Source organism: Dromiciops gliroides, chromosome 1, assembly GCF_019393635.1.
Source record: "Dromiciops gliroides isolate mDroGli1 chromosome 1, mDroGli1.pri, whole genome shotgun sequence".
NCBI lineage: Eukaryota > Metazoa > Chordata > Mammalia > Microbiotheria > Microbiotheriidae > Dromiciops > Dromiciops gliroides.
In genome coordinates, this window is record NC_057861.1 from 759,594,918 (window position 1) to 759,732,748 (window position 137,831).

General features: G+C 51.7%; 1 protein-coding gene and 1 pseudogene across 3 annotated transcripts; both read right to left on the bottom strand.

The window, feature by feature from the left end:
- Positions 1 to 1,122: 1,122 nt before the first annotated feature.
- EEPD1 (endonuclease/exonuclease/phosphatase family domain containing 1) lies at positions 1,123 to 74,333 on the bottom strand. Of its 3 annotated transcripts, XM_043975858.1 has the most exons (8): positions 74,139 to 74,333; positions 72,187 to 73,301; positions 29,287 to 29,338; positions 9,194 to 9,304; positions 7,853 to 7,987; positions 6,706 to 6,847; positions 4,340 to 4,534; positions 1,123 to 3,300 (listed from the first exon to the last, which is right to left on the bottom strand). In XM_043975858.1, exons 2-8 carry the CDS (start codon positions 73,059 to 73,061, stop codon positions 3,098 to 3,100), a joined length of 1,713 nt encoding a protein of 570 aa, XP_043831793.1. In that variant the 5' UTR covers positions 73,062 to 73,301; positions 74,139 to 74,333; the 3' UTR covers positions 1,123 to 3,097. The 3 variants fall into 3 exon arrangements, with proteins under 3 accessions (XP_043831793.1, XP_043831794.1, XP_043831795.1); XM_043975859.1 differs by lacking the exon at positions 7,853 to 7,987; XM_043975860.1 differs by lacking the exons at positions 7,853 to 7,987; positions 9,194 to 9,304.
- A 28,428-nt stretch (positions 74,334 to 102,761) lies between these two features.
- LOC122753982 lies at positions 102,762 to 104,787 on the bottom strand (annotated as a pseudogene).
- Between the last annotated feature and the right edge of the window lie 33,044 nt (positions 104,788 to 137,831).

Genomic DNA, 137,831 nt, shown 5'->3' on the forward strand with positions numbered 1-137,831 from the left:
TACATTCTCTCCCACCCACATGCAGCTCACACGCGGAGACCAGATTTATCCGGGGCTGTATTTTTAGAATTCAGATGAGGAACATCCAAGGCATCTCTCCCTGAGTGGGAAGGGGAAACAATCCTAGTTCACTGCTCCACACCTCTCAGACAAGGTTTGCAAAACAAAGGGAACTCGGAGGGGCATCTCAGGAGGCAGCATGCCTGGTCCAGAACAGAGGATGAGCTGGGGAATCGGGGAGGGGGGGGGGTCATTGGCCAGGCAGCTGAGTCCAGGGCGCTGACCAACACCACCATCCCAGGGTGCTGTGGCATGCGTGTCGCTCCCCAGAAGGACGTTAATAGGTGGCACTTCATGTATGTCATCTCACTGAACCTTTCCAAACACTCTGGGCAGTAGGTGCTCCTCTTCCACCCATTTTACACATGAAGAAGCTGAGGCAGAGAGAAGTTAAAAGACTTCTCCAAGGTCACCCAGTTAGTAAGCATTTGAACTCGCTTTCCTGACTCATTCCCACCACTGCACCCCCAACCCCACCCCAATGGGCACAGCTGCCTAGAATGCCTATTGGAAATGCATGAAAGAGGTCCGGGCTGGGGGACGCCCTGGCCTTCTGGGCTAACTGGACCACTTCCGTCTCCCAGCTGCAGGCCTGGGACAAGCCTCTCGGAATCCTTTGTAGGCTCACTTCTTGCCCATTTTCCCTCCCCAGTTCTCTCTCTCAATTAGCCTGTGTTTACTTGTCTCCGACCACCCTTTATTGCCCAGTAAACAGTCTCTTTGAGGTCCGGCCCTGTCCCACCTTTGACAGTAGCCTTGGCACAGAGTACAAACTTAATAAATGCCGCAGCAGCCACAGCTGGACCTTGGGCCTGTGGCCGTGCTGACTAGAGCCTGGCTGAGCCAGACCCGGGAGTGCGGGTGTCGGGGCAGGGGAGGGGAGGGGCCCATTCACAAACGAGGCTGGGGGGAGGTTGAAAGTGTAGCAGGAGCCCATGGTGACCAAGCAGGGGGGCGGGGCAGCCCCAGGCAGAAATAAGGCCCCTGGGCTGGACCCCTCCCGGGGCTGTCTGGGGAAGTGACCGTGAAAAAAAAGCCAGAAATGGAGGGAGCCACAAGCAGCTTGTTCTGCTGAGGTTTATTTCAAGTCAAGTCAATCCAATAAGCGTTTATTCAGTGCCACCATCTGCACAACGTGGTGCTGGATGCAAGGGATACAGAACCAAAGATGCCTGCCCTCAGGGAGCTTGTGCTGTACTGCCGGATCAACAGCAACCTCTCTGTTTGCCGCCGATTGGAAGTGGGAGACAGGACTGGGGAGCCCCAGGAGGCTTCCCAGAGAGAGAGGCACCCAGGTGGGGCCATGAAGGTGAGGTGGGGGTGTGTGCCAGGCTGCTGGGGCAGCCATGGATGCAGGGATGGAATGTCCCGTTGCATGTTGGGCAGTCCAGGGCAGACGGGACATAGAACAGAGAACCACATCTGGGGGGAGTTTGGGGCTGGCTTGAAAAACAGGAAACCACCCCCCAAGGAAGATGGTGGCCGGTGTGGGAAGCACTGGAGAGAGGAGAAATCAGAGGTGGGGAGACCAAAGGAGAGGGTGGAGGAGGAGCATCTGGATCGAGGGGAGGAAACAGATGTGGAGGATGGACAAGGCTGGGAGTGAGGGGAGCGGAAGCGTCAAGGATGACTCCCAGGTTAGAACCTCGGGGCTGGGGAGGGCAGTGGCAGGCTCCTCCGAAATAAAGGAGTTTGACAAGAGGCTTTGGAGGGAGACAAAATGCCTACGGAACCCTAGGATATGCCCAGCAAGTGACTGGTGCTGCAGGTGGAGCTCGGGAGAGGTCAGGGCTGGAACTACCAGCATCTGGACTTGGTCTAGGGGAGTGAATGAAATCACGAAGATGTTACATGAGAAGAGATGGGAGCCTGGACAGCCAGGGGCGCAGCCCTGCTACAAGCCCGGGGGCTGGAGGGCAGGGGCGGCGAGTAAGGCCAGAGACAGTCCCCGGATTTAGCAGCTAGAAGGAGCCCAGCTTTGGGGGGGCGGTGGCTGGTGTGGGGTCAGAAGTCAGACTTCAAGGGATTCAGTAAGAAGGATGTTTGAAAGCTTCCCTCTGGATCCTGGCTATCCCCCTCCCCACCTCCTCTCTCTCCCCTTTCTTTTCTCTATGCCTCTGTCTGTCTGCTTTCCTCTTTTTCCCTCCCTCTCTTTCCTCTCCCCTTCTCTCTGTCTCTGTGTCTCTCTATCTCTCTCTCTCTCTCAGAAAGGAAGAGATATAGGGAGATAGCTTGAGAGGAGGGCAGAGGCAAGGAGCCTGCAGGTAAGGAGAAACAGAATGAACAGGAAAGTCAGCTTGGGAATGCTAGGACAGGGTGGGCCCTGGGGCCTAGGACCCGGCCGGTAAAGGAGCTGGCCTTGGCAAGGAGGAGGGCCGCCTCTTTCTTCCCGCCTGGTGCCAAGGAGGAGCAGAAGGGAGGGGTGCCTGGGAGCTTGTGAGGACGGGGCCCAGGACCGCCAACTTTTCTGCAGAGGAAGTGGTGAGGCCGGCAGTGTGCTAGAGCAGGAGGTGGGGAGGCCAGGCTCCCCCAACGTGGCCCCGACGCCGTGGAGAACATGGGACAGGCACAGTCGGCAGGATGGCCAGCTTCATGCTGCTCTGTTCGGCCCCCAGGAGCAGAGAAGGGCTGACCATCAATCGGTGGAGGATGAATGGCGCAGGTCAGAGATGGCGTTCAAGGGGACTGGATGTGCCACATTAAACTGTTCATCGGTAGGGCTAAGTCCAGGAACGTGGGAAAGGGAGGCCGGAGCCAGGGGATGAGGCGGGGGGAGGAGCCCTGGAGGTGGTCCTTGGAGTGGGCCTCCCAAGGCCCCCACCTCAGGAAGCCGGCCTCCATCGACAACCGCGACCAAGGGCATCTGTTTGTCCCTCTGCGTTTGGCCTGGAGCACCCACGGTACCCCCAGAGGAGCCATAGCTTCACGTGCAGGGGTGAGCAGCCTTCCGCGAGGATGCAGAGGAGGGAGGCGGGCACTGTGGGCTCAGGCAGAGTCACTTGCCCTCTCCCCTCCAGCCGCTGCTGAACAGGCACTGTCATCGCTCATGTTTACCGTGGGACTCGCTCTGCTCCAAGGACATGCCGCTGCCCCCTCGAGGGATGCCCTCCTTCTTGTTCCAGTCCTTGTCTGTGTAAAATTCCACCAGCACAGGGCAGTGGCTGGACGCCACGCCACCCCAGGACCAGTTATCTGGAATCCAGGGATTTGTGAGGCCTTCTCTGACCACTGCCCAGTGGCCTGTGGGAGGGAAAAAACACAAGATGTCAGGGTGAGCACGAGTCCGCTTCCAGCAACAGGTGGGCAGCGTGAGATGCCTGGGAGCAGCCTCTGAGAGCCTTGCGAAGAGTGGGTCAGAAGGGCCTGGGTTCAAGTTCTGCCTTGCTACCTGGGAGATATAGGACAAGGACTCCCTTGGCTAGCTGAGGGCATTGCCCTGGAGGGCCTCAGAGGTCCCCGCCAGCTCCAGACCGAGGATCCTGAGAGGGAACAGCTCCCAGCATTCTGGGGAGCCAGTGATCCTGGTTAACAGAACCACCCGGTTACTTGAGGTTAAACCATTTATTCAGTGAAACCGCCCAAAGCCATTGCAGGGGTTTTAACCCGGGGTCTGAAAACTTGGTTTTGTCTAGTTTGGGTGAATATTTTCAGGACCATATCGACCTGAGTGGCTTCCTGCTCTGTCCCCTGCGTGCACCTGCACGCGTCCTGCATACTCCCCAAGGGCCCCAGGCTTCACTAGACTGACCAGCCGGGGCCCCAGAACATGATGCCCCTCTGCTCTGGGCTCCGAGGAGCCGGGAGAAGATGCCGAGGACCCTGGCGGCTCCTTCGTCAGGAGCTACATCTGGGCTCCGGCCCTAGGTCAAATGTCCTAAAATAAAGGCCCATTGGTGCTCCCAGATGGCAGCTGGGGGAGTGCCTCCTCACGGCCCTTTTGGGGTCTCTGTGGACCAGCACTAGGTCACGTGCCCCTGGTGCAGTCTGTGGCCTCTGGTAATACCTAGAGGAAAACCCAGGGGGGACTTTTAAAAATTAGCCCCTGAGGGGCAGCTAGGTGGCACAGTGGATAGAGCACCAGCCTTGGATTCAGGAGGACCTGAGTTCAAATCCAAACTCAGACACTTAACACTTACTAGCTGTGTGACCCTGGGCAAGTCACTTAACCCCAATTGCCTCACCCCCCCCACCACCAAAAAAAAAATTAGCCCCTGGGCTTGGCCTGGGCCAGGGCTGCAGCTGACCTCCTCGAGAAAGGCCAGGCCTTTCCCCTCCTCACCTGTGAAAACCTTCTTCAGGCTTTTGCTGATCCAAATGTTGTCCAGGGACTTTGTGCCCTGAGGATTCTTGGTGCTGATGTCGGTGAAGGTGCTGCTAGGGACCAGCGGGTGGAATTTCTCTTTCCTCAAGATGTCATGGTCACTGCTGTCTGGCCCTTGGCCGAAGTCTCCCAGTATAACAAAGTCTTTTTCTCCTAGAAGAGAGGGAGGGAGAGAAAGGAGGAGGAGATGGGGAAGATGGGAGAGAGACAGAGAGGAAGGGAGGAAAATGGAGAGGGGAGAGAAAGGGAGGGAGAGGGGGTGGAGAGGGGGGAAGAGGGGAGAGAGAGAGATTGTGTGTGAGAGAGAGACACAGAGAGACAGAGAGACAGAGAGAGAAGGGGGAGAGAGAGAGAGATTGTGTGTGTGACAGAGACACAGAAAGACAGAGACAGAGAGAAGGGGAGGGGAGAAGACGGGAGGGGTGGGGGGAAAAGGAAGGGAGGGAGAAGCAGAAAGTATAATTAACATTTGACTTTTCCAAACAGCTTTAAGGTTTACAAAGCACTTGACAGAAACCACCTCCCTGTGCAGGAGGTGCACCCTTATTTCCCTCAGGCTCCAAGACTCCCCTAGAGACCATTAGCTACCAAGCTCAGCAGGGATGGGGCAGGTCAGTGGTGCCCATTCAGGGGTTGCTGTCGGGCTGTTGCCAGGGGTTGGTGCCCTAGGGAAGGACAGGGAGGCCCACACCTGCAGACCAGGTAAATGCCCCCTTCTCTCCCGGTCCTCTCATTCAGAAGCCTGGAGGTGCTGCGGGGGCATTACTGAGCTGGGCCAGGCCTCTTCTCCACCCATAGATGCTGATGGGGGACACCCCAGGCAGGGGCAGCGGCAGGACAGGCTGGAGAGGGGAGGCAAGGGCCAGGGAGGAGCCAATGCAGCCTGGTCGCCCCTGCGTGGAGTAGCCAGGGCTTTAATGTGGGGGTATGGAAGGAAACGCTGGAAGGACAAGTTAATAGTAAGACCGAAATAACAGCCTCCGGAATGTTCTCACGCCACACACTGACTGCAGCTCAATTAGTGAGATTGAACTATGTCGTGAGACACCGTGACACAATCGAGACGTGGGAAGCAAAAGCAGGATGGGCAGATCCCGGGGGTGTGGGAGTCGTTCCCTGGATGGGGCCTCCAGGAGCCCGGGGCCTGGACATGTGCCTGGGCTTGGCTCTCTCTGGGCCTCAGTGTCCTGTCTGTAAGATGAGGGGGGAGGGGCAGGCTGGATGGCCTCTGGACGCCCCCTGAGCTCTCCAAGCCTCCACCAGGAGCCTCAGCATCTCAGCAGGGCCTTCCAGTCCCCTTCCAGGGGTGGGGCTCTGAAGCCTGGCCTCCCCTCCTCAGCTGTTCTGGGGGCTCTGCAGCTGGGCTGGGCCTGGCCTAGGGGCTTGGGAGGGAGCAGCCCCAAAGGCCCAGCCTGGGCTAAGGAGGCTGGAGCGGCTCCTCTGGGCTCTGGGATTGACTGAGGGAAGCTCAGAATGACGGGCCCTGGTGCCCCAGAGGAGGTAGGTCCGACCTCCAGGCCGCACACTGCTTTGTTTCTTTTGAAGTTCAGGGCATGGGGGGCCCATCAACATTCCTCCTGGTCACTGTCTCTGCCCCCAGAAGCCTACTGAGGCCACCGTGCCTTGACCAGCCAGAGAGCTAGCATAGGAAGATGGAGCAGCAGCAATGCACCAAGGCCTCACTATCCCAGGAGGACAAGATGCCCAAGCCCAGCCTGGGCCTGTGGGGAGGCAGGGGGCATTGCCCTCTAGGGCAGAGGTTTGTGTTCTGGGTCCCTGGGGCAGTCAGTCAGTCAGTCAGTGGGACGAAGCCTAGGACCCCCTCCTTGGACCCAGGTTTTTAAATATATAAGATAAAATACGATTACAAAGGAAACAAATTATAGTGAAACATCCTAACTTTTTTCAAGGCTCCTGGGCCCCAGGTGAATCACTGATCCAGTGGGAAAGGCCCCCCTCGCAGGGAGCTTTGGGGCAAGCCCGTCTGAAGGCACCTGCCTTCAGGAAGCTTACAGTCTCCCAGGGCTGTGCGTCCAAGGTGCTTTGTGAGTGGCAGGTTCCGAATGCCATGGGGAGTCCAGCCCTGAATGCCCAGCACCCCTGGGAGCTGACTGTGTCCATCCTGCCTCCCACCCATGGGGACAATTCCTCAGAGAGTAGAGATTCTGATGGGATGAGTGAGATGGGAGGGCCAGGAATCCAGAGCAAGGATGCTCTTGGGGAATGGTCCCTGACAACACAGCTCACGAGGGGTGAGGATTTCCGGTAGAGGCGTGGGCCCTGCCACCCCTCATGTCGATGAGCCCCCCCTTCTGGCCCCCTACCTTTCAGCATGTCCTGCAGGGTCTGGGCAAAGGTGGACACTTTGTGGCTGTTGCTGGGCGTCTTGCCAGGATTCTCTCCCCCTGGGGGGCAGGCTGGGGCTGCCAGACACAGGTTCACCAGTGTGAGGTCATTTGCCCCAATCTAGATGGGAGGAAACACAACAGAAGGAAGAGGTTGGAGTGGGCACCACTGTTGGATGGACCAGCCCTGCCACCTCTTGGAGGTGTGAGGGAGGGGGATGAAAGCCAGCAGCCCCTTTAGGGGCTCCTGGCTGCTGGCAGCCCCCTCATCTGCTGGGGAGCAAGAGGGGCAGGAGGAAGGCCCTTCCTGGGTCTTGGGGCTGTTCAGCCTCAGGCAAAGCCCTCTGCCAGGAAAAACCAGGCTGGGTGAATATGGTTATTTGTTCTGGTTTGGACCCGTGGGTCCAAGCTGGGGCTGGGGCCTTCTGGTTGGAAACCCCCGCTCTGAAGATGAGAGCGCCTGCGCCCTGACTTGGAGTCAGAGAGAGCCACTGCCCAGGCTCACCCAGCCGGTCCCCCACCCATTAATTGGTCTGATCCACGGCCATGCAAGGAGTCGGCAGTGGAGCTGGGATTTGAAGCCGGCTCCTTTAGCCCCAAATCTGGTGTATTTGCCCCACTACCAAGCAGCTCCCCAGCCTCAGTTAGCCACCAGAGCCCAAAGTCTTGAGGTGCCACTCCTGAGGATCCCAGAGCTGGGGCGGGGTGGGGGGGGGGTCCTAAGCAGGGATCCGTCGACTTGTTTTTTAAATCTCCTGATGATGGTATTCCCTCTAATCGGCTCCCTCTGTGTTCCCGTGTGCTGGATTTTACATGTGTAAAAACACGGTTCTGAACAGGGGTCCAGAAGCTCCCTTGACTGCCTGCCAAAGGGGCCCTGGGGAGGCCTGACCTAGTGCGAGAGGGGATAGTCTTAGAGGCCATCGACCCAGCCCCCAATTTTATAGATGGGGAAACTGAGGCCCAGGCAGGGAAGGGACTGGATAAAAGCAGGATTAGAACCCAGGTCCCCCAAATGCCAGTACAGCGGTCTTCCACTGGACCACGCTGCTCCAGACGGAACCTTCCTTACATACTACACACATGTGCACACGAGTACACACATGAAAACATGCCAAAAGCATACCTTAAAGTGCGCAACATAGGGGTTGGGGTTCAAGTGCTTCCCATTGCTGTTGACCTGAGGGCCCTCCTGGAGTCCAGCATCCATGAGCTCTATCCCTGCAGCAGTATCCCAAAGGAATCCCAGGTAAGGCCCACCCTGTCAGGAAAGAGCACGCAGCTGAGAGAGCGGCCCTCATCTTCGGAGCCGGCAGACCAAGGATCAGGGCTGGGTTTGAATGCCGCCGTGGCCGCTTAATAGGCAGCTGACCCAAGTCAGCCACTAAGCTCTGAGCCTCAGTTTCCCCTCATCTGCAGAGATCACAACCACCTGCAGCACTGATCTCACAAGCTGTTGGGAGGCTGAGGGGGTGAGGCTGGGAAGCCCCTGGAAAAGGCGTCAGGGAAGGTTCTTTTATCTATCTGGACGTGGGTGAGTCAGCGGTATCTGCAGGATACTCAGGGTATCAACACTCTTTTGCTTAGGCCAGAGGTCTGCACCGACAGAGCTCTGCTTCTCACCCACTAATGAACAAACAGCAGAGGCTTAGGGGAACCAACGGGAGGGGACCCGGCGGAGAGACAGGAGAACGGGGCTCAAATTCCACTTCCACCTCATCCTGGATGTGTGACCATGGACCAGTCATTTCACTTCTCTGAGACTCAGTTCCCCCATCTGTAAAATGGGGGGTCATGATAGTGCCTGCCTCACTATGGTTGTTGTAAAGATCAAATGATTGTGAGAATTATTAGTAAGATCGCCCTTCTTTCCTAGACCTTCCTTCTACCCCCACTCAAGGGCTAAGTGCTAGAAAGTAAGATTTGTCTGGGTCAAAGCAGACCCAAGCTAACAAAGGACGATTTGGTTTGTAAAGCACACTAGCACATAGTCGGTGCTACGGAAGCGTCAGCATCATCATTGACATTTATATAGCACTTGCTATTTGAGGTCACATGTCCACGGTGCTTGTGATTATTATCAATATAGCTAATAGCTACATAGGGCTTATAAGAATTACTACTAGAGCTAACATGTATATAGCCCTTGGTATGTGCCCAGCACTGGGCCAAGGGCTTTACGAATATTGCATCACTCGATCCTCACAACCACCCCACAAGGTAGGTGTTATCATGATCCCCATTCCTCAGATAAGGAAACTGAGGCAAATAGAAGTTTAGTGGCTTGCCTAGGGTCACACAGCTAGTAAGTGTCTGAGGCAGGATTTGAACTCAGGTGTTCCCGATTTTACTCCCACCCATCTATACACTGCATAATGTGAGTCCGTTTCAAATTTTAAATGCCTCTGGTGAGAGCAAGGACCCCTGGGACCCTCACACAGGGGAAGGCACTTCCTAAAGGACATACCTGAGGGAGCTGGCTGGGGGGTTTCACGGAGACAACGCCTCTCCAGGATCCACGGGGGCCCTTCCACTTCCGAATGTTGGGCAGGGTGGGCTGGTTAAGCTCCGTACAAAACTGCAAAGACAGGTCACGATTCTGCTCAAGGGCCTGAAGGGGCAGTGTGGACATGGGAAGTAACCAAGAGCCTGACCACCAGGGGGCACCAGAGAGTGCACCGGCTCTGGCTCCGATCACTAGGCAGCCCAGCAGAGTCTGGATTTCTCAAGTTAGTTTCCTTTCCCATTAACCTCAGTGGCCCGGCTGAGGCTCATGGAGCCTTTAGGATGCCCACGGGCTGCAAGCCTCCATTCGGGTGAGGAAAGGGAAGAGTATGGAGATGGGGCACCCGACAGGCAACTGCAGCTCGGTGCCCTGGCACCACATGCCCCCCGCCCCGGCTGCCACGTCAGAAACCAGACCAGCATCACCTATGGGAAAACACGCCCAGCGAAAGGGGAAACCGTTAGTCCAGGGCCCCTGTGGCGGCATCTTGGCTAGAACCGTTCAGTCTGCTGCCAAAATATCAGCCAATATACAATGAATCAATGGTGCCTGCTACGTGTCAGGCACGGAACGAAGTGCCGGGGTTACAAAGAAAGGCAAAAGACAGTGCCTGCCCTCGAGGAGCTGATAGTCTAACCGAGGAGACAACAAGCGCACAAACAGATACAAAGCAGAGGAGATGATGGAAAGAGAGAAGGCACTGGGATTGAGGGGCCGGGGAAGGCTGCCTGGGGGGTGGGGGTGGGGGGTTAGGTAGGACTTCAAGGAAGCCAGGGAGGTCAGTGGTCGGAGCTGAGGAGGGAGAGTGTTCCAGGCTTGGGGGACACTAGAGAGAAGGCCCAGGGCAGAGAGATGGAGGGCCTCGTTCTTGGAAGAGCCAGGAAGTGGGGTCCCTGCATTGAAGAAGACGTGTCAGGGTGTGAGATGGACTGGGAAGGGAGGAGGGGGCGAGATGATGAAAGGCTTTGAATGCCAAACAGAAGATTTTGTCATTGATGCCGGAGGCACTGGGGAGCCACTGGAGTTTGAGCAGGGGGGGATGGCGGGGGCTGCCCTTCAGTCTTCCTCTCCTAAAACCGGCAGGTTGCGGGGCTCCATGAGATGGACAGAAGCAGGTACAACGAAGGTCCATGGGAGACCAGACGGGTGGCCACCACTTCCCAGCAGGTTTCCCTTTGTGCATTCCCATGCACACTCCTACTCAGGGAGGGCCGTCGCACAAGAATCCCCTCCATGGCTGCTCCCAGGCAGTCTGATTGGGTAGCTAGGTCCAGCCATGTGAAGGCACTTGCCTACGGTCACCCAGCTAGTAAATGTCTGAGGCAGGATTCTAACCCAGGTCTTGTGACCAAGTCCAGCCCTCCATGGGCTGGGCGGCCACCTGTGTCATTGCTATCACCTGTCATCATGCAGGGGACACCCCTGGGCTGATCCCCACTGCCCCCCTGCAGAGACAGAGAGAAGCCAGAAGGGAAAGCCCATCCAAGTGGGGATTGGACGCCCCCAATACTACCCAAGGATTCTCCTCACGTGGAATCGGGGTATCATTGGCCTGGCCCTGGGAACACTCGCCAGTCTGGCAGCTACAGAAACCTTGACGCTGGGATGGGCTGGATCACTAGTGGAGGTTGTTTGGCTTCTAAATATCTGGGTAAGGACCTGCTCAATACAAAGACACTCTGGATACCCTGGCTTTTACCAGGGCACCATCCTTTCCCCAGATCTGGCTGAGTAGTCATGGTGATCAGGGCTCCAGGAACAGTTCTGGGTGATGACTCATATAGATGGCTGCAGGTCCCCAGTGCCTCTCGGTGCACTCAGGAACCTTGGGAGCAGAAAGAAACTGGCAGCTTTGTGTGCCAGAACTATATGCTATTTCCTGGGATATTGTGGTTGTTCCCAGGTGCTGCCCTTCCCCAAAGGACTGTGCTTTTTCTCCAAGGATGACTCACTGTTCTCCTGGGTGATTAAGATGAGTGGCATTTGGGGAGTCCTGAATTCTGTCCTACAATTGCTGTTCACAGTCATGGGTCTGAAAGGCCTCCTCTCTCAGCTTCACAGGTAAAACTGGTGCTCTTCAAAGTCTATAAAGACTAAGGACACAGACGAACATGAAGGCTGAGTTTTAGACCCTGGGTAAGAAATTGTGTGGTTAAAGAAAGATGACCGTCCAATTTTACCTCACACAACTGGGCTCCCTGGCTTGCAAAGTGTCTTGGTTCCCAGGTGTGTGGGATTGGGAAAATCTAGCCTCAATCATTTTATATTTGGGGGGAGGGGGGTATGGGGGAGATAAGAATACAAGAAACTGGGCTCCAGGACAGAGACTTCCTCAAGCCAAATCTTCCCAACCAAAGTCAAAGCTCTGACCATTTTCTCTACTTTCCACTTTTTTTTTTTTTGGTGGGGCAATAAGGGTTAAGTGACTTGCTCAGGGTCACACAGCTAGTAAGTGTCAAATGTCTGAGATCAGATTTGAACTCAGGTCCTCCTGAATTCAGAGCAAGTGCTCTATCCACTGCGCCACCTAGCTGCCCTACTTTCCACTTTTTAAGGAAAATACAAAAGAGTTCATAAATGTCCCAGATTTTTTGTCCTAATAATCTGCACGGAGGGGGGAAAGCATTGAGATCCCGCCCACCTGAGAGCCTGGCCCAATTGTTACTGAGGAAATCTCAAAGAAGATGAAACTCAATAGGGCTCAAAAGGCCCGCACCTGCTTCCCAGGTGCAAGGTGAGTTTTAATGTCTGCGAGGCACCTGATTCACAACTGCCCTGAGAAGCGGGACTTGGGCATTATTATCTCCATTATGCATGGAGAAAGTGGAGGTGCAGACCAGTCATATGACTTTGGAACCCAGGCCAAGCCCAACAGCCATCCCACCAGAAGCGGCAGGTCCCTCTTTCATGAAAGCAAAAGACAGTCCCTGTCCTCAGGGTGCTTCCAGTCCAAAGTGAACCATGAGAATATCAGAATAGATCACTGCTCACTGTATCCTGTCCTGTACAGGCTGCTTCCATGGGGCCTTGTGGGTTGGGTATTGGCAGGGGGCCGCAGCAATTGAGGTGGGGGCCTGAGGGAGAAAACTCTGGCTGCCTCAGAACAGGAAGGGGGAAGTGTGGGGAGAGGGAGGAGAAGAAAAGGGGAGAGAAGACGGGCAGGTGAGCTGGGGAGGAGGCGGGGAGGGTGAGTGGAGGAGAGCTGAGTCCTAAGAACCTTTTCCTCCCCCGCTCTGATCCTAGCTGTAATCATCGTGTGAACCTCGGGCACAGGATTAAGTTCCTGCAGGCTTTTGTGCTGAACCCCCTTCCAGCCCCAGCTTTCCCAGAGATCCTCCCCCCCACCCCAAGCTCCCTGCCAAGAAGCCTGGCCTCCAGGGAGGGGGCTTGGCTCAAAAGGGGAAGGCCAGGGGAGGGCAGGGGGGGGAGACCTCTTGCTGCCCCATCCTTGGAATACAGATACTATAGACTAACCCTGGGCGCCCCCCCCAGCCTCTACCCATAATGGTGGGGCGGGGCTAGATTCAGAGTCAGAGGACCTGGTGACCTTTGATGTCACTTCATCTCTGACTCAGTTTCCTCTTCTGTAAAATGGGGGTGGGACTCTGTTCACCATGACCTCGCTGCTTCACCTCCACTCACTTCCCAGCTGCTTACAAGGGGCTTCCTGAACCTCCTGTCTCCAAGGTGACCACCAATCCAGGGGTCTTTCACAGTCCTCCTTTCCACTCTCTCTTCCACTGCTCTCGGTAACTCAGTCTCCCCCTTTTCCTGCCTTTCCAGGCCCTTGCTGTTCATCTACCTCTTCCTGAGCACTCTGGCCTGGCCCCTTTGCTCTTCTCTCAGCACTCCCTCCCTTGGTGACCCCATCAGCCGCCTTGGGTTCATTTAACACCTCCCTGCTACTGATGACCTATTCTGAATATCCAGCCCTAGTTCAGAGTTCCTGACCTATGCCCCTAGGAGAGCAAGGCTGCTCCCTCTATCTTCCCTGCCCTGCAGACAGCCATGCATCCTAAGGCCTCCTGGGCCTTGCCGTCCACGCCGCTGCAGCACACCCTGGACCTCTTGCCTTCCTATCTGCCCACAGCAGAGTCCTCCCCTGAGCTCGGAGAGGAGCCTCTGTTTCTCTTTGTATCCCCAGCACACAGTCAGTGCTTCACGAATGCTTTTTCATTCACCCACCCATCCATCCAGCGTCCTGTCAGCAGCATGTCTACAATGGCCTCACCATCCTTCCCCCTAACCCCACTCCATCTCCAAGCTTCCCATCCTCGCAGTCACCTAAAGTCACACACTTGGAGAGGACCACAATTCTTCCCTGGTTCGATTAGTCCCCTTCTCTCTGCCCCCTCAAACACCAGCCTAGTTCAGGCCCTCTTACCTCCAGCTTCTAGGAAGAGGCTCCCCCCTTGACAGGTCAGGCTCTCTCCACATCCCTCTTCTTCATGTAGTTTATATTAACAACCCAAGGGGTCTTCTTGCTGTGGCTCATATTCCATCTCCCATCACCACACCTTTGCACTGGCCATCCCCCATGCCTGGAATGCCCTCTCTCTGCCCCCACCCACTGCAGAGTTCCTGGATTCCTTCAGGACTCAGCTCCAATGTCACATCCCACCTGAGCCTTCCCCCCATGTCCCCCTCGGCCCCTCGCCTTGTCAGAAATTGCTTTATGTTTCCTAAGCATATACTTTGTATTGCTTTATCTGTGTGCCCCTACCCACCCATCCCAATAGAATGTTAGCCCCTTGAGAGCAAGGATTGTGGTGTTTGGGGTTTTTTTATTTTAAAGCTATCACATTTGTTGTTTTTCAGTCCTGTCAGAGGCTTCTGTGACCACATTTGGGTTTTCTTGGCAGAGATACTGCAGTGGTTTGCCATTTCCTTCTCCAGCTCATTTTACAGGTGAGGAAACTGAGGCAAACAGAGTTAAGTGACTTGACCAAGGTCATATAGCTGGTAATTGAGGTCGGATTTGAACTCCGGTCTTTCTGACTCCAGGCCAGGTGTTCTATTCACTATAGCGCCACCTAGCGCCGCCAAAGTTACAATATAGTAGATGCTTAATAAATGCTTCTTCCCTTCCCTTCTCCTGCCTTCATAAATACTTTGAATGAATGAATACTTCCTCAGTGTTTCTATAGATTCCCTATCATCCCCCTCTCTGCTCCCGGGGTAAGGATCGGCCGTGGAATGGGTTCTCCCCAATGGGGATCAGAAAGAGTGTGGGGGGGACTCTCCATCCCTGTTCGAATACTCCTATCACACAAAGCAGACACAGCCTCCACATGCCCGTTAATTATTAGCTGCTCCTCCCAGGGGGCCAATCCACTCTGCAGACCCGATCACACCAGGATCACCTCCTGGCAAAGGGCACTTTTCCAAAACAGGTCAGAGATGAAGGTAAAAAGGTGATGACAAAAACTCCCTCCAACCACCATGAAAAGGATGAGTAAAAGACAAAGATGTGCAAAGGGCCAAGGTGACAGAGACCAGGGCTTGGAGAAGCCAAGGATGTCCCCATTCCTGAACCTCCCTGAGGGTGGAGAGGACCAGGGTGGGGCAGCCAGACTCAGGGACAATGGGGTCCTGGGGGGAGGGGAGGCCGGAAGGGGCCTTCAAAGACATTTGGTCCAACACCCTCATTACATAGATGAATAAACCGCAGTCACATCTTCCCCAGGATCACCTCCCTTCATTCTTACGAAGACCCGAGTCCTGTGTTCTTCACTGGGCTCCCCTCGCATATCTCTGGATATCTCCCTCGTGTATCCCTGGCCTCCTGGTCTCCTACACACACACACACACACACACACACACACACACACACACACACACACACACACACACACACACACTTCTCCTAACGACAACTGATCAAGGACTCAGTACCATCTTGGCCTAGGGTGAGGGGGGCTGATGGGGAGGCAAGGAGGTGCCAGGAAATGAGAGGCAGCCCAAGGGAGAAGGAAACGAAAGCTTGAGGAGGTTCTAGATGCAAAAGAAAATAGATTCTGAGCAGAATCCAAGAAGCTGCCCGTGTTGCTGGGTCCTGTTTGCTCCCCCACCCCTGCTCTGGTCAGAAAGCCACAAAGACCCACCTCCCAGGTGGGGAGCTTGACCTAAGGCTCCTTGGCCCCTCCTCTAACAGCTGGAGTCACAGGGGGTGTCCTGGGATGAGGAGGAGCCTTTGTATCACATGAGTTAAGCTGATCTAAGAGGGTGGAGATGGAAGAGAAGAGAGCGCGGCTTCCCCACCTCCCCCAACCACGGCAGCCCCAAAAGCCAGGACACCGGGGCTTGCAGGCCAGCGAGAGGCTGGGACAGGGATTCGCCAGGCCCAGTCTTTAATCCCTGCCTATTCTTCTCCCTTTTTCAGGTCAAACCACAGAGATCAGATTGTCCCCCTCTGCCTGCCCATCCAGGGTGGAAGGGCCTGTAAGTACTCCCTCCTACCCGAGAACCTGGTGAGACAAGCCACAAAACGGATGATTCATGGCGAGCCCTACTGTGCCCAAGGGGGGAGTTTGAGCCCCCTTTGGTGCGACTTCATTCTGCCCTTGCCCTTGGCTGGGGAGAGGGAAGGTGGCCAAAGGCTGCAGAACCCTTTGACTGGGGATAGTGAGATAAAAAGTGACAGTGCCCTCAGGGGGTTTACTAACAGCTCTGGGACGTTACAGCACGATGAGGGTGAAGGAGAGGCATCACCCAGTGGTTGGGGGAGATCCCAGGAAGGTGGGACCACTTCTAGCTAGGAGTAGGAGAAGAAATCAAGGAAGACAACCTGGAGCATCTGAGCTGGGTGAGGAAGGAGAAAGGGAAGCCTGTGGGGAGCTTGGAGAGGTTTCAGGAACAAACCAAGCATCTCGGAGCAGAGGGGAGGGACTGGGGGACAAGCGCTGGGCAAAGTCTTCCATCTTATCCAAGAAGCCTGACTCAATGTCTTGCAACATTCAGAGAACACATATAGAGATGGAAGCAGCGAACGCTAGAAGCCAGCATGGGTTCGTTCATCAGCACCACCGTGCCACACTAACCTCGTGGCCTTTTTGGACAGGACTACCAGCCTGCAAGTGGAGACGAGCCCCATGGAATTCACACGCCTGCACTGCAGCAAGGCTTAAGGAAGCTTCTCGTAGTTTAAGGGACAGATTCAGAGCTTGCGGCTCCTTGGAAACTTGCCTGACCATAATGGATTGATGCCTTTGACACAGCCCCTGTTCTGGGTCCCTTTTATCCTAATCGCAGGCACGAGTGAGGGGCTGCTTGCCTTGTGAGCCAAGAACCAAGGTCCCTCATTCCCCTTCCTTCCAGGCCCTTAGCTGCGGCCGTGGGCCTCTGGCATGGGGCACAACCAGGACCACCAGGACCTGGCTCTCACTGCGCTCCCAATAATCTCCACCGCACAAGTGGCTCTGTGTCAGGTTGCTTTTTGGAGCAAATCTTGGTATAAAGAATCGGATGATGTCAGGATGCCTTGGAAGACAGAGGGCTCTGGGCGGCAGGTTGGTTGGCCCCACTTTAGCCCTGGGAGTCCTGCATTCTGGCTTCTCCTGCCTCTGGTTTTCTTACCTGTGGCAGATAAATTATCAGAAACTAAGCAAGGCATGCTGGAGTCCATAACGTCTGTGACAAAAATGTACAGTGACAGGAAAGTTGACCGGCCGGCCGGTCTGATCAAGGAGCGCTTGTGGCGGCCGAGCAGAAGCATTGGGTGTTTACCTCCAAGCCAAGGGGCTGGGAGAGCTGCAAAAGATAGTAAGGCACTCTCACCCCGCCTCCCACTGTTCCACAGGGAAATGGGAGCCAACTTTAAAAGGCGAGAACGATTAAGGACAGAAATAGCTGCAGAGAAACGGTCACTGTTCACTAGCTAGCCAGGTGGCCCAATGGGTAGAAAGTCAGGAAGACTGCAGTTCAAATCCAGTCCCAGACACTTAATAGCCAGATCCCGAGAAACTCGTTTAACTGCTTCTGCCTGCCTCAGTTTCTTCATCTGTAAAGTGGGGATAATAATAACAGCATCCGCTTCTCAGGTTTGTCGTAAGGATCCAATGTACGATGCTTTGCAAACCTTAGTGTTATAGAAACACGAGCTCTTATAATAATGATTGTGCTCAAGAAATCCCTAGTTTTGGAATTCTCTCCTGTTTGTGGGGGAGGGGTCCCCCCACATTGCTCCTTGTCTTCACGAGAGTGATTAATCATTACCTTTAAATGCCTGCTGAGAAACGGAGGACACAGATTGTGAGCTGCGTGAGGGCAAGGACTATCTTTTGCCTCTTTTTGTATCTGCAGCCCTTAGCACAATGCCTGTGATGCCCACCACCTGTGTGATGCTGGGCCTTGGACTCTGGGCCCCTGAGGACGATTTGTGTTCTGGAGCAAGGCGCCCCAGGACTAGCTTCCTAGCAACTCCACAGGACTGGTGGCGCAGCGGGGACCCCAGGATTCACATAGGGCAAACAGCAGAAGGGCCTTCGGAGCCCCAGAGGCATGGAACCAGCCAGGCTAAGTTCTGAAATCTTTGGAGGAAAGGCGCCAACATTTCTAACAACACCGCTCCTCCAGGGAATGCTAGACCCTCCCAAGTCACCTACTCCAACCCCCAGAGGAGGCCCTGGGACGCAGAGGGGCTTCCATGCCACGTGATGACCCCGAAGAACATTCTTCGCAGCATGGGGAAACATCTAAATGGCACGGTTAGAGTTTTCCAAACCTTCCTGGCAAAGCTCACGTTCAAGACAAACGATAATAGCGAGATATTTGGGACAGGGGCCTTAAATGGCAGCAGAAAGCGCCTTTCCCCCTTCATAACTACACCATCCCCCTCAGCAGCCAAGCCTTGCCCCCACCAGCTGCACCAGGGGAGGGGTGTTCCTCGGCTGCCTGGCCCCCATGATGCTCATGGCTTCCCTGAAAGAGGAGGGACAACCTGACCTGGCACGGAATTTCTGCTGCCCCCGTGCCCTGCTCACCTCAGGAGAGGAAGTGTCAGGCCCTGGAGCCCCAGGGATGAGGCCTCTGACACAGGGCCAAGCTAGCAGGCTGGCACTTGTGTGGGGTGTGGGAATCTGGATTCAGAACCCTCTGGGACACCCCCAGCCCCTGGGCCTCCGGGACATCCCAAATTTCAATTTCTTGTCCGACAGCACACACGCTGCTGCCCCATCAGGGGACACAGAATCAGAGGTTTATACCTGATTGTGACCTCAGTATCTTTACACACAAGGAAACTGAGGAGAAGGGATTTGCCCAAGGTCCCACAGGCTTTAAGGGGCAATGCAGGATTTGAACCCAGATCCTCTGATTCTCAGTCCAGCCCTCCAGGGTACTACAGTGCCTCCCTTCTAAAACAGCACCTGGCAGCTTTCTGGTCCTGTTGTGATTTCACCCGGCTCATTTGCTGTTTCATGATTGGACTTGCTGCTCTCTTCTTTTTAATAAGATTAGCTAAAGGTTTATGAATTTTATTAGTCCAGTCAAAGAAACAGCCCTTAGTTTTATTGATCATTTCTGTGGTTTTTGTTTCCAACTTATCTATTTCCACTCTAATGTTTGATATCTCCTCTTTTTTCTTTGTTGGCTTTATAATTTTTAAAAATGCATATTCATTTCATTAATCCACCTTTTCTTTATTGTGTTAAAGTATGATTGTAGGGATATGATTTTCCCCTGAGCGCTGCTTTAGCTGCAACCCAGAAATTTTGGTTTCACCAACTATCATTTTCTTTTACATAATTATTATTGCTTTTATAATTTGTTCTTTGACCCACTTGTTACTTTGGAGATATAAGAATGAAATCCTTTTGGATCTTTTGTCTTTTGCTTGTGATCCCTGAACCAATGAATATTTTTATTGTGTAATGATCTGTAAAGGTTATATTTACTATTTCTGCCTTTTCACATTAGTTTGCAATATCTCTGTGCCCTGATACAGGGTCAATTTTTTCAAAAGTTGCATTTACTGCTAAGAATTACATACATACACACACAATATCTTTTTTTTTCAGTCCCATTTAGAAAATACCACAAGTCATTTAGCTGTAGTTTCTCCAGGAATTTGCTCAGCTCCATATTTTCCCTTTTGTTTATCTTTCTGTTAGACTCATCCAGAATGGAGAGAGGGATACTGAAGTCTCCTGTTGCTCTTGTGTTACTATCTATGTCTGCTTGTAGCTCAGATAATGTTTCCTTTACGAATTTGGATGCAAAGGCATTTGGGGCAACTAAGTTTGTTACTGATATATATTGGCTTGTTGTCTGGATCCTTTTTAGCATAACATAATTTCCTTGTTTATCCCTTTTTATTTTCTGAATGTTTCTTTTTGCTTTGTCAAATAGTATTTTTGCAACTCTTGATTTTAGGAATTCACTTGATTCATAGAAAGTTTTTTTTTCCTATCATCTTAGTTTTATTTTGTATATCTTTGTTTTTAAAATGTGTTTCTTGTAAGCAACAGATTGTAAATTTTGCTTATTTTTATCCAATCTGTAGCCTTTTTCATTTTATTGTTTGTTTGGGTTTGGGTTTTTTTTGTCTTTTTAAAGAAGTTTTCCTTTTTCTGTGCCCTTTTTGGGCCACATTTCCATCTGGTACGACTGTCTTCACTGTTGATTTATCTGCTTATGTTCAATGTCTCTGAGTTTTCTTGTTCCTAGGATCTTTGGTCATTTCAGTATCTTTTCTCTCCCCCCTTATTTTCCCCTGTTGCTCACTTTTCTGCCTCCCTTCCATCCCTTTCCCTCGGGGCTGGATCTCAGATTCTCATCTGGGATTGGGTTGGTTTGCAAGTCTGTGGGTAGATCTTGGGTGGGAGGGGTTCCTGGGTGAGCTGTTGCAGTCTAAGGTGCTGGGCTCAGGGTACACATCAATTCATGTTTTGTTTTCAACCTTTTTGGGGGTTCTGGGTGTACAAGACTAAGGAGATGCCTGAAGCAGCCTCGTTTTTCCGCACACAGTTTCTGTTTAGGAGAGGTCTGGAAAAATGTCTAGTCTTTCACCTCACTGGTCACATCTCCCCTGCAGCTTTCCATGGAAATGTGCTCTTACTCCAGGAAAATGGAGTCAGCCAAGTAGGCAGCTGCTAAGGCTGCAGCCCACAGAGAGACCAGGGACACTTTCTAATATTACTTTTCCTAAATGTACTTATGCCCACCAGAATGGTGCATGGCATACAGCAGGTGCTTAATAAATCCAGGCTCTATCTCCTCCCTATTTAATTCCTACCCACCTCCTATCATAACCTCTGAATGTCTTTTTTGGTGAGCTCAGATCTAGGTTTTCAGGCAAAGCTCACAACCTCTGGGGGCAGAAGCTTCCAGGGAGTCATTTTATTCAGGAGGGGAGTGGGGAGGGAGCCTGCCAAGCCTTGACCCTTGCTCACCTTCCCACTGTCCCCTCCCCATCCTGGAACAACTACTGGCCAGTTTTCACTTTTTCATTAGTCCTGAGCAAAACTGACCAGAAGAATATCCCAGTCACTGACTCCAAGGTCCGTGCTCCCTTCTCTACAAACTCTTGCTAAAAAAAGATGGAGGAGTCGGGATCCCCCTGATGAGTTTACTGTTTTCTGGCTATAGAGAAAGGACTCAACCCGGCCAAGCAGAACACCGCCCCAGGCTCTCCTCCAACATGCACCAGCAGAGAGAGCTGACAACCATCTAAGTACTGCCGGACACCAAGATGAGCCGAGGAATGAGAGCTGGCCATCCCCGCCCCCCCAGGGGCTGCTGGAGCCACAGGGTACCCCTTCTGAAGGAGCTCAGCTATGGGGGAAAGAGTCCCAGGTTTGGAGGCTAAGGACCTGGGTTCGAATCCCAGCTCAGATGCTTTGTGTCACACTTAGATGCCCCCTCAGAGCCCCAGGTCAGACCAGAGCACTTGGCACACAGTAGGCACTAAATAAATGCTTATTTCCTCCCCAGTTCCCTCATTTACAAAAGAATGGCGTGATCTCATGTACAAACACAGAGAAGGAACCAACCCCACACTCAAGGGGCTCACACTCCAGGATTGAGGGAGTCATTCACCCATCCCACTCATGCTTCTGTCCACCTGTGTGTCAGGCCTGGAGAGATGCTGCATGTGGCGGCAGAGCTGGACCCACCCACCACTGAAGGGAAGGGAAGAGCAAGCTGGGAATCACCCTGGGGGCAGCTTCTCCAGAAACAAAGACCCTCCTTATTAACACTTCTGCTTCAGGGGTCCTGGCACTGCCATGAGTTGTGGGATGCCCCAGCCATGAGAGTCATCCAAAAGGCAATGGAGAGGCATGAGAAGGGCAGGACCCCCGATGTGGGGAAGCCAGATGAGGGATGACTGACTCTTGGTCCAGGGGCTCCACCGGTATCCACACAGCTGTGAGAGCCAGGAAAGGCCCTCCCTTCACCAGATGCACCATAGGGGGTCAGTCCCATCATCGAGACCACCCTGCCATCCATCTGGAGCCCACTGGAAGAACCCACAGTCAACCCCAGGGCTCAGCAGCAAGGGGCCATCCACACTGTAGGGAGCCTGAGAGCCCAGCCACAGGCCACCCCACTCCTTTCTCCTCCCCACCCCCTCTCAGATCTGGGCAGGCCGCTCCAGCCTAGGTCACTTTCCACTGGTCCTCATGTTTTTCTTGAGGTTGTTTTTTTAATCATCCCTGGTCTAGCCCCCATGGCCGATGTATAAATAAATTGTGTTTAAAAAATAAACTACCCCCAACCACCAGTCTCTTCTCAGAAGCACACCCACACAGAAGGCTCCAACAGATGCTGTCCGTCATCGGTGGTTATAAATATCCCGGGTCTATTTTTTACCCATCGGATTATCTACAAGTGAGGTGGCCCAGTTATCCGAGATGAAAGGATTGAATTAATCTTGCCTGGGGGAGGAACATTCAAGTGCAGGGATGAGCAGCATTTCTGTATTGGAGAACAAACCTTTTAGACAGATGAGAATGCACGGAATGAGTTATTTTCAACCAGATGGGGGAGAGAAGGACCCCTGCGACCTCCCTGCCCTGGTGAGCGCAGCTAGGACCCAGGGCTGGTGAGACAAAGCGCTTCTGGACCACGGGCAAAAGCCAAGGGATGCATCGGGGAGGAGGGGCGGAGCCCTACACAGCTGAGGTCTGGGACTTGGAGGGGGGCGGGGCAGGCCCCTGCTCAGCCCCATCAGGACCAGGTGCCAGATCCAGCAGATTGATGACGTGCCTACTCTGGTCATGGCACTCGCTGCTAGAGTTGGGGTCAGGGGGCTGTGATCTGCCACAGTTTTATTAAACAGTCCACACTGGTCCTTATCCCAGCCCACCTGGCAGTGGACGTCCATAACAAGGGAAGGAAGGAAGGAAGGATGATGGATGGACGGATGGATGGATGGATGAATAAACATGAAGTACCTACTAAGTTCCAGGCACATGCTAAGCACTTTATCAATACTTTCTCATTTGATTTCATCGCCAATTGCCAACTACAAATAAAATTGCTCCCTTTACCCAGAATACCTTCTTTCTGCCTCCTTGTTCATACTTTAAAACCCAGCTCCCAGGCCACCTCTTCCAGGAAGTCAGCCCAGGTGGCCCAGGCTCGAATGCCCTCTCCTTCCGGGACTTCAGAGAGCACTTCCTCTCTTCTCTTGGCTTGTGAAGGTCTTGTCCAATAGCCTGCCCAAAAAGGAAGCTTGATAGCAGACAGCCTTGATGAGCCCACAGAGGACTCTGCATTTACCTTAGAGACCATAAGGGAGCCACAGAAGATTTTTGTGTGCAGGTAGGGGAGTGACAGAGTCAGGCTTGTGTTCAAATCTACATTTTCATTCATTTCCAGTCAGAATTCTCCAAAATTTCACAGCTCCTCAAGTAGTTTTTGTCTTTGTGAGTCAAGCAGGCAGTGTTAGATGTAGGAGTGCTCCAAGGCATCAGCAGAGTGGCCACAGCTTGTGGTAGAAGGATGTCCACTTGGGTCCTGCATTGCCCTGCTCTGCTGTATTAAAGGGTTCACTGCACTGGGAACCTCCCAGTCATGTGCCCCTGACTGGGGGGGCCAGAGTCTCAAAGAAGGCATGAACATGGCCAGGGTGGGGCTGGGGGAGAGGCTGAAAGCACTGGAGAGAAGGGGATAAGCATGGGAGCCAAGACCCCCCCCTCCAAAACTGGCCAGTCTATGGGGCCAAGCTGTGTGAGATCATCTGGGCGGGTTGGGGGGTTGGGGGGCAGCTGGCCATGAATCCCAGACCAGAGTCTCCCACACAAGCGAGTGCCCTGCCCGGGGGCGGCCCACCAGCAGTCCTCGGTCCACACTTGGGGCTATTCTCGAGGATAGTTTCCCTCCACGGCACTGCTATTTTTATGGCTGTGATGATTCACAGTTCTCTCTTTCCTGATGGAGAAATGGATCCTATTCCTGACCTCTCTAGGCAACCCCGGGTGGGCGGCAAGAAAGAGGTTAGGAAACTTATGGGAGTAAGGCCCAGTTTGTTCCGGTCCATTGACAAATACATGTAAGTGATGACCGTGTAGAGAGCCCGGGGTGGGCAATGCCTGCCCCTGCCTTCTTGGGGCTCAGAGTCCACGGTGAGGAAGAAATGCCAACACAGACCAAGCAGCCAAACTGGGCAGCAGAGAGGAGCTAATCCCCCAAGGGAATGAGAGTTGTGGCCAATGGAGGCATCTGAATTAGGCTTTTGAAGATGGCTAAGAATTCAACAGGGAAGGAGATGGTGGGAGAGGCACAGGGACCCGCACAAGCCATGGCTTGGAGGTGGGAAAGGGCCTTGTGACTGGAGAGGAGATGGGACTGGGAAGGGAGGGCAGCACACAAGGCTTGGAGAGCCCTGAATGTCCGGCAAAGGGGTGTGGACTTTACCCAGGACACAGCTGGGAGCCAATGAATATTTCTGAGAACAAGAGGGCTAGACCCTACCTGCATGGCCCGCTGGGGGTGGGGGGCAGCCTGCCTCAAGTCTCCATGCTCCACTCAGCCAACAAAGCAGCCTTCCATTGTGTCCCTCCTGGGCAATGAAGCCGCCAGAGCAAACACAGAGTGCTCTGCCTGACCTTCAAGGCCCTTTGAAATCCAGCCCCCTCCCATCTTCCCAGTCTTCTTAGACCTTCATCCCCCCTGAGTAGTGCTCCTGGACCCTGTGACCCCGGCCCCCTCCATCCCTCTCCGCTTTTTTACCTCTCTCTGGCTGCTCCCCCTCTTCTGCTCTGACCACTGACCTCCCTGGCCTTCTTTAAGTCCCAGCTCCCCCACCCCTCTTCATTCCAGAACCTCCCCTATTGTTTATCCTCTTCGTAACTTGCTTTGTATAGAGTTCTCTACATGTTGTCTCTCCCCTTAGACTGTAAGCTCACTGAGGACAGGCACTGTCTTTTGCCTCTTTTTATATCCCAGTGCTTAGCCTTTCCGACTGCATGAGGCAGGACTTGAATCTTGGGCCCCTGATTCCGAGTCTATCCTCTACCCATCATATGTAGACTCAATTTACCTTTTCCTGACTTATTTAACACACCCCACTGGATGGTCTTTGAGGGGGGGCAAACAGAAAAAAGAGGTCAGCCCCCACAGCCAGGCTGGCGCCAGTCTCCTCCTAAAGGGGCCACAGCTGGCCCTGAGACTCCAGACCCACTGTCCATTGGCCTCTTCTTGAGAGCCTTAGGCTCCATCCATCCCAGCATGGCCACCCACCCCTCAATGCATCTTTGTAGCCAAGCTGAATCCCCCACTTGTCCTGGCTCAGCCATTCATAGCCAACCAGCCCCTGCCCTGCTGAGAGGGCCTGAGCTGGCAGAGTGATTACAGGGGACTTCATTCTGGAGCCAGGCTGATCTGGCTTGCTGCCCACCCCCCAGGCCCCTCAGAGCCCTGCCCCCCCCCAGGGCCGGCGTGGGAGAAAAAGGGCTGAAAGACCAAGAACCATCAGAGCATCAGGAGCCAAGGGCAGGGGCAGATGCTAAGGGCCAGCCAATCACTTGGCACTGCCCTCTAGCGCCTGCTCATCCTCAGCCAACAGGGCTCAGACCTCACTTTGACAGCCTCCCTGATCCCCCGAAGATGTCTCTGCCCCAGGCCTGCCTCTGGGCCTGCCCCCAAACCAGAGAACCCCTGGGGGAGAGCAGAAGCCCCCAAGTCCTGTGGCATCCACCTCCCTGGCACAGCCAAGCCTGTAGCAGCCATCTTCCCAGCTCCAAAACACCATGACTCAGAAGGGGCAGAGCAGCCCCTCTCCAAGCCAGCCTTCACCCAGCTGACCCAGTAACTGCCCCAGAGCACAGACTGGCCAAGTCCCTCCCTCACTCAAGAAGCTTCATGGCTCCCTATTGCTCCCAGGACAAATTCCTCTGTCATTTAAGGCATCTCACCATTTGCTATGCTCCCCCAACACCTTCTCACCTTCTAGGCCACTGCCTTCCTTCCCCCATGTCTGGAATGGTCTCCAGCCCCAAGTACCCCACCCTGCCCCCCGCCAAAGTCCTGGAATGGATAAACTCAGTGGCCCCCTCCTGACCCTCCCAGGTGTTGGGTTTCCTCTTCCCTCCGAATGATTCTGCAACTATTTTGCACTGACTTGGGATCCCAGAGCCTGGAGGTACCACTGAGTCTAATCCCCTTGTTTTACAAAAGAGGTCACTGAGGCCAGGAGAGGTGACTTTCCCAGGGTCATACAGGCAGGAAGCATCAGAGATGGAATTCGAACCCAGGTCCTGACTCCCACTAATCACATCATCTGTGTCGGCAGAATGGAAGCTCCTAACACAGGCCCGGCCTATAGCAGCAAAGCCCTCCCGGTGGGGAAGAATCTCGTCCCCGTCCCTGACTGCCCACGGAGCCCCGTGAGTCCCTTCCTCTCTGCTTCCTGGACAAGGCTGAGGGATCTGGAGAAGGGCCGGCAGCACCCAGAGAGGCCTTTCTGCCCCTGAGGCCGGCGATGATCCGGGGGGCCGTGCTCCCTGCACTGAAAGGGTGAAAGGGCTGCCCCAGGTTCTTGAGGGAAATGTTCCCAGAACTCCTTTTCTGGGGCAGGGCCTGGCAGAGGCTTCCTGAGGGAGGAGGCCCAGGGCTAACAATGGCTTGGCCTGAGTTCCCCTCCCACAGAGCTCACCCTCCCGGGGCAGAGGTGAGGAGGAGGGGCGGAAGCCACTTGTGACCCATGCCCAGGTCCTGCCCGGGGTCAGGGTCTGAGGGCTGGGTCTCCTGGAGGCCATGAGAGGCCCAGAGGCCCCAGGACCCACCCACGGGGCCACCAGCACCTGGAGTCCGACGAAGGAGGGAAACCTCTGTTTTCTCTCGCCTCCAGTTGCCCTCAAGTCGCCAGCTTGTCTGGAGATGGTCAAGAGGCAGGCCCAGCACACAGATGTCCCCTATAGTAACACCGTGGACCCAAAGTCCGTCTGGGCCTCCCCAAAAACGCAGGCCCACTCTGGCCCACCTGACAAGCAGGCCTCCAGCTCCTGACCCAAGGACCTCTGGGGAAGGGGAGCCCATCCCCTCTGGAGGCCGCCGGGCCCTCCTGGGGACAGCTCAGAGCCCGCTCTCTGGAGGCCGCCGGGCCCTCCTGGGGACAGCTCAGAGCCCGCTCTCTGGAGGCCGCCGGGCCCTCCTGGGGACAGCTCAGAGCCCGCTCTCTGGAGGCCGCCGGGCCCTCCTGGGGACAGCTCAGAGCCCGCTCTCTGGAGGCCGCCGGGCCCTCCTGGGGGCAGCTCAGAGCCCGCTCTCTGGAGGCCGCCGGGCCCTCCTGGGGACAGCTCAGAGCCCGCTCTCTGGAGGCCGCCGGGCCCTCCTGGGGACAGCTCAGAGCCCGCTCTCTGGAGGCCGCCGGGCCCTCCTGGGGGCAGCTCAGAGCCCGCTCTCTGGAGGCCGCCGGCCCCTCCTGGGGGCAGCTCAGAGCCCGCTCTCTGGAGGCTGCCGGGCCCTCCTGTGGTCTGTGACCTAGTCCTTAACAAACGTTTTGATAAGTGCGTTGCCCGCTCCCCGGTAACGTTTGGTGCTCCTGGTGGGTAAAACCTGATTGCGAGGAGGAAGGCTGTCCGTCAGCCCCAGGGGACACGGGGCTGGCCCAGCTCCCTCCTTTTATCAGGGAGAAAAGCAAAGGCAGATCCGGGCAGTGACCGCCCGGGGTCCCTCTGAGCCAGGTTCTTCCTCAGGTCCAGTGCCTCCCATCCCTGAACGGTCCCCACGCCCACAATGCCAGCTAAGGTGGAGCCGCCCCAGGGAACGGTCCGGCGTCTGCCTTCAGACTCCTCATGTCCTTGATCAGTGTCTGACACAGCGTCGGCCCCTGGAATGAAAACTCTGCGGGGCAGGAGCAGCTTCTGCCTTTGTCTGCTCAGGTCTTAGCACAGGGCCTGGCACACAGCAAGCACTTGATCGATGTTTGCTGACTGACTGACTACCTGGCGGCCTGAGGGGAAGCAGGGGGAGAGGAAGGGAAGGCGCTGTCACCACCAGCACCTACTGGTCTGGCTTTACACACTGACCACCACCTGGGTGACCTTGGCCCAGCTGCTTGACCTCTGGGCCTGGGTTCCTCTTCTGTAAAATGAGGGGCCTGCACTAGGCAGTCTGGGGGGGGGGTTGTTCAGCTCTGCACTGAGGATGCTGACATCCTGGACCCAGAGATCCATCCCTAGAGTTACCCTTAGATACATGCACCCTGCTCGGCACCAGCATCAGACCCGTTGCCAAGGCCTCAGTCAAGGGGTGTGCTCCTCTCACCCCCAGCCCCCAAGTCAGACGGGCTGGGCGGGGTCACCTGCCAGAGGCCACCCTGCACAGCTGGGGACACCCACCATCAGGCCTCCAGCTCACCCTTGTGGCCCTCGATGCTCTGCCCTGGGCGTGGAGTGGGGGGAGCTGAACCCTGACTTGAAGCAAGGCCAACTAGGACACCTGGGGGTGGGAGAACAAGAAGACCCTCAGCTTCAGGCCGAGATAGACTTGTTCTCCAGTGGATGAAGTGAGGCTCTGGGGCATCTCTGGTTCCCCCAGGTCTTCCTGTGGCCCAGCCTCCAGTGGGGCAGGGATCTAGAACCAAGGAGATACAAGGGGGGGAGGGGAAGGGGATCTAGAACTAAGAAGGCACATGGGGAGGAGGATCTAGAACAGAAGCCATAGCAGGGGAGGGGGGTCTAGAACCGAAGAGACACAAGAGAAGGGGATCTAGAACTGAGGAGCCGCATGGGGAGGGAGGAGGGGAATCTAGAACCAAGAAGATGCAAGGGGACCATTTTCTCCAAAGAACATGAAAGAACAAGCCTGGGGCTTGGTTCTAGTCACCATTCTGTGACATTCTAGCTCCTATGCCTGCTGGTTCCGTCCAGTTTTCCACAGCAGCCCAATCCCTGAGACAGACAGGAAGAGATCTGGGCCCTGCCTTGAAGGAGCCCCCGTGGGTGAGCTGCAGGGAGTCAGAGGCCGGAGAGGGAGGGCACAGGCTGCCTGGCCCCCTTTCAGAGCGGGAACAATGACCGGCATTTCCAGAGGCCTCATGTGATGTTCCCAAAGCCTAAAGGCATCCCCCACTGGAGCCTCACAGCTCCCTGTCTGGGGGTGGGTCAGGGTCTTCCCATCGAGGGCACTCCCAAACCCTCTGCCCAGAAACTGACCGGCTCAGAGACATGCCCGGGGCAAAGGGGAGGGCCTTAGCCAAGGCCACCCAGCTGGGATGGATCAGAGGTCTTCCTGCCCCCAGCCCAGCTCTCCATCCCTGGTACCAAACTGCCCCTCGTGGAGAAGGGAGGAGGCACAGCCAGACTGGAACATCTGGCCCCTGAGGTCACCGGCAGTGCTGGCCAGCTGCCCCTGGGATGGGCGGCTGTCCTCCAAAGGCACTGGCCCTGGAAGGGCCCTCTGGCCCCGGGGGGCAGGTTGGTTAGCATACATTTTCAGAGGTTTGGTGGGGAGAGTAGAACTTATGCCGTGATCACTGGGGGTGCTCCAGTCACACCATCCTCCCAGGAGCTAGAGTGCTCCCCACAGGGACTCCAGCTAGCCCTGGGGCTGCTGCAGACCTGCCCTGGTGGGCTCCTGCTCCCTAGGCCAAGTATCAGAAGACTTACCTTCTCCAGGGCTTCTCTGTCAATCAGATCTTGCACAGCTAAAAGCTTGATGCTGCAAGACAAAGGAAATCAAATCAGTTTGTCATTCAGTCACACTAAGGAAGCAAATTTAAGTCCAGACTTGGCTCTTTGTGGGCAAACCTGATATACTCTCTGAGCTGTAACTAGGGCCGGGCAAGCAGGGCACTAACCCCCAGGGCACCAAGTTCAGAGGCTTCAGATAGGACTTAGTGTCCTTTGTAAGTGAGATAAGAGTCTCCCTCATTTCTCTGTGGGATCCCCCTACCCACGGTGCTACCCCACCCATAGCCTTGTGTCCTTGCCCAAAGGGCTCTCTCTGCCTTCCCCCTTCGGTTGAGGGCATTTTGGGTTCTGCTTGCTCTGGGCTAGGCTCATGTAGCTTGCTCCAAACCCCAAAGTCCTAGTTGTGGTTCTGTTCACTATTCCTTGAGGTTGGCTTCCCTAAAGACACTGTGTTTTAAGGTAGTGACCAGGACCTATACCCACAAAGGTGCCCCCTGCACCATGAGTGCAATCTGGCAGAAACAGGGCCACAATCCTGGGAGGTGACGGTGGGTGGTGACGGTGGGTGGTGCAGGCGGGGGGGGGGGGGAGGTGCTCTCTCATCCCTCCCCCCATCTGTGAGCTTGTTCTCCTGGACTGATGGGATTCTAATTAACACAGGGCTGTGTCCAAGGTCACAGTCATTACTCAATGCTGAACCACATAGCAGATCACTGCATTTAGAAGCCTTCTAGAACAACCCCTTCAGCTTACAGATGAGAAAACTGAGGTCAAGGAAGACAAACAGATCTGCTCAAGCTGACCCAGTAGGCCCACATCTGAGCCGGGATTTGAACCCAGGTCCTCTGAGTCTAAGAACTCTTCCTGCGGCTTCCTCTAAGGGACTCTGGCAATCAAGGCCAAGAATGACTTCAGTGCAGGGGCAGCTACGTGCCACAGTGGATAGAGCACCGGCCCTGAAGTCAGGAGTACCTGAGTTCAAATCTGGCCTCAGACACTTAACACTTACTAGCTGTGTGACCCTGGGCAAGTCACTTAACCCCAACTGCCTCACTAAAAATTTAAAAAACAAAAGAATGACTTCAGTACCACTGGAGACAAAGCTAATGCCCATGTCTCGCTATTAATACTGTTCAGCGGGGCACTAAACCAGGATTCCTCCTGGTCCCAGGCTGACCCTGAACACATCTTCTGAGCCGAACCTGATCTTCACACTCTCATCTGTAAAAATGCCTCGGAGAGACAGGTGCAGGGGTCCCCCTGAGCGTCTTATACACAGGTGGTCCCTATCATCTAAGTTTCCCCTTCGATGCCTCAGCATGGCATGGAGGGAGGGCCCTGCATTCTCCGAGGCTATGCCGGCAGATAACACCCTCCTAGGCACATCCTACCAGGTTAGAAAGGCTTCCAGGAGGGGCCCAGGACGGACAGGGCTAGCTGCTGAGGACCAACCCAGCTTGGTGTAGCCTGGCCCCTAGGGCAACTCATGGAAAAGTCGAAGAAAGCGGCCAGTCCTATTGGCAGAAAGCAGTGGAATCCCTTTTGGGGACATCTATTAACACTCAGAGAATTCTGACTGCTGTTTCAACAACACCAGCTGGCCACGCACGTAAATGCACACAAGGATGCCGGTCTGCAGCTCTCCTGCCAGGAAGGAGCCAGGCCGAGGATGCATTTCAGGTGTTCAGAAAACGGGCTGGAGACCCATGAGACTGCCCCCCATTGCTGTCCTTGCCTCTGTCCAGGATGTCTCAGAGGCACATCCCTGGAGTCTCTTTCCCTTATCGTTCACGCAAGGAGCATGTGCTAAGCACCTACTGTACACCTGGGATGTGCTAAAGCAACAGTGAAAAGTCTCTGCCCTCAAGAAACTTTTTGGGGGGAAAACCTCCAGAGAAAATGAAATCTAAAAGCTATGCAAAGGCCCTGGGGGGATCAGGGGAGGCTTCCTGTAAGAGGTGGCCTGGGGCTGAGCTTTGAAAGAAGCCAGGGATTCTACAAGGCAGAAAGGAGGGCCTAGTAGACTCAGGTGCAGGAGTTGGAGGGCCTCTGATGGCCAGGCAGAGCCGGGGCGGGCTCCCAGCAGCTCTCCGCCCCCCATTCCCTTTGCTGGCACCAAGCTGGGGAAAGGAAAGGCCACTGGGAGTCCCAAACACAAAGCCCAGGGACCACTGGCATTTCCCCAGGACGTCTCCGGCTTCCTTCCCAGAACACTTGGGAAGGCTCGGAGAAATTCTCCCCTCCCAATTCTCCATTACAGCCAGGCCCGCCTGGAGGCCACAGGCCCAGTGCAGGACCCTCCCTGCCAGCAAAGAAAACCAGACGCCCAAGGTGGGGCCAGGCCAGGCTAATATGGGGATTTGTTAGGGCATCTGGGTGGTGCAGTGGATAGTGCACCGGCCCTGGATTCAGGAGGACCTGAGTTCAAATCCAGCCTCAGACACTTGACACACTTACTTGCTGTGTGACCCTGGGCAAGTCACTTAACCCTAATTGCCCCACCCCCCAAATGGGGATTTGTTTGACCGAGTATGTCTTTGTTACAAAGGTTTGGTTTTATTTTGTTTCCAGAGAGAAAAAATGCCCAATAATTGAGAAAGTAATATAAACTGGAGACCAGGGTGCTAGACCTCTTCCTCATCGCTTAGGGGATGATCTCCTGGTGCCCAGGCTACTTCTTCCCCGTTCGGTGGGCCTACGTGGGATCATTCCCAGCTCTGACATTCAGTGGCCCCTTGACCACCACCCCCAAAGACTGCGGCAGGGTGAGAGGAATCTGCAGCCCATGAAGCCCCAGACCACAGAGGAGATGCAGCTGCCCCCACTATCTCATACCCTGCTAGGACTATGGAGGCTGAGGTGAAACCAGGGGCTCGAGACACCAGGGATGACGTCCCAGCAAGTCCCAGCCTCAAGTCCAGCAGAGGCTTATTAGGTGATGGCGTGAGGTCTTGGGCTGCCGAGGTCCAGTGGGGCAAGGAAGCACCGCGGCCCCTGCGCTGATGTGATGCCGTCTCGGTGGAGGCCTGGGCATGAGGGCCTGGGCTGCCTTGTTACCCTCAGGTTACCTAGGCCGCTCCCTGCCTCCCCTTTGGAGCTGCTTCCTCTGACCTCCCTTTCCTGGCTCTGGCCTAAGCCTCTGAACCTTGGCTCACGCCCAGGGCCAGCCTCAGGCCCCGGTCATCCTTCTCACAGCACGACTTCTCTAGCGGTCAATTGCTAGCAGCCAACCTCTAAAGCTCATTTTTCCCAGGACTGAAGGAAGCCACGTCAAGCCACCCAGCATTTAGTAAGCACCTACTGTGTGCCAAGGAAACAAGGAAAGGCAGAGTCTAGCCCCGCCCTTCAGGAGCTGCCAGTCTGAGGTGGGAGACAACGGGTAAAATAAGATGGACGAGATAAACGGGGCGCTCTAGGAGGAAAGGACGGAGCACTGAGCAGGCCCTTCTGCCTCTGGACCGAGCTTCCTTCTGCAGAGCGCCAAGCAAGTGGCCACCCAGCCTTTCCTCGGTGACCCCTCCCATGCAGTCTCCTGCAGTGAGGAGATAGGGGAGAAGGGAGGAGGAGGTGGGGGCCAGGACCATCACCAGGCAGTGGTGACCTGGGCCTGGACAGAACAGCCGCTGCAAGGACCAGAAGGCCTCAGAGCAAAGGAAGCAGGCCAGCCGGGCCCAAGCCGAGGGGGTGCCGGGCAGTGCAGCCCCAGGCCCAGCTCTGTGCTCTGGCCATTACTGAGGGCATAGCCCCAAACAAAAGTCTTGGCTTCGAGGAGCTGACATTTGATCGAATGTCTGCACCAAAGATCACCGGGGTCGGCTGAAAACACTGTACCCCATTCCAGATGCGATCCAGGTTGCTCTTTTCCTCTCCTCAAATCAGAACGGAGAATTCTCCCTCGCCAGGGTGTGCCCCATATGCTCACTAAGGGGACTTGGCCTCCCCCCCTCCCCGGCAGGCTCTCATCTGGACAACAGGCACTTTTCATCCATTTGCTTTTTCCTCTGGGGATTGTTAGGCCAATCTGTCTTGAGCACTCATGGGCCTCACTGTACCATACTGGAGCTTGACTCACTCAACACAGACTGTCAGTGAACCGAAGCGGCTGGAGGACCCTGTGCCCATAGAGAACCCCTCTCCACATGGATTGAGTCACTGGAGGGATTCCCACACTGATGTGGTCACACGGGCACTGGAATGAAGACTTGGATACAGCCATGGGAAGCAGCCCCGAGTTTAAAGGGAGAGCAGACCCTATGGGCTCCAGCAGAAACAGGGTCTCCAGAGCTTCCGCCAGGCAGGAGCAGTGACCTCTCTGAAGGGGGCTCCGCTAGGAGAAGGCTCAGCTCATTTTTCCCAAATGCTATTCCTGATGGGGCTATGGGGGACCCAAGGAAAGGGAACAGTTAGTTCCAGAAGAGCCGCTCCTCGTTTCCTGCAGCCAAATTCCCAGCTGCGGGGAGTGCAAAGCACTAATGTTTGAGAAGGGGGGGCTCTGCCTTAGCCCCCCCCCCCCGTTGCAGCCCAGGAACCGTGGGAACACAGTTTCATCTTGACTGTGCCTGGGCCCTGTCTTTGGGCCTTTGTCTTCCTGCTCTGTTTTTGTCAAGGATAATTACAATTAATAATGATCATTAACTCTAAGCATGCAGTTCAGAACATCCCTCTCAATTTCCACCTGGCGACGTGGGCACAGTCTAATCCAGGATTTCTGTCTTCTCCCTTGTTGCGCCAGCTGCGCCACCATCCCCCTGCTAAGGCAAAAGCCTAATGATCACTTCCAGCTGCTGGGGGTGGGGGAGGGACCCGGAACCTGCCCCTCCCCCAACCAGCTCCAGCCAGAACAAGAGGTCTAGGACATGGGGACTGCCCCACCTGCTTCCCGCTGTTTGAAAGGGCCAGGCCAGACTCAAAACCTACTTCTGATCAAGGAGCAAAGTCTCCTGCCCCCACCCTCCTTCCTTCTGAGCTGGCAGAAGCACTGCATCCACTATGGCCGGCGGCTCCCACCGGCTGGACGTGGGGGTGGGGGCGGGGGCGGGGAGGAACAAACTCCAGGAGATGCTGCACATGACCTGACCAGCCGGAGCCGGTGAGGAAGACTGAGAGGTGCCCGGGTCTTATCCTGATGAGTCACTGGGGCCAAATCACCCAAACGTTCAGCACCTGAACTTCTTCCATCTGAGAAATGGGTACACGGAAGGGCACTCCTCCATACCTCAGAAGGAAAGGATGACCGCAGGGGAATCCCCCGGCTGACTCCAGCTCACCACCCACCTGGGAACACTAACAGTAATAATATTCGTTAGTGCCTGGCTGCTTATGGAAGGAATGAGTGTCTGGTACCTGAGAGAGCCAAGACTCCCCAGCTGATCAGCCCTGAATGACTAACCAGTCTGACAGGTCCCAAGAGTCACCAGCCCCTGCAGGGGTGTGTCTAGCAGCCGAGCACCCCAAGGCTGGGCACCAAGAATTAATCAGCTTTCCATGCCTGGTTCTGGGTGGCACAGTTGCCAGGGGAGATAGAGCCGCAGACAAGGCCCTGCGGCAGGCACCGCCAGATTGGCTTTAATCCCTCAGATAGCAGGGACAGGTGTGCCTGGGGACGGGAGGCAATGAGCAAAGTTTCAGACAGTGACCTCCCAAGAACTCAGCCGGGCACGGGGCAGGGAGTGTAGCATCAGGCTGCTATGGCAGAGGGTGTGACCACCAGGTGGACAGCGTCCTGTCCTGCCCAGTGGGGCCCCTTCTCTGAGGATTCTGGGCAGACCTCGGCAGGCTGATGCCCTGGGGCACAGGGAGGGTGGCAGATGGCATTTCCAAAGATTTGGCCTCAAGGAACTGGAGGCCCAGACTCACTCTAGACTGGCTCCCCAGGGTTGTGGTGTTCCAGAAGAGCCTGTGGTGTGGACCTAGATTAAAATACCCTCTTCTGTGGGCATCGTTGGCGGCACGCACTTCAGCAATTAGCAGGAACACCTACAGGAGCCATGTCAAGCTGGCCGCCTGACAAGGTGCCCCGACATCAGGACAGACACAGGGACATATGGAAAAGGGGAAACACCTAGGGGCCAGGGCACCACCTTCCCGCCCCCCCCCCCACTCCCTACCCAACACAAGCCAAGCTGAATGTTTAATCCTGGGTCAGGACTTGGCCACAGAAGCCAGTTGCAGTCTGGCCTCCTACCCTGGACAGGGGCCTTCTTTGTGGAGGGCCAAACAGTAGGGGAATGGAGTGCATGCCACCGTGGGCCATAGACCAGCCGGATCCTCTGGGGTCACTGACATGGACAAGCATGAGCGACAGGAGCAGAAATGGGGAAAGCCCTGACTGGTGAGGCATAGGGACAGAGGGCAGAGCAGGGGAGCAGGTGGGGCCCAAGAAGAAGGGCGCTGCTCAGGACAGGACCAAGACTCTCAAAGTGTTGGGTGCTTTCTAAGTTGTACTTGTTTATTTAATACCAGTGGGAGCACCAGGCTGAGTGGCCGCATTGAGGTTTGACGTTAGCTTCATAACAAAATATCTGACTTAAGAAGGAGCCCTCAGATATGGCCTATCCTAGATGCCAGAGGACAGGCCCTGCTGTCTGCCCCCTGTGATCCCTGGGCACTCACCCCGGAGGTCAAACCCTGGTGCCCTGGGGGCTTGTGGGAGCTCTTTGCTCAGTCCTGCTCCCCCTCCACGTGTGGCCCTCTCTAGAAGCTGGGACACCTCCCCCACTGCACTCAGCAGTTTTCTTTTCATCTGACCAGACGTTCCTCTTTCGAAAGTGTGAACCCTAGTAATGGAGACGTCTGGTCGGTCCCTGCTAGTGGCCAGCCTAGGCAGGGTTACTCGAGTTCAGTGTGTGGCTGGGCAGGGCAGGGGTGAAGAGAGGGAACCCAGGCAGGGGCAGGAGTGACCAGGCAGCCCCACGGCTGGGACAACTGGAGACAACCTGATTTTGAAATGGTCTCAGGAAGCCCTCAGTGGGGCTGGGTGAGGTGGGCAGCAGCCCCAGAGGGCTAATGAAGAGCCAGGGCGATGCCAGCCCACTCAGCTATGTGATCCAAAGACAAGGTGCAGTCTGCTAGCCTTTGGGGTGCCATCACCTGGCAGTAGAGACCCCCACCCAGGTCTGCCCCAAGGGTCACCAGAGAAGGAGCTGCATTGGGTGGGACAGTGATGATGTCATTTGTGGCCACACCCCCTACCCTAGGATGCTGAGGCCACACGCCCTGCCTCCCTGCCTTACAGCGGGTGGCTGGTCAGCTTTGTCCCAGCCCCTTGGCAGATGCTGACCCTTCAGGGGAGCTCTGGTTCTCTTGGGGGTCACTTTCCTGGAACCTGGTCATTGCCTTCCATCTCTGGGCCCCCTGTGCCCACCGTCCGAGGGACCGGAGCCAAGGAGGCCTGAGTCGGCCAGAGGCAGGGTTGTGTCCCCAGATCTTGAGGTGGCCATGAGCAGGTTGTCGGCCCAACGCACTTCAGGGACAAAGCCGGAAGCCTTCCCACAGCCCTGACCAGGGCCAACCTCCTTTGGGCCATGTCTGAGGGCTCCTTCTTAAGTCAGATATTTTGTTATGAAGCTAACGTCAAACCTCAATGCGGCCACTCAGCCTGGTGCTCCCACTGGTATTAAATAAACAAGTACAACTTAGAAAGCACCCAACACTTTGAGAGTCTTGGTCCTGTCCTGAGCAGCGCCCTTCTTCTTGGGCCCCACCTGCTCCCCTGCTCTGCCCTCTGTCCCTATGCCTCACCAGTCAGGGCTTTCCCCATTTCTGCTCCTGTCGCTCATGCTTGTCCATGTCAGTGACCCCAGAGGATCCGGCTGGTCTATGGCCCACGGTGGCATGCACTCCATTCCCCTACTGTTTGGCCTTCCACAAAGAAGGCTCGAAACAAATAAATCCTTTGTGGGCAGCCCCCTCGGGTTGCATTCCAAACAATGGAACTGGGCCAAAGGGGGTGGCTTTGGGGGGCAAACTTTCAGGCTGTGCCCCCCAAAAGATTCCCTAAATTGTGATTCTATCCACGGTGAATGGGATGGCTCTCTGGGAGGAGGGGGAGAGGGAGGAGGGGGAGAGGGAGGGGGAGGAGAGAAGGGGGAGAAGGAGGAGGGGGAGAGGGAGGAGGGGGAGGAGGGGGAGGAGGAGGAAGAGGAAGAGGAGGGGGAGGAAGAGGAGAGAAATAGGGAGAAGTGCAGGAGATACAAAAACAAGAAAGAAAGAAAAAATTGTTTGGGGGGGGGGAACGAATGAGTGCACCCACAGGTCTCCAAACATCACCAGAACTGATTCTCCGGCTTTAGTACTGGGATCCAATGACCTCTGAGTCCTTTCTCCAGCCCTATGAAGGCTTAGTAAGTGCCTGGACTTCAAGGTCCTGCCCTGGAAGAGCAGTGGCTGGGGGAGCCATAGGGTCTTCTGGACCCCACACTTAAGAGGAAACAGTCCATCTTAGGCCAGGGCATCCCGCCTTCAGGCCCCTGGGGCCTCCTGAGCCTGAAGTTGTAGCCACAACCAATTCTAGGGGCCACTTAAGGGCTGAGCCTACGCAGACATTCTGTGTCTCTACAAGAGACCTGTGGGAGGGCTCAGGTCCAGTGTGGCGGCTCCCAGCCTGGCCCAGATGTTGCCAGGCTGGGCTTTCAGCCCTTGGTCTAACATGATGTGTGGAAAGGAGGGTGTTCATTGGTGCTGCTGTTCAAATGACCAGCCCTGACTCATTCTCTTCCCACTGTGCACATGCACGCACGCACGCGCACACACGCACGCACGCACGCGCACAGCCCTTGGGCCAAGGGAGTTTCATTCATTCCCTGGGGATGCTTGAGATGAAGTCCTGACCCAAAGCCAAGCCAACCCTGGTCTCCTGGTGCTCAGAGATTCTCCCTGCTGCTCCCCAAACATAGTCCAATAGCCCCTGGCCTGCTGCCCCGGGGGGACCATGGGGAGCCAGGTCCCGGGAAGTTTGACCAGCAGGGAACAGAAGTGCACAGTCTGTGCCGCCGAATGGGAGGGACAGGCCTGAATGAGTAGAGCTGGCAGCCTGAGCTCATTGTGGTGCTGAGATTCCTGGCCTTATGGAGGTCAGAGGCCCCAGCACCCCGGAGACCGAGGAGCCCAGCGTCCCGGCTTTGTCTTTCCCAGTCGCCTTTGCCCTCAGCTGCTCTTCCAAGAAGACTTCAAGGCCTTTGAGGAACAGACCCCCTACAGCTTTGGTTAGCCCGTCTTCACATACTGCCTTACAGAGGAAGAACAACTCCCAATCTGAAAATATGGCAGCAGGTCTCTGAAAGTTCACTGTTCCAAGAAAAGACTCTCCCCTTTGGAAAAGTCCAGGCAGCACTCTGGGGTCAGGGCCTAGTGTCGTTCTGCTTCCTAGGCCATGAGCTATTTGGGCCCAGACAGTGGGAAGGGATGAACTAGACCAAGCCGTCCCCAACATTCCCATCACTAACCCAAGAAACCCTTCGTCATCTGCCACCCAGTTCTGGCATGGTCCAGTCCAAGTAGCCATGACCCCTTGGTGGCCAAGGAGGCCAAGGCATGAACACACACACACACACAAAAGGAACACAAGGTGGAGCCCACCCAGGACACCCCAAATCTGCTTCAGATGCAGACTTAGAATGCTGTACCTTTGACCCCTTGCTAGGTGGGAACACCCGCATCTGGACACCCAGTCAGGGGTTAGACCAGAACAGCACTTGGCACTTTCCAGGCATTTAATCAATACTTTTTGACTAAATAAATACAAACAACTCTACTCAAAGAGTTATTTATGATGGGCTGACTTCCCTGAAAGTGCTGGAAAATATGGAGAGAAAGACAAAAATACAGAATGGCCCCTGCCCTCAGGGAGGCTCTCTTGTCCTTAGGGGAGACACAGAAAGGAATTGCACCCAGAACCGAGGGGCCCAGAAAAGCTGTGCTGGAGGGGGTGCTGCAGAAGAGATGCCAAGAGGCAGACGTGATGAGGGAGTGGAGTCCAGAAAGGCATGTGGGTAGACTATGTGATGGAGAGTAAGCGAGAGAGAGGGAGGGACCCTGGAGCCACCCTGAAGGCTCCTGTGTACCCTAGAGACACTAGGGAGCCAAGCACATGGTCTGAGCTGGGCTGACGATGACCTTAGAGGGGTGCCAAGGATGGGTGGGGAAGAGGAGAGTGCCAGGGGCAGGGGGCTGGCCCAGGGCAGCCACAAGAGCCACAGCTGAGGCTGATGGGGAGGAAGTGCTGAGTCCGACCTTTGGCTGCCATCATTGGGAAACAGCTTAAGTAATCTTTGACAAAGAAAGAAACCGTGGCTGCTGTCCCTGAGGGCTCAGCTCTTTGGCAGCTGGCTCTCTGCAGGCCCCACCACCACCAGAGCCCATCCCCTTCAGTCAAAGGAGGACCACCCAGACCCCGCCTCTATTTTAGACCCTCTTCTAAAGAGCCCATGGGAAGCTTGGGAACAGTGGAAGGTCCTCTGAGAGCAAGGGGCCCAAAGATGGTGAGGAGAAAGACAGAAGAACTACAAAGTGCAGGAAGTGCAGGCACAAACCTTGGAGAAGTGCATCATGAAGGGCCACTGAGAGTGCCTCCAGAGCACCTGAAGGTGCCGCCCCCCAAGCTAGAGCACGGCACTCACCCACTCATCAAACAAGAGCTGGGGCAGTTTGCTCAGCGGGATGCCCTGCAAGGTTACACATGCTGTCTCACTGCAGCCTTCACAATACCCCAGTGAGCTGGGGCTCTTAGCAATGGCTGCTGGGGCGGCTGCTGGCCCCGCCCCTCCCCCACTCAGCCCCTAAAGTGATCCTCCTAAACCACAGGTGGACCACACGTCTCTTCCTCTTCTATTGTCACTGTCCGTCCTTCATTCTCCAAGGGGACTGTGACATCAGGAAGTGATGTTGTGACTTTCAGTGACTGGGCGAGGTCACCAGCCTCCCTCTCTCCTCTACAGCCATCTGGGTCCAGTGGTAAGATATACACCAGATGAATGGAGATGGCCAAGGACGTTTCAGGCAATCAGGTTTAAATGAGAATACAGGACTCATTGGAAAAGACCCTGATATTGGGAAAGATAGAAGGCAAAAGGAGAAGGGAGATGGCGGAAGATGAGATGGGCAGATGGTGTCATGGAGACAGTGAGCTTGGACAGACTTTGATTCATAGTCAAGCATGGGAGGGCCTGGCAGGCTGTGGTCTTCGAGGCCACCAAAAATCGGACAACAATCATCTCTGATAACATTCTCATGGTGAATCAGGTCGTCCACTTAGCTTCCATTTCCCTTTTGAGTACTGCTAATGGTTTGTAAATTACATGAGTCTTTTTAAAAGCCACTTCTTTGTTTTATTTACTAATTGAACTGCTTTCCTGCTTCCCAACCCATCATTTTCTCTTTGAACCCTGGTTAGTGTATGCATTCAGAGATAGAAGTTAGGCTCTGAGAACTGGTGGGGGCTCAAACTCATGGCAGCAGAGAAATGAGCCCTTCAGGGTACGCAGAACCCTGGGGAAAGAAAGAGATGTGGCAGGTCCAGTTCTGAGAGAGGGAGTCAGAACACACTTGCTAAATATATTATTCTTCTGAGAGCTGAGTCCAATAGGTGCCAAATTGGACCTCTCCAAAAAGTAAAGACAATTCTTCAAAATCAGAGCTACCAACCGGTGCACCTGGCCCAATCCCAAGGAGCCTGCAGATCCCTGCCTGCCTTCAGTTCTCCACTATGACGCCCCCCAAGCACCTCAAAATCAAGCACATGCTCTTTCCTCCTGCACCCACCCTTCCTGCTCACCACTCCTTTCTTTCTATTTTCTTTGTTTCTTTCTTTTGTGGGGCAATGAGGGTGAAATGACTTGTCCAGGGTCACACAATTATCAAATGTCTGACGCCGGATTTGAACTTGGGTCCTCCTGAATCCAGGGCCTGTGCTTTATCCGCTGCACCACCTAGCTGCCCCCTGACCACTCTTTCTGACAGTAGCACCAACACCTTCCATGTTTAAACCTTGAGGTTCTCATTGATCTCTCCATCTCCTTCACTTCCAACACTGTTCACTCCATATTTTTGTCATCCAGCCTATTCTTCCTATTCTCACTGTCACCACCCAAACAAGGCCTCATGACCACCTTACCTATGAATTATTCTGATAGAAAGGAAGGAGATTCAGCTCATTCCCTCCCAGCTTGGGTCGTGTTGCCCTTCTGCTCAGAACTCCTCAGGGGCTCCCCTCTGCCTAGCCGGCCGTCTCAGAACCTCAGGGCTGGAAGAGTCCTCAGCAGCCATTTAGTTTAGCCCACAGAAAAAGGAATCCCCACCAGAACATACCCAACTCTGGCAATCAAAGCCTTCTACAGCCTGGTGCCCTCCTCAGAGAACGTGTTGTACACGCACTGTTGGTAGAGCTGTGAACTAGCCCAACCATTCTGGAGAGCAAATTGGAACTATGCCCAAAGGGTAAGAAGACTGTGCATGCCCTTTGACCCAGCAAGACCACTTCTAGGTCTGTTTCCAAAGAGATCAAACAAAAGGCAAAGGACCTATGTGTACACGAATATTTATAGCAGCTCTTTGTGTGATGGCAAAGAATTGGAAATTGAGGGGATGCCCATCCACTGGGGAATGGCTGAACAAGCTGTGGCAGATGACTGTGATGGAATACTATTGTGCTCTAAGATGAAGGGGATCATTTCAAAGAAGCCCAGGAAGATGTGTATGAACTGATGCAAAATAACATGAGCAGAACCAGGAGACCAATGCACACAGTAATGGCAATACTATAACAATGACCAGCTGTGAAAGACTCAGGTACACTGAGACAATGATCCAGACAATTCCACAGAACCCATGAAGAAGACTGTTATTGACTTCCAGAGAGAGAATTAATGGACTCTGAATGCAGACCTTTTCACTTTATTTTTCTTGCCTTTTCTTTTAGTAACATGGCTACTATGGACATGTTTTTTGCATGATTTCACATGTATAATTGATATCATATTGCTTGCCTGGAAGGACTTTTACAGTAATAGGGAAGGTGTGTGGGGAGGGGGGGAGGGAAGGTTTTTGGGGGACAATGATGAGTTCTGCTCTGGACATGCTGAGTTTAAGAGGTCCATCTTTGGACCCACCAGCCAAGGCTGAGCTTTCCCCTCTTGGGCCTCAGAGTCCCAGTGTTTGTAATGCCCCCTACTTGGTGCCATATTGGGCAGTATGTCGTAGGGCAGCTCTGTGCTGTGTGCCCCTGAAGAACTCGCACCCAGGAGGGCTGGGAGCTGATCTTACTACGTTTCTCAGCTCCCAGGAGGGACTTACTCAATGCTCACTGAATTGGGCCAAGGTTCTGCCGTCTCTAGATACCTTTTCCCCAGTGATGAAAGGGGGGAAAGGGCAGCTGTGATCAGGAGGAAAAGTTGCCCTTCTTGATGAAATGCTGCCATAGGAGGATGTTACATCACAAACACACGTGCAATCTTAGTCCTGGCTGCTGAGTCACTGAACAACCCACAGTCGCCTCTTGGGTCCCTTAAGAAAAGGGATACAATCAAAACAATCTGGTACGGGCTAAGAAATGGAGAGGTAGATCAATGGAATAGAACAGAACTTAAACTACAGTAAATGACTATAGTAATCTAGTATATGATAAACCCAAAGATCCAAGCTTTTGGAACAAAAATTTATTATTTGTCAAAAAACTGCTGGGAAAACTGAAAAAAAAAACCAGTATGGTAGAAACTAGGTATAGACCAACATCTCATACTATATACTAAAATAAGGTCCAAATGGGTACATGATTTACACATAAAAGATGGTACTGTAAAGCAAATTAAGAGAGTATGGAATTGTTTCTGTCAGATTTATGGGCAGAGGAAGAATTTATAACCAAAGAAGATAAAGAGAGTAAAACAAAATGTAACATATATCATTTTGATTATATAAAATTATAAAGCTTTTGCACAAACAAAACTAATATAACCAAGATTACAAGGGAAGCAGAAAACTGGGAATGAATTTTTGAAACAAATATCTTTAATAAAGGTCTCATTTCTCAAATATATAGATAGTTAACAGAGTCAAATTTATAAAAATACAAGTCATTCCCCAATTGATAAATGGTCAAAGGAACAGGCAGTTTTCAGACAAAGAAATCAAAGATATCTATAATCATATGAAAAAAATGTTTTAGATCACTATTGATGAGAGAAATGCAAATTAAAACAACCCTGAGGTATCACCTCACAACTATCAGAATGACAAATATAACAAAAATGGAAAATAATGGATGTTGGAGTGAATGTGGGAAAGCTGGGATGCAAATCCACTGTTGGTGGAGTTGTGAAAAGATCCAACCATTCTGGAGAGCAATTTGGAACTATGTCCAAAGGACTATAGAACTGTGCACACCCTTTGATCCAGCAATGCCACAGCTAGGTTTATATCCCAGACATCCCCAAAAAGAGCAAAAGACCTATTTGTACAAAAATATTTCTCGCAGCTTTTTTTGTGGTGGCTAAATATTAGAAATCAAAGGCATGCCCATCAATTGGGGAATGCCTAAACAAGCTGTGGTATATGACGGTGATGGTATATTATTGTACTAAAAGAAATGACAAGCAGGATGACTTCAGAAAGGCCTGGAAAGACACATATGAACTGATGTATAGCAAAGTGAGCAGAACCAAGAGAATGTTGTGCAGAGTGACAGCAATATTGTTTGGGGAAGAACTGCGAATGACAACTATTCTCAGCAATACAATGATCCAAGACAGTTCCAAAGGACTAATGATGAAGCACGCCATCTACCTCCAAAGAACTGATAGTGATAGAACAGACTGAAGCCTGCTATTTCACTTTTTCATTTTTTTCCTTCTAATCAAGTTTTCTTGCACAAAATGACAACTATGATGTTTTACATAATCCTACATGTATAACCCATATCTGATTGTTTGCTGCCTCAGAGAGGGGGTGGGGAGGAGGGATAAAAATTGGAACCCAAAACTATAAATGTTTATTACATTTTTTAAAAAGAAAAGAGAAAGAGAAAAGGGATACAGAGGGAACCTTGAGCTCAAGACTGTCCTGCTGCCTAATCCCTTGAAGCAAGAAGGGCTCCAAGTACTTCCCTTTTCAGCTTCCAAAGCCTGGGCTGTCATGCCCACAGCTGTACTGCCTTGCTCAATGAGTCCCTAATTCGAGAACCACAGTTAGCTGACAAAATGGCGTCCAGCAATTACAGCCACTGTGAGAGACCCATCATGGGAGACCATAGATTTAGAGCTGCAAAGCACCTTAGAGTCATCTCATCCAACCTCCTAATTTTACGGATGGGGAAACTGAGGCTTCTGAGAGGATGGGAGGCGACTTGTCCAAGGTCATATATCTAGCACGAATCTGAAACAAGATAAGAGTTCAGGTCTTCCTGACTGCACATCAAGTATCCTATATCTGCTAGGCCACCAAGATATCCACATTTAAAACTAGCCCTGCAGAGACCCAAAGTCTCAGAGAACATTTCCCAAGTTCAGTAAAGGAATCAGAGTCTCCTATTTTATTCAGGGAAAAAGGCAGAGGTGTTCACACCACACTGGAGGCGGTGTGTGCACATGACACTCACACACACACCACACATATGCACACACACACACAAAACCAGAGAGACTCACACACAGACTTACATGTACACACCACACACATACATACACAAAAATACAGAGACTCATACACAGAGACTTACATACCACACATGTCACACACACACACACACAGGACACCCTCAGATGTTGCTGCTCAAATTTTGGCTTGATCTCTAAGCTCCGTGCAGATGTGGCTCAGTGTTGGGTCCCTCCCAGCTCAATCTGACAGCTGTTTTCTCCTGACTCACTCAGCGATGAAGCATCACAGGGCACGGCCAGAGCCCCAGTGGATGCCAGGGCTGATGAGAGGCTTCCTTCCGGCCTTCAGCTGGAGGAGCTGGCCACCCTCCTTACTCATCCCATGACACTCTTGGTGTCGGAGAAGCCTCTGCCTCTACCTCATTTGCTCACATGGCCAGACGATCCTACTGCTGTCTGCCCCTTTCCAAGTATACAAGGAGGGCCCTGGATATCAGGGAACCCGGGCTCCTGACTCCGTGCAACTACTAAGCCTCAGGTACAGTTGTGTCACCCTGAGCGAGTCACTCCCCTCTCTAGACCTAAGTCCCTCTGTCCATGAGGGGTGGTCCCGTCAGAGCATTAACTCCTGGAAGGCAGGGATGGTCTTGCTCTTCTGTCTGCATTCCCGGTGCCTGCCCAGAGCAGGCACCCTATGATCCCATCTCTGGAGGATGAGGCAGCTGGGGCGTGCCCTGGCCCCAGGGCCTCTGGGATGAGGTCCCTCGAGTTCCCGTCAGGCTCATGAGCCCTGCTGATGGTGCCTTCCACGGGCTCGTGCCTAGGGACCTCCTCAACATCAGCTCCCTGAGCAGGAGGGATCAACAAGCACCTCCTGGGGCAGCTGAAAGATGCCAGGCCCCTGCCCCTAAACGTCCTCCCCTCCAGACCTGAGAGATAGACTCCTATCATATAAACTGCCCCTTGTTGCTGGCTCAGACTAGACCTTGTCAGGACCCGCCACATCTAGAATACACTCCCAGCTCCTGGGAGCCTCTCGGGCCGTGCAGGAACCCTACATCCAAAGGGGTCTCTTGTTTGCCCCTTAGGACAACTCTGCTTGGCAAGCAGGGCAGGCGGTGAAGGAATAGAGGCAGACTCCACGTTGGAAAGAACCTCCAGTCCAAGCCAGACCTGGACAAGGCTCTCTGCCAAGGGGTCAGCCTCCGAGGAGCCAGCCTCCTCTGCCTGAAGGCCGCCAAAGAGGAGGAGTCCACCACTTTCACAGACAGCCCCAGCCCTTCACTGGTAAGAAGTTGAGCCCAAATCAATCTCTTTGCAGTATCTCCCCCTTGATCCTGGTGCTGCCATCTCTGGGGCCAAAGAGGACGGTCTAATAGTTTCTCCCCGAGAGGGCCTTCAAACACTTGGACATGGCCCTGGTGTCCCCCGAGCCTTCTCCAGGGCTGGCATCCATAGTTCCCTCCCTCAGCCCTGTACAGCCTGGCCCAGCAGGATACAAGCAAGAGCAAGCCCATGGGCTTGTTTGTCTACCCATGAATTCTAAGTGATGAGTGAGCCAGGGCTGCGCCACATCTTTTCAATGTGTTTTAAAAGGACCGTGTATTAGAACCCAAAGAGATCTCAGAGTCCCCCAGCCTTACTCCTTCATATCACATAGGAGGGAAACTGGGGTGCAGAGACAGGAAGAAATCTGCCCAAAGTGACACAGGAATTACAGGCAGAGGCAGGATTCAAACCCAGGTCCTCTGAGCCTAAACCCAGAGTTCTCTCCAGCAGTTGCCATGGCACCCAGCACAGGGCATCGGCTCAAAGACACGATCAGGGAACTGCAAGGGGCCTGCTGGTCTAAGTCCAGCCCTCATATGACAGGGAAGGAAACAGGCCCGGTCTGAGGGCCACCTCTCCACTGTCAGGAAGGAATTCTTTTTGTGGCTTTCCCTCCAAGTTACAAGACACAATTCTTCTTTCCCTTGCTTCCTTTTAAAAGAAGTATGGCTGCTATGTCTTCATTAATTCAGATGCCCTGTGGGCAGGCAGGTGGGCAGCAGCACTGGTCCTCCCAATGCCAGTCTCTCAAGACCCTAGGAAATGGCATTGGATGGCACCAGGAGCCAAAGAGCACCGCCCCCCAACGTGACAAGAGGGCCCACCTTTAGACCTATGCTCTCACCAATGGGCTGCCCCTCCTGGGTCACTCCCACCTACCACCATGGAAGGTTTGCCTAAGAGGCTAAGGGCCTTCCTCCTGCTCACCTGACATGGCCGGGAAACATTAGAAGAAAGTGGGTGAGGCAATATTCACACCCGATCCTAGGTCCAGAAGTGACCTCGGGGGCCATCGAGGTAACTGGCCTTAAGAGCCCTGGGGATTTCAACACAGTCCTCCAACACCAGACCCAGTCTGCTTCCCCCTCCCCGATGCCCGCTCCCAGCTTCACCGACATTTAAGGATCTCAAGATAACCTATGGTGACGACTCGGCTGCTACGAGAAGATCTTGGCCCCAGACAGCACTTAGGATCAACCTCGTGCTCCCTCTGTCCATCTCTGTCTGTCTCTGTCTCTGTCTCTGTCTCTCTCTCACACACACACACACACACACACACACACACACAGTGTCATCTTGCCTCTACCTGATGGATCATTCACCTAGAAAGCCCTGAACCCTTTAACCTCCAAGGCAGGTTTGCAGCCATCCCCTATCTCCAAGGGAAATCCTCCCTTCCTCCCTGCCCCCATCCCACTGGCAGCAGCATTTGCCCTCCTGCCATGGCCTCCCACTCAGCCTCCACAGTCATAGGTTCCCAGACCAGAAAAACCTGCCATCTTTGATCACAAATGATCAGCCCTCAAAACTTTGCTCGCACAGACAGACCAAGACACCTCAGAGCGAAAGAGAACGAGTTGTGTTCTGAACATGCTGAATTTCAGCTATCCACTGGACAACTATCTGGTGATGAGAGATGATCGGTGCAGCAAAGGCAGATTGGAGAATCTTCAGCATAGAGATGATCATTAAATCCAGGGGAGCCAATGAGAACCCCAAGAGAAGCTGTGTAGAGGGAGGAGAGAAGGGGGCCCAGGACGGAGCCCTGGAGGACACTGATGGCTAGAGGGCTGCTCTGGAGGAGGATGGAGAGGTCAGAGAGAGGTCCAGGAAACCTAGAGAGTATTTTTATGGAGGAGAGAGCGGCCCCCAGTGTCAGAGGTTGCAGAGCGGCCAAGGAGAATAAGGACTGAGACAAGCCCTGGTGACTTTGGAGAATAATGAGGCTGCAAGCCAGGCTGTAAGGGGTTAAAAGGAGAGTGAAAAAGAGGGGCCTGGGGGAGGCGTCTCTTCTGCTTTAGCCACAAAGGGCAGAGGAGATACAGGAAGACAGTTAGTGGGGATGGAAGGGTCAGGGGAGGGTGTTTTCAGGATGAGGGAGGCAGGAGGGAAGGAGCCAGTGGACAGGGAGAGAGTGGGAGGTTGGAGCAGGAGCTCATGGGAAATGGGGATGGTGAGGACCTGAGTGGTATGGGGATTTTAGGGAGAATGAACAAATGTATGTTGAAGTGCCCTAGGATGAGGGCAGGAGTTGGGGTGGTGAGAAAACTTGTAAGCCAGTATCGATCTCCTGGAGGGAGGAGGAAGGAAGGAGAGTGACCAGGGGTCGGTAGACAACATCTACCAGGCTTCTGATTGGCATGAACCTCAGAGGAGACAGGTACTGAGGGAAGGGGGAAGGGGCAGAACCTGGAAGGGACAGTGGGCAGGGAGCAAGGAGTATTCCAACTCCCCGGCCTCGTCCAGGGAGTAAAAAAGGAATGAGTGAAGGTGGACCCACTGCTGGAAAGGGCGCTAGGGAGGTCAGGCTGTGTGGCAGGGGGTCAGGCTTCATTAAGATGGAAGAAGGGAGAAGAGAAGATTTAAGATGAAGGGAAGTTTGTTGCTTATAGAACAGGAAGCGTCGGGTGAAACTGGGATGTGCTCTTCAGCTTTCCAAGGGGCACAAAGGGGAGAGGGAGGGAGGGGCCACATTGCCCACCCTTCTCTGAGCCACTCTCCAAACCCAATGTCCAGGGACACTGCCTGGGAGGAGAACTAGGTTGGTTGGCCTGGTATTTGTGGTACCACAAGCCACTTGTCATTCTGCGCTGGTAACTCCCCAGCTCAAGCATCTCTGCTCTGAAAATGGCAATCCCATCACAAGTGCCATTGTCTCTGGACAGGGTATGTCCCTGCACTGCTCAGTGGCTCCACTCGCCATCCCAGAGACTGCCCAGCCCTGAGCTCCCCTCCTGGATACCATCACCCACCATCTGGAGTCTCCCCCATTAGAATCTAAGCCTCTTATGCTCTTTTGTCTTTGAAGCCCCAGACTCTGGAACAAGCACAATAAAAGGGTTTTCATTCATTATGAACATTTAAAATCCCTTTTACACATAGAAATCTGAGGCTACTCTCCCAAGGAGGGGGCTTTTGTCTATACACACATACATGTATGCACACTATACATGTGTATACACCCATATATGCTGACACACATGTACACCCTCCACGACACGTGTCACACTGTGGGCATATGTACCAGCAGGCATACACATACTACATTCACAAGTGCACACATATGTGTACTGTGTATTGTGTATACACACATGCTCTCACACACATAAATGTGCATGCACACATACACACACATACAAACACATAGCCCAGTGCAGATCTACCCTCAAGGCCAACGTTGCAGATTCTGAGAAGATAAGAATGGGCGTCTTTCCTCAGCAAGAACCCAAGAATCACGACACCAGAGAGCTCTGGAGGCATCCAGTCCAGCCACCCCCAAGCCACATCATGGCACAGCTCAGAGCAAGCCAGCCTCACAGTCAGGAAGACCTGGGTTTAAGACCCACCTCCGGCACATCATGTCACCCCTGGGTATCCCAGTCTCTGAGACCGTAAGTTGTAGAGAAGGCAATGACCTGCACTAGTGGAGGGAATTTCCTCCCTGAGTGTTCAACACAGCAGCCTCTACTTGGAGATCTCCAGTAACAAAGTGCTCACAACCTGCCATTCTGTGGTGTTGGGAAGTTTCTCCTTAAAGAGAACCAGAATCTGTCCTTTTGTTGTCTCTGCCCCCATCCCCGCCCCAGCCCTGCCTGTTCTATCCTCTGGCACCAAAGAAAACCAACACAAACATGTCCAAGGAAGGACCTCTGTGGTGCTATTGCCAAGCCAAGATGGCGTCTCCAGTATCCACCGAGCATGTCCTCTTGGGCAGGTCCACGGGTGATGTGCCAGGGAGGGCAGGGGCGCTGAGACTGAGTGCTGGGAGCCTCCTAACAAAAAAGTGGGAAGAGCCAGGTACCCAGGGAAACCCCAGCTTCCTGCACAGTACCTAGCACACAGCAGGTGCTTAATAACAGAGAAATTCAGAAAGATAAGGAGGAAGTCAGGGAAATGGAAGAGAGTTGGGCTGGCCATGTGCTAGGGCAAGGGGTGACAGCACACACGGCTGGGGACACTGGCCCCTCTGGATGTCAGGAGAAGTGGAGGAGTGGCGGGCACATGAGCCAGTAGCAAACTGACTTACTGGAGGGAGTGTCCACATCAGTGAGACCATAGACCCCAGAGAGGATGGGGGGCATTGGGAGGATAGGGCTGATCTGACGAGGCTGCCTTCCTGACCCCATTACCTTGGAGCAAAGATCAATGAGTGAGAACGTGCAAAGATTTTGTGGAACTAACGCTCATCTTAACGTGGTCTCGGGCAAGGCCAGTACTGGCCAGCTGCCCCTGCTCAGGACCCTATAAATGTGGTGCAAACTGCCCTCGCACTCCTCATTGCCAGGGGCTGGCATCCTGCCCAGCTGGTACCCAGGTAGTGGGAATGCTTCAGCTGGAGGGACAGGGAGGGTGTGAGAGCCAAGCTCTATCAGTGACTCACCATGCCCCAGCTCCATGTACCAACTGCTCCTGGCCTCTTGGACACCCAAGGGACGGTGCCCAGATATGCCCCTCCTGCCGTGGCACACAAGTTTAGACAGTGTCCACCTACATCCCCAGGAGCCCAGCTGGTACCATCGAGGAGGTGCAGGGAGACAGCTGGAGTAGGCACCTCCCCACTCCCCCCATCTCCATCTCCATCTCAGGCGCCAAGGCACAGTCTAACCCAAGCTGACTCCCAGGAGCTGGAGTCCTACCCAGCAGTCTGAGGCCAAGGTGGCTCACAGGTTAAATACCTCCCAAGTGGCCCCCGTGGGGTGGGGGAGCCACGAGAGTGAGACCTTAGAAATCTGTTGTAACCCCTCATCTTACAAATGGGGGAACTGAGGCACAGAGAAATCTGGTGCCATGCTCAACACCAGTCAGTCAATATAGATTGAGTAAATGCCTCCTGTGAGCAGCCCCTGTGCTAAGGCCGGCAGATACAAAGAAAGGCAAAAGACAGTCCCTGCCCTGGAGAAGCTCCCCTTCTTATGGGGGATCAGGTGGGAATAATCCCCCAGGGAAGGTCCTGGCATTGAGGGGACGGGGTTGGGAAAGGCTTCCTGGAGAAGTAGGATTTCAGAAGAGGTTCAAAGGAAGCCAGGAGGCAGGGAGAGGGTCCCAGGCATGAGGGACAGCCTGAGGAATAATGCCCAGTTGGGAAAGGGGGGCCAGGGTCACTGGCTCCCAGAGTACCGGGCTGGGGGTGGAAGACTTTAGAATGCAGAGGATTTTCTATTTGATCTTGGAAGTAATAGGGAGCCAATGCAGTTTATTAAGGAGAACAGCATGGTCAGACCTGGGCTTTGGGAAGATCACTTTGACAGGTAAGAAAACTGAGGCCACCAGGTCAAAGCCTCTCAGAACTAGAGGGGACCTCAGAAGCCATATTTGCCCAACCCAGACCTAGAAGGGGATCTTCCCTGCAGCATCGCTGACAAAGGGCCAGCCATTCTCTGCTTGAAGATGCCAAGCGAGGGGAGCGCTCTGCCTCTAGAGGCAATTCATTTTTTTTAGGGCAATGAGGATTAAGTGACTTGCCCAGGGTCACACAGCTAGTAAGTATCAAGTGTCTGAGGCTGCATTTGAACTCAGGTCCTCTTGAATCCAGGGCCAGTGTTTTATCCACTGTGCCACCTAGCTGCCCCCAAAAGCAATTCATTCTGCCATGGTACAGCTCCACCCACTGCTGCTAGCCAAGGGCCAAGCAGAAAAAAGGTTCCTCTTTCCCTCCCCTCCTTAAATACTTAATGGCTCCCAAACATCCCCTCCACGTCTCCTTTCTCCAAACTAAACATGCTTAGTTCCCTAGCTAGCAAGCTCCTCATGCTAGGTGGGCATCCTCCCCCCTTAACTGTGCCAACCTGCTCTTGGCCCCCCACCACGATCACAGGCCTTAGGAGTTGGGTCTCAAGATTCAAAACTCAAAGGAACCTCAGAGGTCATTTACTCCAACCTCCTTATTTTTATAAACAAGGGAAGTGCTCCAGAAGGGTTCAGCCTGGCCCAAGAACACACAGCCAGCAAGTACCAGAGGCAAGCTCGGAACCTAGGTCTTCTCCCCCGCCCCCGCTCATGCTCTCTCATGGACTCCTGGCGAACAGGGACACCCAGGGCAGGCCCGAGGGCAAAAAACATGGGCAACATCAACCCGCAACAAAGGGTTGGGAAGCACGGGGTGGGGGGGGCCCTCTGGGGCAGGCACTGAAGTCATCGCTTTGGGGAGCCACAGCATTTCTGCTCAAGAAAGTTCACCTTCAGACTCCTCCTCAGTCTTTCTCCCTCACCCAATAACAAATCTAGCTGTTATTGTGTTACTGAATGGGAAAAATCATTTGACCCTGACCAGGAGCACATGTAAATTCCATCCCCCAATACCGACCCCTGGGCATAGTCGTGAACACCCACTCACAGGACAGTGGGTCTATGCCTTCCCCACTGCGGCTAGTTTGAAGTAAGAGAAGGGATGGCCTCCCTTCCTATTTTCTGTTCCTCAGACCCATGAAGTAGCTTGAGTTTGTCCAAGGAAGAGAGCTGGGCTGGGGGGAAGGAAGGCAGAGAAAGGCTTGGCTGCTGGCCACTTGGCAGGTGCTGAACTTTTTACTGTTCAGGGAAGCTGAATGTGCCCTTTTTCCTGATTTTTGACAGAATTGTTCGGATTCCCTTAGCCAGGGTCCTGGCGTGGCCTGGGGCTTCAGAAAGACAAAACTATTCTTCCTCTCCTCTCTTTCATTTTTAAAAAGCCACTCACATGAAAGTGTTTATATGCCAGAGATTTGAGAATCCTTAGTATTTGGGGAGTTCTGAGGACCCCCACACATCTCCCCCACCGTTCTGGCCTTCACCATTAGAACCCCTTCTTCAGGTTAAGGCATTAGGTGGCCAAGGCCTTTGTTAAAATAGGCGACTTGGCAGGGAGGACGAGGGGTGAAGCAGGTGGGCGGCACGCAGCATCCATTAATACATTAGCTCAGATTCATTTGTCAGAGTATCCAGCAGGGTCATGAGCCTTGGGACGCAGGGGAGGCAAGCTCTGACAAGGGAGGAGAAAGAGAAGGGTCCGAGGTCCAGAAGGCCCCCTCTGTGGGAAGAGTGAGCCTGGTGGAGATGAGTTCCCTGCTCCCATGTCACCCACCATGGCAGGCTGAGGAGGGCACCAAGTGCTCAGGCCAGTGAATATGGGGGAGGAGAGCCAGGTTTGCCAAAGACCAAGGTCATATCTTGCCTACACATCAGCCTATGAGTACTGAGAAAATCCTCCTTCGTTTTCCAAGAAACTTAAGCCCAGAGTGTGGAAGGCTCTGAGCATCTGAAGCTTTTTCTCTTGTTTACTTCAAGCAATGCCAGGGGAGTCAGCAGAGCAGGGAATCAAACGGCTGGTAAGGGAGAGTTTGATTTATGCTGGACACAAGGCAGCTTTAAAACCTGGAGACAGAAGCTGAGATCCTGCCTCTGCAAGCCCAACAAATCCCAGCCAAAGGGCAGACTGATGATAACTGAGCTGCCTAATAAACACAGCCCTGATCTGAGAGCCCACAGCCTAGCCATCCCCAGGCATGGAGACTCACAAACCTCAGGGCTACACTGTCACACTCAGTGCTGAAAATTCTCAAGGAGAAGCAGAGGAAGACAGAACTTAGAAAAGCAGGTGTCTTTGGGGGTGGCATGGAAGCTATGCCTCAAGTTCCTGGCCATCTCAGCAACCAAAGACAAAGGTGGTATAGTGGATAGAGCACTCGCCCTGGAATCAAGAAGACCTGAGTTCAAATCCAGCCTCACACAATTCTTAGTTGTGTGACCCTGGGCAAGTCACTGAACCCTGTTTGTCTCAGCTGGAGAAGGAAATGGCAAACTACTCCAGTATCTTTGCCAAGAAAACCCCAAGTAGGGTCACAAAGAGTCAGAAACAACTGAAATGACTGAATAACAACAATGTCCTGTGGCTAACACAAGTTTCTTGTTAACCAGCTTCAAAAACTGGTAAGACAAAGTTAATCCTGTGCAGAAAGCCTCTATGCCTTTGTAAAGACTATGCATTGGGCTTGACACACTCTCACTCATCACATCAGCATCAAAGAATCCCCCCAGCTCAGGGGACAGTTGGTAGAAGAGGCTTCTCCTGACCTCCTCCTGCCCACTTCCCACCTCTGTTATTAGCCCTCTCTCTGACTGAAAATTCCTTGGTGCTCTTTTATCTAGGGTTGGGTATCTCCTTCCTTGTGTCCATGTTGTGCTCTCCCCACCCCCACTCACAAAGATGAGTTCACCCTGTAGGCGTGGTCCCTCAGCTCACCCCCTCTGGCCTCACTGCCCACCCTTTCCTCTTCTGGTACCAGAAAAACTCCTGTCCTGTCCCCCACTTGGGTCCTTGCTCCCATTCTTCCCTGCTGGCCTGTGAGCCACCCCCTCTTTCTCTCACCCACCTTCTGTCTCTCTACTGCTTCCTTCCCCTGATGGGATGACCTTTCCAGTCCTAGAAAAGCCCACCCTTGGTCATCCTCCTTGACAGCCCAGCTTCTTGAAAAAGCTGTCCATAAGGCATTCTCCAAGTGATGTGGGGTCGAAACCCAAGCAATCAACATCCATGTGGAAAAAATGCTCCCAAGTCACTAAGAACCAGTTAAGTGCAGACAGGAGAGGTTCTCCCAGCCCTCGATCAAAGTTCACCCCAAAAAGGGCAATAACAAATGTGGGAAGACTATCTGGCTAGAAAGCAGTTTGGAATTCTGCCCTAACACTTGCTCAGTTGTGCATCCCCTCTGAATCAGCAATATCACAATACCACCACTAAGATTAGACATCCCTCAAAGAGATCAAAGGAAGGGGGAGAGCCCAGATGTACAAAAATATCTACAGCAGCTCTTTCTGTGATGGTAAACAACTGGGAACTAAGAGTGCCCATTAGGTGGGAAATGGCTGCGTAAATGATGGCATAGGAAAGGATGGGCTACTAATGGACTTCGAAATCTGAGGGAAGGATGATTTCAGAGAAACCTGGAAAGACTTCCATGAACTGATGCAGAACCAGGAAAACCAACTGTACAGTAACAACAACATTAAACAGAAACAACTTTGAAAGACTTAAGACTCAAAAAACTCTGATCCATGTAACAACCAAACAAGACTCAGGAAGAGCCCAGATAACCTGGGCTGTTTCCCTGACAGAGAAGTGGTTGACTCAGGGTGCAAAAACAGACAATGGATTGGGGGATTGGGAAATACGTGAGTTTGTTTTACTTGTCAAAGGGACTGTGCTCTTCTTTTTTCATTTGGGACTGTGGATTGGAGAGAAACAGGAGTTTTTCAATAAGGTTGCCAAGAAAAAAAGAAGACAAGATGTTCAATGAAGTGTTGTTAGAAGCCCAGAGAATGGAAAGAAATTGAGGATGCAAGCAAAAAGATGGCTTTGAAAGGAACAAGTTGCACTACTATAGGCTTTCTTCTCAAAATCAGCTGGACATACTAGAGTCACAGCTCTTCCTGCTCATTAGAATTTCAATTTAAATAATGCTGTTTAAAAAAAAAAAAGCTCCCCTTCCTTGGAATGCATTCTCTCCTCAGCCCCACATGACTGAGCCTGAGCTCTCTAAGGCTACCGATGGCCACCTCATCACCAAACCCAGTGGCCTGTTCTTGGCCTCTGAGAAGAATGTGGAGCTGTTCCTTCCCTGATCCCCTACCCCTGGATGTGATCATTGCTTCAGAGATAGCTGTGGTGAGGGAGCACTGGAAGAGGCAGGAAGACCCTGGTTCAAATTCTGCCTCAGACACTTATGAACTGTATGACCTTGGATCCGTCCCTTCACATCCCTGGGCCTCAATTTTCCTATCTGTAAAATGGGGGGGGGGATTCACTGACCTCTCAGGTCCCTTTCAGTTCTGAATCTATTTTTTTTTCTTTTTTTCTTTTTGCCGGGCAATGAGGGTTAAGTGACTTGCCCAGGGTCACACAGCTAGTAAGTGTCAAGTGTCTGAGGCTGGATTTGAACTCAGGTCTTCCTGAATCCAGGGCTGGTGCTTTATCCACTACACCACCTAGCTGCCCCCCAGTTCTGAGTCTATAAAATATGAAATGAAGCCCCCTCCTCTCACACTCTCTGCCTGTGTCTGTTCTCCCCAAGCCCTGGGTGTGGCTACACCCCAGGGTTGGTCTGTTTGCAGCCTCTGCAGATGATTTGAGATCTCCAACTGCCCAGAAGATGCCAGGAGCAGCCCAAACTGACCAGGTTCACACCCCGTGGCTTGTCACTTTGCCCAAGACTCCCGTCCCCTGATGATATCATGATTTGGTCCCTGTGATGTCCTCACTTGTCTTTCTCTTCTGCCAGACAGACACCTTGTGGCTCCCTCTGACTCCTCCCTCCCTCTTGGACCCCCCTGTCAATGATTCCTCAGTGCCGCCTCAGGGATAGCGCCTCCTCTCCCTTCCCCCCAGCACTCTGGACAGCAGCCTCCTCACAGGCCTTCCTTCTCTGTTCCAATAGTTGGTCCCGTCTAGGTCTGTATTTATGTGTATACATGTTGGAGGCTCTCATCGCCTACTATGTAAGGTGCCTGGCGTTCCAGGTTCTCCTCCAGCTGGGCTGATCTCACCCTCTACCCCAATACACCTTGTGCTTCCAATCAGAAGCACTAGAGGAAGCACCCCCCAGATGTCAGTGCCCTGGGACACAGGCCCAGCTGCCCTCACCTGGTTACACCTTTGCTTACAGCTAAGCTAGGTCAGGGCAGCTAGGCAGCATAGCAGATTGAGCACTGGGCCCAGAGTCAGGAAGACTCATCTTCCCGAGCTCAAATCTGGCCTCAGACACTTACTAGCTATATGACCTGAGCAAGTCTCTTTACCCTGTTTGCCTCAGTTTCTTCATCTGTAAAATGAGCTGGAGAAAGAAATGGCCAAGCACTCCAGTTTCTCTGCCAAGAAAACCCCAAATGGGGCAGTGAGGAGGCTGACACAACTGAAATGACCAAACAACAAAAAGCTAGGTCAGCCCCAGCCATCTGGTGGGGTCCAGAGGTATGTGAAATGAGTGGCTGGCCTGGCCATGTGGTGTGGGTCAGGAGGGCTGGGTGCCAACAGCTCTCCACTGGAAAGAAATCAGCCACGCTCAAGGCCATACACACACAGAGCCCCTTCCCAGGGGTCTCTCTGACCTCCTCACCTAAGGCCTGGCCCCTGCCCTCTTCCACTACCATTGTCCTCAGGCTCAGAGCAGATGCAGGCAGACGCTCACATTAGCCACGGCCAGTGGATCCACAAAGTGCAGACAAAGGGGAGTGCCTGGGAGGAGTGTGAGCTTGAAAAGCCCCCAAAGACAGCAAGCTCCTGAACTCATGACATGATCGCTCCAAAAAACATCCAAATAACACCACAGGACAAGGCCTGGAGCAGCAAAACTCACAGAAGAATGTGCTGAAATCATCTTCTAACCAAGAACAGCTTGGAAGGTCAGAAGGAGGGAGCTGCTGTGCTGAGACAGGAATCGAGCCCAACCCCACAGTCACCCTGACACAGATCCAGTCCCAGGAAGGCCTCGCCAGAGAAGGAGACCCCCAGAGCCTCTGAATCACCTCAAGCGTCAGTGTCATCTGAAACTAAGCTCATAGTCTGGTGAATGGGCTGAGCCCTGGGCAGGGGAGAGACTACAGGGGTCTATACTGGTGCTAAGGCAGAACTTGGATTTTATACCCCTGCTGAGAACCAGGAGATAGGCTCGAATAGCAGTGGCCCAGGTGGGGGAGGGGAACAGGCTCGTTGGAGCTAACAACCCCAACACACAAGGCTGGTTGATTGGCAAGTTGGTCTGGGGTCATCTAAGGACCAGGGAACAGGCCAGGCAAAGGAAGAACCTGATTCTACTTAAATCATACCACCTGGGACTTCTGAAGCTTGGGATACTGCAGCCTAGAAACAGTGCCCCACTTTAAGGAGCTAAAAGTCAAGTAAAAGAAAGGCAAGATGAGCCGACAGAGAAAGGGGAGGACCATAGAAAGTTTCTTCAGTAACAAGGAAGACCAAGGGGCACCCTCAGAGGAAGATGTCAACATCAGGGTCCCTATATCTAAAACTTCCAAGAAAAATATGAATTAGTCTCAGGCCATAGAGGTGCTCAAAAAGGACTTTGAAGATAAAGTTAGAGAGGTAGAGGAAAAAATGGAAAGAGAAATGAGGGGGATGCAGGAAAGACATGAGAAAAAAGTCCACAGCTTGAAAAGTCAAATTGGCCAAATGGAAAAGGAGGTACAAAAGCTCTCTGATGAAAATAATTGCCTAAGAATGAGGATTGAACAAATGGAAGCCAGTGACTTTATGAGAAACCAAGACATAATAAAGCAAATCCAAATGAATTAAAAAATAGAGGGCAATGTGAAATATCTTCTGGGAAAAACTGCTGACCTGGAAAATAGGTCCAGGAGAGATCATTTGAAAATTATTGCTCTACCTGAAAACCATGATCAAGGAAAGAGCTTAGACACCATCTTCCAAGATATTCTCAGGGAAAATTGCTCTGAAATTCTAGAAGAAGCAGCTAAAATAGAAATTTAAGGAATCCACCAATCACCTCCAGAAAGAGATCCCAAAAGGAAAACTCCTAGGAATATTATAGCCAAATTCCAGAGCTCTCAGGTCAAGGAGAAAATATTGTAAGCTGCCAAAAAGAAAGAATTCAAGTACTGTGGAGCCCCAGTCAGGATAGCACAAGATCTAGCAGCTTCTACATTAAAGAACAGGAGGGCATGGAATATGATATTCCAGAGGGCAAAGGAAATGGGATTACAACCAAGAATCACCTACCCAGCAAAACTCACCATAATCTTTCAGCAGAAAAAAATGGGACTTTAATGAAAAAGAAGACTTTCAGGTATTTGTGATGAAAAGACCTGAACTGAATGACAAATTTGACTTTCAAATACAAGACCCTAGAGAACCATAAAAAATTGGAGCTGGGGGACATACCTGGGGTCATACAGTGGGTGACTGTCTTGTGTCTGAGGCTGGGTGTTGGCTGGGATCCCCCTGGGTCCAGGGGTCAGGTGCTTTGTCCACTGTGTCACCTAGCTGACCCATGATGACATCTTTAGGGTTAAATTGAGGGGTGAGGGGAATGCACTGGGGGAGGAGGAAGGGCAGAGGTGAAATCCTACATGAAAGAAACAGGAAAAGGCTTATGGAGTGGAGGAAGAGATGGGAGAGGAACAGGGCAGTAAATGAATTTTACACTCATCAGAAAAGGCTCAAAGACCTTAAACTCATCAGAGCTGCCTCAAGGAGGGATTAACACACACACCCAACTGGGAGGAGTAATCTATTTAATCTGGGCAGTAAATGAGCCTAACACTCATCAGAATTGGCTCAAAGACCTCAATCTCATTAGAATTGGCTCAAGGAGGGAATAATGTACACACTCACCTGGGTGGAGTAATCTCTAACCCAGCAGGAAAATAGGAGGGGAAGGGGATAAAGAGAGAGGGGCAAAAGAAGGAAGGGCAGAGTGGGGGAGGGGACAGACAGAAGCAAATCCCTTTTGAAGAGGGATAGGATGAAAGAAGATGGATAATAGAATAAATATCATGGGGAAGGGAATAGGATGGAAGGGAAACAGTTAACATAGTAATCATGGAAAAGAGAAAAGGGGGGAAAAATTGTACAAAAAATATTTATAGCAACTCTTGGTGAAGGCTAAGAATTGAGAATCAAGGGAATGTCCATCAATTGAGGAATGATGGAAGAATCTGTGCTATATGATTGTAGTGGAATGGTCTTGTGCTACAGGAAATGACAAACAAGGTGATCCCCGAAAAACCTGGAAAGACTAATGAACATCGATGTATAGTGAAGTGAGCAGAGCTGGGAAGACATTGTGCATAGTGACAGCAGTATTGTTCAATGAGCAATTGTGAATGACTTAACTACTCTCAGCAGTGCAATGATCCAAGACAATCCCAAGGAACTAATGAGGAAGCTTACTATGCACCCCTATAGAAAGAACTGATAAAAAGAACACTTGTGGATTGTACATATATAACCTGATTGCGATCTTGTGGAGGGGGGAGGAAAGGGAGGGAGAAAAATTTGGAACTCTAAATCTTATGAAAATGAATGTTGAAAACTACCCTTACATGTAGCTGGAAAATAAAAAATGTTTGTTGCTTAAAAAAAAAAAAAGCCCCCAAAGAGGAAGGTGAGATCTGGGAAGTGGAGAGGGACCCAGATGGCTGCTTACTGTAAACTTTCATGGGCTCTAACTTTTGTGTGTGTGACTAGCAGCTGGCCCATCCTCACCTGGGCAAACACCTCCTCAGCCCTGCCAGCTTTAGAACAGGATGGGAGTGGGGGCTCCCAGGCAGATGACTCTACAAGGCTAAGCTTCCCGCTCCCCCCACCCCAGCCCCCGTAATTAGGGAGAGTCATCGATTCAAGCCCAGGACTCTTCCCAGGACAGTGTGGGCAACAGACTGGTTTTCCCTCTTGTCTTTGTCTGGCTGACACACCACCTGTGCCCCCAGGGCAATACCTCTCACCTCTGGGGACCTGGCCAACTTGCTAAGACTCTTAAGGCCAGATTTCTCCAGATGGCTCTGGAGAACAGTGTCCACACTGGGAGGTCCCACTCACCCAAAATCACAAGCCTGGGCCTCAAAATATTCTCCTCTTATCCTCACAACCCTAGAAGGTAGAAATTATTATTCTCATTTCACAGGTGAGGAAACTGAGGTACAGAGAGGTTAGGATTTGCCCAAGGTCATGCAGTGTCTGAGGTTAGATTTGAACTCGGGTCTTCCTGACTCCAAGACCATCACTCCATGCACTATGCCAGTTATCTGTGTTCCTGTCCCTCTTCCCTTCCCTTTAATAAAAATGACAGACTTGGGAGAAAGAATTGGAGGGTCATACCCACATCCCACAGAGTAACTTTGACAAAGAACCTCCGAGCAAAGGGGGCTCTGGAGACCAGGGTTCGAGCATGGTCTTCCACTCACCAACATGCCCTTCCCATGTCCCTTCCCATCCCTGCTCAACCTAAGGTTCCTTCTCTGTAGAATGGATGGGCTCCCTTCCAGCCTGAAATCCAGAACCCCAAAGCTAGAGAACCCCAAAATGGAGGCCAACCTATAGAGGAAAGCTGGGTTCCAGGCACTGGGCAGCCCTGGGATGTCACTGGTGCTGGGGCCTTCCAATGAGGAAATACCCATCACCACCCAAACAGCTCAGAGTCTTCTCAACCACCTGTGAGTCACAGAGGGGCCCTCCTCGGGCTCATCCTCATCACTGGCCACTAGGATTTTTCAGTGATTGTCTGGGTCGTAGCCTCAAGGACAGTCCCCAACACCTAGTAAGTGTTCAACAGGTAGGTACTGACTGATTGATTGACTGATTGGAACATGGCCCATGAGCATCCAAGCCAAGGGGGATTGGGGGGAATATGGAGTGTGGAGGGGCTCCAGGCTCCCATCTAAAGGCAGGGGGCGAGGCAGTTAGAGGTGAGGTCCAGGCTCCCCTATAAAGAGGGGGAGAAGAGGGAGTGTGTGGAGGGGGAAGGGCATTCAGGCCTCAGAGCAGGGAGGTCCAAGATCCCCTCTAAGTGCGGGGAGAAGGGGCAGATAGAGGTGAGGTCCAGGCTCCCCTATAAAGAGGGGGAGAAGAGGGAGTGTGTGGAGGGGGAGGGGCATTCAGGCCTAAGAGCAGAGGTCCAGGCCCCCCCTCTCAAGGCAGGGGGAGGGGGTGGGGAGTTGAACGCCAACCCTCTAAGTAAGTACTTCCAGATGTGAGCAAATGCCACTGTGGGGGGCATGTGGGTCTTCAGTAGGTGCCCCAAGGAAGAGCCGGCTATGGCCAGCCACCCGTCTTTGCCATTTTGTTCAAGGGACAGTGAAAGAAAGCAGCAGCAGCAGGTGTTGGGTGCACTCATGTGTCATGTGGGCCATTAGCATGTAGATGTTGTCTCCCACACCTTCCCAGGCAGCCGGACATACATTCACATACTTAGGAGAGAACAGAGAGTGACACAAACAAGACCCAAAATAGGCTTTTCCAAACACGAGACGCTACCCAAGGCGTCCATCTCAAATCCGACCTACTTTAAACTCCCCAACGAGCCACCGACGGATGCTCTGTATGCTGGCAATTAATTTTAGAAGGTGTAGCCCTCCCCCACAAACTGCAACCCCCCCCAGAGGTAGGGGCTTGGAGAAGAGAACAGACCCAAATGGGGGCACAGGGAGGGCCCTTATTTTACAGAAGAGGAAACTGAGGCCAGGGATGTTTGCATTTTGTTTCTCCCATTAAACTGGGAGCTCGTTGAGGGCAGGGACCATCTTGTTTGCTTAGCTCAGTGTGGGCATACTGTTGGTGCTTAACAAATGCTTGGTGACTAAGGCTCCCCTAGACCTAGCTCAAGGTCACATGGTGAGATCAAGCCAGAACCTCCACTGGGCCAAGGCTCTTAGGAAGGACCACAGCATCCTCCCTCTCCCTAGAGCCTCTAGGCTCCAATGTAAGAATAAGAGGGACCTGTGAGCATCTCCCGGGCTGCTTTGGTGTGGCCCTGAAGCCCCGCTCCCAGGCTCCTCCTACCCCAAGGGCCAGGATTTCCAGGATTGGGGGGGGGGCTGCTTCATCTCACCCGTATCTGCCCTCAAGGCCCCTCCAATGGACACAAGATGTCAGAGCCCACAGGGCCTGGGCCACCATCTGGCCCAACATCCCCTGACAGCATCTTGGCCCAGGGGCGGCCATCTGCTCTTTGCTCAAACAGCTCCAGTGAAAGGGAATCGCTTCCCCAGCCCCCTGGGGGTGGGGCAGGGCACAGCCCCCAGCAAAAAGGGCTGGGAGTCACCCATTCCCAACCAGGAGAGCAGAAGAATGGCAAACCCTTGTGCAGGGCCAAGGCCACAGCCTCCTAGATGAAGGGCGTGTTCCCAGGACGGACCCCCTGCCACCCCACCCCCAGCTGGCTGGGCTAGGCCAGAGCCCTCCCCGCCCTTCGCCAAATGCGGGGCTTGGTTCTTGGGGATTCATCAAGTCTGGGGCCTCCTGCTCAGACTGAGAGGGGCTGGGCGGGCCGGGCTCCAGGGGTTGGGAGCTTCGGGACTGGACAGAGAAGTGGGTCAAGTTATCTAATCGGGCCAGCCCCAGGTTTAAAAGCAAACAAGAGGCACCAGGAGTCCCCCCCAACACCACCAGGAGTAAAGGGCCTGGTCCGATGACTTCCTTTTCTCTTCCCCAAAGCACCAAATGAAAGCAGTCACCACCCACCGGCCTCACTGGCCAGAGGTCCCAGCTTTGTCCCACCCACCGGGCCCACTATCAAGGCTTAGGTAAAGCTCATGAAGCCCTGATATCCATCCGGTCACCTGATCCGGGGACAAAGACAACCACTGATATTCCTGTGCCCATCCTGCAGACAGAGAAATTGAGACTCAGCACAGGAGAAACGCAACAGAGAAGTGACTCTAGCCCCAAGGCAGGCTCCTAGAGGCAGGGAGGACTTCACTTTTGCCTAGCTAGTATGCAGTAGGTATTAAATAAATGTCTGTTGGACTGGGCTGGAGTCTAGGCCCAGGACTCCTTCCACTCTCTTCCTTCTCCCTCCATTCTTCCTTCAGCTTCACTGGGATTATGAGCCCCCAGGTTTAGGACCTCTCTGAAGTTGAAGCAGCTGGACCTGGAGTCAGGGAGACCTGAGTTCAAATCTGGCCTCAGACACTTCCTCCCTGCGTGACCTGGGCAAGTCACTTCCCCTCTGTCTGCCTCATTTTCCTCATCTGTAAAATGTCAAACCCCTCTAATAGCTTTGCCAAGAAAATGCCAGATGAGGTCACAAAGAGAAACAACTGAACAACAAAGCAAAAGGGAGAGTTGGAGCCCCCTCTACCCCTGCCCGGCCCGAGGGGCCCCTTTCAGCAGACTCAGTAACTGCTCCAGCCAGGGTGCCAGCCCCCTTTATTCTGGTAAAAATGGGCACGAAGACGTGCTCTTCTGGGTGGAACTAGAAAATGGGGCAGGGGGGGCAGGGGAGGTGGGCACGGGTCCAGGGCAGGGACAGAAGATAGGGCAGGGGCAGGGGAGGTGGGCACGAGCCTAGGGCAAGGGCAGGGGAGGAGTGGCCAACAAAGGATGCTTTTGGAAGCAGCTTTTATGAGCCTCCATGTTTCTAAAATCTGCAGTATTTACTTCAGGAATAATCAGGTTGCAAGTCATCGGGTCAAAGGTCTTTGTCGAAAGAAAACAAAGCAGGAAGTGTCATTCCAAAACTCGCTCAGGAAACTAAAGCCTTGTCCCAGCTGGAGCCAAGGCCGCCCTGAAGGAGAAGCCCCAGAAAAGGAAGGGGGGGGCGGGGGGAGGGAAGGCAAGGAGGATGGGGGAAGGGCAGCAAGGGAGAGGGGGAAGGGGAAGAAGAGAAGGAGAGGGAGGAGAGACAAGGAGGATGGTGGAGGGGGAGGAAGAGAGGGAAGGGGAGGAGAGGGAGGGGAGCACACCAGGAGCCTCAAGCCTCCTTCTGGTACTGAGAGGCGGGCTCCCTCCCTTGAATCCTCCTCCCTCCCCCAAAGAGGATCATTCACCCAAAGCTAGAAGGGACTTGAGGTCATCGAGCCCAACCCATTCATTTTACAGAGGAGGAAAACCGAGGCTGGGGACTGCTCCACTTGTGTCAGGTGGCGCTTGAGCCTAGCCACCCTAACTCCAAAGCTGAGGGCTCTAGCCATCAGTCCACGCTGCCGGCATCCTGCCTTCCTGTCAGCATCCCCATTTCACAGGTGAGGCTACTGAGGCTTGGAAGTGGAATAACTCGTCCAAGGGCATCTGGCAGTAGGCAGAGAAGCCTGAACTGCTGGCTCCCAGCCCAGGACTCCTTCCTCTATGTGCAGCTGCCTTTCTCATCATTAAACATTTATTGACTGCCCAGGGCATGTTAGTCACGCCCACAGCCCCATAGGTAGCAGGCGTGGTTCCTGAAAGCAGGAGCCTGGCACAACTTCCGGCTTCTGCCAGGCCCAGGCCTAGGTGCCACGCTGTGCTCTGCCCAAAGTTCTCGACCCTTAACACTCCTCTGCTGGGAAAGGCCTGGCCCCATCCTGATTCTTCCCAGAGGGGATCAGGCCCAGTTCTGAGCCCTTCCCAGATCAAATCCTCTAGTCAGAGAGCAGCCATCCCATCTCCTTGGTATCTGGTATCACCCATTCACTGCCCAGCTCTCTCTTCCCCCATTAGACCAAGAGCCCATTGGGGCAGGACCTGCACACAGTAGGTGCTTAATCAATGTTGACTGTGGTCACGCCTTCCAGCCACTGGGATAAACCTCTCTGGTCAGGTCACCACCACCCCTGCCCCCCCCAGCACCTGAACCTCCACTATACAACACTGAAATCTGTCTTGGGGCTACCCAGACAATCTCCTCTTGGTCCAAGGCTACACCAGGCAGGAAAGGCTGGGAGGACCAAGCTGAGTGCTGGGGTGTGTGCAGCCCTCCAAGGCCCCTTGAAGGACTACCAGGCTGCCCCTGGGACACAGAGCTGACTGCCCCAGCACGAGACTCACTAGCTACCCCTCTCCTCCAGAAATCTCAAAGGGTTCCCACGCTGCCTCTCCCAGGAGGGTGATGCAGTGTGAGGTTCCCTTAGACCCTTCACGAAGCCCCTCCCCAAACACCATCTGGGCATCAGAGAAAATGACCAACAAGCTTCCTAATCACCGGTTTGGAACATGTCCTAGAAGGGTAAAGAGACTCTCCCATCATCCCTAAACCAAACAGGCTGGGTCAGGAGGTAGTGAGCTCCCCATCCCTAGAGGTTTTCCATCTTTCATTGTATCACTAGTGAGGGGTACAGCCAACAGAGCCTGGCATCCTCATGATGTCAGGAGGAAAGCATTAGCTCATTAGGTGGAGCCCAACTTGGGAATGTATGGGATAACACGGACAAGAGGTACAGCAAGGCTGGCCAGTTCTTCATCCCTCTTATCAACATTGAGCATTGATTAAGCACCTACTGTGTGTCAGGCACTGGGGAAGCCCAAAAGGATTCCCAGCAGGGACCTTTGATGAAGACTGCCCAGAGCTCACTTCAAACAAGTGTGTTTGGGAACATGGGACTGAGCCACATTTTCCACAAAGTATTTTACAATCACCAATTTACAATTTCCACAGTAGTGGAAAGCCCACGGGTGGGACAGCACAGGCCGGTTCTGTCTGACTTCTTTACTGAGGCTGCATCTGAGACCCCCCTTTTCCTCATCAGAATGTTTGGGGAGGGGGCAGCTCGGTGGCGCACCGGCCCTGGATTCAGGAGGATCTAAGTTCAAATCCGGCCTCAGACACTTGACACTAGCTGTGTGACCCTGGGCAAGTCACTTAACCCCAATTGCCTCACCAAAAAACAGACAAACAAACAAAAAAGAATGTTTGGGGAAAGGCAGAAGGGGAAGATTGTGTTTATTACACACAGGTGAAGTACACGCCCCTTTCCCCTACTGGAAGGATGCAGAGCGATAGAAGGGGAACAGGGGACTAAGAATCCTAGCTCTGAGAACACCGCTGACCCTCTCTTTGCTGCGGGGGCCTCAGAGACCCGATCGTGAGCATCCCACTGGAGAAACGAATTATCGCTAGGTGGGCATTCCCACACGAATGGAACAGGACAACAAGAGGAAGTCACCACTTCATGGAGGGAGAGACAGCTCGTGGGTGCTCCCCAGAGAAGAAAACATGGGGGTTCACCTGGGCCCAAAGGCAACAAGGAGCATCATGTCTTGGGGGACTCAGGCACCTTACTTGTTGGGCTCAAAGACCTCAGCAATGGCAACTGCAGTCAATGTGCCAACCTCTGGACAAGGGGGTAGCATCAGAGACATTCTAAGGAGAACGAAACAAGGCCCCCGAGCCCCAATCAAGCCAGTGTGTGCATCAGTACTCAGGAGGGTTTGTGCAAAGATGGGAATGAGGCAGGAGGGTGGAAAACAAGGTGGGAGACACATTCTGAGGCCAAAAAGGAAGGGAGTCAGTGCATATGCCGCATGAATCTATTATCCAACAGGAAGTAACTGATTATTGATGAGGAAGTCATTCCACAATCAACTACCATCCGCCAGACTAACAGGAGGAAAGTCAAACTCAATACTGAAGAAGCAGCCAGGATAAAGCAGAGAGGATCCTCTGCAGACACAAGAGCTCCAACCCAACCTGCTCAAAAAAACCTCCCACTTCGGAAAAGACAAGCACACGGACCATGGCTAATCCCTTCAGAAATTGAACAGCTGTTCAATAATCACCACCATGGGGAGGACAAGAGAGCTCAGTGGGCAAGCCCAGGGCAGGCCAGATTTAAACATCAAGTTACTTATAAAATGTCATAGGAGGTGATGAAAAATCTACCATTAGCTTCACCTCACATGACAACCAAGAGTAACCTGCAGAAAGCTTGACATGAGGCCCAGTGATGGCCAGAAAACGATGAGAGCATCTATGGGTGGAGATGGAAGGAGCTACAAACATGTGTGAAATGGAACAGAGCCATGACCATTTCTGTAACCTGATGTCCTTCCGGATGAGGAGCAAGCCTCCCCAACTGGGCTCTGATGCCTCAGGCCCTGGGGCGCTCCCTAAGGAAATGGCAATGGCAATAGGGGAGCACAGAGCCTCAGAGTTGGAAAAGACCTCACATCTTGCCTGAGCCTGGCCCAGAGTCCTGACAAGTGGGCGAACACCCTTTGATTTCCCCAGGAAAGGGGTGCTCCCTCTGTCCTGAGGATCCATCCTTAGGTCAAGTTTTCCTCTTTGTAAGCCCCACCCTCTGCTCCCGGTTCTGTTCTCTGGGCCTAGCAAGCCCTTCGAACACCAGAAGACAGCTAAAGCCTCGGGTCACAGAACACAGAGGCGGCTTGTTGTGCGGACAATGAAATGGGGGGCAGGTCGTATGCTTGCAAAAGGACGTAACATGAGAACCAAAGGCATTAATGAAACTGTTCTCTAAAAAAGTACAAATAAAAGATGTCATCCCGGACATGGATGCCCACGAAACGAGGTGGACAGACTGGCCCAAGTGCTGCCACTCAGGGGCCACGAGGAAGAGTGGCCTCCAGGGCTTTGGGGAAGCCCTCTTGGGAATACATAGCAAGAGTCACTCACCTGCTGAGCTTGATCCAGGAGAAACTGGTCTATTCGGGCTGTGGACTCAGGGGTGAGAGAGAGAGAGAGAGAGTGTGTGTGTGTGTGTGTGTGTGTGTGTGTGTGTGTGTGTGTGTGTGTGTGTGTGTGTGTGTAAGGAATCACTTTTAACGGGGTCCGGAAGATGTGTTCATAGAAAGACTAGCTTCATTGAAGGCTCTCCTTAGGTGTCCTTTCCAACAAGAAGCATTTCCTGATCCCTCTAACCTAGGGCGGCTAGGTGGCGCTGCAGTGGAGAGCACCAGACCTGGAGTCAGAAAGACTCACCTCCCTGAGTTCAAATCCAGCCTCAGACACTTCCTAGCTGCATGACCCTGGGCAAGTCCCTGAACCCTGTTTGCTTCAGTTTCTTCATTTGTAAAATAAGCTGGAGAAGGAGATGGCAAACCACTCTAGGGTCTCTGCCAAGAAAAGCCCAAATGGGGTCACAAAGAATCAGAAACTACTCAACAACCACAACTTCTAGCCTATCCCTGACCTAACCTTGCAGCCTCAGTGGACCTCACCCTTCAGGCCAGCCAAATTTGCCTCTCCTTTGTTCCTCACCAAGGACACTATCTCCAGCTTCCGTGTCTTTGCCCAGGCTGTCCCCCCTGCCTCAGAGAACCCTAATCCTACTCTTCCTTCTGCCCTCCCTCCCCAATGAGTTCTCACTTATTCTGCATATAGGCTGGTTATTGTCTCCTCCCCTCAGGGTATAAGCTCTTGGAGGGTAGAGATTGCTTCATTATTTGTCTTGTATCCCCAGTACCTCCCACAGAACCTGGAAAATTACTTTGCATTCCTCTCTTTTTGCTTCCTTCCTTCCCTGGCTACCCATTCCCGCCCCCCCCCCCAGACTACAAGCTCCTTGAAGGCAGGGGCTGTTTCATTTTTGTCTTTGTACACAATAGGAGCTTTATTAATGCTTGTTAGACTGGATTGGAGGTTATATTAAGTCATTTCCCAGTCATACAAATAAGCCACCAGGGAAAATCTCCAGCACTAGAATATCATGTGTTGCCTACCCCTGATCCCAATTAAAAGTGATATTTTCTTTACCTTGATAACTCATCTGGATTAAGTTTTTCTCAGCCTGAGAATAAGGGTAGCAGTAAAAAGGTGAGACGGTACTGTCCCCACTCTCTGTATGACTCACGGTGAATGGCCCTCCAAACAGCCTCTAAAGTCAGTAACCTGGGCCAAAGCTCCATTTGCCTGCCCTAGTTACAACTTTGCACCTGTGCTATATAGGACACATTCAGTAGCCAGCCTCTTCTAGTGCCCCCAAACACTCACAAGGCCAGAAGCCTCATCCAGACTTTGAAGGGGATTAGGCCTTAGGACTATTTTACCATTTATGGGTCAATGATGTGTTAGGAGTAGCCAGACCACCCATCCCACAGGGGAACAGAAGGACCTTCCGTGGGATCCAGGTCAGGTAAGCCTCAGAGCTTCCTCCACCTGCTTCCATTTCACAGGCACCAGGGGGTTTGAATCAAAGCATTTGGGGCTCAAATTGTCCAGGAGAAGCAGAGCTAAATTTTCTCTGCTCATTCTCTGTCCCAAGGCTAATTGGATCTCTTTCCAATAGATCTAGGCTAGAACATTCAGGAAAGCTTTTCTCGAATGGATTTCCCCAGAGATCACACACTTGCTTCAGTTACAGAGCAGAGATGTCTCCTGGCAGGAGGGTGGCTCCCTCTCCTCCATCCATCCACCCACCCACCCACCCATCCACCCATCCACCCATCCATCACTCCCTCCATCTTCTCCGCCTCTAACATTACCCTAAATCAGGGCCTAGGAGATTATCCCACCCCGCCTACTCTAGCTCAGAACATCACCCAAGGATAAAGGCCCAACCTGAGTATCAGAAAAGAAAAAAGGAGAATCTGAACTCCCTCTCCCTCCTCCCTCTCAGGCTCCCCAGCCAAACAATGCAGGGCGATTAGGGGGAGGCCACAGACAAGGAAGTATCAGGTCCTTCACAGTGGATAGAACCTTAGAAGTGGAAAGAAGAAGAGCCAAGTTCAAATCCAGCCTCAGGCACTTAACTAGCTGGGTGACCCTGGGCAAGTGACTTCACCTCTCCCTGACTCAGTTTCCTGTCAGTAAAAGATTCTGCCCACCTCAGTGTGCAATAGAGATGCCTCCATGATCAGTAGTAAGCTCCTTGCTGGCAGGGCCCACTCTTGCCCTTCCTTGTATACCCCATGTTTAGCACAGTGCCTGGCTCACAGCTCACAGCTGAGAAGGGTGCCAACGAGGGGGCCTGGGGCTCAGGTCACATGCCTCCAGAGGCAGGGCCAGCTGGCCTCTTCACTCACAGCTGGAGGACCACCAAGCCTTCATCCTGCGGGCTGGGCCGAGGAGTCTGCTCTGTAAGGCCCCAGGCCCCAGCCTGATGGTCCCCGGGGTGACTGGGGTTTACAAGTAGATTTTGTTCCACCACCGTGGGCTTGTTGGTTAAAAAATCAAATGCACCCAAGAGTGAGTGACCAAGAGCAGTGTTAGTGCAGCGTGTCAGGTCTTCGGTAGTCTCTATGTAACCTGCAAAGGCCATGCCTGGCAAACAGTGGAAGTCTCCCCTCCTGCCCACTTTCCTGCCCCAAAAGCCAAGACAGGTGGCCGAGCCAGCAGCATCTTCTCCCTCCCTTGGGCTGAGGTCTTGGGCTGAGTCAGCCCAAGGGGTCTGGGCCATTCGGCCTACCCTAAACCTGCAACAGGCCAGCCCGGCCTGTCTGGCTGTGGACACACAGAGAGACTCCTCACACTGCTGGTGAGGTTCTTGTGGGTGGTGGGAAACCAATTTTAGGTGAAATAAGGGAGGAGAATGAGTCATTCTCTCCAGAGCAGTCAGAATCTGAGAGTGGGAAGAAGGGACTTGAACCACCTCTTGCCCAAAGACACCCCCAGCATCACATCTCAACAAGTGGGCATCCGGCCTCTATTTGGAGACCTCCAGGGAGAGGATACCCACCAGCTCCCAGGGCAGTCTGCTCCACTCTGGGACAGCACACATTGTGAACATCTTTGCCAGCATCCAGGGGACGAGGGCGTCTTTACCAGTCTTCTCCCCCAACCCCAGGCCATCCCCCCTCCCCACTGCTCCAGGTTCTGCCTCTCTCTGGAGCCAAAGACGGCAAGTCTGTTTGGTCTCCCCCAAGAGAGTATGGCACATACTTAAAGACGGTACTCATGCCTTCCCTCGTCCCCAGCCTTCTCCAGGCCTACCCTCCCTTCAGATCCTTCAACACATGTGAACACTGAAGCACATCAGCACATCTACTGGCTCACGTTTAGACTTGAAAAAAACAAAGCCAAGACAAAACCGACCAAGTGCTTTTTGCCTGCCATCTTGTCTCTGTGCTTAGGACTGCTGGAGCCCCCTGGATGGGTGGAGTCCATCACACTGACCTCTCAGGTGCTAAGGTCAGAGGTGGCAGCTGGTCTTTGCCCAGGGCCCGACAACTGCACCTGACTCTGAGGCTCTGATCTGAGGGGAGGGGAGGGTTTGGGGGAAACAGAGGCAGGCTCCCTGAGGAGCTCGGGCTCCCTCCCCCTTCAAGCAAGATGGCCAATCCTGGAGCCAGGGCTGCCCCCAGCACCTCCACGTGGTGCCTGTGCTCCCCTCCCCCTCCTCAGCTCAGCCCTTTCACTCCTTCCCAGCAGCTCACCTGTTCTCCAGCAGGGTCATGCACACCACTTCTCGCACACCGGGGTTGTTGGCCTTTTCAATAGAACAGGCCTGCAGGTTCCAGGTGGCCACCCTCAGCACAGGCCAGCCATCCCGGATCCCCACAAAAACCTCCGTGGACGGCCTTGTGGAGATGAGCTGGGTGGGGCCTCCCGGTGGGAAGTCCAGGTCCTCACTCTGGAGGCTCAGGGACGTGGGGCTGGGGTGGGGCTTGGCAGTAAAATTCAAGCCCCCATTGGTATGTGTGGAGGGTGGCCGGGACCTCTCAGCAAACACCTGGGGCCGGATCTTATCCAGGAAGGAGGAGCTGATGCCATCCAGTCGGATGAGGTCCTCAACACTCTTGAAGGGCCCGTGCTCCTGGCGGTAGTCCACTATGCCCAAGGCCACCCTCTCGGACACCCCCCGCAGGCTCATAAGCTGAGCCGGGCTAGCCGTGTTGATGTTCACCTTGGCGGTGGGGGGCACGGTAGCCAAGTGGTACTGCTGGGGTTCTGAGTACGGGTCCCGCCGCAGGGAACTGGGCGAATGCTGGGCCGAGCTGCCCTTGCTGCTCACACAGATCTCGAACTTGACCTGCTCCAGTTTGGTGGCGCCAACCCCACTCACCAGGGCCAGGTCCTCCACCTTCTTGAAGCCCCCGATGTACTCGCGGTACTCCACAATGCTGCGGGCCACAGGCCGGGTGACCCCAGGCAGCGTCATCAGCTCCTCCTCTGTGGCCGTGTTGATGTTGAGCCGCTCCTGGTTCACCAGGATGTTGCTGAAGTTGCAGGCAGCACTGAACTTGCGGCTGTGAGAAAGGTCTGAGGGGTCCCTAGGGATGGAGCGGTGGCAGCCCAGGTTACCTCCCATGGTGTGCCCTGGCACGTGGACAAAGAGCCGCCGGCAGCCGACAGGGATCCCTCGGGCTTCGCTGGGGAGATGCTAGAAAACACACCCGAGGAAGGGCAGAATGAACCACTGAGGCAGGAGGAAGGACTCACAAGCCCCAATGCCTGGCAGGGCCGAAAGTGCTGCCTGTGGGAAGGAGCAGGTGCCCATCATCCGACCGTGAGGCAGAAAGGAGAGGCTTCCCTCCTGGCCCTTGGCTGCCTGAAAAGTCAATAAACAAAGCCCTGTTAGGATTCTGGCAGAGGTTGCCAACCCATCACACCCAAGCCCTCTGCCGCCCCAGCCCTGGGCCAGAAAGCTGAGCTTGGTTCATGAGCACCGGCCTGCAGCAGCCAGCACACTAGGGAAGGCCCTCTCCTCCATGGGGTCCCCCAGCAGGACAGGGAGAGAAGGATTAGCTCCAGGTAGGGTGGAGGGTGCCCCAATAACTCAGGCCAAAGAACCCAGCTGAGGTAGGGAGAGGGGTGGGGGCACTTGTGCACCACCACACGCAAACACAAGCACACACACACACAAGCACACACACACACACACACACACACTCAGAGGGACGGGCACTCAGCGCCAACACACAAAGCCGTAAACAGCTGTACAAAACACCCAAATCCACCCAAATCCCAGCCACACACAGGTAGAAGCACTCCCACAGACTCACCCAGGCAAACATGCACACACACAAACACACACGGAGCCAGACATGCAAAGCACACACAAATGCATGCAGACACACAAACAGGCACACGGAGGCAGCGCACACAGCCACATGCAAACAGACGCAAACACTCACACAGGCACAGACACACACAGACACCCACAAACACACAGACACCCACTCACAAACGCGGACACGAGGGGCTCCCGACTCCTCAGCGCTTCTAGGCATGCACTCCCCCCCTTATCCCCCCTACGCCCTCTTCCACCCCCGTCCCCTCCCCCTCCACTCTCAGTCCTGGACCAGGCCCCCAACCTGGCTGGCCGGACCCAGCAACCGAGCCCCCTCTTCCCCCACCCCGCACCTCGTGTCCCCAGGACACCCACCACTCAGGGCCGCCACGGCACGGACTCCTGGACTGGGCTCGAGTACAGCCACCTCTCTGCTGAGCTACCCGTGCCCGCCGCCGCGCCTGCCCGGCTCGCAGCAGCAACAGCAGCAGCAGCAGCAGCAAAGTCCGGCGGCCGGCGGGGCTCCTGCCTCTCCCTCCTCCTCCTCCAGTTTTCTCTCCCCCTACTGCTCTCCCTCCTCTTTCTCCTCCCCCTTCCCCTCCTCCTCCTCCTCCTCCTCCTCCTCTTCTTCCTCCACCTCCTCTTCCTCCTCCTTCTCCTCGCTCGAGCGCCCGGAGTCCCGGGAGCCCCTGCAGAGGCGTCCGGAGCCGGGAGCCCGCGGCCAGCCCTGCTCCCGCCTGCGTCACAGCCCGGCCCAGTCCTGGCCCCGCCGCCGGCCCCTAGCCCGCCCCCGGCCCGCCCCCGGCCCCCTGGCCCGCCCCCAGCCCCGCAGCCCCGCCCTCGCCGCGACTCCGGGCTCCGAAGGGCGGGGTCACGGTCACGGTCACAGTCACGGTCACGTCCTGAGCGGGCAGCGCGTGCCTGGCCTCCAATGCCTGACCGAGGGACCCCCGGGAGCGGAGCAGGAGAGACGCGGGGGCTGCCGAGTCGCCCCGCCCCCCGGAGCGCCTGGCTCTGGGCTCTGGGGCCCGACTTAGGACCGGAGGGTGGGGGTGGCCGAGGAGAGGCCCAGGACTGTACATGAAACGCACCCACGACCCATTCACAGCCTGCCCCGCACCTAAGTTGTGTGTTTAAACCCCTCATTCTTATTTCCCCCCTCCTATTCCCACCTGGACCCCAGCCAAGCCTTTCCAACTTAGCCGGAGCGGCAGGGCCGAGAGATCCCGAGCTAGGAGGGGTCTCCTCCTGCCGCCCCTCCTGTCCCTCTCTCCTCCTCCTCTTCTCCTCCTCCTCCTCCTCCCCTTCCTCCTCCCCCTCTCCCCCCATCTTCTCCCTCCCTTCCTCCTCCCTTGGCCTGTCCTTCCCCCTCCTCCCTTTGTCTCCTCCCCTCCTCCCTCCTCCCCCTTCCCCCTCTCCTCTCCCTCCTTCTCCGCTTTGTCCATCCTCCTCCCCTTTCTTCCCCCTCTTTCCCCCCAACCGTCTTTCCCCTTTCCCCCTCCTCCCCTTCCTCAGAGCCTATCTAGTCTGAACCCCTTATTTTTCCGAAGAGAAAAATGAAGCCCAGAAACATTCAGTGACTTACTCAAAGTCACATAGTTATCCAGTGTCCTACAAGAGTCTGAACCCAAGTCTTTCTGATTCAACCGCCTCTGCTTGAGGCATCAGAGCAAGACGGACTTGAGTTGGATGTTTCTAAAAACCAGAAACTTTCTTTACCCTTCATAAGTTCTACACTCAGACCCTTGGGGCCTGTTCCTTGGACACAACAATTCCATCTCCCAAGTCATCTCCCACCTCCCGGTCTTTGCACTGGCTGGTCCCTAGAATGTTGTTCCTCGGACTCCACTTGGGCTCCCTTGGCTTTTTTCAAAGGTCCTTCTCCCTTAAACCCGGAAATTACTTTTTATCTAATCTTTATGACTCAACACTGTGAGCAGATAAGCACCTTGAGGGCAGGACCTGTCTCTTTTTGCATTAGTTTGTAGCCCCGGGTCTAGCACTGCACCAGACTTCTAGCAGACATGCCAACAATGCTTATTGACTGAATAAATGAAAGCAATTGAAGGCGTCCTTCAGGTACCTGGGAGATTGGGTGGAGGGAAGGCACCATTTTAGGAGGCTGCCTGGCAAAGGAGGTGGTCTTCCAGAATCACATGCAGAGCAGCAGGCTCCAGAGGGGAAGTACGCAGGGGGCTCCCAGCAGGGGCGCTTGCCTGGGTGAGACCTCGACAGCCGCTCACTTGCTCCTAAACCATAGTCAGCTTGGGAGTCCAGTGGAGAGAGCCACTAGCACTGACAGTCACTGTCTTTGGGGGGCAGGGGGAAGTACATCCCCCTCCCTGAATTGATCCCACACTTCAGAGACAAGCTGGTCCTGTCCTTTTAGGACCCCTGCTGAGGCTAAGGAGCCGTGCTGTGCAATGTCTTGAAACACCGACGGTGCCTAATAAATGTTTATTGAATGACTAGAGATAAGAGAGTGCGCATTTCCTCTCAGGGAATGGATGCAAATGCATTCATAAATTTGCGAAGTGCTTCACCTGTTACTGGTTTAATCTTCTCTACAGCCCAGTTAGGGAAGGGCTATTCTTATCCCTGTTTTGCAGATGAGAAAACTGAGGTTGAGAAAGAGTAAGTGACTGACTGGTTCAGGGTCACACTGCTAGCTATTGTCTGGAAGAGGATTTGAACTCAGGTCTCACCAACTCCCAAGTACATCACTGTCCCCTGTGCCACCTACCTGCCAAATGTATATATTAGCTTCTTCCCTCACCCTGTACTTTTTTTTTCCAATTAAAGAAATGCCGCCTTCCACTCCCCCCTGCCCCTAAAGGAAAAAGAAAAAAAGACCAAATATACAAGGTCAAGCAAGACAAATCCTGGCATTGACCAGGTCCAGAAGAAAAATAGGTCTCCATCTGTGCTCTGAGCTCCTCATGTCCTCTCAGGAAGCAGCAGCCTGCTTCGGCCCCAGCCCTCTTCAATCGCAGGGTTCATTGTGTCCATCAGAGTTCTCAGGTCTTTCAGAGTTGTTTGCAACATTGTTGCTACTGTGTAACCACTTCTCCTGGTTCTGCTCACTTCCCTCTGCATCAGTTCATGTAGGTTCTTCTCTTTGGAATCATCTTCTCATCTCTCACAGGGCGACAATGTTCCATCCCACCCCATGCATAGACCATCATTTGTTCAGCCATTTCCCCATGGATGCTGGGCCCCCTTTCCCCAGTTTCCAGTTTTTTGCCACTGAAAAAAGCACTAGATAAATATTTATATACAGTCAAGTGCAAGAGATCTTTGGTCTCTGGAATATAGACTTAGGATCAGTGTGGCTGGGTCAAAGATACACACAGTTTAATGACATTGGGGCACTGCTCCAAATTGCTTTCCAGAATGTCCGGGCCAGTTTGCACAGCTCCACCAACATGATATTAATGTACCTGTGAGCAGGGACTTTTTTTAAATTTTATTTTCCAATTCACATGTAAAAGCAAATTTTTACATCAAATATTTTTTTAAAACTTTGTGTTCCAGGGGCAGCTAGGTGGCACAGTGGATAGAGCACCAGCCCTGGAATCAGGAGGACCTGAGTTCAAGTCCAGCCTCAGACACTTGACAAACTTACTAGCTGTGTGATCCTGGGCAAATCGCTTAACCCCAATTGCCTCACCAAAAAAAAAGAAAAGAAAATTTTGTGTTCCAACTTCTCTTCCTCCCTCCCTTTCCACCCCCCACCTCAAAAACTCAAGCAATTCAATATAAATTATACACGAGTAGTCATGGAAAACAACTCTACATTAGCTAGATTGTGAGAGAATACAGATAAAAACAAAACTTCAGATTAAGGAATTATCAAAAAAAGAAATGTATTTCAGTCTGTTTTCAGATACCATCAGTTCTTTCTCTGTAGTTGTATCGCAATTTTCATAAGTTCTTCACAGTTATATTGGATCATTGCCTTGCTGAAAATAACCACATGCTTCCCAGCAGATCATCTTACACTAATGTTGTTATTTTGTATATAGTACATTTCTGTCTGCCTCAGTTCAAGTGGGTCTTTCCAGGTTTTTCTTATAGCATCCTGTTCATCATAACTTTTATATAGTACCTTAAACTTGACAAAGAATTTTCTTCACAATAGCCCAGCAGAGTAGGTACCATACGGTTTGACATTGTAGTCAATCATCATAACTATTTCCCTCCATCCTATTCCCTTCCAGTGATATTTACTCTATTGTCTATCTTCTTTTGCCCTATTCCTCCTCAAAAGTGTTTTGCTACTGACTGCCCCCTCCCCCACTCTACCCTCCCTTCATTTACCCTTTCCTCCTTATCCTCTTCCCCTCCTACTTTCCTATAGGGTTAAATAGATTACTCCTCCCAGTTGGGTATGTGTGTTATTCCCTCCTTGAGTCCCCTCTGATGAGGTTAAGGTCTTTGAATTAATTCTGTTTTCTAAATTTTTCTCCCTCCTCCTCAACTCTCCCTATGAAATAAAGCAATTCAATATATATCATACATGTGCTGTTATGTAGAACATCTTCACCTTCCTCGAAAGTGTTTTGCTTTTTGCAGCTCCCTCCCCCAAACTTCCCTTCCTTCCTTCCCCTCTTCTCTTCTCCCCCCCCCCCATTTCTTTCCCCTCTCACTTTTCCTCAGGGCAAAAATATATTACTATACCCGCTTGAGTCTGTATGTTATTCCCTCTTTGAGCCAATTCTGATGATAGTAAGTTTCACTCACTCCCCCACTCCTTCACCCTCTTCCCCTCCCCTCCATAAGCTTCTTGTTTCCTTCATGTGAACCACCTCTCCCCTTCCCCCTCCCCCAGTCTATTCCTCCTAACCCCCAACCGTATTTTAAAGATGTCATCATGGGTTAGCTAGGTGGCGCAGTGGACAGCAGGGACTTTCAGTGATGATGCCAGAAGCCAAGGGACCAAGGCTGATGGGCATCCCACACCCTGAGATGGGCTCCAGGGAAGGAAGACCCTTGGGGCAGGAATACCTGGTGTCTCTCTCCAAATCATGGACAGAAGAGATTGGGTGTTTGACATCCATCAAATAAGATAATCTAGGTGTAGCACTTTTCAGACCTTTAAATGCTATGTATTATTTGCTATAGTTATAATTATCACATATGTCAAAGCTTATAATTATTATATATCAGCTCTTTCTAGAGCATACAACAGCTGTAGCCCCTGCTCAAAGGGCAGAGACTGGGGGATGGGGATGGGGCTGGTACAGAAAGAAAAATGAATGAAAAGCAGTAGATCAGGGTAGTCTACAAGCCAAATTCCAGACCTCAGGGTTGGCAGGGGGTGACCTCCTGGCTCTGCTTGCAGCAGACTCTTCTGCTTGCAGAGACAGGGAGCTGAGGCTCTGGAGAACAGAAGTCTTGTTTGACAATCAGCAGCAGTGCCAAGGTTTGCCTTTTTTCTTCTTCCTGGTGGGCGCTTTCTTTGGAAAGATGTATAACTGTAGTGCTTCTGATTGGCTTCCCACCTGTGTTCAGAGATCTCCAAGCAAATCTAGAGACATCCATCTCCCTCCTCAAACTGCCTCGTGGTCACTTTTCTGAGCAATAGCCTCCCAGTGACCCTCCTGGCCTCCAATAACCACCCTCTCCAATCTGGCCTCCACACAGCTGCCCAAGTGGTTTTCCTACAGAATAGCTTGGACCACATCGCTCCCCCTGCTTGATAATCTCCATGGCTCCCTAGTGACTGTCTGACATTTGAAACTGGTTACAACTTGGCCCCAACAGACTATACTCCATCTCCCCCCTCCCCACCTCCACCTTCTGATATCCCTTGGTTCCTTCAGAATGTAGTGAAGATGTAGCCATCCGCCACAGACCCCAGGCAGGTCCTTTGTTTCTGCATTCCCAGGGCCTGATCTGGTGCCTGGGACAGAGAAATCGCTGTCTGTTGAATTGGATTAAGCCCACCTGAAATCCCTCCTGCCTTCCTTCTGTACCCAGCTCAGTGGCACTACCTCCAGGCAGCCTTCCCTGATATTCTTGCCACATTTCACCTGGGCCCACCCACTTTTCTCACATGTCTGCAGGCCCCGCCTTGGAGCTGGCTGCACAAATCCATGTGTACAGGTCTATAAGATTGCAATCTCTTTGAGGGGAGGCATAGACATTCCTTTGCATCCCCAGCAGTCAAACATTCCTCACCCAGTGTGGCAACAGGCACCTGAGGTGTGCTAGGCAGGCATGAAAACCTTCCCTGCCCTCAGGAAGCTTACAAGCTCTGGTTGGGAAGGAGAGGGAGGCCAGCCAGAATAAGAGGGGGATGGGGGGAGGATGGAGTTGTCCAGAAGAGGTGTTTGCCAGCCCTGCAGGTTGGAGAGCTCTGGAAGAAGAGCTCTCCAACCTGCAGTGGCTTCAGGATCTGGCCCAGTGTGACGGTCACTGTTTCTCATTCTTTTTTCTTTTTTGAGGCAATTGGGGTTAAGTGACTTGCCCAGGGTCACACAGCTAGTAAGTGTTAAGTGTCTGCGGCCGGATTTGAACTCAGGTCCTCCTGACTTCAGGGCCAGTGCTCTATCCACTGCGCCACCTAGCTGCCCTCACTGTTTCTCCCATGGCACAGCCTGGAGAATGGGCCCCTTGGTCAGGGTGCCCCAAAGCCCACTGATGCCACCGACCTACAAGTGCAAACGGGGGAGAGGAGGGGAAGAGCATGAAGAAAGGAAATAGAAAAGGGTGAGCAAGGAGGAATGAGCAGAGAGGCAGGAAGGGCAAGCTCAAGGAAACAGCTCCCCACTCACACTGCTCAGCCCTCCCACCTCCAACTCTTCCTCTCCCAGTCCTCCTCTCAGCTAGCCAGCAAGTTCAGCCAGGTCACTGACCTTGACCTTGACTTGAAAGTTCATGCAGCTTGCGAATTCTACTCTGTCCCAAAGGTCAGGATGGTTACACAGGATGAACCCTGAAAGGGGAGCACCCTGCACTGCCTGCTGCCCAAGTGCATTCTGGCAGAGCAGACTCGAGGCTAGCCAGACTGGTCATGCCAATGGCCTGCATTCCTGGAGGGCTGACCATCAGTGACTGACCTTGCAGTCCCCAGCCTTGCCACACCCAGGCAGGAATTCCCCATTCCTCAGCCTTGACTCCACAGCCTATGCTGTGTTCTGTCATGGGAATGAGGGAGGCCAGGCAGCCCTGCACCGGATTTCCCCTTGTCCCTCCACCCACTCTGGGTTGCTGCCCATGCTGCCACCTCAGTAAATAGGCAGGTAGCAGCCCAGGGAGCCAGTCCTCCCTATGCCCAGATGCCAGGGGCCTCAGACAGCTGTTTCTTGGGGCTGGAGCAATGACATCATTTCCTGACCCTCAGCTTAGGGCCTACTGCCCTCAGGGCAGAGCCTCCCCCACCCTAGAGCCTCCTCTGCTCCCCACCCTAGAGCCTCCTCTGCTCCCCGCCCCAGCCCTCCCACATGCTTCCTGAAGTGTGTGCTGTTTACAAGAGCCCCCATCCCCAGGGTTTGTGACTGGAAGAAGGATGGGGGGCTCCAGTTCAGGGATGAGGCTTCTCGATCCACTCCCACAGATCAGCAGGGAAGTCACCTCATGGAGGAGGACCTTTGCTCCACGCCCCCCACCCCTTCTCAGCCTGGGGATTGATGTGCACATCCTCCCACGAACTTCTTGGGAGACCTGCCCAACCCACAGGGGCAAGGGGGGAGGCAGCTGCCTTTGGTTTTCTGGGCACAGCCTAGAGTCCAAAGCAGTGCCCAGGATGTCTGTGAAGCTTCCTTTGCCCCCCTCCCCTCCATTTTCACTCCTGTCATCTCACTGGCAGCATCTGTCCTTGGTGCTGCTGTTCCTTCTGAGCAAGGCTGCATCTTGAGAGGTTGCAGCCTGCTCAAGCATGGAGGGGGTGGGGGGATTCCGAAGGGGAAGGACAGGAGGAATTTAAAATGCAGGTTCTGTAACCAAGGGCTGGTAGCAACCGCTGAAGCCCCGTTTTACAGAAAGGAAACTGAGGCAGGAGAAGGGATTTGCCAAGGGTGCACAGCACATGTGCCCAAGTCTCCTGCAGAACCAGGACTTGTTCCTTGAAAAAAAGGTTTTTATAATCTTAGCAGTCATCAAGAAACATGAACGTGTCGCTGTAACAAGGACAGAAACAGGATTGTTCAGGAAACCCTACATCAACTGAACTCGGTCATGCTACTGCTCGATCCTCTGTGTCCCTTTCTAAACACCATCGCTTGGGGGAGGGTGGGGTTCAGTGACCCTTTTCCTTCTTGCCATTTTTGCTTCATTATCACTCCCTCCACTACTGCTTCCCACAAAACCGCCCCCCCCCCCAGTACAAACCTCCCTTGTAACAAATAGAGGCAGACACAGCAAATTTGTGTCGTACGGGCTGTGTCTGGAAATGTGTCCTGAATGCTGCACCTTTAGTCCATCCTCCCTCTACAAAGGAACAGGAGGCATGTTTCATCCTGATAGTGGTAGTTGTCATTAAGATGATGACTTTACTGTCCATACCCTTTGACCCAGCAAGACCACTTTTGGGTCTTTTTCCCAAAGAAATCATGGAAAGGGGAAAGAGACCCACATGTACAAAAATATTTATAGCTGCTCTTTATGTGGTGGCAAGGAATTGGAAGTTGAGGGGATGCCCATCAATTGGGGAATGGCTGGACAAGTTGTGGTAGATGAATACAATGGAGTACTATTGTGCTGTAAGAAATGATGAGCAGGAGGAGTTCAGAGAAACCTGGAGGGTCTTACGTGAGCTGATGATGAGTGAGATGAGCAGAACCAGAAGAACACTGTACACAGTATCATCAACACTGAGTGTTGACCTACTGTGATGGACTATATTCTTCTCACCAGTGCAATGGTACAGAAGAGCTCCAGGGAACTCATGATAGAAGAAGATCTCCAAATCCAAGAAAAAAAAAAAAAGAACTGTGGAGTATAGATGCTGAATGAACCATACTATTTCTTTTGGTTTTGGTGCTGTTGTTTTTTCTATTTTGAGGTTTTTCATCATTGCTCTGATTTTTCTCTTATAACATGACTAATACAGAAATAGGATTAATGTTATTATGTATATATATATATATATATATATATATATATATATATATATATATATATATATATATATAAAACCTATATCAGATTACCTGCTGTCTAGGGGAGGGGGGAGGGAGGGGAGGGAGGGGAGGGAGGGAGAAAAATCTGAAATTGGAAAGCTTGTATAAACAAAAGTTGAGAACTATCTTTACATGTAACAGAAAAATTAATTAATTAATTAATTTTTAAAAAAAGATGATGACATTAAATTGCACAAAGTGCTTTAAAAACATTGTCCCATTTTATCCTCTTAACCACCCTGGGCAGGAGGTGCTATTGTCACTCCCATTTTACAGTTGAGGAAACTTCGGCAGAAAGAGATTAAGTGACTTGTCCAGGGTCACACAGATAAGGTCCAGCATTCTGTCCCCAGCACCATCTAGTGAGCTGCCTTTTTTCTCAAGGTCATGAGCTTGTCTTGGTATGTGGTGTAAAATGCTGATCTAAACCCAATTTCTTCAAAGCACTTTTTGCCTTATACTGAGTTCTTACCCTGGCAGTTTGGGTCCTCTCTGACCACTGTACTCCTGTATCCAGTTGCTTATGGGTTGGGTGGACTCGCTCCGTTCCTCTCAAGAACTTTTCTTTTTAACCAGTATCAAACTGTTTTGCTCATTATTGCTTTGTGGCAGTTAGCTGTCTGGTCCTGCTCAGCCCCCTTCCTTCCCACTTCTGGTCATTATCTCCCCAGGGATTTGTGTGGCCTTTTGTCCCCCTTGTGGTCCTGTGTTCTAATTGAGCCTGGCTCTGTGAGGCAGCCCTTTGTGACTGGATAGTCTGGCACTGAATCTACAAAATGACTTCTGGAGCATCTCGACTTTCTAGGACTAGCTCTGTGGATGAGCTCCTTCTCCCTCATTATTTGGGACTTCTCAGGCAGTGGGCTCTGACGATCCGGAAATCTCAGGCTGATCTATGGATCTCTTCTAAGGAAGCACTCACAGGAAGTGTCATGGGGCCCAAAGGTTAACAAAGCCCCTTGTGAAACTCATCTGCCTCCCCTCCCTCCCCCAACCCCTTCTGGGCTGGGTCCTATGGGCTCTTACTGAGACAGCCCAGGCTTACCAGCCAGCACACAAATGGATGGAATCCCCAAATCCCATGGACCTCTTAAAGGAGCAGAGATTAAGTGCCTTCCTAGAAGGTCAGTTAGTCTAATCCTCTCCGGGCTACTCGATCCACAGAACAAGAAACACCCCTACACACACACACTCACACACACACACACCTCATCCTCTCATGCCATCCCCTCTAGCCTTGACGGACAACTGGAGCAACAGGAGGAGGGTCAGTGGCCCCAGCCCTCCCAGCCTGGGGTGGGGTGGGGGCTCAGAGGAGAGCGAGTGTAAGCTCCTTGAGGGCAGGGACTACTGTTTTCCTATTTGTAGCCCCAGCACTTAGCACCTAGTAGACAATTCCTGTCTATTGAAGAAACTGAGTCCAAGGGAGGGCAGAGTGGTTTGCCCAGTGTCATAGTCATAATCACCCCTAACAACTTGAAGGTTTACAAATGTATTACATGGGTTACTCATTTGACCTTCATAACAACCATGGGAGGTGGATGCTGTTCTTATCTCCACTTTACAGATGAGGAAAATGAGGCAGAGGGCAGTTAAGGTGACTTGTCCAGGGTCACAAAGCTAGGGAGGGAAGCAGGACTCAGGTCTTCCTGACTCCAACTCCAAAGCTCCAACCACTGCACCACCTAGGTCTGAGGCAGTGATCCAGGCTCTAGAACTCTGGAGAGTTCTAGTCATGGTGGGGTCCCCATTGACTTTGGAGGCTCTGGCCTCTCTCTCCAAAGAAACAGGATTCTCTGACAAGCCCTCCATTCGTCTCACACTGTGTGGGGACAATGAGGGCTGACTGGGAAGGGGGACCCCCCTTTCAGGGCAGGGCTTGGCAGAAGCAGCCTCTGATACCATCACCTCCCCCCCATGGGAGGAAGTCACGCTCAGCTCCCTCAGCCTACCCCTTCCAGGAAAGGGCGGCTTCCAGTCTCTGAGGTTTCTCCAGTTCGTGGAATCAGAAACTCGAATTTGCTGCGCCAGCCTCTGCTCAAAGACAGCACGCGTGTCTCAGCGGCACCCTTCATGCTCACTCCTGGAGCCCTAATGCTGACCCCAGAAGGGTGGCTGGAGAGGCTGCTGGAAAGGGGAGGACAGTCTTGAATCAGGAGACTACATGAGGGGAGAGGGGCAGGGCCAGCTGACTGTCTGCTGCTACTCTGTCCCCCAAACCTCACCCTTCTCTGGCAGCTGCTTCCTGTCTCTCCCAGGCACTCCTGGGTTGTGGCAGCTCTGAGCTGGCAGCCAAAGACCCCCCACTGAGCCCTGTTCAAACTGAGACCAGCGTTCCCCCTTCTCTACTGGGGCGCCCAGTACCGGACGATGCTCCACGGGTGGCCAGATGGTGGTGGGACATGGGGCAAGGGCCGCTGTCCACCTCCTGGAAGACAGACAGACTCAGTGCCCAGAGTGAGACGCACATCTAGAGTCGTGGCCACTGTGGGAATTTGAGGGACTGGCCAGGACGCCCACACAAAGCTTCCACTTCAGTCACTTCTCCAAGGACCCTTCAAAGTGTAGCCTCCAAATCCCTCTCCAGACCAGACAGCCACCTTCTTCCCATGTGTTAGCAACCCTGCCCCCACCCTCGGTTAACCTCCTCAGTGTCTCCCCTGAGCTCAGTATAGGCAAAGTTCTCTGGGAATGAGTCTTACCCACAGGCCCGAGGCGAGACCCCACTCACCCCACCCCCATCTTTAGAGGTTACCTGACTTCCAGAGGGCCTTCCTAAATCCAGGACTAGCCCTATCAGGCGACCCCTGGAACACAGTAGGCACTTCATATTTCCTGACCAATAGTGGGACCAGCTGTTTGTGTCTACTGGAATTTCTAATTGTCTGAGTTCCACCAAGAATTCCGTTTTAACACTCCTCATTTACAATAACAAGACCATCCTGTATCTGTCAGGTTCTCCTTTGTGGGCCCTGTATGGGCCAGAAGGGTGGGGGTGGGGCTCTTGGCCCAGGGCCAGGCCCAGGGCTCCTGGCCACCTGAGGGTTTGGGAGCCCCTTCCCTAGTTTTCAGAAGGGAAGCCCTGAGGGCTACTCTGTCTCCTCCCTCAGGGTCCAGAGTCCCTGCACAGAGAACAGGCAGCCCTGCAGACGCTGCCCAGAGCTAGGGAAGGGCCCAGTATACCATCAGCATCCATTCATTCCTCACTTTGGGAAATACCTGAGCACCTACTGTGTGCAATGGGCTGGCTTGAAGAAGGCTCTCCTTGCTGGGAAATGGTCAGGGGATGCCTGTCAGGAAGGGCCCTGGAGGGCCAGGACCCCCCAACTCCATCCTTCCCGAGCTTAGATGTGGGCCCTTACACACTCAATTTACAAATGGGCCGGAGACGTGACTTGTCCAAGGTGACCTAGTTAGTCAGCACAAAGCCACACTAGCTCCTTCTGCCCTCTTCTTTCCCTCCCACCCCCTGCTGCAGCCCCACAGGCATGGGGAGGAAGACATGCAAGTTGTTGGCCTCTCCTGCAGCTCATCCTCCTGACCCCCACGTGGCCCAGGTAAAGATCCAGCCCCGCCTTACCCCTCCCCCCCCTTCCTGCCTCCCCCCCTCCCCATGATGGCCCCGGCTCAGTTATCCTCTCACTTGGTGGCAGCTGTGGGGGCTGGGCCCGCCTGCCGGGGACTCTCTGTCTTATCTTGCTTGGTGACAGGAGGCACCCCACCTTGCACAACTCTGGCTGACGCCTTCATGGAGCCTGGCACAGCCAAGGCAAGGGCTGGGACTTTGTCATCTGACTCAGGGCCTTTGACAAACACCAGGCCATGGATGACAGAGCCAAAGGTGGAAGATAGACGGAAGCCCTGCTCCGCCCACTTGGGAGAATGCAGACAAGGGGCTGAGAGAGGCCAGCTGGGCTCAATCCTAAGGTCCAACCTCAGACAACCCAGCAAAAGCCAGGAGCAAATCCGGCTCCAGGGTTCACTTCCTCTCACCTGGGGGAGCTCCGGGACCTGGCCTGGGTAGTCTAGCTCTCTTCTCACCTTCATCCATAGTGTAGCAGTCAGCCCTGAGCCACCCTCCATCTAGCCTCAGGGCAGAGTGCACCTTTATCCTAAGGGGAAGGGGCAGAGGATCTGGGTTCAAATCCTGCCAGGCACTGCTATTTGCCTGTTTATTATGAAGAGCACGGCGACCTCGGAGTCAGAAGACTGCAGCCACACTCCTTTCCAGGCACACCACCCACCAAGCACCAAACAAGTGCCCAACAGTGAAGGAGCACCCTTGTTTTCAGAGATCATGGGGGTACCTCTCAAGGGCCCCCAACTCCACACCCTTGGCTGTGAGTAAGGGTCACACTTGCCCACCCCGGGCGTCTAGGGGGAAAGCAAGGATGGGGCTGTGCCGGCTCCTCTTTTTTTTTTTTTTGGTGGGGCAATGAGGGTTAAGTGACTTGTCCAGGGTCATACAGCTAGTAAGTGTCAAGTGTCTGAGGCCAGATTTGAACTCAGGTCCTCCTGAATCCAGGGCTGGTGCTCTATCCACTGCCCCTGTGCCAGCTCCTCTTAAACGAAGCCTCTACGTCAGGCCTCCCCTGGGCCTGGCCCTGCCCAAACCGACACGGTATTTACTCTGCACAAAAGGGCAAAGGTCTCTCCTGTCCCCGGGACCCTCCAGGACGAGGTAGTGGCTGCCCCCCTGCCTCCGCTGCAGTTTCCCTAGGGCTCTGTCACTTTTTCCTCAGAAATCAGCGGCTCCCTTATTGTTCCTCTCGAAAGTGAGGGAGAAAATGGGAATAATGCAAATTCAACTTGAAAGTGTGTGGGCCGCACACCTGAGGTAGGCTGCCCCTTGGCAGTGGGGCGAGGAGCCTCCCTCCGCTCAGGAACACGACAGACCGGCCAGGAGGAGAGCCTGAGTGTCCCCAGCTGTCCCCATGCCCCCTCCCCCAGGGTGTGCTTCCTGTCCTAAACATCTCCCAGATTCTCAGGGCAGGAAGTGGAAGCACACACCAGGCACTTTCCAGGAGTCCCAGAATTTCAGTCAGAGAACCCTCCAGGAGTAGCCAGGCCAGGCCTGAACCAGAATCCCCCCTCCCCAACAGTGTTCCTACCCTCTGCCTGAAGACCCCCCAGGATGGGGAGCTCACTCCCTGCCAAGATAGCCAGCTCACTCTGAGACACTTCAAATCATCGAGACTCCTTTCCTGAGCTCAAGATCAATCTGTTCTCTTGGTAGCTTCCCTTCATTGTTCCTGGTTTGGCCAAACTAGATAGCTCTGGGGCCCTTTCCCTGACCTGGGTGCCTGCCCCCCTCTGGACTCTCCGGTTTATCCACATTCTTCTTTGACTGTGACCCAGATCTGAACACAAGGGTACCTGTGGGCACAAAGCAAGGGCCTCTGGTCCTCCATGTCCTTTAGCAAGGTGCCAAAGCTCAGGCTCATTCTCTGTCCAGCATTCTGTCCCCACCCCCTCCACCCCAACATGACTCCCTCTCTCTCTCACAGAGAGGGAAGGTCCTCAGGGGCCACCCTGCCTCAAGCAGCCGTGATAAGTGAGGGAGAGCCACCTAGGGCCTATCTGGGGGCTTCAGGGAGACGGAATACCCAGAGGAGGCCCTTCTAATTCAGGACAGCTCTGATTCCTAAGAAAGCTTTCCTGACAGCAAGTCAGAATTTGCCTCTTACATTTCCACCAGTTATTCCTGGCTCTGCTCTCTAAGGCACTGCTCTGGCTTCCTCCCTTTCTCTCACATATCCCCAACTCTCCCTGTCATCCCCTTGGGATGGGACTAGCCAGCTCAAGGTGTGGTTAGTTGGAAGTCACAGAATCCTAGAGCTGGAAAGTGAGAGGACCTCATCTCATCCGACTCTGTCTTTGGAGATGTGAATTCTAGCTTTTCAGGGATCACTCGAAACAGTCTGACCTAACCTTCCACACGGGACAGACTAAGTGGATGAGAATGCATATTGTCCAGATTATGATTTCTAGTTAGGTGAGCACTCTATACAGATTGCTCATCAATATATACATAGATTTGTAAACAAACTGAACTGTATATAGGCAGAGATAGATGATAAATAGAAATTTCAAAGCTCCTTTTAATATCCCCAGAAACAAAGGCCCATCCTTTTCCTAGCAGCATTTCCGGGTGCTATAACTTATGGAACATCACAGACTCTGAAGAACTCACAATGAAGATCCCTCTCTTGAGACAGTCAAGATGTGCCAGGGTGGGCACACGCAGGCTGTGGCATGTACAGATAAGAAATTGTGGAGAAGAAACAGGATGTGCCATCAAAGAAATATCCAAGGGCAAGAGCATATGGACTCGTCCTGTGGTGGAAGTGAGGGATGCTAGGGCATAGCGCCTGGGTCCCCCTGGTGCTCCTGCAGTCTCAGGACAAGGGGAAAGAGGGCTCCTGCACACTGGGTGGACCTCCTATGGCTGGCTTATGGGAGAACACGGACAAGCGTCTCAGTCGGAGAATGGGCAGGCATGGGAGGGGGTGGCAACCTGCATTCTTAGAAGGGATATCCACATCAGGGAGATCCCAGCTCCATCCAAGTGTTTTCAGTGAGGCAAAGGGAAGACACTGAGGGTTTGTAGAGCAAGAGAAACATTGGGATTGGCCCTGTGTGTAAGAAAGGTGATGTCCTGGTGATGCAGAGAGTGTGTGAGAGAAGGCAGAACCAAGGGGCAGGAGGCCTGTTTAGAAGACTCATGTAATCACTCAGTCAGGAGGTGACAAAGGTCCAAACCAGGGGACTGGCGGGGAAAGGGGGGGAAGATGGGAGAGGGAGAAGGTGGGGGGAGGGGAAGAGGAGGGGGAGAGAGAGGGGGGAAGAGGAGGGGGAGAAGGAGGGAGGGGGGAGAAGGAGGGAGGGGGGAGAAGGAGGGAGGGGGGGAGGAGGGAGGAGGGGGAGGGAAAGCTGGCCAACCTCACGAAGACTAGCCATGACCTCCAGACTTGAGCCGATGACTTCTGGGGGGCGAGAGGCCCAAGCTCACCTTTTCCAGCACGGGGAGCCCAGTGAAAGTCACATGGTCTCATGCAGGTGAAGTGAACAACATTCAGTTGTACTCTGCAGAGATTCCTAAAGCCTCTACTATGGACAGAAAGGCCTCGAAGGTACAAAGTGAGGACTACCAGTGGAAGAGGGGGCAGGGTGGGGCAGCGGTAGACTCAGAAGCTCCGGGTTCAAATGAATGATCAGATCTCTAACTCGAGAAGGGAGAAAAGGCAGTCTCACCTTTGTTTGCTTTAGCAAAGGTTCTCACCGGCTCCGAGCCCGTTTTAGGATCTCAACCCTTGGGAAGTCCGGCCAATAAGAAAAGAGAAAGAAGCCTGGGGGTGGGGGGAGTTCCCCCTCCTCCCTTCAATTTCTTGAGTCCATCGCTGACTTGGGGCTTGGCTTTCTGGGAGGAAAAGGCAGCCTGCCCTTGCTCAGGGCTACCAGCAATGGGGTTTGGCATGCTCACTCACGGAGGGGAAGGCGTTAAGACTGACTGTGAGCCATCCGGCCCCTAAATGTGTGGCAGGAGGGAGCAATGAGCAGGGCAGGAGCTCGGGGAAGGTGGCTCCCCAGGGGAGCCCCTCTGAGGACTGGGCCCAGCCCAGTTCCCATCACACATCCTAGACTACCAGGCGGGACACCCTCACCAAAGGAGTCAATTCTGTGGCGACTTAAGGAGGGAGGGCTGGAGTCTGGTGCATCCCTGAGGTCATGAGCAGGCAAGCAGATGCCAGGGATCGTCTAGCAAGATTCACTGGAGGACTAGAGGAATTGGAAGTTTCCAGCCTAGAAGGTTCTAGATCTAGAGGGTTCTAGAGAAAGGGCAGAGTGGGCTGCTGAGAAGAGGGGGCCCCTGTGCCAGGAGCAGACAGCCCCCCATGCTTCTGGATCTGAGAAGCCTCCAGCCACGGCTTCCCCGGAAGGAGCACAGTCTTGGGTCTTTTCTCAGCTGAGCCCAGGGGCCATGGGTGGAGGGGTCCTGCTGTAGGACCCAGAAGGATGCTGCAGGCTAGGGAGGAAGGGGATTGAGAGAGAAAGAACCCCACGCCCTTCATCTCCAGACGCCAGGCATTTTCACTGGCTGATCCCTTGCCTGGAATGCCCCCCTTCTTCATCTCTGTCTCCTGCCTTCCTCCAGGTTAAAATCTCACCTCCCACTGGAAGCCCTTCCCAGTCCCCTTCAATGCTGGCCCCTCCCTTTTGTTGTCCCGTTTAGGGCACGTTTGTGGAACCTTGTTTGACGTTGTCTCCCCACATCAGACTGTGAGTAGGGATTGGCTTCTTTGGCTTCTGATGGTTTGGGGTGGTGGGGTTGGCCTTTCTTGCATCCTCAGTGTTTTATACAGTGCTTGCCCCACAGTTGGTGCTTACTAAATGCTTGTTGATTTAGCTTGACCAACTCCTGCTAAACACCTCCATTCAGATGTTCCACAAGCATCCTGAATTAACCTGCGGAAAGACACATTCAATAGATTTCACCTGAAACTCATCGCTCCTCTAAACTTCCCCATTTCTTTGACAATACTCTTTTCAATCAAGTAATCAATCAATCAATCAATCAATCAGTAAGATTACATTCCAGGCACTGGGTCAAGCACAGGGCACACAAAAACTAGAGTGCAAACAGTCCCTGCCCTACCGAGCTAATCATCTGGCTGGGGCAGACAATATGTACACATACAGATAAATATCCCAAATCAAAACAGATGGAAAGTGATTCATGTTAGTCAGTCATGTTCTCAAGCTTCTCCCCCAACTCCCATACCCAGTCATTTGTGATTCATTCTGATCCGAACTATGGCACTTCATCTGGGCTACTCCCTAAGGTGCTGCCATTCACAGGTTGGGTTCCCACTCATGGCTGCTACCTCTGGGTCTAGGGGCAACTCTGATACTGCTCATGGGTCACCCCTGGTGTGCTTACCATGAACAATCATCCAGAAGATAGTTAGCTCTTAGCTAAGGTATTTTACTCAGATGACATAGCAAGAATAGTCATTACAAAATATTCTCCACCCCTGACATAAATCTGGGGCACACTTTTCTACACAGTGCCCATAGGATGCAGATTTAGAGTAGTGAGACACATGTAGCCCAAGCACTTCACAACTCCAGAACTGCCAAGCTCCAATGTCCCTATTTCTTTCTTTCTTTTTTTTTTAGTGAGGCAATTGGGGTTAAGTGACTTGCCCAAGGTCACACAGCTTGTGAGTGTTAAGTGTCTGAGGCCAGATTTGAACTCAGGTCTTCCTGACTCCAGGGCCGGTGCTCTATCCACTGCGCCACCTAGCTGCCCCTCAGTGTCCCTATTTCTGATGTCTTTTCTTCATAATGCCTTCACTAAATTCCCATTCGGTGTGGCATCTTTGAGAGACAGGCTTGCTCCTTACAGGGCATGGTGTCTGCTGGGCCAAACTGGGTTCCCCTGATCTGACCTACTCTAGAGCCTGACTTTCTGCTGCTAGAAATCACACCCCTTGAAGCTGCTTCCTCTCTTGGTGGCTGTCTCTAGGTACCCCTATCTGTTTGGAGTGTGTGTCTCTGCTCCCCACTGTATGCAGTGTTTTCCCCTGGTCCAGGAGCTCCACACCTGATTGCTGGGAAGGAGAGAAAAATCCCCTATTCTGCCCCTGATGGGGGCTTCTAACCAAGAAGCTTTCAGCTTAGAATTTTTCTCATTCTCAAACTGATCAAATTAGTTCAGGGCTCAGCTATTTGAAGCCCCCAGTGGAGAGGGGCTAATTTGTTTGCTCAGTCAACCACATTGTTCCCTTCTTGATTTGTTCACACCTCCTAAAGGAATCACTGGGTGTTACAGTTTATCAAGGCATTAAACCCCACATGTGTGACTGTGTTCTGTGACGCATAGCCCCCTCTCTTACACTATTTATAGAGCATCTCTTCGTCTCCTTTCACCTTAACCCTTGTTGTTCTTCTTCTTGTTCTGTCCTTTGTTCTTGAAGAGGACCATAACAGGTGTCATGACTTGCAATAGATTGGATTTAAGTGAGGGAGGGCTGTGCAAAGTCACCAACCTCACTCTTTCCTCCAGAGCCATCTGGGTCCTGTGGCAAGATATATATCAGGAATACTGGAGATTGCCCGGGATGTTTAAGGCAATTGGGGTTAAGTGACTTGCCCAGGGTCACACAGCTAGTAAGTACCTGATTTGAACTCAGGTCCTCCCAACATCAGAGTCATTGCACTATCCACTGCACCCCCTAGCTGCCCCTCAACCCTAGTTCATGTTTGTAATGCCTCTAGCCAGCACTAATGCAACAAAGCCTCCTATTTGGTCTCCCTGACTCCCATCTCTCTCTCTTTCTTTCTCTCTCTCTCTCTCTCTCTCTCTCTCTCTCTCTCTCTCTCTCTCTCTCTCTCTCTCTCTCTCCACCCCCCCCCTCTCTCTCTCTCCACACACACACACACACACATACATACATACATACACACACATATCCCGGTAGACATTCTTTAGACACAGATCTGTTTGAGTCACTCTCCTCAAGCATCTCCAGTGGCACCCTATTGTAGGACAGCTGTGATCCAGAACCGGTTCCGGTGTTTCAGCTTCCAGATGGGAGCACACATCAATTGATCACTTGACTGTTAACAAAAGGAAGTTGATTCAGCTGTGGCCTAGAAAGGATGCTTATCAAGGACACAGCTTCTTGACTCTGTGTTGGCTATGCTGGGGAGCTGCCACTGCTCCTGTCTCTCTCCTGTCTCTCCATGGGCTGGCACCACTCCTGTCTCTCCATTAGCTAGCAGTGTATGGGACCTGAGCCACCAGAAAGTTATATGAAGTACCCAGGACTTAGTCCACTGAGCCAGTAAAGACTGGTTTTGAGCCCTTTAAGGGGGAGCTAGCCTCACCTACAGGATAGATATTACCCTTAACACACTCCTGGTACAATCCAAACTCCTCACCCGGCACTCAAGTCCCTCTGCTACCCAGCTCCTACTTTTCATTTTGATATTCATATCATTATTCTTCATGTATTCAATGCATGAAGTCAAATTGGCCCATTAATTGTTCCTTGTACACAGCATTACATCTCCCATTGCCACACCTTTGCCCAGGTTGTCCTCCAAGCCAGGAGTGCTCTCCCCCTTGACTCATGTATATGCCACTGCCTGGTGGTTGTCCTTTGCTCTCCAAGAGGGCCAAGGTGACATCACACAAGGGGCCAAGCCGAGGCCAGGGAGCTGGAAGGGAGGCAGACGTCTGGTGGCCCTGTGGTCACCGTCCTTCTTCAGACCCGTCCATAATCAGTCAATCAAGCTTATGCTCCCTGGTCTGGCATTCAAGGCCTTCCCACAATGTGGCACCGGCCCAGCCTTCCAGGCTTGTCTGTGGCTCTCCTGCCCCACATCTGCTCCAGGCATGCTTGCCCCTTCCCTCACCCTGTGCCCTTCATCTGGAGTGGGCTTCTGCCCCCTCTTCACTTGCTGACTTTCTGCTCATCTTGTAAATCTCAACTCAAACACCCTCTCCTCATGAAGCCTCCTAGGGTGGCCCCCCAGAGGATAAAGACCTCATTTCCCTGGCACCTGCCCAGTCCATAAGATGCCCTGCTGCCTTACGGCTGTTACATGGGCTTGTGCCTGACCCTCCTCCTGAATGTCCCTCAGCCTGGGGAGGGGTCTGCACCGGGACGCACCTCATCAGACTGGTGGGTCTGCAGGACAACAGCCCCTCTCCCCTGGGCATGGTCTGGTGGCACGGGGTGGAGGGCCCCAGGGGCCGCTGTTCCCGCAGCATCCGGGGGAGGTAGCCCAGACCTCACACTTTCCTACTCAGTTTTCTGATAACAAAAGCTCCTGTCATCCCACCAGAAGGGGCATAGGGAAGAGGCCTGGCCTCCTTGCTGGCTGATGCCTCTAACTTCTTACCCTAGGTGGACTCAGTCACTGTCTCCTCTTTCCCCAGGTGTGCAGCATCCCTGGGCTCCCGGGGTGGGACTCTGCCCTCATGAGCACCCCGCTCCTTCATGCGACACAATGTGGGATTCCAAAGAGGAGGAAGAAGACAAGAACCCCATAGCTGCGCAAGGACCATGGACCAGCTTGGCTGTGGAGATGCACAAAGTGATGGAAGACAAGGGCGGTCCCAAAGGAGGAGAGTGCCAGGCAACCGAGCCCAAGCAGGAACTGAGGCTTCGGAGAGAGCGATGCTCCTGGTAAGATCCATGAGAGAACATGGTTGAGATCATGGATGCAGAGAAGGCAGGGCTGGTCTGTCCCTACGTGCTGGATCTATGAGTGACCTGGGCAAAGGCAGAGACGAATGTCGACCTTTAATACTTTGGGGGAACTCAGCTTCCCTGATGGGGTCCAGACACAGGTCTGCCCATCCAGTGGGATTCACAACAGAGGATCCACCCATGGTCTGGAGGCCTTCAAAGGGTCAGAGGGTCATGAACTTAGAACTGGGAGGATGCTTGGAGGGCATGGGGTGCAGTCCACAATTTTTTTTTAGTGAGGCAATTGGGGTTAAGTGACTTGCCCAGGGTCACACAGCTAGTTAAGTGTCAAGTGTCTGAGGTCGGATTTGAACTCAGGTCCTCCTGACTCCAGGGCTGGTGCTCTAACCACTACACAACCTAGCTGCCCCTGCAGCCCACAATTTTACAGGTTAAGGTGAGGCTGAAAGGTTGGTGACTTGTCTGGAGTCACACAAGCTAGTGTCTGTGGCAGAATTCAAACCCAGTTCTTCCTGACTCCCAGTCCACACTCTGCCCCCTGCATCACTTACATACATTCCACAAAGTCGCTTTCCAACCCCCAGGCTACCCGTAGAGCCTTTGGATTCTACCTCTTCTCCCTTAGCATCATTGCATGACCAGCCCTCCTTCTGATCCAGTCTTTCATTTCTTCCCTGCTAACCTTTGGTTTTTGTTTCTGTATACCTTGAGCAGTGTCTGGCACACAATAGGGGCTTAATAAGTGCTTACTGATAGGTGTTGAGCTTTCCAAATGGCCTTGCAAACATAGTAGGGAGCCACTGACACCACTTAAGCCAGGGACTGGCGTGGCCAGATGGTGTAGTAGGAGGGTTGCTTTGGCGGCAGTGGGAAGGGTAAAGAAGGGCAAGAGAGATGACTGTGTCTGTGGAGAGAAAGGGACAGACGAGGGGAACGTGGAGGAAGAATCCCCAGGACATGGCCCCTGATCTGTTGTGGGCAGTGAGGGAGAGGGAAGCGTCCAGGAGCACTCTGAGGTCACAAATGGAGGGGACTAAGTCGGAGGCACCAACGGGGAGCCCCAGTGTGGAGGTCTGGGAAGTGCTGTCCCTCTGGGGCATCTCTATTTGAAGCTTAGCTCAGTGCCTGCACACAGGAGGTGCTTCATGAATACTAGCTGACTGACTGACTGATGTTCAGAGTAGAGGTGAGGACTGCATGGGGAGTCCCAAGGGACCCGTGGGACCTGTTGGAGTCACCAAGTGTGGAGGGAGAAGGGGAAGTGCCCAGAACAGAGCCTTGGAGAGAGGTGCCCTGCTCAGGGTGGGGGAGATGGAGGAGGAGCCAGGAAAAGGCACCTACTATGTGGCAGGACCTAGGCAAAGTGCTGGGAATACAACAAAAGGCCCAAACCCAGTGCCTGCCTTTAGGGAGCTCATTCTAATGGAGGAGACACAGTGCAAACAGCTGCTATGGAGTAGATGGAGGCCAATCTCAAAAGAAGGTGCTGGAGCCGGCAGGATGAGGAAAAGCAGGAAGGGCTCAGGGGAGAAGGGCCCCAAAGGCCAAACAGATATGTTTCTACCTGGTCCTGGAGCCGCTGGGGTTTACTGAGCCAGGGAGAGGATTGGAATGGGTGGACACATGGGCAAGGACACCAACCAGGAGGCTCCTGCAAGATCCCTGGCGTCCCAGGGCCCCCAGACCAGGTGGGTGAGGAGAAGGGGACACCAAGGAGCCTTGCTTTGATGGTGGGACCGACAGGAAGAACTGACTATGGACGCCAGGTGTGGGGGAGTCAGTGGAGAAGGAGGGTGGAGGAAGCCCACCCTCACCTGGGAGGGAGAAGACCCTCTGTCACACCCTGCCCCCTGCCAGCTACGTGACTGTGGGACTGCCTTTATAACAGACTCAAGCCCAGAAAGTCAAAGTTGGAAGAGACTTAAGTCCGTTCTACAGACCAGGAAAGTGAGGCCCATAGCTAGTTCCTGGCAGGGTCCAATTTAGCACTCTACAGTAGGGCACATTGTACCCATGCTATGCCCTCCATCTGAGAAACCCTGGCCGGGAATGCCAAGTAGCTTTGGACGCCCCAGGCTTCTCTCCCAAGACACCCAGTCCTGGAGGGGATGGGCCAACAGCATGATACCTGGAAAGCCAGCTGTTACTCACAGGAAAACAAACAGAGCCTCCCTGATAAGGCCCAGGGCACCTTGGGTAAGAGCAAAGGTCACTCTAGGCATGTGGACCAACAAGGCTGGACCCAGCAAACAAGGGACTGTGGGGATCTTGAAAAGAGTCACTGTGTACACTCATGACCTCTGGGTGGGGCCACCTGGGAGGTTGGGGAGAGGGCCCTACACAGGGCATCTCACCAGCCATCCCCTCCCCATTCCTCTGCAGTTGGTCTCATTTGGGCTCCCAATGAAGAGGAAACTGGGCTTCCAGCCCCCAGCGTTTACAAAGGCTCAGAAAGTAGGAGTTTGATCTGGGTGGGATCGGGCAGGAGGCTGGAGGGGCAGGGTCCTGGCAACTGGCCTTCCTTCGCCCCCTCCCCCCACAGCCCAGGCCTGCACCACTCAGGCAGATTCTGTTGGCCACGAGAAGTTGTCTGCTCACTGTTTGAAGCGAGAGGCTCTGGAGACACGGCTTCTGACTAATTCAGGTGGCTCACCAACCCTGTATCATTGCGGATGAATCTTTCATGATGTCTATTAGTCATGCCCATTTTTAGAAACAGGCTCCATGAAAAATTGAAAGGGCAATGACTGTGGTCCGCTCCAGCGCTGGGGGCCTGTGAGATCACTGAGCCACGGGCTGGAGGCCCCTCAGAAGGCACTGCCCGGGCCAGAGCCAACAAGTCCTCCTTCAGCCTCTGCCCGAAGACCCTGGGAAAGGCTTCGCAGGCAGCCCTCCCACCCACTGCTAGAGATCCTGCCCTGTGGGCTTAGGCTGTCCTGTGGAACAGCCTCCGTGGTACCTGAAGAAAAGCTTGTCTCCTGCGAGCCTTCTCTTACCCGTCTAATATCCCCAAACTCTGCCGCCCATTCAGCTCCAGAAGACCCAGCCTGGGTCCCTGAGCCTCCCCCCCCCCCCCAGACCAGCAAGGCCCATTCCACTTAACTCTGCCCCTCGTGGCTCCTCTTGACATACGGCGTTTATCCCAGCGCTTAGGACAGTGATGACTGACTCACCATGCTCCTAACGTCCCTTTTTTTTTCCTCCTAACTTTCTGAGAGAAAGGACTATATCTGGACTCTTCTCAGAGCCCTAAAGGCAGAGAGTGAGTCCAGTTTCAGGCCAACAGCTTTGCGGCCCCAAACCTCCCAGCAGGGGGCTGCCCACACAGGAGGCTTGTGGGTGAGGCTCCTGGGCCTTAAGCCCAAGCAGGACCTGAAGAAGGGCCTGGGTTTTGTGAGAGTCCGGCTGGGTTGGGAATTCACCTTGGGGCAGTGATCCCCAAGTGACTCAGAGCTCGAGCCCTGATTTGAGTTTTGTTTTGAAAAGTTATGTTTATACAAGCACTGTTTAGTGGGGAATAGGGACATTCTTACTCCAGCATAGGGTTGGGGCCTAAGGCCACAATCTGATTGGTCGGTGAACAGAGCAATCTGATTGGTCAAACCCCAAGACAGGTTTTCTTTCTTGAAGAGTTATGCATGTTAACGTATTGTTCTGAGGGGGAGCCAACACTCTTGCCCCAATAGGCTAAGGCCTGGTATCATAGTTTGTAAAATCTGATTGGTTAACTGGTACCACTTGATGGGTTCTTAGGCTGTTATTGTTACTCTGTATAAATAGTAACTAATAACTGTAATAACTGAAATGTAAATGAGGGGTATCAAAAGGCTTTAATGTGATTGGTCAGAGGGGACCCCTTGAGGGGTATAAATAGAGGTGAGGGACCTCAGTTCAGTGCATTCTCCAGCACATTCAGAAGAGTGCCCATCTTCCCTAAGATGAATAAAGCCTTCACTCACCAACTGCTGCCTGCTTGGGATTTTTGAACAGCGACCTGCTAGCAACACTAGGGCTGCCAACACTTGAGCTGCTGACACTCAAGCTGCCAACACTAGAGCTGCTGACACTAGAACTGTGCAACACGAAGAGCGGTTAGCTGTTTCTAACACTTTCTAAACCAAAATGCCCCCCATCCCCTCACCGCTTGTCCAGACGTGTTGTAGGGCAGCTAAGTGGTACAGCAACCTGGAGTCAGAAAGACCTGAGTGGAAATCCAGTTTCAGACACATACTAGACGTGACCCCTGGGCAAGTCACTTAACCCTGCTGGCCTCAGTTTCTTCATCTGTAAAATGAGCTAGAAAAGGAAATGGCAAACCACTCCAGTATATTTGCCAAGAAAACCCCAAAAGGGGTCATGAAAAATGACTGAACTAAGTGTGTTGTATTCTCCTATTAAAATGTAAGTTCCTTCTCTTTTCTTTTTTCTTTTCTTTTCTTTTCTTTTTTTCTCTTCTTTTCTCTGCAGCATAGTGCCTGGGGGATAGTAGGCACTTAATAAATGCTTATTGATTTAAAATATATTTTATAAAATCTAAACATAACCTATCAGTGCAAATAAACATAAAAAACAAGGGGATAAGGGTTTTAGACCTTTTTTTTTTTAAACTGACCTTTAAAAGAGTCTATGTCCCTGGGCTCACATCCCCTGAATAAATCATGATAATACTGGAATACAGCATCCAGGTCCCTTGCTTTATATCATGTCTTTAGTCCCTTCCTACCGAGAGTCTTTTGGAATTGTGTTGGATTGTTGTATTGCTGAGAAGAGCTAAGTCAATCACAGTTGATTATCACAGTTTTGCTGTTACTGTGTACAATGCTCTGGTTCTGGTCATTTCACTTTGCATCAGTTCATGAGAGTCTTTCCAGGTTTTTCTGATATCTTCTAGCTCACCATTTCTTATAGCACAATAGTTTTCCATTACATTCATATACCACAACTTACTCATCCATTCCCCAATTGATGGGCATCCCCCTCAATTTCCAATTCTTTGCCACCACAAAAAAGCTGCTATAAATATTTTTGTACATGAAGGTCTTTTTTTTCTTTTTAAAATCCCTTTGGGATACAGACCTAATAGTGGTATTGCTGGATCAAATAGATTGCCCTTTGGGGATGTGGGAAAATTGGGATGCTAATGGAGTTGTGAACTGATCCAACCATCCTGGAAAGCAATTTATAACTATGTGTCCCAATTTTCACACATCTCCAATATTTGTCATTTTCCTTTCCTGTCATTTTAGCCAATCTGATAGGTATAAGGTGGTATCTCAGAGTTGCTTTAATTTGCATTTATCTAATCAATGGTGATTTAGAGCATTTTTATATATGACTATAGATAACTTTGATTTCTTCATCTGAAAATTGCCAATTCCTATCCTTTGGCCATTCATCAATTGGAGAATGACTTGTATTCTTATAAATTTGTCTCAGTACTCTATATATTTGAGAAATGAGGCCTCTATCAGAGACATTTGCTATAAAAATTATTTTCTAGCTTTCTGCTTTCCTTCTCATTTTAGTTTCATTGATTTTGTTTGTACAAAAATGTTTTAATACAATAAAAATGATCTATTTTACAATTTCTAATGCTCTCTGTCTCTTGTTCATAAATTCTTCCCTTTTTCATAGATCTGACAGGTAAACTATTCCTTGCTTTCCTAATTTACTTATGGTATCACCTTTTATGTCTAAATAATGTACGCATTTTGACCTTATCTTGGTATACTGCATAAGATATTGGTCTCTACCAGTTTCTATCATACTATTTTCTAGCTTTTCTGGAAGTTTTTGTCAAATAGTGAGTTCTTTTCCCAGAAGCTGGGGTCTTTGAGTTTATCAAACACTAGATTACCATGGCCATTAATTACTGTATCTTGTGTACCTAATTTATTTCATTGATCCAACACTCTATTTCTTAGCCAGTACCAGATGGGTTTGATGGTTTCTGCTTTAATATAGTTTAAGATCTGCTATAGCTAATCCATCTTATTACAATTTTTTTCATTAATTCCCTTGATATTCTTGACCTTTTGTTCTTCCAGATGAATTTTGTTAGCTCTATAAAATTTTATTGTCATATAAAATAATTTTTGGTCATTTGGTACAGCACTGAATAAATAAATTAATTTTTATTATATTGGCTCATTCTATCCATGAACAAGTGATATTTTTCCAATTGTTTAGATTTTACATTATTTGTGTGAAAAGTCTTTCATAACTGTGTTCATATAGTTCCTGGGTTTGTCTCAACAGGTGGACTCCCAAGCAGTTTACATTGTCTATGGTTATTTTAAATGGAATTTCTCTTTCGATCTGTTGCTGCTGAACTTTGTTGGTCATACAAAGAAATGGTGATGATTTATGTAGGTTTATTTTATATCCTGCAACTTTAGTAAAGTTGTTGATTGTTTCAAGTAGTTTTTTAGTTGATCTTTAGGATTCTCTAAGTATAATATTATACCATCTACAAAGAGTGATAGTTTTGTTTCTTCGTTGCCTATTCTAATTCCTTCAATTTCTTTTTCTTTTCTTATTGCTATAGCTGATGTTGAATAATAGTGGTAATAATGGGCATCCTTGCTTCACGCCTGATTCTTATTGGGAAGGCTTTTACCTTAATCTCATTACAGGTAAAGCTTGCTCATGGTTTTTTGTTTTTTGTTTCTTGTTTTGGGTTTTTTTTTGTTTGTTTGTTTTTTGGTGAGTCAATTGGGGTTAAGTGACTTGCCCAGGGTCACACAGCTAGTAAGTGTCAAGTGTCTGAGGTCAGATTTGAACTCAGGTCCTCCTGACTCCAGAGCCGGTGCTCTATCCACTGCGCCACCTAGCTGCCCCCATTGCTGATGGTTTTAGATAGATACCACTTAACATTTTAAGGAAAGTTCCGTTGATTGCTATGCTCTAGTGTTTTTACTAGGAATGGGTGCTGTATTTTGTCAAAGGTTTTTCAGCATCTATTGAGATGATCATTTCCGTTTATTTTGTTATTTATATGATCAATTATGCTGGTAGTATTGTTAGTATTGAACCAGCCCTGCATTCCTGGTATAAATCTCACCTGGTCATAGCGTATATGATCCTTGTGATGTATTGCTGTCATCTCTTTGCTAATATTTTATTTAGAATTTTTGTGTCAATATTCATTAGAGAAATTGGTCTACATTTTTCTTTCTGTTTTAGTGTCCTATAGATTCTATTTGACTCAATATGTGCGTGTTATACATACATATATATCCTGTCATCTATTTTTGTTCTTCTGGAATTTCATTAATTTGGGGATTGCTGCACCCTGCACTGTCCTCCAGGTCTGTCACTTGGGGAGGAAGGGGTAGGGGTTAGGGTTATGACAGTGATGAGATGAATGGGCTCTATTTCCAGTTTCTCTGCAATGTCTGCAGTTCTGTTTTGTGCACTAATAATTATGCTGTTGGACATACCTGAGCTTTTTATTTTTATAAAGAAATGTTATATCATTTATTTATGGTGTCCTAAATGATAACTCAGCAGTACTTTAAAGGTCTAGCAAGGCAAAGATACAAGGTTCACCACTGACTAAAAAAATACTGCACAGAATTTTCCTGAGTCACAATAATTGTAAAGTAGGAATTTATAGAAATAACAAAAATGCAACAACATGGAAAAAGTCAAAATTCCCTCTCCTTCATGTCTTGGTCCGGACCTTGCTCTGCAGCATCCTTTTTTGCTGCTGTCTCTTCCAAAGTTTGGTCATTGCCAGCAGTTTGAGGCTTAGCTTGTTTGCAGCATCTTCTGGGTCCTCTTCCCAGCCAGCATCAGGCCGGTCTTCTGGCTGGAGTTTTCTTCTCTTTTCAGCTTTCCCTGACATGAGTTGATCCACTCTCTCCTTATGAGATCCTGTTCTAAATTTATCTTCAAAGTTTCACTGGGATTTTAGTAACACAAGTCTTCTTTTTCTTCACAGTTTCTCCTAGTTTTATTGGCTTCAAAAATTTGCATCAAGTTAAACTTTCATTTCCTGCGGACAGCTCAAATTGGACAAAATTGATCCATACCTTGACATGATGTGTTTGCTGCAGCAATCTCCAGTAAAGACTTCTTCTTTTCTTCAGATTCTTTTTGTCCAATTTCAGAATCAATGTAGGATTTCCAAAGCACCTCTGGCATGTCTAAGCATGGATGGCCAAGAGCCAACTCATATAGTGCCCCGGTTCTCTCAGCATCTCTAAGAATTGTCTCTAACTTAGCAAATTTGATCCATGATGTGCAATTTTCTGGTGCAAATTCCAGGAACTTTTCATAAAGTTTTTGGCATGGGTCAAATTGTCAAAGCTGCCACTCTAAATCAATGTAGATTTCAAACAATTTGATTTGGGAACAGTTGCCAATAGACGTTCCCAAAGATCTGGCAAATGGTAGATTTTTCTCTTATTTCAAACTGGGCACATGGTAGCCACAGTTTGGCAAATGTCAACATTTTGTGAGGAATAAGTTTCAAGCAAGCTTTACACACCTGTCTGGTGCCTCCTGGATTCTCTGCCTCCAAGTCTTCATAAAGGATATAGCTGATCCAAAGGTAGATAGATGTGCTACTTCTAGTGCCTCTTTTCTTGGATCGGTGACACCTCGGCAATGCCCCTTTCCTACACCTTTCACACAGTGTTTAGTTCTGTATCAATTTCCACCAATCACAAATAATCAAACCAGGCACCATAATTGGGTGGATTAGCCTTCATCTCCTCTTCATACTGGAGTCTCCTTTTGCTCACCATGGTGTCTTCAATGCCCTGCCTATCCCCAAATTTCTTTTTAAGATTGTGTACTTTTTTTTTTAAGTGAGGCAATTGGGGTTAAGTGACTTGCCCAGGGTCACACAGCTAGTAAGTGTTAAGTGTCTGAGACCGGATTTGAACTCAGGTCCTCCTGACTCCAGGGCCAGTGCTCTATCCACTGCGCCACCTAGCTGCCCCTAAGATTGTGTACTTTTGAAAGTTCTTGGCTTTCCTGCTTTGAAATCCTGCCCAGGGCACATTTGTAGATCACTTGCACCCTTTCACAGTCTTTCTGACTTTTTTCCAAGTTTGCAAAGGCCACATGGAGATGTTCTTCCACATGTGGCTCATCTCCAAAGAATTCCACAGCTTTCACATACTTTCCTTGTATGAGCAAAATAGCTGTGCTTTTCTTCAGAGTGAAACTACTTGATCTAGTTCTTAACATTAGGTTGCACAAGGGTAAATCTTTTGTAATTGCAATGTGCCCAATCCATTTCTTTGCATCCCAGTTCAAAGTTGACACAGGAATGCCAGGCTTGCTTCTTGGACTGCCGTTCCATCCAGCCTTCAAATATTTGTCTGCCTCCAGCAATATTTCCCAACATCTCCTCCAAATAAGTGGATTTTGTACCAAAACCGGTTGACCCAAGGAAGAGTCATGATGACTGATCCCAGATATTTCAGGATTGATTTTCTTGGTAATTCTTCATTTCCATTTCTGCATATTTTAGCCAGAGAGTGATATTTTGATAGTCGACATTTAAGGCACACTCCTATATGGAAGGGGCCATCTGAATTTCTTTAGCCTCTCTTCCCATTGTGCATATTTTATCAAGCTACTGATCACAGTTCTGTTCTTCCTTCTGTTGTCCTCAAAAGTCTTTCTTTTACTTAGTTTTTAATCATTTAATTCTTCATCATCAGTGGTGGGAGAAGCTCAATCTCTCCCTTCAAAATTGGTCTGATGTCATCTCTCCTTGAGCAGGGGCTTTAACCTTGGCCACTCTGGTGGCCAGCATGTTCCAATGGAGGGGCCAGTGACCCCTTCAGAGCCAGCTCCAATCCCCAAACTCTGTCCCTGAAGCTCCTGGAACTGTCGTCACCAGGACGTGAACATTCACCCTTCACTACCGTGTACATATATGTGCATATATATGTACATACATGCATGCATATACCATGCATGGTTTTCTGTATACTGGGGGTTTTCTTTATTATTTCCTTTTCTTATTGTTTGTTTGCTTTCTTCTCTTAATTATTTAATTTCATTGTAGAATTCTTTACCTTCAAATTTTTCTTTCATTTTCATCACAGGTTGAACCAGTCTATAAGTATAGCATGGCTATATAACATCTATATATCATATAGATAAGATCCAGAGTACTCCACCCCACAGCTCCAAGGGAGACCACAGTTCCCATCGGTCTTGACTGGGTGAGTGCTGCTTCCAGAAGGCCAGAGGGCTACACAGATAACTACCACCTCGCAGATATTTGTAGAACAAGAGTGTGAAACTCCTGGGAAGGTTTAGAATAAGAGCTACTTTCCCTTGTGGCTCCAGGGGGAGATATTCCCACCCCAGGCTGGGAGGGTAATGGCTGAATCTTAGCCAGCCTCTCAGAACTTGTGAGGCTGATTCCCAGAAGACAGGCACCCACACATGAGGTCTTTCTGACTTGGAGGACCTTCAAGCGCCAAGGTTCACTGCCCTGGATCCTGGCCGTGCCACAGTGAGATGCCAAGTAGGAAGAAGGCCGAATGCACTCACCCATACAGTAATAACGATAAACCCGCTTTAGCCATTTATGTCACCATCTCCTTTCACCAGCCTTCCCCCCATGGTAGCTAACAAGTAGCAGAAACAACAGCTTTCTCTTCTCCATAGTCTCTGGGTAGGAATAGAAAAAAAGGCAAGAAACCAAAGCATGGGCACCCACAAACTGGTCATTAGCACCTGACCAATCAACGTTTGATTGAAATTTGGTTTCTTAGATAAAGACGAGCCCAGAAATGTCCTCTCCCTGCCACATGTCGCCCCACTCCAGCCCACCCCACAAGCTGCCTTTGGAATGGGCTGCTGGTTTATCTCATACACACCTGTCTAGACTAGAGTCCAAGAGATGGGAACATGCTCCAAATATCCCTGCTCACAGAGGACATTGTGCACGGCCACAGCTCCACCCCATTTCCCCTCCCCCCTTGAAGCCCATGATCACCCAGAAGCATTTGGCCTAATTGTTTGGCAAGAAAAACCTAGTGGACGCAGAATGCCCATTGTCTAGATGACAATGTGCTGCTGAGTGGCCGCCCCCTGAGAGCTGTATGACTAGTTCTCATGACCTGGACGTGAGGACTGGACAATGAACTGGGGCCCAGACTGAATAGGAAGAGGACACCAGGCTGGACCTCCCTTGGGAAAACACGTCATGCTTTTTATGATTGCGAGCTTCTCTCAGAGGCAAAGCGGCATTGTTTTAGAAACAGTGTTCTTCTGGAGACCCTGCACTGCTTCGACTCAGAGAGTACCAGCACCACCAAGAATTAGGTTGCGGAAGGCTGTGAGGCCACAGAGAAGCACGCCGGAGAAACAGGAGAGCAGACTGGCCCAGGAGAGGAGCAGGGCTGGCAATGCAGTGAGAACAAAGACCCCTGCCCCCCGGCGAGAAGAGCGGGAGGGCCTTGCCCCCTCCCAGGTGAGAGTTATCATCACCTAGCTGGATTGCTAGGGTTAGGCTGCAGGCAGCTAAGGGGCAGTGTGGACTTGAGGGAGGACGACCCCACTCCAGCCTGCCTTAGATACTTTTAGCTCTGATCCTGGGCCACTCGCTAAACCTCTTTCACCCTGAGTTTTCTCATCTGTAAAATGAAGATCCTGATAGCTCAGTGAGACAACATGTCTAAGGACCTTTACAGACCTCAAAAGTGGCCCAGAATGGATTGATGATAATTGGATGAAAACTAGGATTGCCTGATGATAAAATGTATGGTCCTTACTTTGCTGGGCTATTGTGAAGAAAATTCTTTGTCAGGTATAAGATCCTATATAAATGTTATCTATTGCTGTTGTTGCAATGATCAACCTCATGGGTTTATTGTAAGGAAATCTCTCTTTAAAGTACTATATCAATGTAGTTTACTATTTAAAAAATGATGAGCAGGATGCTATCAGAAAGACCTGCAAGGACCTGCATGAGCTGATACAAAGTGAAATGTACTATATACAAAATTAACAGCAATATTGTAAGATGATCTGTTGTGAAGGACTTGGTTGTTTCCAGCAATGCAATGATCCAAGACAACTCTGAAGGACTTATGAAAAATGCAATCCATCTACAGAGAGAGAACTGATGGTATCTAAATACAGATGGAAGCATATTTTTTGTTAGTTCCTTTATCTCAAGTTTTCTTTTTGCCTGTTTTCCTTCACAACCTGGCTAATGTGGACATGTTTTGCATGACTGCTCATGTATAGCTTATATGGAATTGCTTGAGTTCTTGGAGTGGGGGTAGAGGGAGGAAGATAATTTGGAACACAAAGTTTTAAAAAATTGATGTCAAAAAAGGAAAATAATAAATGTTGGACAAGTTGTGGAAGAATTGGAACACTAATGCATTGTTGGTGGAGGGGTGAACTGATCCAACCATTCTGGAGAACAGTTTGGAACTAAGCCCAAAGGGCTATAAAGCTGTGCCTACCCTTTGACCTAGCAATACCACTATTAGGTCTTTTTCCCAAAGAGATCATAAAAAATGGAAAAGAATCCACATGTACAAAAATATTTATAACTGCTCTTTTTGTGGTGGCAAAGAATTGGAAATTGAGGAGTTGCCTATCATTTGGGGAATGGCTGAACAAGTTGTGGTTTATGAATGTAATGGAATATTATTGTGCTGTAAAAAATGATGAACGGGGGCAGCTAGGTGGCACAGAGGATAAAGTAGAGGCCTTGGATTCAAGAGGACCTGAGTTCAAATCCAGCCTCGGACACTTGACACTTACTAGTTGTGTGACCCTGGGCAAGTCACAACCTTCATTTTCCTGCAAAAAAATTTAAAAATAAAAAAATAAAAGAAATGATGAGCAGACAGATTTCAGAGAAACCTGGAAGGACTTGCATGAATTGATGATGAGTGAGATGAGCAGAGAACCAGGAGAACTTTGTACACAGTATCAACAACATTGTGTGGTGATCAACTGTGATAGATTTGATTCTTCTCAGTAATACAATGATCCAAGATAGTTCCAAAGGACTCATGATGGAAAATGCTATCCAAACCCTGAAAAAAAAAAACCTGTGGAATCTAGATGCAGATTGAACCATACTACTTCTATTGGTTTTTGTAGTTGTTGTTTTTATTTTTTGAGGTTTTTCCTTTTTGCTCTGATTCTTCTCTCATAACATGACTAATGCAGAAATATGTTTAATGTGATTGTACATATATAACCTATATCAGATTACTTGCTGTCTTGGAGAGGGGGGAGGAAGAGGAGGGAGAAAAATTTGAAAATAGAAATCTTATGAAAGCAAATGTTGAGGGAGCCAAGATGGTGGAGGAAAGGCAGTGAGCTCTCAAACTCATGACACAATCGCTCCAAAAAACATCCAAATAACACCATAGGACAAGGCCTGGAGCAGCAAAATTCACAGAAGAATGTGCTGAAATCATCTTCTAACCAAGAACAGCTTGGAAGGTCAGAAGGAGGGAGCTGCTGAAAACCATGATCAAGGAAAGAACTTAGACATCATCTTTCAAGATATTCTCAGGGAAAATTGCCCTAAAATTCTAGAAGAAGAAGCTAGAATAGAAATTGAAAGAATCCACCGATCACCTCCAGAAAGAGATCCCAAAAGGAAAACTCCTAGGAATATTATAGCCAAATTCCAGAGCTCTCAGGTCAAGGAGAAAATATTGCAAGCTACCAAAAAGAAAGAATTCAAGTACTGTGGAGCCCCAGTCAGGATAGCACAAGATCTAGCAGCTTCTACATTAAAGGACAGGAGGGCATGGAATATGATATTCCAGAGGGCAAAGGAAATGGGATTACAACCAAGAATCACCTACCCAGCAAAACTCACCATAATCTTTCAGCAGAAAAAATGGGACTTTAATGAAAAAGAAGACTTTCAGATATTTGTGATGAAAAGACCTGAACTGAATGACAAATTTGACTTTCAAATACAAGACCCTAGAGAACCATAAAAAATTGGAGCTGGGGGACATACCTGGGGTCATACAGTGGGTGACTGTCTTGTGTCTGAGGCTGGGTGTTGGCTGGGATCCCCCTGGGTCCAGGGGTGATGCTTTGTCCACTGTGTCACCTAGCTAGGTGATGACATTTTTAGGGTTAAATTGAGGGGTGAGGGGAATGCACTGGGGGAGGAGGAAGGGCAGAGGTGAAATCCTACATGAAAGAAACAGGAAAATGCTTATGGAGTGGGGGAAGAGATGGGAGAGGAGCAGGGCAGTAAATGAATTTTACACTCATCAGAAAAGGCTCAAAGACCTTAAACTCATCAGAGCTGCCTCAAGGAGGGACTAACACACACACACCCAACTGGGAGGAGTAATCTATTTAATCTGGGCAGTAAATGAGCCTAACACTCATCAGAATTGGCTCAAAGACCTCAATCTCATTAGAATTGGCTCAAGGAGGGAATAATGTACACACTCACCTGGGTGGAGTAATCTCTAACCCAGCAGGAAAATAGGAGGGGAAGGGGATAAAGAGAGAGGGGCAAAAGAAGGAAGGGCAGAGTGGGGGAGGGGACAGACAGAAGCAAATCCCTTTTGAAGAGGGATAGGATGAAAGAAGATGGATAATAGAATAAATATCATGGCGAAGGGAACAGGATGGTAGAGAAACAGTTAACAATAGTAATCATGAAAAAGAAAAGGGGGAAAATTGTACAAAAAATATTTATAGCAACTCTTGGTGGAGGCTAAGAATTGAGAATCAAGGAATGATGGAAAAAGCTGTGCTATATGATTGTAGTGGAATGGTCTTGTGCTACAGGAAATGACAAACAGGATGATCCCCAAAAAACCTGGAAAGACTAATGAACATCGATGTATAGTGAAGTGAGCAGAGCTGGGAGGACATTGTGCGTAGTGACAGCAGGATTGTTCAATGAGCAATTGTGAATGACTTAACTACTCTCAGCAGTGCAATGATCCAGGACAATCCCAAAGAACTAATGAGGAAGCTTACTATGCACCCCTATAGAAAGAACTGATAAAAAGAGCACTTGTGGACTGTACATATATAACCTGATTGCGATCTTGTGGAGGGGGGAGGAAAGGGAGGGAGAAAAATTTGGAACTCTAAATCTTATGAAAATGAATGTTGAAAACTGCCCTTACATGTAAATGAAAAAAATAAAATAAATGTTGCTAAAAAAAATGTTGAAAACTATCTCTAAATGTAACTAGAAAATAATAAAATATTTATATGGAAAAATTGATGTCAAAATTTGTTTGTAATTTGGGAAAATAAAAATTCTAAATGAAAAACAAACAAAAAACTAAAAAATAAATAGCCCAGAAATAGGAGTGGTTGTTCTTGTTCTAGATGCCTGATTCCAGACTTCACTGCTGACCAGGGCTAGAGGTGGGAACAGAGAAGAGGCATGATTTCAGGGTCCTTCTTACCCCCCCCATACTCCCCAAATGCCTTTGGGGTCCTTACACCCATTTCTCTGTCTCAGGTCTTTCAGGGATGTTTTTTTGAGCATTTATTTTTTGTTGTTGTTTTTGTGGGGCAATGAGGGTTAAGTGACTTGCCCAGGGTCACACAGGTAGTATGTGTCAAGTGTCTGAGGTCAGATTTGAACTCAGGTTCTCCTGAATCCAGGGCTGGAGCTTTATCCACTGCACCACCTAGCTGCCCTGGGGATGGTTTTTTTTGTTTTTGTTTTTGTTTTTGTTTCTTTTTTTGAAGGAAGACCAAACCAGCCTGGAAGCATTGGGCTTTTAGTGCAGGTGCATTTGACACACCTAAGGGAAGGAGGCTCACAGGCCAAAGGAGCTGTCCAAATCACCGGCCCCAAAGAGACAAGCCCTGGGTGGGGTCATGGACCCCCAGGGAGCTTTGCCCACTTAGCCTCAGTCAGGCCTGGAAAGGCAGAATCCATTCAGGGGCCTCTCTGAAGGCAGCCAGGGACACAATGACCCTTCCCCTCATCTGTCTGTCCCGGTCGCCTTCCCGCTGAGCCACCTCTCCTCACACGTGCACCCAGGACTCGGAGGTTGGAGGTAGAGAGCTGGAGCAATCAGCGTTTTCCCTGGGAACCCTCAGGAGGCAGCCTGGACTCAGGGAGACCAAGGCTGGGCCAGGAAAGGAATGGGGCTGTTCACAGGAAGGGCTGCCGGCTCCCAGCCCTCCCAGGCCAGGGGCGCTCGGATGCTGTGAAGCTCAGCCCCAAGGCCCCATCCTCTTTCCACGCCTCGGGGCAGACGGTCCCCAGACAGACAGTAACGGGAAGTCTTCCATCCCACTCTTTAAATGCACCTTTTATTTCCCTCTTTCCAATTAACACACATTAAGGCAGCCGATTTCCTGGCCTTGTTCAGCCTCGCTCCAAGGCTGATCTCATCTCAGCCCACACCAGCCGCCTACACAAAAATAGCTGCTCCCAGGGAGAAGCAGCCCTCCATCAGCTCTTCACCTACCACACCCCAGAGGGCCGTCTGCGCGGTGGCAGGGAGGCTGCCCACCCCAGGGTCATCTCCTGAATAAAGGGGAAGCTGCTCTCTGTGCCTGGGGCGGGAGAGGCGCTATCTACCCCAGCACCCAAAGGGAAGGAGTGGAGGTCTTTTACCTAAACCATAGCTGGTCCAGACTGCTCAGCGATCACTCAGGTGGAAGTGAGCGGCCACCTCACACAGCTGGGTCAGAAGGCCGGGGCCCAGACCTCGATCTGCCACCTACTAGCTGTGGAGGTTTGGAAAAGCCTCCCCACTGCTCTCAGCTGCTTCCTCACCCATCAAAGGGGGAGGGGCTGGACTAGGAGGCGTCTGAGGGCCCAGGTGGCCCTAAGTGCGGGCATGAGCCTCGGCTGCCTCGTCCGTTGCAGCTATTTTGGAGGGAGCCAGTTGGCCTGCCAGGCATGGGCGCTTCTGAGGGACCGAGCCGTCCCACACTGACGAATGTCCCCTCCCTCCCATCCAGGACATGCAGCCAGTAGGGATCGTCTGCTTTACAGCAAAGATTCAGATGGCTCAGCCCAACACATGGTCCCCTCCAGAGGACCCAGATGCCTGTCAGGTCCTGATGAAGGAGGTGGAGGAGGGCTGCCCAACCTGCCAGCAGGCTTCTGGGACCCAAACAGACTTACACTAACGAGCTCTGGGGCAGGCAGCCACCTTTTCTGGGTCTCAGTTTCCTTTTTTGTTTTTGTTTTTGTTTGTGGGGCAATGAGGGTTAAGTGACTTGCCCAGGGTCACACAGCTAGTAAGTGTCAAGTGTCTGAGGCTGGATTTGAACTCAGGTCCTCCTGAATCCAGGGCCGGCGCTTTATCTACTGTGCTGCCGTGCTGCCCCTAGTTTCCTTATTTGTAAAAGGAGCCAGATGGTGTAGCAGATAGAATGATGGACTTGGAGTCGAGACCCGAGTTCAAATCCTGCCTTAGACACTAAGACGCAGCTATGGCACCCTGGGCAAACCACTTAACGTTTCTCGGCCTTGGTTTCTTCATTTGTAAGATAGGGATAAGAATAGTATCTACCTCTTGGGGCTGTTGCCAAACGTTTTGCAAACCATAAAATCCTATAGGAAGTGTCCCAAAAGTCTTAGTGTAGTGGTCGACCTCTAGAGCTGACAGCTGCACTAAGACTTTTGGGACAGCCTGCATACCTGCTGCTGCTGCTGCTGCCTATGAGGCAAGGCATTGGGTGACCCCAGAGATCACTTCATAGGCAAAGCCATTGAGGGCCAGAGGAGAGGTGGCTTTTCTAAGGTCGCCCAGGCTCTTTTCTCAGGGGCCACACTCACTCTATGGGAAGAAGCTGTGCAGAGAGAAGGAGAAAAACAAGGTCCCGAAATCTGAGCTCCTCCTCTGACTTGCGGCTCAGGGCAAAGCCATGCCAACGACGGACTCCCACTAGGAAAGTTGGCGCATCCAATCAATCACGAGCCCGGGCCACTGAACCGTGGGAGTCCTAAGGGGTCACATACTGGCCCAGGAAGCTGCCTTATATTATCTGCTCTGTTGCACGGGATTCACTAAATATCCCCCAATTACCTTTTCACCTGGCGCGACTCCGGCTTCTGAGAGGGCTGAGAGAAGGGAACAGTCTTGCCTGTCCATCACTCTGCATCTGGCCTGGCCAGTTTGGGAGAAGCCCGGCCCAGCCTTCCCTCGACCACGGGTCCCCAGCAGCTCGGAATCAGGGAGATGTCTTTTCCCAGCCCAGAGTCAGCAGACTTCCAGGCTGGTGAGCAGAGGGTGTGGCCACCCCTCTACCAGCGCTGGGGTCCCAGGGCTCCTGGGGGCCTGTAAGCAGCATCCACAAAAGAGAAAGACACTTCACGGGAGCCCGTTAGCTCGGGCCAGAAGGGAAGGCTTAGCTTTGTCATAAGCACATAGACCTCGTGCGAGCTGCTCTGTTCACTCAACCACAAGTATACACATCTATCAGAAGGACTCGGGTCTTGAAAAGCGAATCCTCCCAAGTGATTCTAAGCACAGAAAATCTGCTCTTAGGAGCAGGTCAGTGCCTCCTCCCCTCTGCCCAGTGGAGCCTGCCAGCCTTGGCCTGAGCACATGAACTTCTCAAGAATGCCAGCCGGCCAGACTCAGCCCTAGGGAAGGACGATCCTTCCCTGCTCGTCCCAGTGGGGGAGCCTCAAGGCTGCTCCCTCCTGGAAATTGAGAGGGCCAATGGGAGGAGCTCGGGAGATGGAGAGAGGAACAAGAGAGGCCCGGAGCCAGAGACCGCCCTTACTACCATTTCCAGACAGCCCAAGTCGAATGCCCCGTCCTCGGCTCTCCCACTGGAGCCCAAAGCATCACCGTGGTGACGCTGCCCCCAAGTGCAGCTCCATGACCGAAGGCATCAGTGTGGGATGGGGAGAATCTGGCCCAACCTCCAAGTCGGAAGCCTCCTCTGTCAGTCCAGGCCATGGTGACGCCTTAGCAGCCGCATCATCAATTCAGGGACAGCTCACACCATTGGTCCCCCCTCCTTCAACCTAGTCAGGGAAGGGAATATTCCTGTGCCCATGAGCCAGGTGGGAAAGGGGTAGGGGGCTTCCACATGCTTGTGCACCGACAGCCATTAGGTGTTAACTATGACACTAACTACCAAGAAGAGGAGAACTGTGGGAAGGACCTATGTAACAAGAGCCCCAAGACCATTGGCAGGGCGCTTTCTCCTTACTAGTGGAGATCAAGGCCCCAAGAGAGGGGAAGGGGTAGAGTGGAAGAAATAGAAGAAGAGAAGGTGAGATCTGGCCCTTTCAGTCTCTTTGGGGTCTTCTGGCTTCCAGGAGAGAGAAGAGACACAGACACAGACATAGACACACAGACACAGACACAAACACAGACACAGACACAGACACAGACATACAGACACACAGACACAGACACAGACATAGACACAGACACAGATACACAGACACAGACATACAGACAGACACAGACATAGACACAGACACACAGACACAGACATAGACACAGACACAGACAGACACAGACATACAAACACACAGACACAGACACAGACACAGACATAGACACAGACACAGACACAGACATACAGACATAGACACAGACACAGACACACAGACACAGACACAGACATAGACACAGACATAGACACAGACACAGACACAGACACAGACACACAGACACAGACATAGACACAGACACACAGACACAGACACAGACACAGACACAGACATAGACACAGACACAGACACAGACATACAGACACACAGACACAGACATAGACACAGACACACAGACACAGACATAGACACAGACACAGACATAGACACAGACACAGACACACAGACACAGACACAGACATAGACACAGACATAGACACAGACACAGACACACAGACACAGACATAGACACAGACACACAGACACAGACACAGACATAGACACAGACATAGACACAGACACAGACACACAGACACAGACACACACATAGACACAGACATAGACACAGACACAGACACAGACACAGACATAGACACAGACACACAGACACAGACATACAGACACACAGACACAGACACAGACACAGACATAGACACAGACACAGACATAGACACAGACACACAGACACAGACACAGACATAGACACAGACACAGACACAGACACAGACATAGACACAGACACACAGACACAGACACAGACATAGACACAGACACAGACACACAGACACAGACACAGACATAGACACAGACACACAGACACAGACACAGACACACAGAGACAGGGACAGATGGCCACTCCAACCTCTCCTCAAGTCTCTGAAGGGGAGAAAGACTGCGAAGCAGTCCATGTGATAGGAGCCTGCATTCTCCACCATGTCCCTCCCCAGGTTGCTGTAGTAGAGGCTTTGGGAAACGTCCCTTTGTGCAGCACCTGGGCCTCTCTTGGCTGAGCTGAGCTTCCTCGCTCCTGAGAAGAGTTCTCTGCTCTTTGCTCTGTGTGTTCTTTGCAGAACTGGCTGTTAGTGAGAAGGCAGAGAGGCACACATGCACACACATGCGCGCACGTGTGCGCGCACACACACACACACACAGCGTCTGAGGGTAGAGATTCTTCAGTCTGTCTGGTCTGGTCCATGGGCTCCCACATACCCTTTCTCTGATTTTTGTTTTGCTATTGACTTGGATGACGGTTCTCTGCTGAGTGTGCCCCAAACCCCAATTCTGGAGCCTCTCCTGGTCCATCACCACCCCCCAGGCTTCACGATTCCATACAAAGGGCTTGGCTCTCCCTCACACTCACTCATGACCTGAAGGGCCCAGACACATGTGGGTGAATTGTGGTGCCTTTTGGACTCATTGACTCCCCTCCCTGCCCCCACTCCTCCCAAAAAGAAAAAACCAAGGCCAACACATGCTCGGTCTCCCTCTCTCCACTCCCAGCCCAAGGTGAGCACATTCCCCACTTAAAAGCACACAGTTCACCAAATGACCGAAAACCCCAAACCCACAGCATCTGAATCATTGTTTGATTCTCTGCCCCAGCTTCGCTTCTCTCTTTATCCAATAAGCTGTGTCTCCCATAGTGGGAGAGGTCAGCTGCCAGACACTTCACCATGGTGTCTGTAATGAGTGTTGTATCTGGGGCAGCGGAAAGGAGCGTGCTAGGGACACAGAACCGTCACATGCGTGTGTCTCCTGCCCACCTTGATCCACTCAGGCCCATCCACCACCGTACAGCCCAAGGGACCCCCAGGCAAGGCCAGCCTTCTGCATAGTCAGATGAGGCAGTTGCCTCTACCATATGGTTTAAGAGGGATTCCTTTGGTTTAAAACGTTTCTCTCTCCAGGAATCCTCTTTTAAAATGCAGATCCTAATGGAGAGATGTGGGTGTTCCTGACTCTGTTTGAGCATCTGGCACATGGGTTCATTCCTGCCCTGGACTCTGTCTTTTGTTCTAATGGGGCCCCTGAGAAATAGTGGTGCCTCTGTCTGGGGGGAGCTAGAGGTGGGGCTGGTCTCTGATGAGCCCCAGTGGCTCAGCAGGAATAGCTTAAGGACTGGGAAACATTACATCAGTGTTTACATAAAAAGATGAATGTGTATTTACAAATACAAATAATAAATTAGCCATCACTTATCAAACATAAATAAGTCACACAACACCACAAAGAGTGGAAAAATACAAAAGCATTCTTTTTTCACCTAACTATCTAAGGTTTGGCATTCTCTGTCTCAGTTGGTTGGTTTTTTTTGTTTAGAATTTTATTTTCCAAAATATATGTAAAAACAAATTTTGACATCAATTTTTAAAAACTTTGTGTTCCTTCTTCTCTTCCTCTCTCCCTTCCCACCCCCCACCCACAAGAACTCAAGCAATTCAATATAAGTTATACATGAGTAGTCATGGAAAACATTCCCACATTAGCTAGGTTGTGAGAAAAACAGTTAAAAAACCAAAACTTCAGATTAAGGAATTGTCAAAGAAAAAAATGTGTTTCAGTCTGTTTTCAGATGCCATCAGTTCTTTCTCTGTAGGTGGAGTGTAATTTTCATAAATCCTTCAGAGTTATATTGGATCATTGCCTTGCTGAAAATAACCACGTGCATCTTCTAACCAAGAATGGCTTGGAAGGTCAGAAGGAGGAGCTGCTGTGCTAATACAGGAGTCGAGCCCAGCCCCACAGTCACCCTGACACAGATCCAGTCCCAGGAAGGCCTCACCAGAGGAGACCCCCAGAGTCTCTGAATCACCTCAAGCGTCAGTGTCATCTGGAACTAAGCTCACAGTCTGGTGAGGGGGCTGAGCCCTGGGCAGGGGGGAGACTACAGGGGTCTCTGCTGGTGCTGAGGCAGAACTTGGATTTTATACCCCTGCTGAGAACCAGGAGGTAGACTCGAGTAGCAGTGGCCCAGGTGGGGAAGGGACACAGGCTCGTTGGAGCTAACAACCCCAACACACAAGGCTGGTTGATTGGCAAGTTGGTCTGGGGTCATCTAAGGACCAGGGAACAGGCCGGGCAAAGGAAGAACCTGATTCTCCTTAAATCATACCACCTGGGACTTCTGAAGCTTGGGATACTGCGGCCTGGAAACAGTGCCCCACTTTAAGGAGCTAAAAGTCAAGTAAAAGAAAGGCAAGATGAGCCGACAGAGAAAGGGGAGGACCATAGAAAGTTTCTTCAGTGACAAGGAAGACCAAGGGGCACCCTCAGAGGAAGATGTCAACATCAGGGCCCCCATAACTAAAGCTTCCAAGAAAAATACGAATTGGTCTCAGGACATAGAGGTGCTCAAAAAAGACTTTGAAGATAAAATTAGAGAGGTAGAGGAAAAAATGGAAAGAGAAATGAGGGGGATGCAGGAAAGACATGAGAAAAAAGTCAACAGCTTGAAAAGTCAAATTGGCCAAATGGAAAAGGAGGTACAAAAGCTCTCTGATGAAAATAATTGCCTAAGAATGAGGATTGAACAAATGGAAGCCAGTGACTTTATGAGAAACCAAGACACAATAAAGCAAATCCAAATGAATAAAAAAATAGAGGGCAATGTGAAATATCTTCTGGGAAAAACTGCTGACCTAGAAAATAGGTCCAGGAGAGATCATTTGAAAATTATTGGTCTACCTGAAAACCATGATCAAGGAAAGAGCTTAGACACCATCTTCCAAGATATTCTCAAGGAAAATTGCTCTGAAATTCTAGAAGAAGCAGCTAAAATAGAAATTTAAAGAATCCACCAATCACCTCCAGAAAGAGATCACAAAAGGAAAACTCCTAGGAATATTATAGCCAAATTCCAGAGCTCTCAGGTCAAGGAGAAACTATTGCAAGCTGCCAAAAAGAAAGAATTCAAGTACTGTGGAGCCCTAGTCAGGATAGCACAAGATCTAGCAGCTTCTACATTAAAGAACAGGAGGGCATGGAATATGATATTCCAGAGGGCAAATGGAACGAAATAACAAACAGGATGATCCCCGAAAAACCTGGAAAGACTAATGAACATCGATGTATAGCAAGTGAGCAGAGCTGGGAGGACATTGTGCATAGTGACAGCAGGATTGTTCAATGAGCAATTGTGAATGACTTAACTACTCTCAGCAGTGCAAAGATCCAAGACAATCCCAAGGAATTAATGAGGAAGCTTACTATGCACCCCTATAGAAAGAAGTGATAAAAAGAACACTTGTGGATTGTACATATATAACCTGGTTGCGATCTTGTGGAGGGGGGAGGAAAGGGAGGGAGGGAGAGAGAAATATTTGGAACTCTCAATCTTATGAAATTGAATGTTGAAAACTACCCTTACATATAACTGGAAAAAATAAAATAAATGTTTGTTGCTAAATTTAAAAAGAAAAGAAAAGAAAAGAACCACATGCTTCCCAGCAGATCATCTTACACTATTGCTGTAATTTTGTAGACAGTACATTTCACTCTGATTCAGTTCATGGAGGTCTTTCCAGGTTTTTCTGATAGCATCCTGTTCACCATAACTTTTATATAGTACCTTAAACTTGACAAAGAATTTTCTTCACAATATCTCAGCAAAGTAGGTGCCATACATTCTGCCATTGTAGTCAATCATCATAACTATTTCCCTTCATCCTATTCCCTTTCCATGATATTTACTCTATTTTCTCTCAGTTGTTTTTAAAAAGCAAAGTTCCCAGGGGCGGCTAGGTGGCGCAGTGGATAAAGCACCGGCCCTGGATTCAGGAGTACCTGAGTTCAAATCCGGCCTCAGACACTTGACACTTACTAGCTGTGTGACCCTGGGCAAGTCACTTAATCCCCATTGCCCCACAAACAAAACAAAAACAAAAAAAAGCAAAGTTCCCAGCATCTCCATCCCATGTCAATAGGACTTTGCTGCTTTAAAAGTTTAGTCAATTTTGCCCCCTCCCTCACTTTAGCCTACCACCTTCTAATCATGCATGAACTGAGAAACCAGAGCACTTTGTTTGTTAGAATTGTGTGTAAAGTAATGGTGAATAGGCTCTGAGTGAGGGCCCCAAGAGGCTTTGCTATCTATGCTGGTGGCTTCTGTGAAAACTTATGTACTTCATTTCTGGTCCTTGCCTGTGTTCTGAATCACTGCAGTTCATTCAAACTCTCAGGGACAGAAAGTGTTACCCTCTGGCCTCACCACTCAAAGTGTGCCCTTGATCCATGGTAGGTCTAGAGAGAGGAGCCGATTCAGACATGACCCCAAGGCAGCAGCCAGTCCCCTGAAGATGGGACCATTGCTCACCTTGTTCAGGGCCTTCCAATTCTTCTCTTGAACAAAGCAGTGGTATTCTATAGTCATGTGGCTTCTGAATAGTCAGCAAGCCTTCAGCCTCTTTTCTAGGTCACACTGGGAGCCACAAAGACCTGAGTTCAAATCTAGCCTTAGACACTAGCTCTGTGTCCCTGGGCAAGTCACTCAACCTCTGCTTCCCTCAGTTTCCTCAACTGTCAAATAGGGATAATAACAACACTTACCTCCCAGGATTGTTGTAAGGATCAGCGTAGCATAGTGCCTGGCACATGGTTTTTTCTTGCTGTTTTTCATTCTTTTTTCAGTTGTGTCTGACTCTTTGTGACCCCATTTGGGGTTTTCTTGGCAACAACATCTCAGTGGTTCACCATTTCCTTCTCCAGATCTTTTTACAAATAAGAAAACTAAGGCAAACTGGGTTAAGTAACCCGCAGGTCATGTCTACTAAACATTGGTTGAGGAATCCTACTAATTCATTATTTTCACTAATTCCACCTTCCCAATCAGTAGAAATATCACTGGGTATAACTATATCAGGCAGTTCTTTATGCATTCTATATAAATGAAGAGAAATGACAAGGGAAATTGTGGAACAATTGGAGATCTGAGAAGTCACGTTTCAGCCAATGTGAATAGTGGGTATTACAAACTAAATATGAAACTGGCTGATCTTGGCCTTTAGGGCAGCTGGGTGGTGCAGTGGATAGAGCACTGGGCTTGAATTCAGGAAGATTCATCTTTTTTTTTCTGATAAAAGTATTTTATTTTTTTCCAGTTACATGTAAAGATAGTTCTCAACATTTGTTTATACAAGCTTTCCAATTTCATATTTTTCTCCCTCCCTCTCCTCCCTCCCCCCTTGGAAGATTCATCTTAATAAGTTCAAATCTGGCCTCAGACACTAGCTGTGTGACCCTAGGCAAGTCACTTAACCCTCTTCTGTCTCAGTTCCTCATTTGTAAAATGAGCTGGAGAAGCTTAATCAGAATGATTAACTAAGGCCTAGAACTTTTGGCGAAATGGACCTTGGTTGACCTCTTCCCACTAATATCCTGACTTAGAAACTCAGATTGAACTTTTTAAAAATGTGATGTCATGATTAGGGTCATCTCAACACCAGCCATGGTTTATCCACAGCCATTAATGAAACTCAAGGGGCCGGCCACTGGCCAGGTGAAAGTGGGCCGGGTGTGAAGCAAGAACAGAGAGGTTGGAGCCAAGGAAGAGGCCTCTGGCAGATCGGCCCCCTCCTCAAGGCTTAAGCACTGTCTGGGAAGATCTCTGGAAGCCTCCCAATGCAGACATCCCAGCTGGCTACGGAAAGCTAACAGGCATTTTCAGGTTTGTCTGGGCCTTGGGGACTCTCAGGCTGCCAATGACTGAGTGGCGAGTCAGCCAGTGTAGATGGAATCTGCCTTCTCTCCCTCCTCCCCACCTCCAGGGCCCAAGGGAAGATGGGTTCTCTCCATGCCCCCCGCACTCCTCCACCGTGTTGGGGGGGCAGTAACAGGAAGGGGGAGAGAATAAGGGAGGGGGGAGACAAGGGCTGACCCCAAGGGTGCTGTCTGGGCCAGAGGCCACAAAAGGACAAACAGCAGACTGAGGCAGGCTTGGCTTCATCCTGGGCCAGGGAGTCCATAGGGATTGTGGGGGAGAAGGTGGCACCACGATCAGACAGGACTTCTCCCCCTTCTGTGTGTGTGTCCCGGAGCCCTCGGGCCCTTCTCAGAGGCAGAGTTTTAAATGTGTAACATAAAATAAACAGGGTTACAAAGGCGACCAGTTATGGTGAGACACAATCATCCCAACAGTTGTTAACAATTCCCAGGCTCCAACTTGGGAGAGGATCGGTCAGCCCTGACACCTGCCAGGCTGGGTGTTATGAGCGGACGGAGAGGGGCAAGGGGTTAGAGACAGACAGAGACCAAGCAAGAACCTGAGGCAGAACCAGGGGTTGGGTCCTCATTCACATTTGAGGTGGGCTCAGTTTGGAGCCGCTAGGTGGGAAAGTAGAGCGAGAAAGACTTGAGTTCAAATTTGACCTCAGATACTTATTAGCTGTGTGACTTTGGGCAAGTCACTTAACCTTGATTGCCCCCCCCCAAAAAAAAGAGAGATTGGCTGGGCCTCTCTTCCTGGCTTTGAACTTATGGTTGCTGCCTCGTCAAGGGTTTGGGGCTCTTATTTTTCTTCACTTAGTAAAATTTGATTCTATAATTTTTTGAACTTTGTGCTTTTAAGTGGGAAATGTGCTCAACTTGGGCTGGGGTGGAGAGAGACCAGGCATGTGTTGGCTTTGGATATTTTGGGGGAGGGAGTCAATGAGGCCCAAAAAGTAAGACAATTCACTCAGATGTGTCTGGGCCCTTCAGGTCTTGAATGAGTGCGCCACAGGGTTTGCTCAGATGAGGGAGAGCTGAGCCCTCCATACGAGAAGTGGAGATGGACCAGGAGAGGCTCCGGAATTGGGGTTCGGGGCACCTTTTCTTAAGGCTTCTCATCTGGACTCTCTGGCTGTGCACGGCGCCCCCCCCCCCACCAGACACGCGCTGGACTCAGTCACCACCAAGTTTCATCGTTGTCTGGGCTGAAGGCCAGCTTTTGTCACAGAGTCAGTGGCCACAAATCGTTCAGTGATTTAAAGCCAGAGGTCATCTGGACTCTCCCTGCTGTGATCAAGCTCTGGCAGCAGCATTTCTTCAAGTCTCAGTGCCGGTTGTTTCCTTTTCTTCTTTACTCATCCCTCCATGTTGGAAGCAGGAGCTACACTAGGAACACCCTCGGTCCCAAAGGAGTCGCCTCCCCCTCTATTTCTGGGACCCGCCTAGTGCCGTGACCTTTCCAGGTGACCCTCCAATAGGACTTTGAGGAAACTGAGTCTTAGATGTCCTGGTGGCCTGATGGTTTCATCGCCAGGTCTCCTCCCTCTCACATCATCAATCCCTTGTCCAGCTCTCACCTCTCTCTGGAGCGCCAATCCTGCTTGGTGTCTCTACCTGGATGTTGCCCAGGCATCTCAACTACAACAGGCCCCAAAGTGAAGCCAGCTTCTTGCCCTCTCTTCCTCCATCTTGTTTGGACACCGCCATTCTCTTGGTCACCCAGGTTCCCAGAATCCTCAGCTCTTCACTCTTTCCCAGCCCCCTTCCCATCAGTCACCAAGTCCTATGGTTCAGCATCTCACACCTCCCGCTTTCACCGGCCCCCCCATCATCCCAGCTGAGGCCCTCATCCCCTCTAGTACAGACCACCGTAATGGGCCCCAGTTTGCCTGTGCTTCTTCATCTCCTGTCACTGTAATGCTCAAGAAGAAGCACTTATTAAGCATGGACCGTGTGCCAAGCACTGTGCTGAGCACTAGGGACACAGAGCAGGGCAACAGCAGGGGCCTTGCCCTCCATGGGGCCACAGTCTGCTAGGGAAGGGATAGGCAGACAAGGGAGTACAGACCAGCTGGACCGAGCCCGTGGGTACCAGGCCGGGAGAAGGACCTTTGGGAGCCACCTCAACAAGAGCCACCTTGGGTGTGACAAGATGCAGAAACTGAGTCAAGGCCGGGGGTGGCACAGAAAGCGTTGGAGCTTCTGTGCTTGGCGCGCCTTCTCAGGACATGCCCCTGCCTAGAAGCTAATTGGCACTAATCAGTTAAATGGAGCCGGTTATCGCTGGCTGTCAGCAGAGAGACCACCCTAGATGGGCACTTGAGCTGATGCATCAGAGACAGACAACACAACCCCTTGGGGGGCACCCCTAGAAGTCGCGGGGGAGATGTGCCAGCCTCGCTTGGGGATGGGAAGCCATAGATCATACACGCTGGTGGAGGGGACCGGCGTTAGAGGCTGGCGGGTGGGGGAGGGGAGGGGCCAGGAAAGTTCGAGGACAGAAGGTCTCTTCTCTTCTGCCAAACAGGGGCCATCAGGAAGCCCGTGGTGCCCAGCCCCCAGGGATGGGCATGAGCACAAGGAGAATGTTTGGGACAAACGTGGCAGGAGTTGGAGTCAGGGGCCTCTGCATTCTGTAGCATCCCTGCCCATTGCTATGGGTGAGACACCAGGCATGGCCCTGCCCCTTTGGGCCTCTTAGATAGGAGGGGCTGGGACTCCAGAGCAGGCACTGACTGTGCTGTCTTTGTAGCCTCTCTCTGCCACTCTGTCCCTTGTGCATGGCAGGCCCTCAATCATGCTGCACAGAGCACTGGGCCTGGAGTCAGGAAGAGCTGAGTTCAAATCTGGTTTCAGACACTTCTTGGGCAAGTGACTTCACCTCTCTGCCTCAGTTTCCTCAACTGTAAAATGTATATAATCACAGCAACTACCTCCCAGGGTTGTTGTGATGATCAAATGAGATAACAAAGTGTTTTGCAAAAAGCGCTATAGTAATGCTGCTGTTATTATTGTTGGACTGGATTGGGTTCAGTTGGAAATCAGAGCTAGTGTGTAATGCATTCAGAAAACGTCCTCTGTTGTGAAGGCATTTGTTTTTAGCTGCTTTGGGTCAGCCATTAAGCACTTATTAACCATCACACATGTGCTAGGCACTGTGCTAAGCTCTGGGGAAATGAGAAAGTCAGTCCGAAGCATCGTCCCTGCCTTAATGAGCTTATGGATGGGGATACAACATGTCAATAACTCACCATATATGAGTTCTATACAAAGTGGATGAAGAGGGGACATGGCTGGGGCCTAGGAAAGGGCTCCTGTAGATCTGAGTCCTGAAGCAAGACAGAGAAGCAAAAAGGTGAGGGGGGGTGAGGGGGGTGGAGCTTCCCAGGATTAGGAGACTGCCGATGCGGTGCCTGGGGATGCCATGCGGCACCTGGGGCCAGCGTCACTGCATGGCAGACCCCACACACGCTCTGGAGAATAAAATGCAGTAGGAGGGGTCCAGCTCATGAACGGCAGTAGAGGCCAAGAAGAGGACTTTACGCGTGATTCCGGAGGTGATCGGAGCCACTAATGCTCAATGATCAAGAGGCGACATCGTCAGAAGGTCCAAGAACCATCTTGGCCACTGAGTGGTGGATGGACTGGAGTGGGGAGGGACCAGCCAGAGGGCTTTTGGGGCGGGGTGTTGAGGGCCTGACCTAGGGTTAGAGATGGTGGGTAAGGGGTACACTGTGACCGAGGAAATGACAAGGTTGGACAACGTGGTGGTGTGGGGGGGGGCAGAGAATGACAAGTCTGACATCGGAGGATGGGGCCTGGGTGACTGGGAGGAGGCCAGTGTGTCCCCGTCAGGAAAAGGGAGGCTGTGTAGAGTGCTAGGCCTGGAGGGAAGGGGAACGAGTTCAGATGTCTGCAGGACCCCCTGTAGACTGAAGTCCAAGAGGCAGCTGGGGGTGTGGGAATGGAGGTTAGGAGAGAGGTGAGGGCTGGATACATGGCACTGGGAATGTCTGGGGTACAGAGATTATTGAACCCATGAGGGGAGTCCGTGAGGTCACCAAGTGAGGTGAGAGAGGGCATAGAAATAAGGGGGCCCAACATGGAACCTGAGGGGGTGTGCAGCAGCCCTGCTCGTCTTTGGGGCTGGCCTCTCCTGCCTGGCCGGCCTTGTAACCCAACCTGAGAGGGAATGGCCCTAAAATCTTGCGTCCCACAACTGAAAACTGTAAGTCCTTCAATCTCGACCTCTGTGTCACGGCTGTAAAGTCAGGCGGCTGCTCCCTTGAACCAGAAGCCTGGTGAATCCCGCTTTCTTGGCCAGGGAGTTGGAAAATGACACCTGGCCCCAATATGGATTACTGTTTTAATTGGAAATAGCTTTCACTGGTGGAGACCCAGACTAATTTTAACCTCTTCTCTCGTTAGAACTGAAACAAAAGTCGCTGGCTGGCAACCAAGTGAGGCAGCTCAGACCCTAACGCAGAGCCTTGGGGATGAGCACTGACCCAGCATCAAAGAGCCTATTCTTAGCTGTCCATCTCTTCGGAGGGAGGAGGAATGATGGGCCGATGGCAGATGCCGGTGGGCTCAGAGCCAGAGCCACTCCCCCGTGGCTGGGGCTGCCAATCACCAGGCAGGTGCATCCTGGCGGGACTGGACAGGGGGCGCCCAGGGCGGATTTCCCAGTCATCACTGGATCCCAGGGGAGAGGGCTGCTCCATGAAGGAAGGAAGAATCCTGAGGTCAGTCTGGCCTCTGACTCTGAAGTCTCAGAGACAAGCCTCCTCAGGGCCCTCAGTCTGTCCTTGTCATTGTGACACCTTCCCCAGGCTTGGTGTTGGCTCTATGGGGCCATGGTCTATTGCTTTGGATTTTCTTTTCTGGCTGTGGGTGACCAAACCCAAAGTCAGCCCTCCCCAGTTATCCCAGGCAGGAAGGACACGATCATTATTATTTATTACTGAGAACTATACCAAGGTTGCTCTCTGGGAGCCTTAAATCCTACGATTTGTATTCAACTACAAAGCCACTGTTTTGCCTCTCTGTACAATGCTGAACAGGCACTAAATGTATTTTAAAAACAGGCAGCAACTTGCTCCATTGAAAAAGATGAGAGAATGAGGAGAAAAAGGAGGAGGAAGAGGAGGGGGGAAGGGGTGGAGAGGAAGAGGAAGAGGAGGAGGAGGAGAGGAGAAAGAGAAGGAGGAAGAGGAGGAGACAAGAGTCATTAGAAGTGTAATAAAAAGATGAGAACAAGTTGAGAAGACTCTCACCAAAGCCTACCCTCCTTCCTTCCTTCTTTCCTTGCCTTCTTCCCTCCCTTCCTCCCTCCCTCCCTCCCTTCCTTCCTTCCTTCCTTCCTTCCTTCCTTCCTTCCTTCCTTCCTTCCTTCCTTCCTTCCTTCCTTCCTTCCTTCCTTCCTTCCTTCCTTCCCTCCTTCCCATTTTTCTCAGTAACAAAAAGCCGTCCTTCAGGGAACATTACACAATTAGGCACCGTGGGGGACGTAGGCCTGTACCGGGGCCACCCAAAGAGCAGACCAAAGGACCAGGGAGCCCTAAGAGCCAGGGTAGCAGCCAGGTTTCCCGAGCGCCGTCCAGACGTCATCTCTGCGCCTCAGAAGACGCACCTGGGGGGAGGGGCCATGACCGCGGAGTGGCCAGGAGGCTTTGCCAAAGGTCGCCCAGCTGGTACACAATGGAGACCAGGTTCAGCAGAGGTGCTTCCTGGCCACAGGCCCAGCACTCAGGCCATGACAGCCCCAGAGGGACGTGCTCAGAACCTGGCCACGACGTGGGCCATCTCGGCTCACGCAGGGGTGAGTCACTACTCTGGCTGGATGGAGGTAGCCCTGAAAGGTTCTGGGCAGGGGCCTCCCCCCTTGGATCGCCAATGAGGGAGGAGAGTCCTCGCGTGTGCTGGACTCACTCTGGGTTTACAGCTCCTCCCATTCCTAATCCTGGGCATCCTTGGTGCCCCTGACCCGGGTCCATCCCTCCTCCCCTGGCTGGAGGCCCTGGCACAAACAACCAGCATCCAGCACCCATCTAGTGTCTCCTGGACAAACCCCGAGTGTAGACAATGAGCCGGGCCGGAGTCGGACAGGACGAGAGCAGGCTGCCGTGTGGACGCTGCAGGGCTCTTCCAGTGACCTCATCCTTGCGATCCCGGTATTCCCCCAGAGGGGGCACGCTGCTGAGAGGTGGGGACTCCAGAGTCCCCAAAGATTTAGGGATGTGTGTGCAGAGTACAGTGTGGGGGGGGGTGAGCAGGAAGCACATCGGGAGTGGAGGATGGGGGAGGAAGGCTGTGTTACTACCCTCCTAATGTGGAGGAAGAGGACTGCAAACCGCCCCCCCGCCCCCCCCCCACTTGATGGGTGTGGTGCTTGGTTCTGCTCAGCTAGGAGGGAGAGCGGAAAGAGGCATATTTGAAAATGTAGGTGATGCCAAAAGCAAGAGTCAGTAAAGTTGTTGTTCTTTTTTTTAAAGACAAAGGGCTGGTCGTGGGGCAAGCACGAGGGTTAGCAGGTGGCAGCTGCAGAATGTTCTGCTCCTGAAACAGCAATCAGTCACAATTGTAGCAGTAGCCCCCACGTCCGGCCACTCTGCGGGAGGGAGGGGAGTGTGAATGGGCACGGGGAGCAGAGGGACTGTTCACACCTGATGCGGTTGCATTGGCCAGCCCCGGAAGTCCCTCCCTATTTGAAATCTGATCATACAGTTCCAAATCCCCTGGAATGCGAACTTGTTGAGAGCACAGACGCCCTTGTTCTCCTCTTGACATCACTAGGCTCAGCACAGTGCTTTCTTTGCATGTACTGAACACTTAAGAAATGCTCTAGCCATTCATTCATTCATTCACTCATTCACTCATTTGTTCATTCATTCACTCATTTGTTCATTCATTCACTCATTCATTCATTCATTCACTCATTCATTCATTCATTCACTCATTCAGTCACTCACTCATTCGCTCATTCATTCACTCATTCACTCACTCATTCATTCAGTCACTCATTCACTCATTTATTCATTCACTCATTCACTCACTCATTCGTTCATTCACTCACTCATTCACTCATTCATTCACTCATTTGTTCATTCATTCACTCATTCATTCATTCATTCACTACTCATTCACTCATTCATTCACTCATTTTCATTCATTCACTCATTTGTTCATTCATTCACTTATTCATTCATTCATTCATTCATTCATTCACTCATTCATTCATTCACTCATTTATTCATTCACTCATTCATTCATCAACACAATCTCTGACCTATAAATCTATGGTTTTCTGACCTATCCTCACCCACCCCCATATACTCACCCCTACCCCATGGCTTTGTATATAAATTACATCTATTTTGTATTTGTTTTTCTGTATACACATTGTTTCCCCCTAGTAAAATGTAATCTGGAGGTCAAGGACTGTTTCATTTTTTGTCTTTGTAGTGCTGTACCTGGTACACCGTAGGCACTTAATAAGTGCTTGTTGAGTATATTAAATTAATGGATATTGTCTCTGTTTTTTTATAGTTTCCTGAGCCCTTTGGTCCAACCCCCTCATTTTAAAGAGGAAGAAGTCAATTCCCAGAGAGACTACTGGACTTGTCCAGGGTCACTCAGCTCTTCAGGGTTGACACCATGACTAGAATCCAGGGAATCCACTGGAGAGTTCTCTCTCTTAGCACTCGGTCTCTAAACTCGTGGACAAAGACAAGAGGAAACCTGCCCACAGGAGGATTCTAATCCCTGGCTCTCACAAGGACCCCTCAAGGAAAGGGGACACTGCAGAGGGCACTCAATGCCTTCTGTGGGTCCCAGCCTGTCCCAATACATCCTCACCAAGAGCTCTTATCTAGGGGACCCTCCTCCCCACATGGTCTCTGATTTCTCTCTCTCCACACCAAGGTTATTTTTCCATGACCAGAACCACAACCACAACCACTGGGGTTCTCTCTGCTCCTGGCCCTCCCAATGCCCAGGAAGACCCGCAGTTGATCACTACATTCCTTGGCCCAATGGGCTTCTCTCACTCAACTGAAGTTGCAGCAGCCACAGTCATCAGCTGCCCAACATTGAACTCTCCTGACAAGAAAACCAGATTGCTGAGCCACAGATGTCCCCTGCCAAACCCAGGAGCTGAGGGCTAGAGTCAGGAGGGACCTTGCCTGGCTGCAGCGAGGGCTCAGGTGAGAGTAGGTCACGTAAATCATGGTGACCTAGTCTTCCCAGTGACAAGTGCCTCCAGCTCTGCTTGGCTCACATCTCCCCCTTCAAGCTCCTTTCATCTCCTCTATATTCTATCGTGTGTGTGTGTGTGTGTGTGTGTGTGTGTGTGTGTGCATGTGCATGCACGCAGGATTGTCTGCATGTCGCCTTTCCATTAGAATGTGACCTCCTTGAGGTCTTTGTAACCATAGCCATGGCTGTCACACAGAGGAGCTTAATAAATCCTCCTTCAGTTGAATGAATAAAAGTGCTCTGGAGTGAGGTCCTCTCTGACCATTGTATCCTAAGTCACACAGGCCCAGGGAGTTTGGGATTAGGCACATGAATACTCTGTTTGGTCAGTAGTCAATCACCTTTCTGGTGGTTGGATGTATGTAAAAACATGCACATCCCCGCTGGGGGCTCGGGAGGTGGGGCCATAGGGTGTGAGGGCTTCGGCCTGAGCCTCAGTAGGCAGAAAGGAAGCTGCCCCCTCCCCTCCACTTGTGAAGGGGCTGATAACCATCCATCCCTATGGTTACCATTCTTTGGAACCCGGCAAACAAGAGTCCCCCAGACGGGCCAGAGTGACGTCGTTCTCAACCCAGTGGCCATCTGGCAGCAGGTCAAGAAACCCAGGCAAACATTCACAGATTTGTTTCCTTCCTCCAGAATTCCACCCACAGTCCCCTGCAGCCCAGATTAGTGTTGTCCTCACCACCCCTGAAGGTCATTGAGCTTGTCAACCTGCCAGAGAATGATCAGCTCTCTGGGTATGTGCGGAAGGTGGGGGGGGGGTCGCTCCCGGGCCAGGTGCCCCCTTTCCCAGCTGTCTGCCATCCTCTGCCCCCAGGTCTTTGTACCTGAAGTCCCTGGGGGTGGGGGGATTGTGTTGGAGGTCCTCCTTTGTGTGGGCAAGGGCACATGCACACACATGGGCACACACACACGTACACACATGCCAGTATCATCTGAATGAGCTTAGTAACAAAACATTGGGACCATCCCCCAGCGCTCCCCCTTCTTCCTTTCCTTCCTGGTCCTCTGACATCCTCTGATGGCTCCCCCACTCCACCTTCCTTCCCTGTCTCACATGTACAGGTGGCCTTCTCCTCACCAAGGCCCGCCCCTCTACCTGCATGAGTTACGCTGCCCCATCTCGTCATCTCCTGCACACTGGCCCCCCGACATCCCGACTCTCCCACTTACCTCCCACCCCTCCCTGTCTGCCTTACAAACGTGTCCCCATCTCCCCCATCCCTCCCCGCTGGTGGTCACCCTGCCTCTCTCCTCCGTCCTGTGGCCACCCTCCTTGTAAAGGCCACCCAGCCGGGGCGTCTTCACTGCCTCTCCTCTTCCTCTCTCACTCCTCTCCAGTGTGGCTTCTTTCCCATCTAATTACTGACACTCTTCCCAAAGTCGCCAGCGGTCCCGTAAGAGTCACACCCAATGACCTTTCTCAGTCTCCAGTCTTCTGGACTTCTCTGCCTCTGGGACACTGTGGCCACCTTCTTGGTACTCTGTCCTCACCCTTCAATGTTATCTCAATATACCTCAGATATACATCCCCTTCCTCTCCTCCATCCTGCCTGCCCTGCTGCGGGCCTTCATCCCTGGCCTGTGCTGCATTTGTCTGTCTCAAGCCCCTCCCCTCTCTGATCCACCCTCTATCTGGGGTCAAATGAGCCTCCTCAAACAGAAGCCCCTGGTACCCCCTCATCCATAACCTTAAGTCACTCCATTATCTCCAGATGAAACACAGACTCCTCTGTCTGGCCTTCACAGCCTTTCACAAGCTGGTCCCCTCCTCCCTTGCAGTATTCTTCCCCCTTCCTCTTCTGCATGTCCTCTGTGACCCAGTGACACCAGCCCCAGATGTTCCTCTACCATTGCCCTCCCTCTCCAGACACCTTGAGTTTGTACCTGCTGTGCCCCCTGCCTGAAGCCTTCCCTGCCTCATCTGTACCTGCTGGCTTCCCTGGAGACCTTTGCAGACCTCCCTCCAAAGTCATCTCCATGTAGCCTGCAACCACCTTGTTTGTACACGGCTGTTTGCATATCGCCTGCCCCAGGAGACTGGGCCCTCCTTGATAGCAGGGTTGTGTTTTTCTTCATCTTTGTATCACAGCACAGTGCCCGGCGCATAGTAGGTACTTGATAAATGCTGGATGGCTCTGCTTCCCTCCCAAACCGCAGATCTCTGTCCGTTTCTGCCTTCCTATCCTGTACGGCTGACCACTCTTCCCCCATTGCTACTGTCATTAGGCCCATCACCCACCATTCAAGCCCTTGCCCCAGTGAGATGAATGCATTAGACACGGTCAGAGCCTTGGAGGCAGGAAGCTGTCCCCTCCCTCCCACCCTCATTCCCAGCCTCCAGATGGAGATCACTCCGTCTACACTGGCTCCACTGGAGATGACCAAGAGTCTTGGGGCTTCAATTGCATTTTCCAGCCTATCTCAAGGAAGGATCGGGTCCGTCCCACTTCAGCACATGTATTTTCTTTCCAATTGAGTGTTTGTCCCCGGCATAGAGCAGGGAACAGACACAGAGAATGACTTGGGGGTCCCAGGGAAGCCCCCCATTTTCTGTCATCCCACCCTTAGAGATGTGGAAGACTTCTCCCCCCGGAGTCTCAGGAGTGGAGGATTGGCCCCAGGTCACCTCCAAGAGCAGCTGGCCACTTGGACTTCCTCTCCTTGGCCACAAGTGACTGACACCCTTTTGATTACCAGCCATCCCAGCAAGAAAACAGAGGGATTGAGATGGACCGAGGGTCCCAGCATGCCACCTGACACAGGAATGCAGAGGGGCTCTGCTCGGGAAGGTCACTTTTCCCAAACTGGGAAGCTTGCGGCTTCCTTCAGCCATGGATCCATGTAGGAGAGGCCAGGGTGGTCCCCATGAAGGGTGGGCCATGGATGCCATGGTGGGCCAGCTCCCAGGACTGATAGGAGGCAGGCTCAGGTAGCTGTCCCGGGGTGGCTTCTAGCTGACCATGGCTACTTCTGTTCCTCCCTCAGCTGCTGGCACAAAAGGCTAGGTGGCCCCACCATGTCTGAGAGACCCCCACTCCTATGTCTCGCTATTTCTCCACTGTCCCACTTCTGAATGGCCTTCTTCTCAAACCAGGCCCATCCAAGGTTTGAGCTGACTACCCTTCTCACAAGGGTAGGGCTTTGTAAGGCTTACAAACACACAAGAGCTTCCTCATTGTCCTTCCTAGCAGGTATTTGCATTTCAGTAGGAAATTCTGGGAGAGGAGAGCTCTTCAGGACCCCAAGCATGGATGGCTAAGACACCTTGACATGGGCTTGGGAGAGAACAGGGATCGGGGAATCCTTCCCGGTCCTCCTCCAGTCCTACCATGAGCAGCCACCTTGCCCACCTCCTTCAAAGCTAGCCCTGATGGGCTGACTTCTGCAAGTGGTGTGGTCCTGTTTCTACGCACGCCAGCCGGTTTCTTCACGGGGTCTCCTTGCCTGCCCCCGGGCGTTTACTCCTCAGCCTTGAAGGGCACGGAGCATTCCACTCACCTCTGCCCCCCACAGAAGTCATAGCAACAGAGTGACCTGGGTTCTGGAATCCCGGGCCAATGTAGTCCTAGGTGGAAAGGTGAGTTTCCTTCTGATTCTCGCTTCTTCCTCAGGCAAGCTCAGCTCAGCCAGGCCCAGTCTCAGAGACTGAAATATCATCGCACCCCAGCCTCCTCTCCACTCCACAAGGAGACAAGACACCCAGTGCCCAAGGGTCCCTGGCAGCATAGAACCAGGGCTAGGAAGGTCCCAAGAGGTCATCTAGTCAAAGCCTCTCACTTTACAGATGAAGAAACTGAGGCCTGGAGTGACTCAGTGATTTAGGCAGGATTCAAACTCAGCTCTCAGTGTTCTATGTACTGTGCTGTACTGTCTGCTTTTCCCAGCCATGAGGTTCACTGCTTGGAGCGGGGGTGACATCCGCTGATGGCAGGTCCCTGTAACCCTGCCCTCCTCCCTTGTCTCCCCTTTCTGAGATCTTTAATGTATATCTGTTCAGGAATGCGACCATCCTCTGTGGGAGGCAAAGGTTTCCCTGCTGGTCAAAGGCCCCTCACCCCACCCCACCAGCAGAGGATCAGATGAGCTCTCCCCACACATCCCCCCACAGACCAGCAGTGACAGGGCCAGAGGACAAAGCCTCACTCACAAGAGTCCTATAAAGTAGGGGTCAGGCCGCATCCACTCCTTGCCTCTCAAGGTGCTAAGGGAAGAGGCCATTGTCCTCACCATCTCTCCACGTGTCTCTCCACTGATCATCACAGACAGATACCACACACGTAAGTGCACACACCTCCACCTGCTGCCCTTTTCTCCTTTCCCATCTCACCTGCACTGCCAAGGCAGGTACACGTCCACTGCAGACCCCAACCCCAACTCTCTGGCCGGGACTCAGAGACTCACCGCCCCCAGCCCCAGTTCTCTCTGTGGAGGGGTTCATGTGTTTTTAGAAGAATGAGTCACAGTGATCCCTTCATTTCCCTAAGTGGTGACCCATAGAACCCCAGCCTGCTATGATAACAGCTAGCTTCTGGTCTATGCAACGAGGTAGCAGCTGTAAAGTGCTTAGCACAGTGTCTGCCCTTAGTAATGAGCACTATATAAGGGTCACCTGTTAGTGTTCCAAAGGTAGCACTTTTTTATCTCACTTCCTCCTCACTACAGCCCTGGGAAGTAGGCGAGTTGAAGCTCAGACAGGTTAAAGGACTGGCCCAAGGCCCCACAGTTACTGTTTGAGATAGGATTTGAACTCAGGTCTTCTTGACTTCAGGTCCAACACCCATCTCCCTGCCACCAAAAGGGGAGAAGAGGAGGGAGCAGAGGAGGGAAGGTGCCCCTGACTCTTCCTGTACATTCCAACCCACTACCTACTGCAGGGGGCTCAAAAGGAGACTGAGAGTGGAGGGACTTTCTGGCTCTTCCCCAGACCCCAGGATCATAAGAGGGGATGAGAAGAGGAGGAAGCCCCCAGAATGGAGGGGCCACGAGGGTCTGGGGGTGTGAGAGGCTCACAGAGCTTCAGTCCATTGGGAATCCCCAAAGGGAGAACCTCAAGGGTGTTGATCTGTATGAAGGAGAGAGGTGGGGGTGGGCTCAGAGAAGGGCTCTGAGTGCATTCTCCTGCCCACTTCTAGGTCTGACATCCTCCGCAGAAGTGATTGAACAGCCTCTGGCGGATGGGCTCTCGGCGGCGTGGGAGAGGTCAGAGGAAGTCCTAGCCGACTGAGGAAGGTGAGAGAGAGCACTGGAGACCACGGGCTGAGAGTCGAGGTTCTGGCGGCCGCCGTGTGCTGGGCGGGGGGCCCAGTCAGAAGGCGGACCTCAGCCTCCACAGCAGGTAGGCAGGTCAGGGCCGACTTGGCCGGTTTCTCGTGCAGTGTCCCAGGGCCACTCAATCACCACGTCCCAAGCCTCATCACAACCAACACTTGTATCGCACCTCTCACATGCCGGGCACCGTCAAGCACTTTGCAGCGTCCGTCTCGCTTGGCCTCACAGCCGCCCTAGAAGGGAGGCATCGCCTTCATGTCGCAGGTGAGGAAGCTGAGACAGGCAGAGGTGAGTGACTTGCCCAGGGTCACACAGCTAGCATCCTTTCCTGAGGGCGTGGCCATCACATGCTTTTTAAAACCCGAGGCATTTGCCTCAGGAAGAGACCTGGGCCCGGGACTGCGACCACGGAGGTCTTCCGCCGTTTGGTGGAGTGCTTTGGCTCCGAGGCTCACAATGGGCTGCCTCCTACAGAGAGTCACACCGGCGGCCCAACACCCAAGGCAGCCCCCTCCCCTGTACCTTTCATTGCCTCGAGTTAGGTGACAGAGACCGGGACGAAGCAGGGAAGAAGCAGCTTCATCTCTGTGCCTGAGCCCCCACCCCACCCCCCATTCCAAGAGAAGCGAAGCCACTATGTCTGTAGGGGAGTCTAACTCCTCAGCGTCCCTTCCAGGGAGGGAAGAAGTGACTACAGAGTCAGCCGGCGTTCACCGGAAGCAGGCCATGCCACGCCGACCCCCTTCCTCTTCTGACAGGGTTACTGAGCTGGTGGAAAGGGGAGGGATGGGGAGATAGTCACCCTGGACGTTAGCCAAGCTTTGGGTCAAGTCTCTCGTCTTCTTCTTGTGGAGAAGGAGAGATTTGGGCTAGATAGGAACGCAGTCTGATTGGATTCACAACTGGTTGGGTAGCTGAACTCAAAGGGTAGTTGTTCCTGATTCTTTGTCAGTGGCTAAAAGTTTCTAGCGGGATGCTTCAGGGATCTGTGCTGGGCCCTGTGCTGTCAAATATCTTTGTGGGTGACTTGTATAAAGGCATAGCACAAAGGGGCTGGATTTGAACTCAGGTCTTCCAGACTCCAGGCTCAGAGCTTTCTGCACTGGGTCACTTGGCTGTTGAAGGAACTAGATGTGGTTAATCTAGAGAAGACTCAGTGGGACCATAATGCCTATGTTCAAGAATTTAGAAGGCTGTCATGTGAGGGGGGGGGTGGATTAGACTTATTCTGTTTGGCCCCTAAGAGCAGAACCAGGAAGGGGAGGGGCAGAGAAGTCAATTTAGACTTGATTTCAAGAAAAAACATCCTCACATCTAGAGCAGCCCAGAAGTGGGTTAGCACACCTGGAGAGGTGATGAACTCCCCGTCATTGGAGGGCACCAAGCAGAAGCTGGCCTTTGGGGTTCTGTGATTTCAGTGATTCTCCTCCAGTTTAGGAGAGGAACCACCTCATTTGGCCAAACCTTAGTCATGCACTGTGCCCCAAGTTATGCTCCTTTTGTCAAGGTTATGTAAGCAAGTGATGTGGGTATCTGTCATTCTGCCCCCCGCCCAACACACAGACCCTCCCCACTCACAGAATGCGCTGGGCTGTCCAGACTGTCCAGGTTCCCTTCTGAAGCATTTCTGGGAATTCTTTCAAATGAAGACAGTGGGCCACAGCTGTGTCCTTGGTGTGTGTAGGGGAAACGTCTCCAGTGGGTGCTCAGCAGTGGTAAAACAACCCGTCCTTCCTCTCTGGTCTCATCTTCAAAAGGAAATCACATGCTCCTTCACGCCTGTTCTCTTCAGGGGAGAGAGGCTCAACAAGTGCCCAGGTAATCAGCTGAGTTCTCCCCTGCCCCTACATCTCAGCCCTAACCTTAAAGGTCAAATTCTTTAGACTTAAAGTGGGGCAGCTGGGGGTGCAGTGGACAGAGCACTGGGCATTTCTAGGAGTCCAAATCCTTTGAGATTTCCTCTTGCAAAGAACTGGTGGAAGAGTGGGCAGGAATTCACTGACCCCAGGAGTTTTTTAGCTTAAAGGTCATGTGTCATGTTTGGAAGGGACTTTAGGCTTTCTCCAGCCCAAAGCCCTCATTTTACAGGAAGAAGATGATCACTATCGGGATTTAGGGATCTAGCTGGAGTCAAGGGTAATCCAGCAACTTGGGAAAGAACTTCAATATCTGATGCTATTTCACCCCCACCTATAGTCACTGGCTCCATTTATAAGCACATGGGTTCACAAAACTCGAATTAGTAGCATTTACTTATTTTTAAATACATATCTCTATTTTTGTTATAATTTTTATTATTCTATGTCAGGGATAGCAAATGGGTGCCTAGCAGAGCCCCTAAAAATACCCAAACCCCGGCCCCCCAACAACCTTATCTTGTGCCCTACAGGCCTGTGCAGACTCGGTCAATTGGGGATTGCTGTGGTTCCCATTGGGTGCAGTTGTGAAACTGGTTGTGCACCCACTTAAGTCACCGATCACCCACCTCTCTCCATCTTGTCTTCCAGAAGAGAGACCTTGAGATTCCAGGGAAACAATTGAAGATATTCCTCTGATTTACCAGTTTAATCGCCCTGTCAAAGAAAACAAATGAGGTTAATCGGATATAACCTGTTCTCAGTGAAGATCTTGGCTTTTTAGTAATCTCTGCTCCTCTTTCTAAGTGTTCACCAGTCATCATTTTAACAGGTTCCGTCAAGTTCATTGTGTATAGTCTCCAACCCTCTTCCATTTTCTGAAAACCACTCATCCTTCCGGGGTCCCACAGCAACTCTCCCATTCTCTAAATCCTGGGAACCTCCTGACCACCACTCCATGTTCCCATCTGCCTGCTCTTTCTGTAGCCTGGACTGGGTCTGTTTGGACCCGCTTGCTTGAACTCTGACCCCCACTCAGTGCTCTGTAATGTCTCCTCACCCATCTTCCAGTCCCTGTTGGCCGTTGTTATTCTAGCCATCACATATGAAGATTGTTCTCAGCAGAGAAAAGAAAAGTAGAAAGGAGCTGAGTGGTTAGCACCCTAATCTGTTAGCATCCTTCCCTTCTGAGCAGAGGTCCTGCCACGGTCTCTAATGAAAAGAAAAGTCCTTTTGCTGCCTTACCTTTCTCGGTCATCTCCAGC

Bases quoted from the DNA above. Each gene is read 5' to 3' on its own strand.
- EEPD1 (XM_043975858.1), bottom strand. From the start codon at position 73,061: ATGGGAGGTAACCTGGGCTGCCACCGCTCCATCCCTAGGGACCCCTCA. The intron at 29,339-72,186 runs GTGAGCTGCTGG...TTTGTCTTGCAG, and splicing joins ATGACCCTGCTGGAGAACAG to CATCAAGCTTTTAGCTGTGC. The intron at 3,301-4,339 runs GTGAGGAGGGGA...TCCCTCCCACAG, and splicing joins CCTGAAGAAGGTTTTCACAG to GCCACTGGGCAGTGGTCAGA.